Source organism: Rhipicephalus microplus, chromosome 7 (assembly GCF_043290135.1).
Source record: "Rhipicephalus microplus isolate Deutch F79 chromosome 7, USDA_Rmic, whole genome shotgun sequence".
In the NCBI taxonomy this organism is placed as follows: domain Eukaryota; kingdom Metazoa; phylum Arthropoda; class Arachnida; order Ixodida; family Ixodidae; genus Rhipicephalus; species Rhipicephalus microplus.
The window spans coordinates 96,374,951-96,490,422 of NC_134706.1; the positions used below are offsets into that span (position 1 = coordinate 96,374,951).

General features: G+C 45.0%; 2 protein-coding genes across 3 annotated transcripts; both read left to right on the forward strand.

The window, feature by feature from the left end:
• The first annotated feature begins 712 nt into the window (after positions 1-712).
• LOC119180363 (uncharacterized) lies at positions 713-70,880 on the forward strand. The gene is made up of 8 exons (XM_037431552.2): positions 713-867; positions 44,827-44,879; positions 49,843-50,077; positions 58,342-58,538; positions 59,759-59,967; positions 61,611-61,899; positions 64,856-65,151; positions 66,653-70,880. Exons 1-8 carry the CDS (start codon positions 837-839, stop codon positions 69,900-69,902), a joined length of 4,560 nt encoding a protein of 1,519 aa, XP_037287449.2. The 5' UTR covers positions 713-836; the 3' UTR covers positions 69,903-70,880.
• A 20,968-nt stretch (positions 70,881-91,848) lies between these two features.
• LOC119180099 (uncharacterized) lies at positions 91,849-99,408 on the forward strand. 2 transcript variants are annotated; one of them, XM_037431236.2, is made up of 5 exons: positions 91,849-91,970; positions 93,069-93,155; positions 97,203-97,286; positions 98,363-98,407; positions 99,224-99,408. In XM_037431236.2, exons 1-5 carry the CDS (start codon positions 91,919-91,921, stop codon positions 99,346-99,348), a joined length of 393 nt encoding a protein of 130 aa, XP_037287133.2. In that variant the 5' UTR covers positions 91,849-91,918; the 3' UTR covers positions 99,349-99,408. The 2 variants fall into 2 exon arrangements, with proteins under 2 accessions (XP_037287133.2, XP_037287134.2); XM_037431237.2 differs by lacking the exon at positions 98,363-98,407.
• The last annotated feature ends 16,064 nt before the right edge of the window (positions 99,409-115,472 follow it).

A 115,472-nucleotide genomic window follows, 5' to 3' on the forward strand; every position in this document is an offset into this window, starting at 1 on the left:
CGTGTCGAGTCAGTCGAGAAACGCTGAAAGAGGAAAGTTGTACCGCTATGTTCTTTCATTTTTTTGCATATTTTGCTGCTGTAGGTACTGGACTTCCGCATAAGGCACGTTCTGCGACTCTTTTTATTTAGAAGCCGTGGTCAGAAAAAGCGGGAAAGATTAACTTTGTCGCGGGTATGTCGCGGCGCACCGAGAGCCTACTTTCGCATACGACACTTTACACAAGCCTCCTAATTTGTCCATCTCGAATCGCTGGATGTCTCTCTTCATTCCCTGCATAACACCAGGAAAGGCTATCTTTGAGACTACATCACCGACTGTGCCACATTCCTTCGCCGCTCTCTCCGGTTAAGTGTTTCGCGTTCGCTCTCGAGAACAAAGAAAAGACGAGATAAATGGGAAGAAAAAAAGAAGATCGAGATAGGAAAACCCGGCGCGAACACGCGAGCCGACACGCCGGCGGTCGGTGGGACAGTGTGGCGGCACATTTAAAATTTTTTTTCTTCGCCGCGCGATGACCTCTCAGGTCGGGCCGGGCGCGCGCGCACTGGTTTCACCACGTGGGCGAGGGCGCGCACCGGCGTGGCGTAGCGTCGTCTTCGACGTCGTACAAACGACGTTGTAGGTTCGCGCTTTCGCCCCAGCACGCGACGGACGATCCTTGGGATCCGCTTTCTCCGCGGACGGGAAATGACTGCAAAGCCTCTCCTGCTCGTCGCGGGTGCGATACTTGGCATTCCCTCCGATCCCAATCGGAACCGGTCGCCGGCAGACGAGCGCTTTCCGACGACGCCGCTGCGGCAGCATCGCGCCGCCACCGCAAGCGAGAGGACGACATGGTGAATCTCCTCGGCGCCAGCCTCGCCGGTGAGTACCGTGTACCCTCACCGCGGCATCGCGCGCGTGGGCGAACGCACGTCTTGACGGGGACCGATAGATGGTTCCAGGCGGATCGCCCTGTCGGTTGGAGTGGTCAACGGCGGAATATCTGCCATGGTCCCGCGTCTTAGCCTCCCGCACGTGCGTCGTCAGAGGGATACAACGGGAACAGCCAGTTTGTCCTCAGCGAATGTTTTGTCATTGGTGTGAAATAGTAGTCCTAATGTGCCGAAGAGCTGTGCTAAGCTCAACACTTTTATAAAATCACCGGTTGCAGCTTGCTGATTCCAAATTTCGCTTGATGGGTGCCGTATGCGCTGTGAATTGCATCACATTTTCCGTATAATACCTTTGCCGATTTTCTGAGAATGTGCCTTGGGCGGCAGCAGACTAGTCTAATGCAGTCAGGATGGCCGGTAGAATAATGAGTATGGTGTGCGTAAGGATTCCCAACGCGAGAAATCCACTAATAGTTAGTCGGAAGGCAGCTGTAGTGGAAGATATCCTCCTGGTAACTCTATAGTGTTTTTCAAAATTACATTGCCAATTAGGCGAGTAATTATACATGTTCCAACTTTTGAATGGCCTTCCATACAGCGCTAACATGAAAGGCCACTTGAGAAGCAGCGCTGGTACACGCACAGTATATTCAGCAAGTTGTCGGAAGGTCTCCGTAAAAATCACATGGTCTGGTCGGTGCATTTGCTTTTCCATTCGAATTGATAGTTACGTTACATTAGGTCTGATTTGGTGGATGCATCTTGGATATTTAATTTACTTATGTCTGGTAACAGAACTTGCTGTATGCGTCTAGTTTCGACAGTTTCGTGATTGTGAATTTTAGTCATTAATATTTTGCTAACCTTCGCCACCATTTACCTTTTCACAATTCTTGGATTGCCAAATCTCGAATAAAATATGCATACATAAGACAAGGATAACAAGGGGAATTGCGTTTTGCGAGCTTTTGTTGTAGATTTACGCCATAATTCACACTACTTTTTTTTTTGCGTCCATTTGCCCTGCGGCATCAATACATATAATCCAACAGCTCATGACGTCTACGTTCAGTGGTGTTCTTTTCCGTATTTTTGCTTTATCTTGTGATTTAGCACAATTAAAAATTGGTAATTCAGACAGGTGTCCAAAAACAATTCAGACGCGGACTTCCCTTTCGTACTGCCCTGGAGGACTGGCACTGCATTTTTTTTTCCTCGTGAACTTCGGTGCAAGCGTGGAAGTATGCACTCACACTAAGCCTTACAGCGAATACACTCGCATATCCGTCGGACTCCTCCAGGATTTCGAGACAACGAAACGGCACAAGGACACTCGAAAGCACGGTGTAAGATAGTCAAAAGCGCTCGTGGAGATACAGTGCGAGGATGGGTCTTTAGCACACGCTGTATACTGGTGCTGTTTTTTCGGTGGCTTTTATTGTTACTTTTGTGCGTCTTTGCGTTATCTCTGCTGTTTCTTCCCACTGCTCTAAATATGTCGCGGGAGGACACAAGACAGTTCAAGTTTTTTGTAGCTTCTTCTTTACCTTCCTCCACAAACGCACCGGTGCAAGGCAATAAGTGAAAGTCGACTGACCGCCATGGCAGTAACTTATCGAAACCCCTCCGATACGGTCGCCTGAAAAGGGACGACAAAGAAAGAGGGCATCTTTGGCGCCGCGTACTCTGTGGCGCTGAAGCTAAGCGTTCCTCTTCCTCAAGCCTCCCCCATCGAACCCTTTCCGCTAAGCGCTAGAAGACACTCGTAGTTCGAGTAAGCCACAGATTTCCTGCATCGCTTCACGGTGGGGTAGCAGTATCGCTGGGATCTTCAAACACTGCGCGTGGTCAGGCTTTGGACAGTCCTTACCTTAATCCGTGCTAGACTCGTAGTTCGCTGTTATTTTGTGGGGAGCGAAGCTTTGTCGTTGAGCACCTGCCAGCTGAAATGAATCCGGAAATAATTGATTAAGTGCCTGTAGAGTTTCGTTGGCTCGTCTGCGGTGATAAAATGATGTGCATTGTGTTATATTAAAAAAGGAATAAATTGATGAACTGGCTTAAGAACGCCGCAAAACAGGCTAGCATTCAAGCATGCTTCATGACAGTACTTAGACACGCGAGCGCCACCGCGGTGCTCTAGCTGTTATGGCACTGGACTGATAACCCCAAAGTCGCGGGATCGAATCCCAGCTGCAGCGGCTAAATTTTTGATGCGGCTGAAATTACCGGAGCCCTCCCGTATAAATCGCACCGCATTTTTGGGACATTACACCCCAGATATTATATGTAGTATTGTAACATTTAGGTACGCTGTTTTTTTTTTTTTTGCATAGCGAGATCAAGAAGTGAAGGTATGCAGCCTCCATTAGTTTGCAGCACAGCCATTACATATTAGAGGATGCATTTATAGTTCTGAAAGAGGTCGATGTTATCAACGCGGCATATGTCAGAGGAGCACCTAAGCTGGTGTTCGCACAAGCGCGTTAGGTATTTTGTGATTTCTTTCACTCATTCTTGGAGCACTCACTCATTTCACTGTTCACTCATTCTTCGAGTTCCGAGTATATAAAGACGAGCTACGCTTTGCAAGAATAAATAGATTATTTTTAGCTAATATAGAGAAGCAATATTAATTAGATGAACTAAGGTGATTGCATCGCACGATCGCCAGTATTTAGCAACACTTTAGAGAGTAAGTATAAGTTCTATAGCCCCAGACCAAAAAGAGTCCTCTTAAGAGCATAAGGATTTTAAGCAATGTAACGACCACAAACATTCCTACAACGAAACGTTTGTTGTTATGAACTACTTAGAGGAATTAACAACAAAGGAGTAGGAAAGAACGTACTTCCACTGCAGAATAGAATATAGAATATGTATTACGGTACCGTACAATATTTACTTGCAACATGAGTTTCCATTCTTAGTCGAAGAATTTGTTTTATGGCAAAACATTTCCGATTTTATTGCTGGTGAGCATGGACGGTTATTCGCCGACCGTAACGATGCTTTCTCGATACATTCACATAATTCGAATGACCTTGGGTCTGATTACGATAATCAAAAAAATAAAAAAAGTATTGTGATGTTGATATAAGGTATTGAAAAACAATGGCAATTTACAATTATTCATATTTGACCTGCATACTACGAGTCTCACCAGTTCTGAGCGTAAAAACGGCGCACGATTCAGCCTAGGCTGTAGAGAAAGTTAATTTACAGAGAGTAGAGAAGCGCTCTCTGCTGGCCGCGTTCCTCGTACGAAGTATCTCACGTGGAGTAGGCGCGATGGGTTTCAGAGCACTGCAAATCGCCGTAATTTAGTCCGTTGTTCACGTCCGAATCATAAAAAGTTGTCTTGCACTACGTCCTTGAGGAATGAAACACGCCGTAAGTGTGGCGTCTTGCTGTTTTACTAGTTGAATATTATGCTGCCTGCGATGCCCTACAAGCAATTCAAGACAGATAATCTGGACTTATACGTAGAGCGTATAGCCACCAATTGTACCGGGAAGCTCTGCCGTTTACCGCAGTAATGGCATTGGCATAGCACTGCCGTCCACTTCAAATTTCACGATGTTCTTTCCGTGTACATCACTCCATATAAACGACCTTTAGCTTATTTCGATCGTTCTAAGTGGCCGTTAGGACGCGAGCTGCTTCATAACGAGTTCCGCATGACGTACTGCAGTGAGTCCACTTGAACAGTGCGTCCGGAAACTTCGCCGGTTTGATAAATGGGGAGGACATAGAGACCTTGTAGCTTCGGCACCACTCGAGTACCTGGTTCTTGTTAGGGCACGCTTACAACTGCTGTATACTTGCGATTTCATCAGCAGTGTTCACCCGGTATCATTATCTCAAGACGCCGTTAACAACTGCCGTCTGTCGTTAGCCATCTTGCTATCGGGGTCGTTTGGTCTTTGCATTAGCGGTAGCTTGTTTATTTTGTGTTTGTTGACATTAATGATCGAAAAAACGTCGCCTGAGCTACCGGCGTGTTATCGTTACAAAAAAAAAACAAAACTATTGTTCTTCCGCGTACAGTAATCTGCAGTCTGATCAAAGGTTGCTCCCTTTATGAGCATTTGAAATTCTACTTTTGCCCTCCCTTTCGTTTCCAGGCATTCTGGAATCACCTGTTCAACTGTTTGAGTAATGCCTTCATAAGCACGCATCCATATAAGCCTTATGTATTGGGTGGTTTCAATGTGAGATTAGAGCTTTGGGAATCGCGTATTCACTCGCGCTATTGTAATGAGTTTCTAATGTCATTACCTATTGTTGCATTTTCATAGAAGGTTTTATTATTTAAATATTATCATCCCCTTTCATTATTTGCAATGTCTTGTGGTATTTGCGGGGAGATGATCGTAATATCGATTATAGTGATTGTGTTCGTGGCATTACATCTGCTGGCCGTGTTACTCGTGAATGATACCTAGTGGTAGCACAATTCAAAAAATATTACGGTAATTTGCAGTGCATACGCAGTTCACTTTATTCTATTTAGATTGGTATGTGAACATTGTAATATTTGACATGTTTCATATACATATTATTTCTTTCCCAGCTGTGGTTGTGTATTAAGCGCCTAAATAATAACTAAATTTGTCACATGATTTTGCTACGTGAAGGAAACATAACTTTCGACATATTTTTGAACAGAGGAAAATCAGTAAATATAAAAAAACTCTAATATATAGACATGACAATAAACAAAATAAGGATATGACATAAACTATTACCAATTGCGTGTATATGAAAGGTAATGTCTGTTTCAGCCCGGGCCGCAATAAACCGCATAAGCTGTCTAGTTCTGCACAATACGGCTAATAAAGTAGTCAACCAGTCAACGGATGAACGCGCTTGCACAGCAAACTTTCACTGTATAAATAATTGTCGCATCAAAGTAGCAAGTAATGGGGTATGTTCTCGCTGTCTGACTTCATCATATTTCGTGGAGGTTCCAGACCTATAAAAACATCTTCACACGCGAATCGATGGCAGCCTTTCACGCACTAATGAAAAAAAAAAAACGCAAGAAAGCGGCCGTTGCAAATCCGCAATTTATCGTCTTTTATATCCATACTTATTTTACAATTTGCGCGTTGACACGTGGCAAGCTTACAGCCAAAATATATTGTTAAAAAGTGGTAGGGAGAATAAATGATTCGGAGCGCACACCTGAAACAGGCGAAATGCATTATACGCAATTATGACTACAAACAAGCTCGACGAGACTGAGATATGATTCTGGTAAAAAAGAAAGCCTTTCTACAGAAGAGCTAACACTATAATGTAATGCTAACACTATGAATGTTGCAGAAAAGTCCGCATAGGAGTTTTTTTTCCCTCATAACAGCGGCATCCAGAGTTTGTTTATGCACCAATCGCAGTCTGTCTGGGCTTTCGCAGCGCTATGTGTTATTTCTGTTGAGAAAGAACCGCCTTTGCTGATGCATTTTTCAGAGAGCGATATATCACTGCAAGCAACTGGTCAGGTTTGGAGGACGTCCAGTTGGTCGTTGCGCGAGATGAAATACGTGACGAATATGAAATATACGGTGTGGGTAAAAAGCAACAGGTATTTGATGTAACGCTCAACGTGCGCTTAGTAGTTAACGAGAATATTAGTCAGTAGTGATATCAGTAGTATACCTATCGTGGTCAAGGTGGAATCAGTGCTTGACAGTATCGAAAATATATGAATCCGGTATAATACCTCGAATACACAGTGATTATTCTAGAACCGGCCCAATTCATTAGACTGCAACTCCGCTACAGTATCCAATTTACATACCGTTTGCGACGAAAGATTAAGGAACGACGACAATTTAATGGACTGTTCCGTTTTTCGATGTACATCGCAAGGAAACGAAAACTAATGAGAAAAAATAAAAATTGCGAGAAATGCTAAGCCGGCACGGATAGTTAGAATTTTTTTATTTCACTTCATGTTCATTTTATTACATTAGAAGCCCAGGAGGGGCACTACATAAGGGGTGGGTTTACACATGTTGATTATACATTGGTAACAATTATTATGTGAAAAAGTTTGATTTAACATGACATATGGAAAACATGGGTACGCGATTCTGTGATACACGGCGTTTACAAGGTAAAACGTTTAAAAGACTGATTGCAAGGTGACATCCTGCACGTGACTAACAAAGGTTGTACCGATTTATTTATAATCACTTATCCTACAGCAGATGTTGAAATCACAACTGCAAACGTCAAACTGTTCAGACTGGGACAGTGTGCGATCCCTCATTGTATTGCAGGGAACAGTATGTCCTGAGCACCTCGGGGACCGAGGTTTGTCTAAGAGGGTAGCGGATACCTACGACAGGTATGCATCAGCGGGTCGCGCACCTCGCATGTGTATTCTGAAATTGATCTCACAAATGACACCGTAATGAGCCGACTCCGAACACTTGAACCAAAGGGTGTTTTGTAGCGCGCACAGAGATGCACAGTACACGGGTCTCTATTATTTCGTATCCACCGAAATATGACCGCCACTAGCGAGATTGAAACCGTGACAGATCCACCGTGGCAGACTAATTAATATTTGAATATATAACATACCAGTCTATAGCTGTAGACCACCTCAGATGGTCTCAGAATCCAGTATTTATTTCGTGCTGAAATGAGCCTTGTCTTAAATCAACAAAATAAGGAGACACTCGAGAAAGACGCCAAATATTAGATACACCTGCACTCGCGCGCCACTATTTACATGCTTAACGGGGAAGTTTAATGAATCCACGTCCACATTCTTTATCGCAACATCATGATGCGTGTAAGTAAGGACCAGGTGGTGCGAATTCGTAACAATTTCACTGCTAAAAATTCACAAAGGAGGAAGAACAAAAAAAAAGAAGAAAACGACGCTCACTGAGTCAAGCTGTCGCCTGCAAACGATTATATTAAGCGTCAGACAAGAAAAGAAAGTTGGACTTTGGCACAAGGCTGAAGAAATGAAAGCGATAGCAACCAATTGCACTGTCATACGAAGTAAAGCTAAAGATGTAGGAACAATAGAGAAACAAACAACAGATTGGAACCATACAAAATGTAGTAACATGTTCAGAATAGCGTTGAGTTGCAGAGTTTCTCGCACGCGCAGCAGCACGTTCTTCCTGCGTCCGGGCACGTATGCGGGACTAGCATTCTGTTGGAGATGTTCCGAAGACGTTCGTGCGACATGGGGTGGCATCACGATGGCTGAACTACATACACCGCTTTCGCCAGTGCTTTTCTGGCATTTGCTTTCTTGGCGTCAGTCGACGTCGACGATGCCGGTTACAGTATCGGGAAGTACCGTTCCAACGCACTTCGCCAAAATGTCCACGCCACATTGCCAAACATTGCAGCGTGGGCGTCGACGCCAGAAGAAGCTGGTTGGTGTGGGAAGCTTGCTTGCTTGTTACTTGCTATATGGCTCCCACCCACCCCTCGGGGATTCCGCTAGTCCCACCATTCGATATCTATGTATTTTCTAGTTAGAGAACACGCCACCTAATACTGGCGTATTGATGTTGGGCTTCAGATATACCTAATATTTACTTTTCTATCGACAATGTTCCCTAGTACGAATGCAGCCACCAATTCAAGATGGCTGCGTGTTCAAACAATGCGCGAACTTTAGTTCGTTGCCTGAATCATTGACAGACAAACAGACTAATGTTTATGCGTTCGAGTATCTCATAAGGACTGTCATTTTTAAAAATGAAACAGAAAAGAAAAAAAAAAACACGGTTGAAACCTGGAAGCTTCCTATATCCCAATGATACATTGAAGGCAAGGTGGGTATTTGGTACATTGTAGTCTTCGACGTAGCTGATGAACAAAGATGTCACAAAAAAAAAAAAAAAACGTCGGACAAGTTCAAGAAAGCTACCAGACCAGCACGTGCCCCCGCAGCACTGGTGCAGTGGGTATGGCACTCGGCTACTAACCTGAAGGTCGCTGGAGAAAATCGCAGCTGTGGCGGCTGCATCTTTCGATGGAGGTGGAAACGTTTGAGGCCGGTGTGCTTATACTTAGGTGCACGTTAAAAAAACCACAAGTGTTCAAAATTTCCGAAGCTCTTCACTACGACGTCTCTCATAATCATATCGCGGTATTGGGTGGTACGTTAAGCCCCAGATAACATTATTACAAAACTAGCACATCTGTGGTTTGTCCCACGTTTTTTGTTTTTTGCTGTAATAATTCATAATCAATTACCAACTCGCCCAAGAGAGTGATAGAAAAGACACCTTGGGGCTGATATAAATAAACCTACTGCCCTGCGGGCCTGTTATACTCCGGTCAATAAAATCCACTTGAAGGACTTGAAGGAGGTGTCGCTTGGCATTGCGTGCCAGAAGCGATCAACAGAACGCGTCGGCACGCTATAACGGAGAACGCTTTAAGACAGGTGGCTAAGATTAGGAAGGCCTTGAATCGGTCTAGGTTGATTTTTTTCGTAGACGAAAAGCAACTTCGCAAGGTTACTTCATCGAGGAAGATGCAGTCTTCTTCTCTTGCCAGTGCTTAAATGCGATGCGCACACCCGTTGACATTCCTTACGTTCATTATGTTTCCCGTAGATTAAAGAAAAATGCACCTAAGTACCATGGCTTCAGGGATACATTTTGGCGTCTCCGAGAATAGAAAGTTGTTATCAAAATTGAGCACATCTTAAAGTGAAAAAGGGGGAATGGACGTCGTGGCAAGCGTAGGAACAGGTTTGTGGATTGCTCACAAGGAGTTGCTTAGTGCTTTCGACTTCGTTGAAACGGGAAGTACACAAGCCAGACGGGCCAGTGAATTATTGCACGGAATAAAAAAATGTAATTACGCGTGCTCACTTTCAACACATCCTGATAACTTGGCCGTGCACTGTGCAGAGTAAGAATGCAAGCCACATTTCTGGAGTGCAGAAGCGTTAAAGTTAGCCTTGTAATCAGGCACAAAAACAATTATCTAAGCTTTTCGCATGCATGCCAGCGAATACGTAGTCATCTACCCTTAAGTGGCACTGTCATACGAAAAAAATGAGTTGTTAAAAACAGCCATGGTATCAAGGACATCATTTCTCGGCAAGTTCTGATTGGGAGATGACGTGTACGACTGATATAAAAACATTTGCCTTCCATATAGGCTGTTTTTTGCCTGTTCTTTTTTTTGTTCGTTTCGTGTCGCGTGTATGAAAGTACTGGACGCGGAATAAATCAGTGAGTTGTTTGCACGCACACCCTCCGTTGTATGTCCGTTTCCTTCTCGTCTGTTCGTGAAGTTTTGGCAGCGCCAGTACTCATGAAGTCCTGCCAACTGGCCCCCAACGCAGCCTTACTTCGCGCATGACGCGGCTATGAACGAACGCAGGTGTGTATCCGTTACAGTTCGCTTGCAAACACTTCAGTAGGAATGCGCGTGTGCGCGGCTTTTTCATGATCCTGATGCGGATGACCTCAGATGGATGGCGCTCACCCAGAGAGGGGGATGGGCAAAGAACCGGGTGGCAGGATACCTAAATGAAACTAAAATGAAATTAAAGCCAATCTGAAAAATTAGTTTAGAGATAATGCTGCCAATAAACAAAAATGTTTGCTGAGCAAGCGGTCAAATCATTCTCTCTCGGGCGCTTGACAGGCTTCATTTTTTTATTTTTTGGGCTGAGAAACGAGATCCAAACAGATATTTCAACGTAGAATAACTGTTCGATTGCAATTTTTTTGGGGGGGAGGCGCGATGGCGTGCAACTTGAAAATGATGTGTTATGGTAATAAACGGTTAAAACAAAGCTGCATTGGTAACGTTATCAATGAATTATTTCGTAGCTACGAAACACGCAGTGGCTGTTGGTATGCGGCTGGTTCACCTTTGATAGAGTACTTCGTTCATTAGAACATCCCGCTTTGAGTCAGCCGGGACGCCCTATACTCACTCATACACCGCAACCACGAAAGTGCGAAATACAACACAATGAGTACTAATGAAATAATTGAAACACGATTGATTAAATGCATAGTCTTATGGCAACATTGCAGTCCCGCGTATATTGCAATAAAAACAAAAGAAATGCAAGAAAATAACAGAAACCAGGAAATGTAGGACTCGGGTCACCGGCGCGACCAGGGGCCAGCGTGGAGGTCGCGTCGGCGGCAACGGCCTTCACCTCCCGCACCGGCCAGACGGGGAGAGAGAGATGCCTCGGGATGGCAGCGGCTCGCCTTGGAATAATTGTAATGAGCGGTATCTCGGCGGCGGTGCACTAAAAGAGCGCGACCGATGGCCCGGTGGGCGCAGTGCTTTTCACGCTGCGATAGAAGCCATCGCGTGTGCGGCGGTGGCCTGTTACAAGCGCGAACTGCGGTCGTTTCTAGGGCGCTCCTACGCAGGGTGGTGGACAGCGGCGATGATGCGGCTCGTATATAGGCCGCTCAGGGGTGGGAAGCGCCGGGTTTGCTGGAAAAACGTAATGGCTCAACTTTATCGCTCTTGGGCTGCGCGCGTGTGAGTGCGGTTGTTCAGCGCGAGGCTTTTTTTTTTTTTTTCGAATTACACTAAGCTTACGCGAGTGTGGTGAGGTGACACAGAGAAACAACGCAAATGTGCTACAGTACATAAAATGACGACCCAAGAAACCCTTTCTTTGCGACGGAAGAGAGGAGGTACTGAACTGACCTTTTGCACAGAAATAGGCGCAGATCAGAGGTCCCGTGATGGTGCTATTCATGCCGCAAACGGGTTTGTCGGCCAAATCACTGTAAAAAAAAAAGAAGAAAAACGCGAGCGCATCTGTTGGTCGCGAGCGGGCTCGCAGGTGCAACAAGTGCGGCCATTTACAGAACACCGGAGTGACCGGTAGCCCCACCGAACTCGTTAAACACGGGACTCCTGTTTCTTCTATTTTTGCTCTAACGTGGCGTGACAATGGGGAGCATCTTTGTCCGCATTTTCCATCTGATGCAGATACATATCTGCAAGCGCGATCTGTCTCGTGTCGCTGCCAATGACCATCAAAATTGAAAGTCGGTGCTCCGTCCTGCAGATGCTTTTATGTTCACTGAAGGGCAAATTTACTGACCCCTACCTGTTCAATGAAGCTGAAAACCAGTAACCTAGGCGCATTTCCTCAACGGTTGGAGGCTTCGCAAGTAAAGAAAAGAGACCGGTTCAGCCATGGGCGCATACAGGGCTTTCCTTCCACAGATTTTCTCCCGTGTGCACACTCGGGAAACCGACTTCACGTAGCATTTTATCTGCCTCTTACTTGTTCCCCAGCTTATGGAGCCTCACCTAATCTCTGGTTAGCTACGAGACTAGCAGACAAATTCTTTACGGGAGACCCCTCGTTTTACATGCGAAGATACTTTCCGTTTCTTAGCAAGACGACTGTGACTTCTGCCATAATTCCATAGAACATAATGCATTGAATTAAATCGGGAGGTTTCATGTTTCAGCTGGAAGTAAGGCTGTAGCTAATTGCTCATAATAATTTAGCACCGTACGGAATTTTCGAAGGTGAACATAAAGCACGACAGGCGCACCTGTTTAGCTGTTTACACAACTAAACGTGGGCTCATCGTGGCTGCATTATAAGTCCGAGTCCTCGCACTTGCTTGCTCTGCAGAGCGTCACAGTAGCTGCAGTACTGCAAGAGGATACAGCACTGGCGACCGAAAACTGCGCTAAATGACGCAAAAGAAATAGAATAGAAAATGACTGGTAATATGCGGGAAGCGTTGCCAAACAGGCTACGAAAAGCCCGGAAGAAATACCACAGCTCTACCAATTAATTATGCGCCATGACCAGAGCTAAAAATTATTCGTATCGAGCTTTTTTTTTTGCATCCTGAAATTGAAGATGGTTCTGCAATATCCTTGGGTGATGTTCAAGGCTTGATATAGTTGGCATCTTTTTGTCGTGTCTTAGCACCGGCGTAAAAATGCCCATGAATGGAAGGATAAATCTGTGAATATGTTCTTTTTTCTCGATGCCAGATTATTTTGTATTACTTGGAACATTTTTCTGCCACCATGAATCTCCTTCTAAGCCGGGCAAGAGAACGCCGGACGAGATCTTAGTAGGCTGGGCATTCCTGAGGCATCTAGGTTTCCTGGTTGTTAGTTAAAACAACCCTGTGCGTCTCGTTCAACTTCAGTGGGCAACTGAAATGGCACGTGGGGTGCAGGTTCGATGCTGTAGTGGAGTATAGGCCAAGTTAATCTGCTAGACGTTTGTACCACTTCCACGATCACGTACCTGTTATGAAGCCCTCACAAGAAATGAATAGTCTGATTGTTATGGTTGTTTTAACGATTCTTTTTCGAGCGCTTTACCTTCAAAATTTTATATGACTCTCATGGACATTAAGTAAAGACATGGTAACATTGTAAGTAAAGCAATAAGCACAGTACATCAAGACTAGTAGACAACCTTCTCTTTGCCCTTCCGAGCCATAAGTGCTCGCACAATAAGCCGCTGACTGGCGAGATTATGAAAACAATCTTAAAAGTTGAGCACATTTGAAGCTACTAATTCCGCGGGTTACCAGCTGAAAGCGCAAGTCAATAATCTCTGGCACATGGCTGTTGGTTTCTTGTTTGTGTCTGCTCCTCGCGTCTTCAGAGCGAGAAGTCAGCCCCACTATAGGTATTTCATAACCAAGATCATCTCTGTTGTGTTCGCGACTTGTGAGTTGAACCTAATGTAGGCATTTCACAGTTACGGAAATCAACTATGCCCGTTTTGAAAGAGGCCTCGACGCGGGTTTCTAAGTTATGAAAGGATACCCTTACGTTTTATTAGTTGTTGTTGGCTACATAGGGGTGACTGCACGGTGGTTTTAACCACGTATAGTGCATGTTCGTGCACAAAAAAGTAATACATTATAGACAGGGCTTCAAATGGGCAGCCATATCGTATTGGCAACTGCGTCTGATTCAGACGTGCCCGTATCCAACGCGTGGCAGCAGGCGAGATTCGAGCTCACCAGAAAAGTGCGCTCACGCGCCGGACTCGAGCCAGCACCTGTATCGTCCGCTCGATCCCGCCTGCTCCGTATATTCCCGGCGAGCAACCTAGTTTCGGCTATATTTGATGCGCAATCGTCAATTCCTTGCTGCATGAAATGCAATGTTATTTGGAATGTATGTTTAAAAGAACCTTAAAAACAGATTCGCAGCATTTACTGACTGTGTTCAGAAACTGCTTTTGAATTCCTAGTGAGTTGAGAGAGGACATTCAGGCCTCATTTGTTATTTGGGCCATTGTACTGTAGATTTAATATACATTGGCCTGGTGTGCATGCATGTACAACTTTATTGCAACTGAAAAGTGACAGGTAAACCACTTCAGCTTTTGTAATTTTTTTTGTATGCTTAGCTACATTTCTGATGTCAATTTCAGGTCCCTCCATCATTTCTCGTAACTATGAGACCTCCTAATGTAAAACTTGTCATTAACATTGGTATATTGTATGCAAAGAAGCTGAATAAAGTTGACTCAACCTCAGAACTGAAGAACACCGAGTTCTAACATTTTGGCAATACTTGGCGATATTTAGTTGAAATATTATACTCGGGGACAAGTTTCTGTGGCGATGATAGGGAGGCTGTGGATCCAAAGTGGGCGTTTGCAACTGCTGTGTAATATAGTGCCCCAAATGTGTCTTTGTTTTTCGAATGAAAATAAAAAAGAACAACATTATTTTCTACTCAATGCTGTTTATAAAGAGAAACTGCATACACCAAGCACGTTGTTGCTTTCCGAAGAGTCGCTTTACGTTGTTGCGCGTCTGAAAACGTCACACATTTTACGGGCACCTCACAGTCCAAATGGCGCCTTCGTCTTCAGGTGAGCGCGCGTTGCACTCCAGCTATTCCGACGACTGGCCGAAGCAGCTTGTGTCGCATTTCACTCACAAATAGCTGTGTAAGCATCAAATTGTGAGGAGTGGGATTGCCTGAACACGGCCGTCATTCGAAGCGCGAGTCGAGCCGGACTACTTCGCGGAGGTGTACAGGAGCAGTGGCTCCGCCTCCGTAGCTTTCCTTTCATCGTCCCGGAAAGTTGTCTCCGAGTATAGTATTACATTTCGTAGTAAGGTTCAAATGCGCAAAGCTTTGAAGTAACTCACATAAATGCATTGACATTACTCTTGAACGCCTATGGTGCATCAGTTATAGCGCCACCACTGGGCTTGCTACCGAAACCAAGTCAATTGTACGATGAACTGCCGTGACTGAGGATGAGCCGGCAAAACGAAACCATGTAAAGCATAAAGAAAATGGGTTGAAACAGTTCAGAGTTCGATCATTTAAAGATCAGTGCTTTTATTTGTCATTTTTTTACGTGCATTACAGTCTGACCCTACGGCTACGAAGCGTCGCAGGGTCAAACGGACCAGGCAACGCCCTTAATGTTGGCGCGGAATCGAAATTCGCAAAAGCGGGGCAAATGAAATGGCTTAGATTGGTGACCGGACATCTTCCAGTGAGCTATTGTTGATCTGTTTTTTTAACTCGGCTTTGACTATCCACACACACACAAAAAAAAAACAAGCAGTACGACCAATCATTCCAGCGAGAAGCTTTATCACGAGTGCCGTTGGATATCAAGGTTGTTTGCCCTCGTTAAATTGAACACGTGAGCACTCGTCTTATTCTTTGTATATCAAGTGGTGTCGAGGGCATTGCCTTCATGACATTTATGCAGTCGATGGAACCAGATGGCTCATGTTACGGTGCTTGCTCTTGACGACGATAACCTTTGTTGAGATACTTCAACGCATAAATTTTGATCTGTCTGTCTGTCGGTCGACTTGGCTGTGTCACCCAATAAGGCTAAAGTTCAACCAGATCAGCAGCACGCACCAATAATTGTCTGGTTTCAGCGTTCATACTTGTGCATATGGTAGTCTGAAAAGCAAGTGTTGCGCACATATGATCCACAACATCAACACGTTATGCTCTGTGGCGTATTTCTTCACACCATAAAAGCATACATAAGCAATTATAAGAACTGTCACGTTTATTACGTTGAGCTAGCCCTTCCTCCATTATATGAGTGCCCGGGCGAACGAGCAGAATTCAATGAGAAACGGCCGTCGGTGCAAGTGCGGCGTTTCGCCGCCAGGCGCCGCAACTGAGTAGAGATGTCGCGGGCCCTTTGGTGTCCAGGATAGCTAGTAACGAGGAAAACAATCAGGAGGACTCTTTGACAGATAATATAGAGAGATACGATTCCAAAGTCGCACCGATATCTAAGACACGTGGAGTCCGGGGCAGAAGTCGACGTAGCCACGAGGGCCGAGCCAATTCAGACGTAGCGTATATTGACATGCAGGGTGGCAGGAATAGGCTTAAGTGGGAAGAGATAGAAGAACAGCTAAGGGAGGAGAGGCCGATGGTATATGGTTTTGTATAAACACGTCTTAGGGACATGGAACAGCCGCCTGACAATCCGGAATACGCATGGGAATATTCTAATGGAACAGAAGGCAGCAGAAAGGGACGTGGTATTAGGACATTCATTCACAAAAGTACAGACTGGCAAAGGGTCAAGAGGTGTACAAGGAACATTTATGGCTAAAAGGGAAAGTGGGAGGGCAAATGACGCTCATGGGTTTGTATACATGTGGGCAGGGGCAAAAGCCAGAGAGGAAAATAAAAAAATTGTGCAGTGCATAGAAAATGGCATTGACGAACTAGGAGAAGAGTGCGATGAAATTATCTTAGGAGATATGAATGCGCACATGGAAGATATGGATGAATATACTGACCGAAAAGGCAGAATGCTAGTGGACATGTGTGAAAGATATGATTTAATCATTTGCAACAGCACCGAGAAATGCGAAGGGCAGATAACATGGGCGATAGATACTCAATAATGTCACATAGGATGTATGATCGGCTAAGGGTGATGAACATAGATTAATATTGGTCCAGAAGCTTAGGTAGTGATCACAAACGCATCAAATTGAGTTTTGGAAGAGAAATGAAAATGGACTGGAGGCGTTACGAGCAACCACACGGTAATATTTATTCAGAAAGGCAAGTAAAAATAGCAACTACAGAGATTAATGAAATAAACATTGAGCATACTATAACAGAGTGGACGTACACAACTCTAACTCGATTGTATGAGTTAGAGCTTGCTAAGTTACGAGACAAATGAACCGGGAAAACGAGACACAAACCGAAGAGCTGGTGGGATGAGGAAGTCAAGAGAGCCATAGTAAGACATTAGGAAGCCTCCAGGGAACACAGGTATGCTAAACAGAGGGGTGAACCAGAAGGTGATGTCAAAATAAAATGAATAACTTTTTGAGCTGCAGAAGGGAAGCATCCGGTTTGATCAGTGACAAGATTAGAAGAAAGGGGGCTCAATGAATGGCTGAAGTAAACAAAAAGGATGGAAAGGCAGCAGCTAAGTTCTGGAAGCATCTCAATTCTCTGAGTAATAAGGCAAGCATAAAACAGAGGTTGATAACTACAATTCAAGGGGTCAGACTAGAAGGGCATGAGGCAATGGAATATATAAAAACACTGATGACAGAAAAATTTACACACCTAGAAAATGTTGCATGCCCCGTACCAGATGAGGATGGATGAATTAGCTCAGTGGCTCCACTGGGACAACGAGAGTGGGAAATCACAGATAAAAGTGTTCCTAATAGCACATCAACAGGCCCTAACGGCATGCCCATTATGCTAATAAAGAAACTAGGACGAAACTCTAAGCAAACATTAAGAAAGGCAGCGAGCAAAGCAATAATGGATGGTGAAGCTCCGAATAGATGGAAACTAAGCAGGATGAGCATAATCTATAAAGGAAAGGGGGACAAAGCCGATATGAACAACTACCGTCCTATAACAGTGGCATCAGTAGTTTACAGGCTGGTGATGTAGATAGTAAAGGAAAGACTACAGACATGGGTAGAGAATGAAGGGGTGCTGGGAGAACTACAAAATTCGTTCCGTAAACGAAGGAGGCTGGAGCAGAGTCTCTTTTCATTGACGCAGTGTATTGAATAAGCGGAAGTACAACACAGGCCCCCGTAACTGGCATTTTTAAATATCCAGAGAGCTTACGATAGTGTGATTCAAAAAGACTTCTTGGGAATACTGGACACACTAGATGTGGAAGATGGAATAACTAATCTTCTAAAGGATACCTATAAAATTAACAAGCTAGTTATCAAACTGGAAGAACAGGTATCTGAACGTATAGAGATAAAACGCGGGCTTCTACAAGGATGTCCCTTGTCACCTTTGTTATTTATACGGTATCTCCAGGGACTAGAAGCCAAATTAGAGGGGAGTCAACTCGTCTTCAGCCTCTTTTTTTGCCAAGCAAGGAAAACACATTGAACAGTCATTACCACCATTTATGTATGCAGATGATATATTGTTAACAGCAGACAACAAGGAAGATATGTAGGGATTGATAGACATCTGTGGTAATGAGGGAAATAGGTCAAATTTGAAGTTCAGCAGGGAAAAGTCGGCAATCATGATTTTTATTGATAACAAAGGTAGTGAGCACAAGATACAGGAAGTCACGCCAGAAATAGTGGATAAATACAAATATTTGGGCGACTGCAAAAATAACGGGGCTGAGTATCAAAGCGAGCATGAAAGATACGCAATGACTAAGAGCAACAGGAATGCAGCTGCAATGAAAAATAAGGTACTCTGAATGTACGATATGTTTGACGTTGTGAGAGGGATTTAAAAAGTTTCATGGCCCCGGGTTTGACGTTCGGCAATGCAGCCTTCTGCATGAAATCAGAAGTTCAAGCAAGATTGGAAATTAAACAACGTGGCATAGGTAGATTTGCTTTGGGAGCACACGGGAATACGCTAAATAAGGGAGTACAGGGAGACATGGGATGAACATCGTTGAGTGCAGGGAAGCTAGCAGCAAGATAGAATTTGAGGAGCGATTGAGAAAAATGGGAGAGGAGCGTTGGGCTAGGAGAGTTTTCAGCTACTTGTACATGAAGAATGTTGATACTAAATGGAGGAAGCGAACTCGAAAACTTTCAAGCAACTATTCAGACAACCACAGAATACCAAGCCAAAAGGAAACATCGGTTAAGAAGAAGGTGAAGGAAACGGAGAGGGGGATCTGGAAGATGGGAATGCTTACGAAATCACTGGAGAGCCACCGTACTTTTAAGGAGGAAATTGCAAGGGAAAAAATATACGACAGTTCTCGGGGTAATTCTCTGCTCTTCGAAACTAGAACGGGAGTGTTGCGGACCAAGACTTTCCGAGCAAAATATGAAGGCACAGACACGGTATATAGTGTGTGCGGAGAGGAGGCGGAAACGGCTGAACATTTGATAATGTTCTGTAAAGGGCTCTGCCCTAGAGTCGAAAATAATGGCACCGAAATTTTCAAAGCATCGGGGTTTAGGAACAGTGAAGGCAGTATAGACATTAAATGGGTAGAAATAACCAGGAGGAGGCTAACAGATTGGTGGCTACAATCGAGGTGCGAGTGAAATGCAATCCTTAAACACACAGTGATAGTACTTAACTTCATGGCTAGGTGGCTTGTGCCACCACTCGATCTAAAGGGCACAGCCGGATACATCCGTCTATCCATCCATCCAGCCAGCCAGCCGCCATGTCGTCTCTCGCCCAAACGAATGCTGCGGCTGCATTTGAAGCTGCTATACGGAATAATTTTCGGCTGTATTCGCATTTCTCAAGATGTAACAAAAACTTGGACGAGAATCGTGAAGCACTTGTTGTTCTAGACACCTAGCTCATTTCAAAGACACGTATCGTTCGCGACTACTTGATCGAAGCGCTCGCGCTTCGTTTGCTAGGCCGATACCAGATAGCTGATGCCAGCTATCCGTCGAAGATCGTTTAGTCACTGTGGCGTTCGCTTGACTAAGAGTTGCTTTTTGACTGAGAGTCGCTTTTGAAAGGAGCCTTTACCAAGAGCTAGTAATAAAAGCTTGGGTGCCTAATGTTCCCCGATGCTTGCTACTCTCTAGTGGCGTAGCACTTTATGCGCAAGCGAGGAGTTCATGCACTAAATAACACAAAATGCCATTAGACTGCTTCCACGGATATAGGTCATCATCCCTTCTCTTCGCAAAGGATTACATGTATTGCCACCGAGAAAAAGCAAGTGTCAGAAAACGAGGAACCACGGCAGGCGATTTCACCATTTAGGAGCTTGAACAATGCAATCATCGTGAAATAAACGAGAACTTCTCCATATCGGCGCGATTTCTCCAATCATTGCCTATGTTTAGAAGAGGCGCTGTAAAGTTTGAAGTTTAATGCCGACTCTCAGCTTGAGCCAAGGTGACAATGAAAAGTGCGGCCTGTGGTCAGTTGCTTGAGCTTGTCTGGATATTCGTGGAAGGATTGTTGTAGCCTTATATTATGCGGCTGCTCAGCTCTGTTTCTTTTTTTTTCTTCTCTCTGACCTCTTAATTAGGTAGCGAGCATTGTAGATTTGAATTCCTCTGTGGTGCCCATGGGCTCCCATTCAGCTTCGGGGCGTAATTTTAGCGTTGCACGCGGCAGTGATCGCGGTGCAGTGTTGTTACTGATATACTCATTTGTTGACTGTTCGGATGCAGCGTACTCCCGTTTAGTGATACCAATTGCCATGTTGTCAAACGCGACGGGTAGTCTTCAGCCACCACTACTTATAATCTATAATTTACTCGGGCTATAAATGACGGCTATATATTAGAGTGTAGTACGAAGATTTATTAGCAGACCAATTGTTTTGTCTGATTACTGCAAGCACGCTCTGCCCGAACACCAGCGAAAGCTGCGATTTCACGGAGCTGCAGCCATGTGGTGAATTAAGTCGATAGCTTTAAACACCTCATCAAAAGCAGCAATTGATCGTCGGTGGCGTCCGGCGTCTTGTCGCGTCGGCGGCGTTAACATGGGTGATGCAAGAAATCATCATTACGTAAAAACTTCGTCATATGACGTCACATACCATAAATGTTTGTGCCCCGCCGCGGTGGTCTAGTGGCTAAGGTACTCGGCTGCTGACCCGCCGGTCGCGGGTTCGATTCCCGGCTGCGGCGGCTGCATTTCCGATGGAGGCGGAAATGTTGTAGGCCCGTGTGCTCAAATTTGGATGCACGTTAAAGAACCCCAGGTGTTCGAAATTTCCGGAGCCCTCCAGTACGGCGTCTCTCATAATATTATGGTGGTTTTGGGACGTTAAACCTCACAAATCAATCAATCAATCATGAATGTTTGTGACGTATTGGAAGGTCACATAACATGACGACATCATATAAAATCTCCGCTTTTTTAAAATGGGCGAATCATGAGGGCAGTGCATAAGCAGCTGAGGAGCAGAGAGTTAGCTTTGTCTCCTATTCTTGAGGAAGTAAGGAAACCATGCTGGGCACAGAAATATCCCCGAGAGAAATAGGAAACATTCAGTGCATTGAATCGGAAGGAAACGAGGGTAGTATTTGTCTTTCAGTCGTCTCAGGTGAATCATAAGAAAGCTGGCGAGTTTTTTGGTAACTATTGAGGAATGAAAAAGAAAACAATCTTATTTTTTCCGCCAGGTGTGCAGAGTGGTACACAACAGTAGTATATACTGAGGCATGCAAATAATGAGGCTACAATAGCTTCAAAGAGAAATTAAATACGAGTGCTATAAAACTCTCGTACGCATATATTGAACTGGTAGAATGGCCTGACAGAGCCAGGAGAAAACAGCGTGCCGCTATGTTCGTGCTACTTTTCATCCTCCCTGCATCCGTGAAAGCTGTCGAGAAGCACGCCTACAAATCAACTCGCATGAAAACACGAATTCGCGAGCTTCCTATTACGCGCGGCCGTTCAGCGCCAGGATCCTGTCTTTTTGGAGTTCCTTGATGCGCGCGCCCCCTTGCGGTGGAGGGGGGGGGGGGCACGCGCATTGAGTAACCCTACATGTCTACTCGCGCAGCGCTAGCATGCGGCAGTGGCGAGCGGAGGAGGAGCACGCGCTCGTCGGCCTGAAGAGGGCGTTCGCTCGGGCACTGAAAAAATAGAGGAGGTGCTGGCTGAGCTAACAACGCAATGCTAAGCACGAAAAAGTCGGTGTTTCCTGCGTTACTCTCGCTACGACGTTCCGGTGGTGGCATCTACCCGTGGCATTGCATTATTGAAATTATGGCCTCCTAGGTGGCGCGCACACGCCGCGCGCTCAATACGTCGGAGGCCATCAGCTCGTCTATTAAGATTACTGCCAGATGGCACTCATAGAAGAATAGAAGAATGCTTTATTTTTAAATGAAATTATTATAAAAACATTTCTGTGAAAAACATTTGAATTCGCAGCCTATACGGCTAGTGGCGTTAATGTCTTGCGCAGTGCCTCCAGGATCATTTTCACCGATATCATCGCGCAGAACATCAAACAAACATTTCATTCACTCTCTCCAGACGCAGGATTACCTGCTTTCGACGACATTTGAAGTGAATCATGCAAATATGGCGCCATTTTTTAAACCCTAATATGTGCCATCATACGCACATTGTCTTTTTCCTAAGCGTGCTTTCAAGGTGGGACGTGATTGCATGCGCAGATTGCAGGTTTAAATATGAGAAAAAGAGAACAAATAAAAAAAAAAGGTGGGAGGTCAAACATAATTGTAGCACCTGGTTCGCTACCTTGCACTAAGGAGAGGGGGAACGGAGAAGATTAAAAAAGGAAAGCGAAGAAGAAAGTAGACGCACGAGAAAAAGAAAAAGAGAGAGGGTGCTGTAGACTATTCTATAGGCCACTACACAACGCCAAAAGTTCGCTAAGGCCTTGACTATAAGCAAAACGCTGAAACGCGGGCAGTACGCAGTATTGTGGAACGGGAGCGTAGCAGTAGCTGGTTTGAACGCAGACAAGGAACACAACAGAGGAGCGCGCTATGCTTGCGTCAAAATGAGCGGAAGTGAATTGAAAACAAGGCACCGATGTTTACAAAGAAAGAGGATGTGCGGAGACTCACCTTCTAAATCACATAGGGGAATTAAACTTAACCAAAACAAAACACAAACTGAATTAGTGCTTGATTTTTTGTAAGTTTTGCGGTGAATCGCCGCGTGATGTGGGACTTATCTGCCTGCGTTTCCCATTCGTTGGTATTTCCGCGCTTTGGCATCCTTCAGACACCATATCCCTGACAACGCAACTAATTTTCTACCACGTTCTGGTGGTCATGAGGCTCGTTGATCCTCCCTTGTCAAACTGAATGTTCCTGCTGCATTGGCTGATGCTGCCACTGGACTCGTGTTCATGCAAATGTCGCAGATTTCATGCTCAGCAATAGGTTGAAAGCCAGGTGATTGGCGAGGGCACATTCGGCATAACTCAGAGATGAAGCGGAGAGAACGTGGACACAACATCGCTCGCATCTCGGGGGCTCCGGCTGATTTGGGCTCGTCATGCGCTCTGGACCTTCAGTGCGCATGACGTGTTGATGCGTATGCATCATGTTATCCCGCCGCTCACGTGCCGGAGAGGTCAAGAATGGAATTGGCTTGCGAAGGCTACGCGGGGTGAGCGGGAAGGGTTTCGATCTTGCCTCCTTGCATCATGGTTTTGCACCGCCTCAACAACATTCGTTCTCTCAGCTTCTAATGAAAGAATCAGAAAATTTTTTATGGTATAATGCTACTCACTGGGCACGCACCAACTCCTAGGGTCCAAATAAAATGTTCAATGTCACCAGGTGAAGGGTGACTTAACAGATGCGCCAAAATGGAAACCTTGGAATAGGTATGGTCTAACAGTGTTGCTTAAATAAACTAACTGCTTGTTGAGATGTACATTTCTGGAACTGAACGTATCCGCACCCCATGCATCTATCGTCAACTGAAGAATTTTGTAGAAGCGAACGTTGACACTCAACACACCACTATAGGCATAGATCCACGTATTCCAGTTTCTTCCGGCGCGAGCGCTGATTGGCAACGCGGACGCATCCGGAAGCGTGGTCAGGGAAGTCTGCGAGAGTCCTAAAGAAAGCGTTACAATATTTATCGCCCAAGAAGTCTGTGCGCTCACGAGTAGTCATGGTAAAAGCACTAAACATACATGTTACGTATTCGAAGATAGGCCGAGCTAGCTAGCTGCTGAAGAAATGCTGCAGGCAACACGAAGACAATAATTTCCAGGCCTCTCACTGTAAACGAAAAAGGCTACGCGGACATGAAGAAGATAAAATAAAAAAAAAACGTGAATACATGTCATTTACTAAAGGCAAGGCATTCTGTAAGAAATGATTCTTGGTGTAAAAGAAGCCCTCGTTCAGTTCCCAAGCGAAGCGTTTTTAGTTACAAGGAAGAAGGCAGCACTGTGAAGTCAAAGGTGTATTGATAATTTCAGTTCTCGGATGTCTCGTTCTGAGCGCCCGGGTGGTCTCATGTGAGCGGCCAGACAATGTGCTAGCTTTTGGGTCAAGGCCACCTGAAGGCCGTTGACATGCGAAAAAAAAAAACACTTCATACGAAATAACGCAAGATACGATGAGGCGTCAGAACATTAGCGAAATCTTTGCGGTCATTGTGATTTAGCACGCTTTGCCCCACGTAGACCCTCGCCACACAGCCAAGCTGGTGCACTCAATTCGTGCCTTTCGGAGACGACGTTACGGCAGGGTGCACGTAATGCAAAAATCAAAAAGAAAAACAAAGCCACTAAAAAAACTAAAAAAAAAGGTAGCAAATAATAGTTGCTTTTAGAGGCTTGCTGGGTGTCTATCAGCTTGACGCTTCAGTTGGCAGCAAGACACTTATCACTAAGACGTAATAGACTGCTGGGCTTTTTATGATCCTTGCGCATCCAGAACTCGAAGGTTCTCGTTCACCTTCATACGTCTAAACCAGCTCCCTTTCTCACTCCAGTCTAATAACTATATGCAACGGTAACACGTATAAGACTTGCCTGAGAGTCCAACTGTCCCTACGAAACCGTGGCAAAGGAGCGCTATCATGACGGCCATGGTTCAGCTGGGCTTACCTACACACCACGATGAATCGTGGTACGTATAAGTCGTCCGATCTGAGGCATCGCGTTCCTAGAAGGAGCCGTGGATTGCGTGCCTACGCATACTTCGTCGCTCAAGCTTTTCTTATCTCCGACCTTAGTAAATCACGCACCACTGGATAACTGGGTTAAGAATGCTGAAGCACAACTACATTATCAATTGTTTTTTTTTGTCATTCTAATTTTCAGACTAATCCGTAAAGTGTCCCTGCAGAAGAGGAAGGACGAGCTCTTGCGGCGTTGTCTGATTTCCGATAAACGGCTTAATACTTCTTTGTAATATTTATTTATGTCGCATTGCTCCTGTTGTTTTCGCGGACATACGCATTATATTAGGCTGTATTTCTTGTTTTGTAGTCTACGCGTTGTCAGCGGGTGGCAGCTGATGTGGATGCACCTTTGCACGGTATCGATAACTGATCGAACGGTGAGGGTAATTCGAAACCCAGCGGCCGTGAGGTGATCTGTGTGCACTCGTTTTCTTTTTTTTTTGCACGCCTTTATCGCTCAGAGAGATTGGCTGTTGTGACCACGTTATACTCTTCCTATAGTCAGTCTTTTCGATCTTTCTTTTGCGGCATTGGAAGAATCTGTTCTATATAGCTATAGCCTTGGTGTTTTTTTGGCGCATGCAGTCTTCCAGTATGTCTTTTTCTTTAGTGGCATCCTTTCATCTAATGCTGCCTACCGACGAATCGCATAGTTGCGGTTCTATAGAAATTCCAGGAGGTGATGAACGTCTAACACAAAAAAATGAAAAGAAAAAAAAAACACTAATCCACAGTGTTTTGGCTTTGGATGGTCGCGTTTATTTGATGCTTTGTTTATTAAAACAGTAGAGTGATTGGAGGAAGCAGAGTTTAGGGCATAAATGAGAAACGCTTGAAACAATCCGGCGAGTTTTGTGTGTGTGTGTGTGTGTGTGTGTGTGTGTGTTGCATGGCTCGATGCCGCTCGCAAACAATTTGCCGTGACACATATTGTTTCTCTAGTATCTGCAGTGTTTTAATATAACCCTGGTGTTATCTTTAGCGCCTGCTGTAGGCTATGGCGACTATAGATCGGTCTCAGAAGCGCGTGAGGGTATTAATGATGTGTAATATTTGCACCTCTCCTTTAGTTGCTGTTGAGTCCTGTTGAAAGTGGGACTGTGCGTAAGAGCCAGCGAGAACTATTTAAAAAAACATTTTTAAAGGTAATCTGCATGCTTCCGGTGGCCTCTAATATATCATGAACATATGGTTTGGCAGCCACCTTCACTCTTGGTTCCAGGTTTTGTTGGCGCAGATATGACACAGAAGTCTTAATGAAATAATGTCCCGGTGGCATGAAGATACTGTTATCTGCGCCTTGGTTCCTGTCAGAAACACCATGATAACTACGCTGTCCTTTCGTTACACAAGAAATATTAATAAATCATAAGTACATGAACAACGATGCTGGTTGTTGCCACCATCGCAAGCTCTGGTTAAGTACGCCTTAATAACGCTGCACAAATGCAGAAAACAGCCTTCACCACTTTGATACGTGTTTCCTGCATGGCTATGCATTTGTACCATCGCAGCCAAGTAGCAGCCACATATTACTATTGGTTAATAAAATGGCAGAAGTGCATATAATGCCATCCTGTGGTCGCTGGGCCACTGGGTAAGAACTTGGATTAAAGTAATGCGGGTGAGAGCAAGTGCCGTAGAAAATAATCCTGTAGCGATGCACATAGTCGAGCATAGCGCTCTTTTCGGGACTCTGAAGACTGACCTTAATCGTCTGACAGGCGAAGGCTTTCTGAGTGGCTTCAAGATAGCGCTTATATGGAACGGTAGGTTCTCGAGACAGCTGAAAGATATCTCCGCAAGCTTCACGCCCACCACAATAAATGCAGTATATCCCTGATGAACTATAATGACACATGGGTATACTCCTGTTCTCACGAATGCATAGCATACGTCGTTGGCTGGATAAAAAAATGAAGGAAAAAAGTAGAATGGAAGAAGGAAGGGCACTGACATTCCGCGCCATTGCTGATGACCCAGAACATTGGTGAATTTTGATAGTCTTTTGGCTTGGATCATTTCATGTTGCTTCGCGTCGAAACGAAGACACGGTGCTATCCAACTTGAATTCTACTTGTGATGAACTAATTTTTTAGATGAAGAATAACCTTGGGGAAGGCGAGCGCTGCTATTTATTCGAGCGGAAACGACATCATTATCTATTATGTTTATTTTCTACCTCTTCATCATCGTAAAAAGTTGCGTCTTTAAAATAGTCCCACAATGAGTATTCACTAGATAAGATGCCCCCCCCCCCCCCTCCCAAGTCACTAAATAAAGCATTTCACACGCCAATTCGTTTCGAGGTTGGCGGTTGAACATGAAACGCACACTGACGAGTATGATGAGATCACCGTACTATTACTGACCCGATGGGATCTAATTGAAGTCGAAATAGATTTTGCGGTAATGCACACATGCCTGATGGTGCAATCTGTGCTTGCCTGTTTGTTGACATTCAAAGCCAGCCTAAGGGCTATACTCTGTGTTGAATTCCATGTGCCACATCAGACGTTTTTATGTTCAGTAACAGACGTGCGCAAGAGGTGTGCAGAAGGCTGGCGAACACTCGACCTCGTGACCTAAGAGAGGCATGGGGGGAGGGCGGGAAGGCGACGAGGTTTGCCTCAAACCTTGACTTAGAGGGGCGCTAAAGAGCATTTTTTTTTCGCTTAATAGTAAAGTAAAATTGCACAATCTCGAAAAGGCCACTCTTAGCCCGACATCATGGCACTTGAGAAAACGCACGGTAACCAAATACGAGAAAAGACGCCACCTTGAGGTTCCCGCACCAGCCTCCGTGACGTCATGAATTTTAAAGGTACCTATTGGTGCTACGTAGCTTCCAATCAATAAAATAGATATACATGGTCATCTGTAGGTGGCGTATACATTACATACGAAGATTTAAAAAAAATATGGAGCCTATGTCGCGAGAACACGTAAAATACATTTCAAAATTTTAGACGTCACGTGTACAGATTTTGGTGTGAACATTAAAAATGAAACTTCAACCTTGATTTTCACTACTAATAATGATCGTATGGTAGCCAACGTATGACATTAGAGTTCTTAGAACAGAGCTTTTCCATCTAAACCAAGTAAATTTCTCTTTAGTGTCGCTTTATCAGGAGGAGGGGGGTGCTACGATGACCAGTGGACGCTTTCAAGCACATTTTAGATACTTTTTGTCCACCGTCCACCACTTGAGTATGCGTTTTACCTTGATGTTGAAAAGAGACTGAAACTGAAACCCTTCACCTCTCCTCCTCGCCCCCCCCCCCCTCTTGCAGAGGAAACCTGCGTCCGCTTGTGCTTTCAGTGCAAGACTGTCGATTTACAGACGTGTGCACTGGTAAAGGTAACACCTGTGCGCACAGCATGGTTATATTTTGCTGTCTTACGGAAGCATAGTAGCTTAGATATGCGTAACACTACTGGAAGTTGAAAGTTACGTCTTATTTTGGCAGACTAGGCACGTGCGTGCAGACTGTCGTCATAGCCACGTGCTTTTAGAGGGCCAGCAATATTGATGATGCGCATTCGCGTGTTCCCTTTAACACTGGGCGGTACTGTACATACATGCACTTCTCCAAACACACTTGACGCTGTGGCGAGTAAATCGATTATCCTAACTCCATAGACGTTGACGTGGGCACAAACATCAGGTACATGTTCTACCGCATACATTTATTTTCACGATGAATTGAATCACTCTGTATAGGATGATGACGTTCAATGTTTCGTACCAATTTGTTTCTGGTCAGAGGAAAAAAAAAGTTTCTTCTCGAGCTAGAACGGCGAGGAAACTGTTTTGAAAGAGAATTGACAGTGAAAGTTTGGTTTGCGACCTTTTCACAGTAATTGGTAGCTTTGCGCCTGGTAATGCTTAAATTTAATCGTAGCTGTTTTAGCGCTTTGTGTAATTAATGCAAGCATAGTTCATTCACAACGATTTATCGTCAGTTCAAAATGCCCGCGTAAATACCATAGGAAACTAGTGCCCCCCTGCGGGGCAGCGCGTGTGGCTGCGTGTGGTCAAGCTTCTCATAAGCTGAACACGCTGTTTTCAAAGAGGGTGCCTGCGGGTGGTGAAGAATAAAAATGTGGGTGCTTTGAGCGTGTCCGGTTAAGAAAAAAATGGCCACGCATCTGCATGTTTCACTGCGAATGTCGTCAGAAGACGATAGTTTTGCTTCTAAAGAGATTGAACAAAATGTTTATTTGATGTTCTGCGTGAGAAAATTGGTGAATTGTACTCTGCAAGCGCTGCGTTAGAGAGTCTTGATCCGTCCAGCGAAGGCGAACGAGCGCATCGAAGGACGTTAGACACGAGCGCCATCTGGTAGTTATCTCAGAAAACGAAGGAAGGCGCGCACCTATCCCGGAGGCAATAAGGTGTAGAACGCAAAGTGGCTGGCAGGTGCCACCACCATGTCGTCTTAGCGAAGCGTTGAAAACACTTGCCTTTTTGGCATCACGTTGCATTTTCAGCACAGCGTGATACACGCTATGGTCCTTATAATCACTTATGTATGCCTTCTATGGTATAAAGACACGCATAAAATATATTGACATGTTGTTATGGTGCCTCAGATATGCGCAATAATTACTTTTAATTTGACAATCGCACAAGTTTGATCGCTGATTCTTGAGCAATATTGGTGGACGCTGTGTATGGGGTCGTCTGATGCCGATGTATGATGTCGTCTGAGTGTCGTTTGATGCCGTTTAAGGTATAGTTACGGCGGACAAACAGACAAATGTACAGACAAATGTACAGACAGACAGACAGACAGACAGACAGACAGACAGACAGACAGACAGACAGACAGACAGACAGACAGACAGACAGACAGACAGACAGACAGACAGACCAAAATGTTTGCGTCGAACCACCCCAAGAAAGACTATCGCTTTAAAAGCAACAGGGGTGACCAACAATAGTAGTGCTCGTTCGATGCCAATCGGGGTATTCAACGCACCCCGCAAGTGTTCTCTCAAACTGACAATGCTAGCTCGACCTCGCCCACATCACGAGGGGAGCCTCTGTGGACGTCGAACCCACAGGCAATAAGACAATGTCGATTGGACCGGAATACTCGGATAAGTACACAGCCTTCGCTCTTGACATTTTTAGCTGTTCTCACAAGAGACTCATAGAAGGTGCTGACTAAGGAAATGCTGCTACAAGGACACGACAGCTGTAATGCAATCGCAAGTGTCTGTCCCATGCAACAGCCCCATTGTTTTAGTTACATTTTTCCAGTACACTGTTCTTTCGTGTGAGTTTTTACATTCCTTGCGCACCATTTAGGACATTGCTTTGATATTACAATGTCTACCTTTTGTGATGTAATTTAGTATGCTTGTATTCAGGCCTATGGACATTTAACATCCAAATAGCAATCCTACGTGACCTACAGTTCATGTTGGATGCCTTAGCACTCATTGGCCGCAACTGGCCTTGCGCCATTAAACAACATATATCAGCAAGTCTCTTCACAACACCAAGAGCAGCATGTGTACATCACGTGCAGGTCGACTAGTGTTTATATCATGGATTTTGCTTTAAGCAGTCTTAATTAACGGTCTTAACTGATGGTTGAAATAGAATGATCGAAAGCAAACAAAATATTTGTCTCCAGTATTTCCTACAACGGAGTACTCATGGGATTGCTTTCCTTTATGACTAATGGTTTAGTACGTTGGGCAGTACTGCAAAGTGCGTAACATAAAAGCTAGTCAATTGAAACCTAGGTAAGTGGTCGTAGCCGCTGCCCTCAACAGTGCGAACAAAGTCTCATCTCAATCTAAAGCAGACATGCGGGAACCCATTTTCCCAACAGTTTTCTTCTCTTGTTTTATCCTATAGTGGGTCATACCGACCTGTTGGCACCTATACGCGAGCACAAGTGCCTCCGTATTTGAAGGGGAGAGGGTAGGGGGGCGTGGAGGACGATCGGGCTTCCGGTTGGGCGAAAGCCGGCTTGTAGCTTAACGGTGTAGGTCAGCGGCGTGTCCGACGTGATCGGCATGCGCGACACTGGCGGCCGCGACGGGGGGCGATTCACCGGTTCATAAGGCAACTGTGCACTTACGGGCAATTTATAGCGCGTGACTGAACACAGCAGGATGCCGCTCCTCGGCCGTCTCCTCCGACGTCCTTTTTATATACATGCGGGATTCATTCGCACCGCCTTGTTGATTTCAGGATTAGACGAAAGAGAGGGTGCACCATCTATTGCCACCACTCTCTGTTGTCCACACTGGCGGCATATTTTTAATGGTGCGCAAGAGGGAGGCCGGTGGTGATCAGAGTGGCTGTGGCCATGAAGGGGGGGAGGGGTAGTGATTATAGGGGTGCCAAAATTATTGGAGTGGCGCCATTTCTTCAAACACCTTTGGAACCGCCTCCTTTTATTCACCTAGTCCCCACATACGTTTACTCGATCGGACCTGTTTCGTCACTGTTTGTAAAACGCGGTTATAGCCATGCAGGGTTTCCACGGTTGATGGCGGCTGAAGCCACTGATGTAATTTCAAGAACTGCTTATTTCCCACATTCACTCCCGGAGAGCAATTAACCAGAGACAAGGTATTGTGAGAACCAGGCTATAGTCTAATTATAATTTCAGCCCTTTGATTTGTCTTCTAGACTCGATCAACATAGAGAGGGGGAAATCTGCAATAAATTTTGCCCCTTCCCCCTTTTTAAATGCAGTACTTAGCGCTCTCTTATCACTATAACAGGTCACAAGAGCACTCCACTTATGTGTTCATCAATGGACGGCGACAGCTGCAGCTTTGGCTGCATATAATTGGGACCATCGCCCGCCCCAGGAGAGCTTCTGCACTTCACAAAGGCTGCGTGCTTCCTTAGCAAATAACGAAAAAAGCTGTATTGATTGTAAAGTTTTCTTGCTCCTGCGAAAATATTACGCTTCACTGCGAGCACAATATTGTGCGCACCAAGGAAAACGGCAGCTTTGTGCGTAAAAGCCACACATAACTGGTGTTACACACTACTTCCAATTTCGTTAGGCGATAAGCTGGCTGTAAAATGAACGTATTTTCAAGCAGATTACCTACTTTGGTCTCCTTATACAGTTGGAAGGTGGTAGCTTTGTTATTTCGCTCAGCTAAGCAAGGCTTTTGTGCTATGAACCAGGATGCTGGTACGAAGACCTATAATCCTATTTAAATTACCTTAAAATGAATATCGAACATAGGTGGCATCTGACAATGAATTTCGCAGTAAGAGTAACATTTTAGTTACGTCAACGTTAAATGCATATTATAATTCCTGTCCAGAAGAACCAAGTTTACACAATAGTATGAAGAATTTATGGTTTGAAACCAATTTTATGAAATTACAGATAAGTAAAATAGGAAAACTAAGAAATATTTCACATTACAACTAATGGAGAAGTGCCCACTTTTTTTTTTGCTAAAAATGGCTGTCTCATCGATAGGCGATGATTAGAGCAGGGGGATGCATTAACATGTAGCTTCGCTTGATGTTACGTACAATCCTTAGAAGCGCTTACCTCTTTTAATTGGAGAAGTGTATTAGGCAACGAAGAAGCCATCTTGTCATGGAGTCACGTAATCAAGCTTCATGAGCAAGAAAGTCCTTGACATAAATCCTAGGGCTTCTTGGGAAGCCTTTCAATGCCAGAATAGCGGTATTGTGGCGTTGTCATGCGTGAACCGTTAAGCCGTTTCGTCTCAAATAGGTTCAGACATACCCACGCCCTCATACGCAGCTAATAGCCAACCGAAGTCTGCTTCACCACATTATCATCACATCCTTGGACATTTACGACCTGGGATCACAAAAAGTGACGATATCAACTTGACCTACTGGTTTACCTTTTTGGAATACATCCGCCACATTTGTCTCGGTGGACAAAAGGCTAAGCATTAAGTGAAAGAGGTGAGACAAGTGCAGTTTGTGGACGCAATTCACTGATTGATTGACAAATTAGATAGGAAAAAAGAGAATTGCTCTTCTTCACTCAGTAAGATCGAATGGTCAAGTTTCAGGCACATAACGAGGTGTATGATCTAAGGGGGCAAAGCTCAGCCGAAACCCAAATTTAAGGAACGGATACAGCGTTCACTTGCAGAGATAGCACGAAGAACCAGAAAAATTCTACACGTAACCGTAACGTCCAAGGTTCAAAATTACCGGTAGAAACCTCTACAGATAGAGGAGCGATGTAAACCGGAACGTCTAAAAATGGAAACTGAGTGCCTACGTAACTGCTGTAAGAGAGAGAAAAGAGGAGCACAGAAGGCACACAGTACATAGTGGTGACTCAGAATCTCTTCTTTCATTCCAAACGCGTCGTTGCGGGTAAAGTACAAGACGGATGAAATGAAGTAGCCGAGAAGTGACCTGAAAATTTACTCAGCAAAACTCGCTGTCTTTTGGTGGAGTCAACCAAGACAAATCGAGAGTACGAAGCCAAAGGAAGACCATCCCGTGGAAAGAGAATGCAGGCTTGTATGAGCACGAAGCTGCTTTGTGCGTCTTTTGTAACCCCACGATCCCGGAACCCCCGGCTGACCCCTATGTTTAAAGAACGTACGCGTGATGGTCATGGCACGTTGCAGTGGAAGAGCCACATTAACGCCGTCCGGCACTAAGCGCGAGCATGGCCAGCCCAGCGGTGACGCATGAGCTATAACGGATCTTCCATATGCATTGACCGTTATGTTAGCACGTGGTCGTGTTACAGGAAAAAAAAAAAAGATAGCGCCACATTCGAGCTGCTTACATCACTATTCCATTTGCCGTTGCCTCATTCTTCAAATGTATGATTTCATCGCCGAATTCGTTTGCGAGTTGACAGCCGACATTCTTCGCTAGAGAAAAACATGTGAGCTAAGTGGGTCGTTAAACCCACGGAAAGATAAAGCGTAGCATGATGGCAATAGCAGAGGCAGTAGGGGCACCGGCTGCGGCTGGCTGCACCTCTATTATCGCCTTCGGGACAATGCTGATGTGGTTGTGCCACGCGCAGGCCCGAGGAAGGAGTGGTGATCGATAGCCAGTTTTTCTGGGGCCTTGAACAAAAAAAGTTTGGGTGCCTATTGGTCCTGGAATCTGGTGTCGCCTCTGATATCCTAAACTTACCATTCGCTCTGCACCCATGGCCACGAGAGAAAAAGGAACAGCGTAGGCCGGAATTTTTCTCTCTTGCAGGGGGCAGTAATCTTTGGTGGTGTATGTGGGGTGAGGGGGGCTGCTCAACACATCGAACGGATGACCAGTATAATGCGCGCCTTTTCCTTATCGCATGCTGGCTTTGCTGGCCTTGAGTGTTGGCGAGCCATAAATTATGATGTAACCAAGCGCACAGCCCCTAGCATGAGGCTGATAGTGCTTGGGTGTATAGTGGATGCTATGTGCGCTTTCATTATCAGCTGAAAGATGGCTCTTACACCATGCGTGGGTTATATGACATCAGGTGTATAGTTGAGAGGCGGATGTTAATAAAGCACTTCATGTTGCAGTTACGAGTCCAGCGTGTGTCATTATTCGGCGTCTCTGAAGAGGGAGAATACTTTGTACGCTTGGTCCAAACGTAGGTGAGAGAGCATATGAATAATCTGGTTTATGCCGGTATACGTGAGAGGAATGCCTGTTTTCTGGGTGTGGGCAGTCATTGAAAAGCGAGCACAAAACGAACAGGGAGAAACGGCGTTCGAAAAATTGGCAGATCCCACGTACGTTGGGAATCAATAGAGAGTTTTAGTACTGCGTGCGCTGCGTACGAGGCAGCGTTGCGTACGTAAGGACGCCACGTTCTGTGTAGTGCGCATGCGCAGACCGCAACGCGCACGTATCGCGTTACGTACGCAGCCGCTACGTACGCACGCATGAGATGCGTGCGTGCGTACGTATGAGGTGATCGCGCCGCTCTCGAACAAGTTCGCGACAGAGCGAGACTTCGTTTTGCAAAATGGCGGCATCGAAGGCAAGCACCGACCGGCTCTGTGGCTTAAAATATGGCCATAATCTGGCTATAACACTTGGATTGGCTCACATTGGCTGTCAACAACACGTGCTTCTATTTTGTTCTACCAGATGGCGCAACACGCTTCACGCTCGCTACGTACGCGGGTACTACGGCGTACTAAAAGCCCATAAGCGGCAAACGACACCGCGTAACGCAAGGCGCTTGCGTGATGCGTACGTAGCATAATTACGCAGTACTAAAACTCTCTAATATGCGAGGCACGAATGAGAAATGTTGATATGTCACTTTGAAATTAGCACAACGTTATGAGGTAGAGATAAGTGATGCCGTACATAATTTGCGTGTCATGATTATCATGTTTGGATGTGCGCGTTTACCTTCGTAATTTATTCACGTGACGTCATACCAAATTTAGTATATGGGGAGCTAGCGAAACGGCCACGAGCACGCTTTGAGCGTAGTATGTTGTCATGTGCTTACATGACACGCGTGTCAAGATTATCATGTTTGCACCAGTCATATATTTCGTCATCCATTGACGTCACGTAGCACGAATTGTGGTACATGTGGAGCTAGCAAAACGGCCGCGAATGCATCATGAAAGACCCATTATACTTCAACGTAGCATTGACGCGCGCGCACGCTGGGCACAGCGATGCTACGTTAGAAAAACGCGAGCACTCTATAGTCTGACGCCAGGCGCCAGTGTCCGTCGGCGCGGCCCGACTGCAAACAGCGCGAAATGCGACATGCTGCCTTCCGGTCGATGCGTTACCCAGACGACACTGCGTCTCCCTCTTTTCGTTACGGAGGGACGCTGGACGCGCTGTAACGCGCATGCGTCAAAGCAACGCAGCGCGGAGCGCGCCTACGAGTATATGGCAGGACCAGTGCTTGGCGTGGCAACGCCGGCGTGACACGGCGAAATGAACGCCGGCGAGCACGCGCACCGTGTCACTTCGAAATGTATCGGTGCCTTGACTGTGGCTTGTAGTCGTGTTCTCACATGACACGCATCTCATGATTATCATGATTTGCAACAGTCACATACCTTCGTCATTCATTGGCGTCACGTAACGCCATATTTGGCATATGTGAAGCTAGCGAAACGGCCGTGAGCATATTAGTGTGGCGTGTAGTCATGTTGTTACGTGACAAGCATGTTGTGATGTTTGGATGTGTCATTTAGATATGTCGTCCGTTCGCGTCGCGTAATACCGAGCTTGGTAATGTGAAGCTAGCAAAATGGCCGCGAGCGCATCATGAGCGTAGCGTGTAGTCATGTTGTAACACGACACGCGTCTCATCATTATCATGTTTGCACCAGTCACATACCTTCGTCATCCATTCACGTACTGTAATACCAAATTTTGTATATGTAACGCTTGCGAAGCGGCAGCGAGCGCATCATGAGCGGGATGTAGTCAGGCTGTTACATGACACGCACGTCATGATTTCCTGTCAGGGTTTGTCACTTGTGTTCGCTGTGCAATAATACCACACCATACCAGTTTTGCAACATGTCATGTGAACGAAACCATCGCAAGAGATGCACCACCCTGAAATGTAAATCATGACATTCATGACATACATGTCATAATTTTCATGTTATGACTACTCACATATGTTCTTTATACACCCATGATATGCCATACCACGTTTGGTATCGATACTTTTATCGAAACGTCCAGGAGAGCTAAACGTCGTAGGCGGCTAGATAGATAGATAGATAGATAGATAGATAGATAGATAGATAGATAGATAGATAGATAGATAGATTAATAGATAGATAGATAGATAGATAGATAGATAGATAGATATAGTCGCCGAAGTTCGCTAAGAAATGCTTCGCATTTAAAAGTAATCGACTGAGGATTAATATGCCGTCACGCGCGACACGTTTCTTTTAAGCCGGCACTGTCGCATGCGCACTTATCGTGCGCATGCGACAGTGCGCTGCGCAAGCGTCCGGCCAGCTACACTCAGAATACTTGAGGCACGAGAACCATGCACTGACAGATATTCCATCATACGGGCGTGCCGTTCGGAGGTTCGGCTGTAATATTTGCTAAAGAATTACACAGTGCCTCGATTGCGAAACTACTTTTGAATATCATAAACTTCGAAGATATGTGCCTAAGGCGTGATGTGGCACGACGGCTTTGAGCGACATCGAGCAGAATTCCTACCTTAAGGTGATGGCACTGTTTCCTGTGCTGCTAAGACGAAAGTACAGGATGAAGAAGAGGGGTTGATCTTCGGTACGTTAAAAAAATTGTTACTGTGAGCGAGGCTAAGAGAGGAATACGAAAAAAAAGGCGATGCTAATTACGCGAATAATGCTTTTAAGAGCGATTTCTTTGTTTTGGTAGAGCGATACAGGACAGGCACCTGGAATAATAAGTAACAAAATCAATAATTGTGTTTTCAAGATTTTCAATGAGCTTCTGCGTTTAAATTGCTTCTGAAGCTTAAAAAAATTCGGCAGATACCACGTACTTGGTGATGGATGTTATGCGAAGCATCCGGTGGGAAGGTGACCGTGTTGCAATTTTTTTATTGAATGACACGTCATGAAATGAGGCTATATATATGTACAAATGCTGCACGCACAGACATATGTTGGGGAGTTGCAGATGTTTATATAACCAGTTGTTTGCACTTGCTGAATGATGCCAACTAGAACATGCGTATTTGCAACACCAGCTCATTGAAGCGCTGATGCTCGGGAAGATGTTGGCCCTGGACATTGCTACTAAAATCTACTTCAGCGCATGGCAACTAAGCACAATTGACGTTAACACGATGTGACGGATGTATCAAAGAAGTACATATGTAATGTTTATAAAATTAGGTAGACAGCTCTGCGACCACTACTGATGTTTCATGAAAATTAAGATATATTTGAAAAGTAGTATTGAGACCAGGCGTAGCTATGTGGTGAAATGCTTCATTGCCACGCAGAATGCGTGGGTTCAATTCCAGCTGTCACCCTGACATTTCTTCTTCGCATTTGTCGGGTCGACGCTACCGATGTTGGGTATTTCTTCACGCTCACGCGTTAAAATGGCCCTTGTATGTTCTCGTCATTCCTGGGTAGATACTAAGAGCCAATCACCTGTGGCACATACCCGCATACCATCGGCACATACCCGCCCGTGTGTATGTGCCACTGTCTAGCGAAAAGTATTTGATGAGCTACGCGACGGGATTGCGACATTATTGATGTCTTTACCAGTGCGTCATATGCGTCAAACCATCTTACCGTCCCTTGCGGCCCCACTGCGGTGGTCTAGTGGCTAAAGTGCTCGGCTGTTAACCCGCAGGTTGCGGGATCAAATCTCGGCTGCAGTGGCTGCATTTTCGATGGAGGCGGAAATGCTGTAGGCCCGTGTGCTCAGAGTTGGGTGCACGTTAAAGAACCCCAGATGGTCAGAATTTTCGGAGTCCTCTACTGCGGTGTTTCTCATGACCATATAGTTTAGGTACGTTAAACCCCACATATAAAACAATCTCCCTTGCCAATTTGGTTCATGCCATGTTAGGGGGGGACCACGAGAGCACCCAAACGTAAGCGGCTAGGATAGATACGCTCAAACTCGCCGAAGTTGGCTAAATAATGCATCGCATTTAAAACAGTGTTTTCAAAAGCCTAATTTTGTTCGATGTCCTTTTTAGCGCGTTCATATTTACATATAAGTATATATTTCTGACGGATTTTACTACCTGCCACCGGCTATCGTAAGTTTTGCTTTTGCTTTGGTGCAGCATTCTCGGCCACAAAAATAAAATAGCAATGGGAAATTGACATTTTTAATTTGCTTCTTTACACCCAGGTGCGGCTTATTACAGTAACGCTCACATCTCATGTGAGAAAAAAAAAAGGAGATCAACTTTTCTCTTTCCAAGAGTGTGAAGTTGGGCTTGTTGGTAATCCATAACGGAGCACGTAGCGCAAAAGATATTTGACACAGGACAAGGAAAGATACGAAGGGAGAGTGCTTACTTCCAACAAAATTTCTTTAAAAGAACATACACATATACACTCTCTCTTTTGTTTTAAATTTCATGCAGTAGTGATTACGGACACCGGCGGTGGGGAACATCTGCGGCGCCCGAGTCGGCCCTTGTGATCTCATAAGAGCTTTCGCTGTAAAATTCGCCACTTCAACACCCCCGCCCTTTTAGCTGCGTCAGTGGCGAATAAACATATATCCCTAGCATGAACATATTTAATCTGGCTCGCTTTGAATAAATATGAATGCGCAACGTAAAACAGTGCAGTTCTCTTTTAGCAGGTTCACCACAAACAAAGCAGCACTCAGCAGCTGGAAAAACATCTTTTACCAGCTTATCCAGTCCTTGTAACATTCCTATGGCTGTGATGGTAGAACTGCACACCTGATGCGCACATAAAGCTGATCCACAGTCACCCGCACGAATCCATGAATGGCATCCAGAAAAGGCGCGAAAACCAGCTGGATTTGCTTTGAACTTGACTGGCGATGATTCGCGCGTGTTAAGCGGCGGCGTCGGAAAACACAAAATTGTCTTGAGAGTCAGCTTCTCCGCAATACACAGTTGCTGGTGGCGCCGGCGGCGTTGGAAAACAGTTGCGCTACTCTGGTCCCGTAAGGACCATATACAGTTACTCTAGCTAAGACGACATGGTGGTGGCACCTGCCCGTGGCTTCGCGTTCTACTCCTTATCGCTTTCGAGACAGGCGCGCATCTTTCTCCTCGGGCTTGATCGATTGATTGAAAACTTTATTGGACTATTTACAATGTGCTCTCGCTTGTTAGCTTGAGCACCATGAAAAAACAAAACAAAAACAAACTCGGGTGACCTAAAACTGGTCAGCTTGTTACTGCAGGGCAGAAAAAGGTGATCGTGCGCAAGGCAGCACACCACAGGTTTCGCCGCGGGCGCTCACGCCTTCCTTCGTTTTTGAAGACAACTGCCGGATGGCGCTAGTGTCTAACGTGCCTCGATGCACTCGTTCGCCTTCGCTGCACGGATCGAGAGTCTCTAACGCAGCGCTTCCAGAATACAATTCACTGATTTGCTCGCGCAGAACATCAAATAAACGTTTTGTTCACTCTCTCCACACGCAAGACTATTGTCTTTCGATGACATTTGCAGTGAAAAATGCAGATACAGGGCAATTTTTTTTTTATCTCCTCGCCCAATCCCCTACAAAGAGCTTAGCCGTATCGCCTACATGGCAAACAGTTTACTTACTAATCACTTGCTCACTACAACACAGTGAAAGGTTTCACAAGTGGCGGCTCAGTGATTTTGTCCTCAAGAATCGTAAGAGGGCTCGTGTGGCTTTCTGAGCGGATTCACTTGAAGACCAAGCACCCACAAAGCTGTACGGTGTTTTATACGGCCTCATGTCCTCCCTTCTCGCACTCTTCATACTCCTGCTTTTATCTTTGTTCCCTTGACTTGCTGGCATCCAGCTCTCCAGGACGCACGTAGGCGTGTGCAACGGGTGCAGCGAGCTGCTGCTCCCTTTAGCCGTTTCAAAGGCGGACTTCAATTCTGCCCCATACATTTACTCAGTCAGACGTCTCACGCCATTTTTTTTAACATGGGCTGTCGCTACGCGTCATTTCCTTACAACAGTGGTGACGAAGAACCCCCACAATGCATTAGAAAGCCTGTTTTCTTTCCACTTTTGTCCTGGAAAGCTGTGGCCCAAAGGGAGGCTTTGGCGAAAAGCACGTCGTCGAGTCATTGTCACATTTGGATCCACTGTGGAGCTCATTTCTTTCCCTGACTCTACCGTGATGCAAGAATATATCTCTTGCTCGTTGACTTCATAGAACAAGGCGGCACGCAGAGAGGGCGGCTGTCGTGAAACCTCTCCTCTTGGCCGCCGTTTAATGAAGAACAGTTTTATCTGAATCAACTAACAAAATAAAAATGTTCGATAGTAGACATCTTTAGTTTAAATCATGTGTAATATATTGCCTTTTCGTTTCCATGATATCGATGTTATCATGAAGCTAAACGCCGCACATCGCCTACCGGCTGATCTCGCTATATTCCGCTTGCATTGGTTTTTATATATGTAAATATGGGTATATGGATATAGTTATATATGCATATAACATCTGGTGTGTAATTTGCTAAAATGTGCGATGCCTTATTTCTCATATATCTGTACTAACGATCGCATGGAGGTGTTTCTTTTCCGTTTGCGCATTAAGAATATTGCCATAGTTTACGGTTTACGTCCGGTTAAATTTGGACTCGGTATTTTGACTTCCGCTCCGCACATTGTTTTATTGCCATCTAAACTAACTTGTCCCTGTAATTTTGTACGTGGCCGTGGTCTTAGTGAAGCTGTGAAGAGGTTCTTAGACTGTGGTAACTCAGATTTAAAATGATGGAATGTTGGAGTCAATACAGTTTCAATTGCAACTCTGTGTACGCCAGTGAGGTCACATCTAGGAAGCTTGGAAGCAGCTAGTCGCGACGTAATCTTTTTGGCGCCGTCCTTCTCAAATTATCGGAGACCGTTATTTTATGTGCTTCACTGCGTGATCTCGTACACATGGTGTACATTTCGTCTTTGTGAAAGTAACAATAGCTCCAGCTTGCCTCGAATAGGCTTACATTGCAATTTTTGCACCTTACACTTTAGGATCAGCGTTCATTTTCGCAACCTATAGTAAGGCCACGCGTCATTCACCATATACCCACTTATACAGCTTTCGATAGATGGTGCAGACTTCTTCTAGGTCAAAGAAAGAGGATGCAATAAATCAAAATATTTCGCGCTTCGCGTCTGACTAAAGCGCAGTGCCTTTTTGCGAGATACGCCGTTCCGGTTTCTCCCAGAGAAAACATCCTTGAAGAAAAACCTTCTTTCCAGTTTTGAGACCACCTACATCTACTACGCGGCTGAGCAAACGAACAAGAAATACGATGTGTTCGAACACGGTTTTCCGTGATGCATGCTGCTCTGACGACTCACCGTGTAACGGGGGGTCGCAGAATGCATAAAAGAGAAGATCGTGCGGTCACTTGCCCTTGTGCCAAGGCTGCTTAGCCTCATAGGCGCCCGCAAAGTAAGAATATGGGGTCATTTTTTTTAGTTTGCTTTCCACTGATACAATGCCTAGGCTGTACAGGAAACAAATAAAAAGACAAAACATACTACAGGATGTGGATTTGAACTAGTTTGGGAAAAAAAGTTGTAAAAATAATGCAGGGGGCAAAGAAGGATGGCACGTCTTACAGTGTTCAACCACGCCCACACCAGTCGCCCAGTTGTGCACTACATACATATTAGGATGGATGTATGTTTCGGTTTTTTTACTCATCGTTTAAAATAACAGACAGACATGGACATTAGTAAACTGGAAAGAAGACATACATAAATAATCGCGAAAAGTTTTGAGAAAATGGACTAGAAAAGTTACAGATCCGTGTTGGGTGATCACTCGCCTTCGATGAAGAACTGATGTAAGGTTATGCTGGAAATACGCCCTGTCTTGGGTTAACAGAGCATATTACTTCATAACATATACACGTGGAATTTCAAGTTATCGATTGCAGAGCCAGGACAATATTTAGCAGCCGTTTTTATAATATAACACATGCTCGAATAAGAGCTGTCTGGCTCATCGCCTCAAGTTACCGGGTCAGCTGTTGTTGCAGGTAATATATAAAAAAAGAAATTCATGGTTTAATGCGCATTGCTGGATGCTCAGCGATAGAAGAGTGATTTCAAGGTATCCAACGCATGTTTAAGTGTTTCACAAATCATGCTTTGTAAGTTGTACTCTGTGTTGTTCCGAGCAGCTGTATAATACGCCATTAAATTTAGGGTGAGGACACAGCAGGCTAGCATTTTCTACCAGAGCTTGCACTACTCGATGCTGTGGTTTAGAGTGCTCCAGTGTAAAATGCCTACAGCTCTGTCACATCATCCTCTTGACCATACCTGGGCTTCACGCCACAAAAGAACCCGTGTCATCGTTATCGTCGTCATCATCTTCAATGCGACCACAATATTCGCAGTACACAACAACCCAGGTGCAAATTTCATATTGCAAACGACAGTGAAATTATTCAGAATGCGAGCGTAGTAACAAGACTGACATCTGCCGTCTGGTATCAACAGCTATGTTAAAGATATCGATTGAATGCTTCAGGCGCACCAACAGAGCCTTCATTTTTGGTGTTGCTAGACCTATACGCTACCTGCATCTGCGTGCGTTGACGTGATTCTTAAGTAATCTGTGTAACACCAAATTGCTCAGCCTAGTTGAAAACGCGCGCATTTGTTGCGTAAACTGTCCTTCAGGTATATGCCAAGAGTTGGCTGCATAATTCCCACTCAGCGGCTGGTGCGCTTACAAAAGCAAGATGGTGGTGAACAGGCCGTGCAACTCGAGGTTGTTTCACCCTAACTGCTTAGTTTTACAAAGAGGATTTGTTTTTTATACAAGGTATTGTGAACAAAAGTTATGCTCTTGGTCTTTGGAGATTATCTAAAAAATATATGTCCCTGAAAGTGAGAATGCGCTTTTATTATAGGTGTTATTATGATGTTCGTTGTGGTCGTCGTCGCTAGCGAATACGCACTTGTGCTCTTTCAAGGTCGAATTTTTGTAGAAATGCTATTTTTTTGCCCTTGCAAAACCATTAAAAAGCAACTTTTTGAAAAATGCATTTTGTCTTGCCAACGAATCGCACAGGTGGCCTGCAGGTTGGCGAAGTAGTTAAAGCGGGCTCTGTTTTATTATGAGATGCAATGTGAATCACTTTGGTGGGCATCAGCGCGTCCATAAAGCGAAATAATCATGTTTAGCCCCGTTAGTTGTCCTGGAATAAGAATCATCGGACAAGGCAAGCAAAAAAAGAAGCAGCCGAAATTCAGGGGAATGTAAGCTCAAAAAGGTTGAAAAATTCGTGAACGTGGGGTGTCACTAACGGTGGCGTTCCGACAAGCGGACTTAGTAATTCAGCATTGCACATATTGTTTATTCGACACCAGTGAAAAAGCCTAATAGGACAGTGATTGCTTTGTATGCCTTAATGATTTCGCATGAATGCATAGCTCTGTATGTTTAGGCAATAAGTTTTGAGCCACGATAAAGTAATGTGTTAGTGTGACACGGTGTGTGAGGCGTCACTGTTGCTGGGAGTGGACATCTCATGAGCTTGCGGTGTTTGAATGTACCGTGCTAGATTGTTTCTTACGTATTGAGCATTTAATGCTTTTCATTGTGAGCAAATTCTTGACTCCTTGAAAAGTATTGAAGCTAGGGCTACATGTGAACATAATGCGTCAGCTGGCATACCGATCTAGAAATCAAAACCTAAAGCGCATGTTGATGATTGTAAAAAGAAAAATGTGTTGCACTTTAACGTGCTAGAAAGCGTAGTTGGAACGATTTCATTGCACTTTCACACGCACACAAGAAAACCAGTATTGTCAATCTTTCGTAAAGCTATGTATGAATATGTTTCCTCGCAAGTAGGGTCACTACTTTTCAAGGCACGTGTTCAAGGCACATGCAAACCGAAGAGACACGTGCCTTTTCTGTATGTATGTTTGACTCGAGACAGGCGCGGGAACACAGCATAGCTTGCGCTCCAAGGTATCCATGAGTAGCTACAGTGTAAAAAGTCGTTTTTCGCAAACGACATGCTTTAGACAAGCACGTTGCTGCCCTTCCGATAGAAGTTCTCGAAGTTTTGACGACTTCGCATGCCCTGGTTGAAAAAAAAAAATGTGGCACTTCGAGATTTCTATCCGAGTTGCTTGAACGTGCAATACGTGCGAGTAAAGTAAACAAGCAGATGATCTAACTATACAATGCTTCACGCGCAGGCTGGCTGCTGGTCTCCTCCGCCGGCTTGGTGATGTGTCTGGAGCCGGGTCTGGTAAGTAATTGGCACAACGAGAGTAATCTCTCATTCGTTGATGCGTGAATTGCTACAATGTACAAGATGTCATGAACTGACTCGCTCATGATTGAAATGGGGCTGGTGCTTCCTCAAATATAGTAATGAACGCGAGCCGAGGTTCGCTGCGCCATAAAAATGGGCGACTTTGTCTCCGTTAATTTGGTAGGGAGTGAGCGGCTAGGCACGCTTGTTGGTACGTAGAATACTTTGAGTACGTCGGGTATTTGTATCCTTGTAGAGGGGAAAATTCGATCCTGGCGTTTCAATGGGAGCTTGGTGATCGGACATTAATGGCATCATTATGGCTGTAGCCCACCTGTTAAGTTCTGCGGCTCGGATGTGAATCGCGCAGAACAGACAGGTGGCACTACACGTTATGCAACTGATTTTTGGGCGCTCTTTCTGCACGGACTGTGCGCTTACTTCTTGAGCGCAAACATCTTCCCTCGAACGGCTCGTTTCGGGCGCGGCGAGGCGCAGCTTCCCGTTACTCCGGTCGCGTGACCTTGGCACTGCTTCTTAGAGGAAAGCTCTGGCTCAGGGCCGCTGCACGGCGACTCGTGGTCCAAATGCGAGGATAGCGATGTACGCCAAACTCCTATAGCTTAGCCTAACCACTCGGAATGACAGTGCCAGCTTGTTTCCTGTTATTTTAATGACCGGCACCACGGTTCCGGCTCGCTCAGTTCGGCAAGGCAGAGTAAAGCCGCCAGGGCTGCAACACCGATGTATCTCAGGCGTGGTATGCGACTCGCTCTCACTTCTAGTGTTGAGTGAGAGGGCGCCTGCACACATGTTGCGCCAAATTGTCTTAACAACTTTGCAATAAATGCACACAGGCAGAGGTCGCGCAGAGCTTGTGAGGAGGAGGAAAAGAGCCATGATGGGAAAGAGTAGCAAGGCCTGTCGAAGCAATAAAAACACTGGTATCTAGATTAGGTAAACCCTAAAAGGAGTGTCCTATGTTAACGGTGAACAGATGGGCGAAGAGTATCTTGAGCTGGACCAGGAGTGGTCACCTCCCCTTTTCTTTGTTTACCGCAACGTAATAAAGACTGCACTGAATTCACTTTCTTTCAGTCTAGGCTGCAATACCTTAACTGATATATCAGCAATACTCAGTCCGATGCAACTTTTGTTTCGGCCATAACCACTGGATGGTCTATAAGTGAGACTCGATTCTTCGTATGTAGTGACAGTAATGTAGGCTTTTACTTCAGACAGTAAAGTAGAAGAGGAAAACGCTGATTACGTCTATGTTGTTGTCAGTGTGCCTCGGCAAGCTGTAACTAAGTCGTTACAGTATAAGTTAAAAATTTTGTTGCCTCCAGCCTGCTTTGTCAACGCCGATAATTATTTTCCTTAACAAGACTTCCATCTTCCTCAAGGCGAATGCAACAAAGAATGACGAATATAACTCCAACCTTTTGCCTTCCCGTAGACAACGTGCCTAGGCTGACCCACCCAGGGAAATTGGTCGATCGTCTTTTCCTACACCACTTACGGATGCCTCGGATTTTGTACGGTACTGCAAAATGCAAAGCTCCTCTCTCTCTTCTTCTATTCCCCCCTCACTCTGTCTTTTATGTCTCACTTTTCCTTTTTCTCCAATCCGCGCTGCAGGGTCACCAAACGAATTTTCTTCTGGTTGACCTCCGCGCCCTCTGATTCTCTGTTCCCTTCCAATCCTCTTCTCTTGCTGCCCTGTGTGCCATACTCTTCTGTCGCTTCTTCCATTTCATAGGCAAATCAAAGTAGCTATTTATGTGAGCTTTCTGAGGTATATTATTATTATTATTATTATTATTATTATTATTATTATTATTATTATTATTATTATTATTATTATTATTATGACGATTGATCAGCGCAGCTGCGGAAAGAATGCGAGATAAATATTAGTAATTATGTCCTTGCTCTCCTTTCGTATCTTCGTTTCCTTAACCTTAACGCACTTTGTAACAAAGACCAATATAGCGAAAATCAAATCAGGCTTGTGGGGATATATCATGAGCTGGAATTCAAACATACTTTATTTTTTCCAAATAACGTAGCGAAAATAGATGGGAAGCGTTAATAGGCTCAAACACACATAGGCAAAGTCACTTTCACTACGCCATTCACTGCAAAGTTCATCCACTGTACATACGGGCGACATTCGTAATTGCTGGTAAAATACTGCACCTAGCTTTCGAGTAATATGTTATGGCGAGACTGACTGCATAGAAAAAAAAAAGCCTGTTTGACACGGCCCTGACTGACGTGAAAACACTCTGACCCGTGTAAAACGAAGACGGGCTAAACAGCTTGTATACTACATCGAATGGTTACGCCTGTGCCGCGAAGGTGCGGCATGTGAAACCGGGTTTGCCTCAACAGGCCTGGCAGTGAGACATCCGACGCGACCCAAAAGATTGCTGTTCTGCCCGAGGCAACCGGTAATGCACCAGCTTGTGCGACTCCCACAGGTGTGGCCCCTACGCAACGCCGCAATCTTCCAACCGATGCTGCGGCGCGAATTGAATGCCGGGTCACGGAATGTAGTACGCGGCCAAAAGAATGGGCCCCATTCCTTCGAGACAGGCTGTGCGCGTGGCCACGTTACATCGTGTCTACATTACCGCAAGCTGGCCCTCCGGCAGCGTAGTAGGCCGCCCTTGTCATGCGCGCACGTGAATTATTCATTCATTCTTTCTCTACTCCGGACGTAAGGTAAGCTCCGGCGTGTGGTTCTTGTGTTTCAGTTACTTCCAGCTTATAGTGGTACGTTCACCGCGACGAACTTAAGCCGAAGCAGTAGAACGAGTACTTAAAGCAGGGTGGTATACCTGTCGAAGCATGAACACTTTAAACTATGCGTGTTCGTTTGTGTATCTGGAGCGATATTTCTAAACGCTCCGGCAAAGGTCATATTTCAGTGAGGAACGGTGGCGAAAAAGCGTCGGAAACTTAGAAACGAACACTGCTATCCCAGCTTTTAACACTGTCGCAGAACAGCTCGGAAGGCGGGACGATGTGTGCACAGGACACAGAGGTGGCTATCAGCTGTGTCTGTCCTGTGTTCTGTAGACTGTTGCCTAACTGTGTCCTGCGAATTTTGTCCTGCAGTGTGTTCTGTCAACTTTATCCCGTGAGCTGGGTCCTGCAAAGTGTATACTGTGAACTGTGTGCAGTGAACTGTTTCTTGCGTTCTGTCAAGTGTGTCCTGTGCCCTCATTGCCGTGTTGTCTGCAATGTTCTTTGACTATGTTCATGAAACAACCAGCCCACCTAAAAGCCATTGTGGGATTTTAGTGCAGTATATATAAGTGAAGCAATTTTACATCGGTATATATATGACTATTTCATCAACTATGCCAAGCTTTACTTTCTCAAAAATCTGCATGCGTTTTATTGTGCATGCTTGTTACAAACTGGCTGAACCCATTTTTTTTCTAAATAACAACCTGTGGCATCCTGCCTAACTAATTTGCACCATTCACTTGTTAATGTGCGGCTGTTTATATGGCATCAATTACTTCAATGAAGTTTCAAGTTGTAGAAGAAACTACAAATACAGCTACGGGGAAATAATGTTTCTATCCTGATTACTTCTTAACGTGTGAAAGATAGAATGGAGTGAAATTGGTACGTCGTGACTGAGTTGACTAAACTACGACGTAACAAATGAGTTGACTAATTTGACATTTCGTGTAAGCTTTTATTCGCTTAATAATTAGGCATTATTAAAATAATTTTTTTAACTTATGAGCTTATTTAGGCACAAGAAATATTTGCAACGATGTTGCGCTCAAGTTCAAAGTCCTTAATGTGCACGTAAACTCTAATTGATTTGGTTTTTATAAAAGCATTAGCCGATCACGTGCCGCTAAGTCCGTAACTCCGCACTGATAACCACATAACTGTACATAGTATAATTATTAACAATACTTATAATGCTGATTACTTTTCGTATAACCAAATATTGGAGAAGAATAGTATGCATAATGCAGGTTATTGTCGGGTTTTCAGCGCGAGCTGCTAATCGTAGTTGGAAATTTTGAGAAATTTTGAGGTGTCGCGTAATTCCTACGCGACACCGACTCGAACAAGCGACTGTAACAGCAATGTCACACACCGCGAAAGACAAGACTGGACTATGACTGAGTGTGCGCACGTGTGCTGCCGAATGTGCTGTTTCTATCTTCCTTCTCCGCTCTCTTTCATCTCCCCCATCCCTCTCCCATGCGCAGGGTAGCAAACCGGCTGCCTATAGGCTGGTTAACCTCCTTGCCTTTCTTTTCCCTCTATTTTCCTTCCTTCCTTCCTTGAGAACGACCTTCGGGCATTGCTTGAGGGTTTCCATTAAAAGTACAAAATATTCTACTTTCTGTGACTCACTGCCACACATTCACCATGAAAAAAATTTTTGATGCATATAATCGGCAGCTCAACATATAAACTTAGAACTCTCTTCCACTTTTTCGTTTGCCGGTAAGTGTTCCCAATGAGAAAATTCAGTAAGCATATTGTATTTCAAGAACTTTACTCATGAACAAAGAATTTTTTTTCGTAATATTCCTCAGCAACGGGAAGACTCCTCTGCGTAATAAAAATGTGGGGACAGCTTTTATTTACTCAGAGTGGGAAGACGGTATCATTGCAACGTGAGGTATACAGCCAAACTAACAATTCGACGGGTTTGTCTCTTTGTTGGCCTCAACCTAACGAAGCTAACAAACAATGAGGGCAAGCAACACAGGGTACGTTAGCTTTCATGGCTGAAAGCGCTGTAGCAATTATTACATAACAGTATCCGAGCAAACACTTCTCCTATATGAACCAAAGAATTGATTGGGGTTCATATATAAAGCGATGACTGATATGTTCGTATCTCTAGCGCATTAATGAATCAGCTTTTGTAAAGCTTGCAAAATTTACTTTTACTGCTGCGTCGCAGTCAGGAGGCCTGTGTGAAGGCCGGCCGGACTCGGTGTTTGCCGACAGTGACGGCCATGGCTTCGTGGCTTGTCGAGGAGGAGCTGCACACCAGCTGCGTTGTCCGCCGCGACAGCAGTTCCACGCTGGCTACTGCCGCCGGCCCAGGGCGGACGTGGAGGCGCAGAGGTGCTCAGAGCCGGACGGCGTCTATCCGGACTACGGCTCCGGATGCCGCCGCTTCTTCTTCTGCCGAGGTATTCGCCCTCGTCATCCACAAACTTGCCTCCATTTAGTGAAGAGGTGTAGGGAAATAAGGGAAACGCAGTGACGTTACAAGGGACAGTGCAGTGAAACAACAAATTGCTCTATACTGGTATAGTGTTGTCTGAGAACTGTGACGTCCTTCATTTCATCACTAGAGGCTTATACCAGAAGAGAAAATAAAGGTCAAAGAAGCACTTCTAAACCTCGCGCCGAACGCGCCGAAATTCGTGTGCGTGACGTCACGAATCTCAAAGTGTATACTTGTGTTTTGCCGGCATTGGCTTGACGAAATTTTCCGAAACCTAATATGTATATTCTCTGGCCACATCAGCAGACAATGTGCTTAATTTTCACTGATTAGAAGCGGCGTACATCTTCGTAAACACAGTGAATATTTATGACGTCACAGAGTTTTGCTCCGAGATTTCAAGGCGGTGTCACGAGCCGCAATTTTTTTTTGTGCGTTTTCTCGCTCTCCGAGCGCATTTTCTTTTTGAGTGCACCCATTTTGTAATTGTGGAATGGGAATTCACTAATAACAGAAAAAATCGTTTCCCGCTTTAGCGTCCCTTTAACTAGAGCTTGTCCAGTGCCCTAGCCTACTCGCGGGGCTGGCATTAAAGGGAGACAGAGGAAGAAATACACAGAAAGCGAAGATGTGACATGACCCATGTGTTTCACAACACCCGCAGACAAAAAAAATTACACCATCTCTCACGAAATCGAAACATGAGTAGCATGCGAATAAGCATGGGTTGACTTGGAGTTCCGTTCATCACGGGCACCATGCCCGATATCAACGCGTGCTCGCAAGCGGAGCACACCGTGAAATCACAGTAGTTCCTCTTGCTGTAACTCGTCCTGAACTCGTGTTGTTTCATACCACGCGCTAGCACGTGCACTCACCGGGCTCTTAAAAGCCCCGAACTCTCAGTCCAATACTCGGCAGTCCAGGAGGCCCGCAAACGGGCGGAGAGCCACGGTCTTCTAGTCCCGGCGTGGACGCGGCCAGCAACTTCGGTGGACACCTCTTAGGGGGGCGTCTGACCAGTTCTCCAGGACCAAATAAAGTTCATTTCACTCACGCACCGCGCGTCTGCAGAATCTCGTTCCTCGACGCCATCATGTTATTGCTGAGAGAGTGTGAAGGGGAGGAACTACAGCGTCTTACACAATGACTTACACAGGCCGGAGCGCGCTAGCGCGTGAGCGTGTTCTGGCAATGCTTGGGCCAGCTGTAGCGCTTGCGCAGTACGGGTGGCCACGCTCACTGTATTGAGCGTGACCATAGTTAGCTGCTTCGCATGCAAAACGTGCTTCACACTCGCCGTCCTAGTTATTTGTGGCGCTGACTAACACTGCCTTGTCATAATTCGCCAAGTTGAATATGTAACCGGGTTTAAGCAGTGGCATCAAACAACCTACATACACAAAGGGTCGTCGTGTAACACTTCCAATTTCGTTTTTACAGAGTAAGCTGTAATAAGATCACAACTCGGGCCACGCGCAGTTGTTATCACGCAAAACTTCAAGAAATACAGCAAAAATGACACAGTGGAGCTTTAATTTGGGTCCCCTTGGTGCCAGCCCAATATTCTACCACTGAACTATCTCGGTTTTTTGTTTCGTTCATGATATTTATGTGATTGTGTGTTAAAATGAACACAAATTGACACTTATAGTATGGAATATAGGTACAATCACAGTGACAATAAGTGCTTTAGCGTTATTAAAGAAACATTTGGCAATTGATGAAGTTCAGTAGAGGACCAAGAGGTCTTCAAATAGCGTTATACACAACAGGCGACAAGGCCAAGCACCTTACCAAGATGGAGTACCAGTCCGGTTTGAAGACCATCCTTTCATAAATGTCTTTTAGGTGTACAGCAATTCTAATGAAATCTGAGCTCGAAGAAATGGTGGGTTCTGCGCTGCGATCTTGCATACGCGTGCTCCATAGACAGTGCATACCCATGAAAAAAAAAAAACGTATCAAAAGGCACTTCATCAAGCGGTGTCGGCCAAAGATAGCGGATAGTGTATTTGGCAAGCTTGCCTTACGCAGGCTCAATGTCGGGAAAGCAATCACGTTAATACGACCTATAAAGCGTTTTAAAACAGCTAAAGAACAGCCAGTCGTCGCACTATGCGAATAGCGTAATGAGTGGGTCATTGAATGCTCCAGCTCATTACAAATTTGTTCTTGTTCCCCTATTAACTGTGGCACATACCCCCTCAGACATAATTCTTCATCATCGTCAGCCACCGCATGAACAAAATTCTTTGCATTTGTTTAGTGAATACCAGGCTTCTCAGAAGAATGACGAAAAATAGCATAGAGCATGCCGGTCTACTACCGCCCAAAATTTATTATTAATGGCCTAGTGGGTATCAAGCAAGTGTGCTTGTAGTAGTTACCCAATAAGTGTTCTGAAAAGGTTCTGCAAGGCTGCTCTTCTAGCTTTCGCTGTGACTGTGCTGCGCCTTCCGCGCAGGCCTTGCGTTTTTTTATCAATGGTTTGGTTGCGCCTACGACAATGTGTCGCCATGTTCTTGCCAGTAAAGTTTAGGTTATGATTTTAACGAGTGCATACAGTGTGAACCTCGCGAGCAGTCTGTACTCTATTGGAGAATGGCCGATTAGAATTGACCATCGAACTAAGCCCGCATGGGCTCAATGCAAAGCTGTAAACTATGCGCCCTCGTCTTATACACTGCACTGATATGTTTGCGTCGTACGATGAAATAAACTTCTTCTTAACAGCTATTCACTTTTTTGTAAATGTGTGCTTATACCATGACAGCTCGTTGACCTCCCACATATACCCCATACAGATGATGACGGGAGGATCCACTATTACACCACTGATAGACGCGTTATTCGAAGGTTGCTCGTTTGCTCCCTGCCAGCGGCAAAATATCCTTTCGTCCTCTGCATTTTATTGATATTTACACCAATATAATATAAGTAATATCTCCTAACGTACGTCCCTTGGATTTCCTGTCTGCTAATTAGTTTTGATGCTGTGCATCACAAGCGTGCTGCAGTTTACCGTGCGTTCTTTATTATTAGCGGCTTTTCTGCCAACATCGTAGATTTCAGTCTATGACCGAGTAAGTCCCCACCCTCCCCGCAACCGTTAACAAAAAAAAAGTGGGGGGGGGGGGGAAGATTGCTTGCTCTAGATTTTGCACTGGTCAGGTACCTAGTTAGTCACATTCATGTTTGTTGTTCATAGAAACATAATAGGCCATATAGCTCTCTAGATTCATGAGCTGGAATGCTGAACTCTTTTTTTTTGTTTTCGAGGTTTCTAAAGAAATACTCTAGTAAGGTGTGAATTGTCGCAACTTGTTATGTAAACAAACACACTCAGAGTAAGATTGAATGAAAATATTTGATATCTCGTTATAACAATATTTTCGGCGTTGCTTTACCAGAGGCAAAATACTTTGCCTCGACACAGAATTCATCTGTAAAGGACACAGGTGCGTTACAGTCATTGGCACAGTCACTTACAGCCATTGGCAAAAAAAAAAGAAAGTACACAGAACATTAGGTATGCTTTGTGGACTAGGGTAGCTGAGTGCTAAGGGTTTAACGTCTTGCGCAAACGGTCATCTGAGGCAGATGGCCGACGAAAAGTAAAACTAATGATCGTGCCATGGGGTAAAGTATTATGGTACGCATTACACCTGACATACATAAGCAGCATATAAGGAGCAACATAATAAGACTTTGTACGGTTTGAGCAAAAAAGGTAAAGAAAATAAGCTTTCATTTTGTTTCTGTCCCACGCGTTCAGAAATGCTTAGCCTATCAATCAACTCCGGGTACTCGACAACACAGCGAGACTGAAACAGCGTGTCCGTACGTGCACGCACACACAAATGCACGTTCCACACACGCGAGTACATTGCGAGTGGATATAAAATGATGAATAGTGCTTGTAACACGCAATATTGAAGTGACAGCGTCAAGATTGATAACAGAACTGAGTTCAGCTTGCGGGATGTTTAACTTCCATGACAGCTGGTAAACGTTCGAATGATGCACCTGTCGTATTCATCAACGTTTTTATATGTTTGCACTAAATATGTTATTCTGGCTGCCTGCGCCAGTGTTTCGACAACCACTGATGTGTTTCTTAATTGGCCGCTGCTGAATGGTGGAACAGCGTTTTCGCCATATCAAAACGATGTGACGAAGCACGGAAAAAAAGCCATCACCGGGAATTTGTATATGTTCTCAAAGTGCAGTGTTTATTTTTGAGCACTTGACAGTAATTTTGTTACTTTTGTTGTGGAAAGTTTTGTACAATCACGTGACGACGATATACATGTATACACTAGGAACTACTAATGTGGTTCAGTGACAATTGTGGCATATCTATCTGGAATGTGATGAACTTACTGGTAACAACAGAAACACTGCATAGAGGTATGTTACCGTTGTATATGCATTACTGGCACAAGCTGGGATGTAAAAGCGCAGCTTTTAAGCGGGTGACAATTTAAGTCTCAGGTCTATCTCTATACGTACGTCGAGACCGCAATTGAATGTTACTGCGTTCAGGGACCATTCTTTGAACATCGGTTTGCGACAAAGTGGTACCACGCACAGGAAGACAACGGCATACCATCGCCAGACAAACAGGCTGACTGAACGTATCAACAGGACCCTGGCTCACATGATGAGCGTGTGCGTAGATGTAGAACATAAGAACTGGGATGAAAGCCAACCCTACGTCACATTCGCGTCAACACGGCTCGTCAGGAGATAACTGAAAAGACGTCAATCAGTCAAGTTTACGGCCATGACGTTAAACAACGCCAGACGCAATGCTCCCCATAAAAACGAGGCCCATGAGACGAGAGCTGAAGTTTTCACGCGGCGAGTAGAAGAAGCTCGGTAACTTGCTTGGTTGCGAACAATCGGCGAACATGATTTGTGGGGTTTAACGTTCCAAAGCCACGATATGATTACGCCGTAGTGGAGGGCTCCGGAAATTTTGACCACCTGGGGTTCTTTAACGTGCACCCAAATCTGAGCACACGGGCCTACATCATTTCCGCCACCATCGGAAATGCAGCCGCCGTAGCCGGGATTCGAACCCGCGACCTGCGGGTCAGCAGCCGAGTACCTTAGCCACTAGACCACCACGGCGGGGCAACAATCGACGAACAAGACTGTGGCCTGCAGCACTACAATATATGGCACAGACCCGTTCTATACAATATGGTCGACAAAGTGCGGATCTGGACACCCATTCGTCGTCGCGGGCTCTATTAAAAACTATTGCGGAGATACTTCGGACCATACAAAGTTCTCCGACGAATCAGTGAGGTTGATTACGACGTTTTTCGCGACGGCCCTAAGCGTTCAAAGCGCCGAAGACATTCGCCGGACATTGCTCGCGTGCTACGGATGAAGCCATATATTCAGTGACTGTAGTTTTTCTTGATTTATGAGCCTGTGTTATCGGGACGATGCTTTCTTTAAATGTGAAGCGTTTCTTAGCGAACTTCGGTGACTTTGAGCGAATCTTTCTATCTAACCGTCAACGACGTTTAGCTCGCCTGGCTGTTTCGATAATGGTATCAATACCAAAATTGGTATGGCATAACTTGACTGTATGAAGAATATATTCGACTAGTCATAACATAAAATCATATGTATGTCATGAATGTCATGATTTACATTTCATCAGCCTGCAGCTCCTGCGGTGGTTTCGTTCACATAACATGTTGCGAAACTGGTATGATATGTCATGATTGCATGGCGAACACAAGCGACAGGCCCTAACATGAAAATCATGACATGGGTGTCATGTAACGAAATTACTACATGCCACGCTCATGATGCACTCGCGGCCGTTTCGCTAGCGTCACATATAGCAAATTTGGTATTAAACAACGTGAATGGAGGACGAACGTATGTGACTGGTGCAAACATGATAAGCATGAGATGTGTGTCATGTAACAACATGACTACATGCCACGCTCATGATGCGCTGACAGCCGTTTCACACACTTATACCGAACTTGGTATTATGGAGCGTGAATGGATAACGAAGGTATGATACTGGTGTAAACACAATAAACATGAGATGCGTGTCATGTAACAACATGACTACATGCTACGCTCATTATGTGCTCGCGGCTGTTTCGCTAGCTTCACACGTACCAAGTTCGGTATTACGCCACGCGAATTGACGACGTAGGTAAATGACACATCCAAACATGATAATCCCAACATGCGTGTCATGTAACAACATGACTCCATGCCACACTGATGATGTGCTCGCGGCCGTTTCGCTAGCTTCCCATATGCCAAATTTGGCATTACGTGACGCCAATAAGTGACGAAGATATGTGGCTGGTGCAAACATGATAATCATGAAATGCGTGTCATGTGATAACATGACAACATGCCCCCGTCAAGGCGCCAATACATTTCGACGTGACGCGGTGCGCGTGCTCACCGGCCTTCATTTCGTCGCGTCACGCCAGCATTGCCATGCCATGCGCTGATCGTGCCATTTACTCGTAGGCGCGCATCGCGCTGCGTTGCTTTGACGCATGCACGTTTCTGCGCCTCCAGCGTCCCTCCGTCACGAAAAGAGGCAGACGCAGTGCTGTCTGGTTAATGCATCGGTGTGAAATGCAGCATGTCGCATTTCACGCCGGTCGCCGTCGGACCTCGCCCACGGACGCTGGTAGCGCCGGTCGTGCTTTGCGTCAGATTATAGAGTACTCGCGTTTTGCTAACGTAGCGTCGCTGTGCCCAGCGTGCGTGCGCGTCAACGCTACAATGAAGTATATTGAGTCCTTCATGATGTGCTCGCGACCATTTTTCTAGCTCCACATATGCAAAATACAGTGTTACGTGACGTCAATGGATGACGAAATATATGACTGGTGCAAACATAATAATCCTCACACGTGTGTCATGTAAGAACATGACAACATACCACATTCATAGCGTGCTCGTGGCCGTTTCGCTGGCTCCACAAATACTAAATTTGTTATCACGTGACTTGAATAGATGACGAAGGTAAACGACACATTCAAACATGATAATTATGACTCGGAAGTAATGTACAGCATCATTGACCTTCACCTCGTAACGTTTTGCTGATTTTGAAGTGACATATCAACATTTTTCATTCGTACTTTGCATATTATCGATTTTCACTGTACGTGAGATCTGCCATTTTTTGAATGGTGAATAATGCAGCGCTAAATAACTCTCCCCCAATATTCTAAATGGCAAAGTGAAGTAAACGCAGCTGAGTGGTATTCATAACACCTGAAATCTGGAACTTTCTAAACTTGACTTTTCTATTTTTTTCTCGTTTGCTCCCTTTTTATGTGGTTTTCCTTACATTAGTCATAATAAAATACAAATTCATTTAACACAGTTCAAATGATCAGAGAAAAACTACACTACGCTTTCTTGGCCAATCCCCCTGAATGGTTATGAGCCATCAGTCCAGGAAAACAAACAAACAAACACTTGGCCAGGACAGAAACAAAGAACACGTGGCTGCCTTTTAGCAGAGTATGATAGAGCCTATTCGTTTGTCGTCCTCTGTTTTATCGCCAGTCACGCGTACAACGTCGTTACAATATCTCGTCTCGGCAAATTTCTTTTCTCGAAGAAAGGAAAAATTATTAAAGATGATGCGGGAACAATTTATAATGATGCACGCCTCATTATCAAGCAAGCAGCACCGATTCAGGCGGTAGCAACGCATCTGATTTGCATCTACTGCAATCACGCAAGTGCGTCTCTCTTTTGGCTGTTTTCTAGTGAACACCAACAATAGGTACTTTTCAGCATACCTCAATATGGCTCTCTTGCGTAGCCAAATAGTTACTGTTGTAACCAGAAAAATCAGAACTTCTATCCGAAAAATGTCTAGGTTGAACACCTCATTTCACTTTTTTTATCACCGTTGGCGCTACCGCATCTCTGTTGATCCACAGTCGCCTTACCTCTCAGCATTTTTCTCGTGTGGAGTGTATAGCACAAACATTCATGGCAGCCTCGCAGCCTTATTATGATTTTTTATTTCTACCGTAACGGGTGTAGTGGCTCGCTAGGGGCTGCGCGGAATATTTCTGATGCCCTGTTTCTAATGTTTCTAAGAGCGCTGCTAGCTTGCTTGACAGCTTACTACAATAGTTCAGACCTCAACGCACTACGATGTTGAGTGCACCCTGATGAAGTCTCAACCGAATCTGCCAGGTGGCCGCAAGACATCGCTAACCTGTCCGGATTCGCTTCTCTTCGACTGGCGCCTGGGACGATGCCGCCAGGCGGCGAAGGTGGCCTGCCCGAAGCTGCGATGCGACGCGGACGGCGTGTTTGCTGACCGCGTGGGCGGATGCAGGCGTTACTACCGGTGCCAGGACGGCGAAAGAGAGGAAGCTCTTTGCCCACAGGTACAGCCCGCCTTTTTAAAGCGCTATTCGTGGAAGTGCCAATAAAGCTTGAATAAGATGTAATGGACGACATGATAAGCTTAGATGACTGCGAATTCATCTTTAACACAATGCGTTTTTGTAACGTAGGCCACTTGTTAATTATATAACACACGTCTGCCTACGTTAACTATACAACGTATGATCAGGCGCGTGCCTATCAGGCTAGACCTAATCAAAGCGAACGCCATCTCAGCCTAGTACTGCATTAGAAAACGACATGACTGCTGCACCATCGCTATGAGGCTTCGCAAATGTTTACTAAGACACATGTAGGCGAGTATTTCCGTCAAATTACTCTCATATGGCCAAACATTTCTTTTCCTATAATCTAATAAGTTTCGACATACACTGTCCGTATACATTCTGATACATCTTTGTCTTGAAAACTCGTGAAACTGGGAGAAAATTCCTATAGCTTTTCTTTTTGTAAAGTCATTCGCTGGCAGTGAGGCCAATTTCATTTTATTGACACATCGGGCACCACGACTGGTTTGAGATTATTTTGACTGGCACTTATAGGGTGATGTGAATTTTAAATAGGCTTTCTGATAATATCTGAAAGTAAGGTGCTTTTATGGACGCGAATATACTTGTTATAGAGGCCCATGTTTTTCTGGTTGCGTTAAAATAACTTTTTTATTTGGCACAGTGAACTGAACAGCACTAGCATTTGCACCATGAATAGTACGCAATTATAGGTATTGCCAACTTGAGCATAGTGTTCATTGTCAGCCTATATGCTAAATCGGGTGAGCAAGCTGTTTACCTATAAAATTGTGTAGCCTCTTTTTCGGTGTTGCTAATCTTTAATAAGAATCACAAAGGATGAAAGAGTTGCCACCCTGAGTATCAGGTTTTTTCACAGCGTGATCCATTTTTTTAAGTGATTCAGCTATATCTTGACGAAGATGAATGGGTTCTTAAACCAACAATAATTAGTCTTCATCGTGCGTCCAATGATGTACACTGATACAGAAACAAAAGAGAGAGAGAAAAAAACATGGTGGCACGAGGAGGTTGTCGAGCGTTTTGCCGATAAACTCTCCCCCTGCCCATCAACCACAGGACCAGTAGTTTTGAAAAACAGCACAAGCATTCCATTGATGGCAGAAAGGATAGGGTGGCGTGGTGGTTCAGTGTGTTACATCGATGACCTCTCACCTGTCTATCAACCGCAGGGTCAGCTCTTCGATGCGGGTCGTTGCCAGAACACGACGAGCGTCGAGTGCGAGGGTGACAACGGGTGCGCCAGTCTGCCGGACGCCTTCTATCCGGCTCCAGGCTGCGCCCAGTTCGTGCTGTGCGTGGCCGGCAACGCGCGGGAATTCTCGTGCCCGTCCGACCTCATCTTCAGCCGCAAGCAGCTCGCCTGCGACTACCCGCGCAAGTAGGTGACCCCCTCAGATCGCTTCACGGCGCACTCTCGGCGGATCAGGCGCGACAGCGAACGAAGATGAATATGGCTGCTTTATTACGGCAAGACACCCCGTATGAGTAACCGCGTTCATTGTGAAACTCACGCTGAATAATGCCCAACAAACGTAAAAGACTGCTTAGAAGATGCTCAGAAAACTGCGCGAAAGAAGGCCCAGCACACAAAAAAAGTAGACGTAGACAGCACTGACTTTCAATATTCTACTTGGAAGGGTAGTGGTTTGCACTACTTGGTTGTTTATGACTAAAGCTACAGCACAAAACTGGGGTCATCATGAAACTGTTTCGAAAATGAAGCGTACGTTGTGATTAGGAAAACATGAGTGTAATATTCAAAATATAAAATTGGCCAAACGGAAGACCGATTGCTCAGTTTTCAAGGTTTTGTCCCATTTCCCTCTACTGTTACAAATTATGTGAGCTGTGCAATGCATAGTGAGCCTTTAGATTTAACGTAATGTATCCTAGACACGTTTGACTGCTCTTTATTTGTTTACCTTACTGGCATATCACATTGCTTCACATTGCTACATGTTATAGATGCGATTCCGTTGTTAAAAGTAATTAGGTATTGCCGCTTATCAGATGGCGTTTATAAGCAAGGGAATCAGCATGGCGCACTTGCTACACTGTTGGCGCCTCCTCTTTCGTATTGTAGGGATGAGAGAGTCGAATATTAAATTTGTGCCAAGTAGCAGATGAGCATAACTGTTACGTAAGCAGATGCCGACGGTTATCTCACTACCAGTAAAGTAACGACGCCTATCGAACCGTCCTACATGACAAAGGCCTGGAACTGCTTTAGCAGCGCTACTCCAGCACTTGTCCAATTCATTTTTCATAGTGTTTTTCTTGTAGACGATAACCAGGCAGATTGCAGCGTGGCATAACTGCTTCGTTCCAATGTTAACTTAGGCGGCCTAAGTGTTTAAATTGACATGTTAGTGATTGAAGCAGTGATTAAAAGTTTAATAAATTAGGATTAATAAATAGTAGTTAAATTTGAACAACGCTGACTCAAAGTAAGCGCAGTTGCAGCTAATATGAAGCAATAGTGTGTTTTTGCTGGAACTGTCGGTTTTTCAATTCTGGGTGGGAGTTCACGGAACTCTCTTTATATCGCCAGAATGCTGCCACGTGAAGCTTCGAGGAGGACGGTATTTTTTCTTGAATGCAATGCCATCAAACTGTAGTTGTTCGTTGTATCAAACAACTAGTTACACATGAAGATTAACATAGAACGCATGCACTGTCACCGGTGCGCAATTATTGTGTTTCACACGCATATATATTTCTGGCGTGGCATATGAAACATTGAACGCAAAAAAAGGACAACGTTATTGCGGCACTAAATGCTAAAATGCCTTGTTATTGGTGTTATAATTGTGATAATGAGTTTTTAAGTGCACGGCGTAAGAGGATTTTTTTCTTTTTATGCTTAGGTGGTGTGGTTATGAAAAATGGTGTGAACTGTAGTGGGTTTAATGTCAAAGCGTGTATGACGCAGATGGATCGCCTATTACTGTTAGCAACGTTATTAAAAGTAGCTTTGTAAAGAAAGTTGATAAGCTTCTACCCTCGTACACTCCACAACAGGGCCACCTGTGAAGTGCCCGACGCCACATGCCCCCCTGGATCGAACGGTCTGTTCCCGCTGACCGGTTGCCGAGAGTTTGCCGTGTGCCGGGACGGCGTCCTTCTCAAAGTGGGTAGCTGCCCCAAGGCCATGGCCTTTGACGCCAACAGGCTGTCCTGCCGCCCCACTGGGGACGTGAAGTGCACGTTCGCCGAAGAGTACGCCGACACGGAGTGTATAGGTCGCGCCGATGGTGTCTACCCAGGCGCAACAGCAGACTCCTTCTACGCATGCCTTGGACACGTCAAGGTTTGTTGCATCTGCGTTTCTCAAAGGTGAATGGTGCAAATAGTGCAGGAAAGCATGCCACATAACGCAAGCTGAAACCGAACGCAATCGCCCAGCGTTCATGGGGATGCCACCAGGACCCTCTTTGCGGCGTTTACGTTGCACCAGCTATTCAGGGATTTATTCTGGAAATAATCAATAATAAAGAAGAGGAAGCGAATGAACATTGCGTCTACCACCATCTCCATTACTTGCCAGTGATTGATTTGTTTTCATCGTTTCGTCGTTTTTAAGTGTAATATTTACGATAGAAGTTGCAAGTAGTTAAAGAGGGCGGATAAGTACCATTTTTTTCGGTGACATCTGAACTCACAACGTGAAAATTACGCGTCTGCTAATCTACCCACTGTGACCTGATGCAAGCCGTTTTCCAACCCACTTATGGTTCGTATGTCTTTTCGTATAATCCTAGGCAGTGGCGCTTGTAGCTAAATCGGCAAGAGAGGAACACCGTTTTAGCAAGAGGGTGTCGCATGGCACTGATCTTTTTAAAATTGGGGTAGCTTTTTACAGGTTTTTTCTTGAAATGTATCTCTCAAAAATTACGCTTGAGTTAAGGAAACGAAGAATATTGTCCCAAATGTTTTTCTTGGCTTAAGTATTCGTTGTGCTCATTTGGTTGCGTGTACCAAAGATAGCAGTCTTTATAAAGAATTCTGATTCTTTCTTTTTACAAAGCGGCAACTCATTTATCAAGTACCTACGCTAGTCGCTATTTAATAATTTAGCCATACCGAGGATAGCCTTTAGCGGCCCATCACGAGCTCTATTCGTCGTTAAGTAGAAGTCATATCGGCCAGGTCTTAGGTCTGGCAAACACCTGAAGGCGCATTTTCATTGGGAGTAGCGCTTTCAGGTGGTTTTTGCTTGACGTGACACGTTAAACAGTACTGTGGTTTCAGGAGATCGAAAAGCAGCATGTTTGAAAACTGGGCCGCTTGCGGGCAGTGAAATACACCATGGTACTTGCGTCTAATTATCACCAGTGCATGCTACGAGTGAAGTGCTTTCTTTGCTGGCTGGTGCCCTGACATTTTCAAGAACACGGTGTTCGACGCATATGTCATACGACGAAGTGGTACAAACGCCATGAGCGAAGCAAACATATACAATTGGCTCATTTAAAATGCATAGACTAAGAAGCAGAGAAAGCACCATGAAGCTTATAACAGCTACGAGGTGAAAACGCGAGAAAACAACAAAAAGAAGCCCTGAGAGGCTCGCCTGATGCATTTGGGACAATGAATGGCTCTTGACTTTTCAAGGCTGTGTTGCACTTTACGGAACTTAACTACAACGCTGCAATTTTCTGTATTTTACAAAGCACTGTAACATGCCGCGACATTGCTGCAATCGCTGTAATTACTGCTGTAATCACTGTGCACTGTCGCTTCAGGAGAAAATGTCGGAAACACCAAATCCAATGAATTGCAATGTGCATGACCCCCGTATTCACAAACGCTCCTCGACTCGACTTTCACCCTTCACTTGACAGAGTTGAGCTCTGTGCAACTGCTCGGCTGAAAGTGACGCTGCGCTACTCAAGAATCGCGGCAGATTATCGCTGAAATGCAGTGACTTTCCTTGCCTAGAGACGGCGCTCCCATCGGCCTTCTCAATTAAAGGTGAAGCACTGAGTGGAGGGACGTTCTAGAATACGGGAGTGAGCGTATTAGACGATAAGCTGGAGTGAAGGAGAGCACCGATAAAAAATGTGACATAAAAAGGCAGTGGAGTTAAGCTGATGCGCTCGCGGCAGGTGATGATCCGGTAGGCACTATCGTATCCAAGCGATGTCCCATCGTAATACGATAGCACATCGTGTCCGCTGCTCCTTGACAGTGTACGTGGTTGCATTATCTGTGGCCTTGTTTTTTGTGTCCTTCTCTTGAACCACTAGAAGACCCTCGCCTCCTTTGTGACATGAGGTGTAGCCAATCGGTTGGGCACTTCACTTAGTCTTCATGGTCCACGTAGCGTCAAGTAATGTTCCTCCCTTTAGACGAAATTATCGACGGGATCTTCTTAGCTGTCGCGTCTCTGAAGTATTTCTGAACATTGCTCTTGCTTGCAGTTCTGACGTGCAATGTTTGCTCTCGTATCATAGAGAAAGATCAGAAGCTTCAAAACGAGGGAAAATGAAAAGCACTGAATTGTTCTGCTTATCTTATGTGAATGACCTGCCAGCGAAACAAACTGCGTGCACTGACGTTCACTAACAGTGGCCCGCGTTCACAAAAATTCCTTAAGTGTCAAGAAAGCCTCAGCAAAAAATCCAAACAGTAAAATAACAAACACAGGAAACGAAAAAGTAGACAGGAAAGTGGCTAGTTTCCTCACTTAATGAAAGCCGGCGAAGCTTTCACAAAGCGACGCAAGGCTTGAAACAGCAAAAAATGAAGGACTCTGAAAACTAAGTTGGTTGCTCCTGTTGCTAGACTTTGGCTAGGAGATGCTAGGTTGGTTCTAAATTGATTTTCGACGCAGTGAGGTTCGACTTAAACACAGAGTCATAGACACAAGTCGACCACGTCGTTGGCGCAGACCTTCTATCGCTACGGGGTATATAGCAAACATAATATGATAATCATTAGGAAATACATCGTAAGCGAATAAAATGAAATAAAAACATGAACGAAGAAAAACCTTGTGGATTTTACCACATGCCTTAATAATTTCAGGCTTGTTATCTTTAAATGTGTGAAGTTTTGCTTTCTTATTCTGCTTTTTATCCTTCTTGCTTGGTATCGAACTGTTTCTTGTGTAAACGTGGCAGATCGGCGTTGGTTGTTCCGACGTCGACTAGAAAAGATGCCCTGTCCACTGAACTAAAATCAAAAGCACCAAATGGCTGCACATTATAAGTGCAAGATGTATATTTTGTCACTACATGGCTCATGTTTTTTTTTTCGCGCAGGTGGCAACATCGTCCTGCCCTGAGGGATCCGTCTTTGACCCCACCGTTCACGGTTGTCAGACAAAGGGACCTGTATCGGGTAACGATGGCGTCTCTTACGGCCAGTACGAGTGCGAGGGGCGCATAGGTGTCTTCCCTGATTATAGAACATCGTGCTACAGCTACCGCATCTGCGCCGATGGCCTGGAAGTCGTCCAAGACTGCGGCGGTGGCCTAAGCTACGACACTGAGTTCGGTCGCTGCGTCGAAGATGCCTCAACGCCATGCCGTCCTCCGCGCGTCGTCGGTACCTTCAAGTACGTGGAATCAGGCACAAAGACCTAAACCCATATGGCACATGCAAGTAGACACATAGAGAATACATTTGTGCGTTCATCTTCTCCTTTTAAACATTCCTTCCCCTTCCTCTTTCCCCAGTGCCGGGCAGCCAACCAGGCTCAGCGCTTGGTAACCTCGCTGGCTTTCTTTCTTTCCTTCACTCTCTCTATCCACTTGAGGTGTGTGCCGTTAGACAGAAACACACAAGTGAAAAGGAAGACATTATTTAATGCAGAGAACGCTTGAAAATAAGGCAATTCAAGATAACACAGAGTGGTTTTTTCTCGATTTTCATCAATCATTCTGCTCAGCCAAAAAATAAGAGGGGGCGGCTTTCTTCGTCAAGAATCTTCTGCCAACCAACACAAACAATTATTTTGTTGTAGAATCACATCGGAAGCTTCATACGCAAATAAATATTTACAGGTGTGTTTTCATGTATGAGCAGCGAATCTGAAAACACAGTGAATAAATATGATGGTTGGTAGCGTATTATGCTTGGAAACAGTGGCTAAAAAGGAGAGAGAGAGAAAAAAAGGGAGATTTTTGAAAAACAGCCATTTGTTTGCGGCAATTGTGCGTGTATAAAATATGTTCTTATCTAAAAAGTTGAAAAAATTGCAGAAGAAAGAGAAGCGACATCAATAACATTAGGTGGAGAAGTGTACAATGCGCCGATGCTTGCCACGTAGCGCTCATGTAATGTACAGGGGATCTAATGTCTATGGCACTCGGCTGGTGACCCGCAGGTCGTGGTATGGAATCCCGGCAGTGCGGCTGCACTTTCAATGAAGGCGAAAATGCTGTAGGCCCGTGTGCTCAGATTTTCATGCATGCTAAAGAACCCCATGGGCTCAAAATTTCCGGAGCCTTCCGCAACGGCGTCTCTCAATCATATAGCGCTGTTAAGACGCTAAACCGTACTTGACAATCAATTATTTTATAAGAGAGGCGTGAAGGCAAGTTTTTAGGTGGAAATGTAGAGCCTCGTGATGTTGATTCCCAATCAGCAACTAGCCCTAGCATATGTCTTATCATGTAAAAGAGTTCTGTTGTGGGCATGAAAATTTCTCTACGCTATATTGACCTCTTTACTTATTTGACAGAATTCTAGATTGTGAACAAGCTGTATGCCTGTATATAATAAAGATAAAAACTCTACAGAAACCTGAACTAAGAACCGCCAATAGGTGAAGTAAATTGTGATGGCACGAAGATAATACTAAGTCTTGTTTTCAGAGCTAGCAAAAACTCTGATTTTAGTTTTGTAAACAGCACAGCACTGTTGTAGACTAAAATAGGACAAGAAAAACATTCACGGGTCAACTATAGACGTTTCGGCGGTGTGCCTATGATCTTCTTTTTGTTCGTGTTTTTCACGCTGTTAGGACGTATAAAACATTAGTAGGTGTTAAAAATTGAAGCTAATCTAGAGACGTGTTTGCAGACACCTTTCATGACTCTGTGTCATCCTCGCAGGTGCCCCGAGGGCTCACCTGGACTCTTCGTTGACGAGAGCAGCGGCTGCAGATTCTGGCACGAGTGCGTTGGCTCCGAGGGTGTCTCGTACGCATGCCCAAAGGGTCACTCGTTCGACCCCGAGAGGATGATTTGCCGCCCTACAGTCGGCTGTACCGAGACTGTGCTGAGGCCGCGGGCCTCCATATCTGTCACCGGACTTGTCGTAAGAATCAACGACACAGACTTCGATGTCGACTGCGGAGAAGTTGCTGAGGTTCTGCCGTCCATCGACCGTCAGGACTTCCACGTGTGTGCTCCTGCCGGAGCGTTCAATTTCCGTTGTCCCTCAGGTACGGTCTTCGACCCTGAGAGGAACGCCTGTGACATAGACCGTGGCACCGACGTGACCGACCTGGCACTTCCAGAGAATGCTGACGATGACTTCACCTGTGACGGAAGACGCGATGGCTTGCACCCTGACGAAACGCAGGGCCACGACTGCGCGAGGTATTACTCGTGCGAAGGAGGCCGCAAAAGGATCATGCTCTGCCCTACAGGTACAAGGTTCAATCCCGTGCTTCTTCTTTGCTCGAGCTCGGTGCTGTGTCACGTAGACCGGCACTTCTCGGTGACGCAGCCGCCTGCCCTCTTGAACGCCCCTGTTACCACAACAGAGACTAGTACAACAACGAGTACACCTCCATCCACGGTGGCACCCACCCGACGAACGACAACGGAGTACACGACTAAGCTAACGACATCTGCGCCGGCTGTTGTAACTGCACGAGCGTCGTCGAGGGGAAGCGCTCGTACGGCGACGAGAGGAACTACATGGGCCGCATCATGGCAAGGCAGTTGGGCCGCTACGCGAGCACCTGCGCGCTCGACTACGTTAGCACCTGTGGAATCTACAAGGCCAGTTTCTACGACGGCGCGACCTACCACATCGACAACTACTGTGGCTACAACCACGACAACAACGATGACCGCGACCACGACGACATCGACAACGACGACATTAGCCCCCGCACCTACAATATCGCCGGCATCGCAGCCAGATTACGACGATTACTACACAGACATTTTGCCAGAACATGCCCCTGAAGCCCCAGCCGGTGTCGCGAGACAAACTACGCCAGTGACAACGCCAGAACGTGCTCCAGAACCGGCCGTTGGACTAGTTGCAAGAAAAATTCCAGAGGGTGTGCCCCTGCCTCGTCTGGACGATACGCCAGTAACTGTACCTCCTTTCATCAAGGACTACGAAACAGAAGCGAGACCAAAGAGCTTACCAGAAACAAGTACAGTACCTCCGGTTACTACAGCGCAGAATATAAAAGAGCTTGCACCAGAAACTACACCGTCGACAACGCAGGCCAGCACTACGGTAACTACACAGGGAAGCACACCAGATTATGTCGTCGAATACGAAACAGACTATTACTCGGAGTTTGCGCCAGAAACGACTGCGAAATTTACCACAGAAACGACGCAACCTACCACTGCTGTGACCACTGAAAGAATCACAACACGCCAAACCCTGCCTGGAGTTTCACAGTTAACCACACCGGCTCCGGTACCTGCGACAACAAGAGCAACAACGAGAGGAACGGCCCGAGCGGATACACGCAGAACTACGTGGTCAGACTCGTGGGACGGGGCGTGGGCTGCGACACGAGCACCCAAATGGGCAGCTACGCGAGCACCAACTCGGGACGCGACACGGTCTCAGGCTTCCCGGGCACGAAGTACACCTCCAACAGTCACACGAGCACCAGTTACGGAAGCACGGGTCACCCAAGCACGCAAATCACACACGAGGGTGGGGCATGCACGAGTTACGCAAGCAGCGGTTGTTAACGTCCCAGTGACAGTAGCACCACTGAAGCAGTCATGGGCAGCACAAACACCATCCCAGGTTGCGTATCAAGAACCGATACTGCCACCGATACAGTCACAGACCAAACAACCAGTGAGAGAACCAACAAGAGCCACAACTGAAGCACCGAGTCATTCAGTGTCTTTACAGCAACAAAGCTATCACAGCGATACACCTGAAGTGCCTCTACAAGGAGAAATTTATAACATCAGGCCACGTCCAGTCCCTCTAGAAGAACAAAGTCATGACAGCAAACCAGTTCCAGTGCCTTTACAAGAAGAAACTTATGACAAAAGGCCACGCCCAGTCCCGCCACAACAACAGAATTATGACAGCAAGGCACTTCTAGTGCCTTCACGAGAATATAGTCACGACAACAATCCACCTTCAGTGGCTTTACAAGAAGAAACCAATGACCGTAGCACACGTCCAGTGCCTTTACAAGAGCAAAGTTATGACAGCAAGACTGTTACAGTGCCTTCAGAAGAGCAAAACCATGACAACATGCCACCTCCAGTCTCTTCACAAAAACAAACTGATGACAGCAGGCCACGTACAGTCACTTCACAAGAACAAAAGTATGATGGCAAGGCACAACTAGTGCCTTTACAAGAACACAGTTATGACAACAAGCCAGATCCAGTCCCTTCACAAGAGCAAGGTTTCGGCAGCAAGTCACTTTCAGTTCCTTCACAGGAACAAAGTTATGATGGCAAGCCAACTCCTGCTCCAGAATTAGAAGCGTCAACGAAGGCTGTTGAGACACCTACAGGACAAAGTGGTTCCGTGAGCTCTAAACCTTCCCCAGGATATTCAGGTGTTGGGGCGCCACTTCCAGCAACTGCCCTCGGAGATGTCACCTTGCTTCCTTTCCCACAACAACATCTTAGTGCGACGCGAAAGCGTCGCATTAAGTGCGTGAAGACAGGTGTTTTCGCTGACTTCAAATCTGGCTGTCGTAGGTACCATGTATGTACGAAAAGTAAAAGCAAGACTTACGAGTGCCCGCAAGGTCTCCTTTTCAGCCCCATCAAACAGATGTGTGATGTGCCGGATAAGGTGACCTGCGCGCCTCCTCGTCACCGAGGCTGTGTGAACTGCAAGCTGTCGAGAACGTCGACGTCAAAGACGCCTTTTTCACGCAGGCATCACGCCCATGGCGTGCCTCCTGGATTTCACTTTCAGTGCGATCAACTGCCGGACGGTTTTTACCCGGACGTGGCCCGTCGCTGCCACGTCTTCTATCGCTGCCACGGTGGCCAGACGTTCTCGCACTACTGCAAGGGAGGCCTGCTGTTCAACGCTAAGACGGGCAACTGCGATTTTGAGGGGAGCGTGGACTGCTCAATGCCGGGTGATGAGGAGCCGTCGCCTAACGAGTCTGCATGAGTGTTTCTCGCACACTTGTCAACACGGCTAGTCAGTGCGAAGAGCCTCGCAAACGCCAAGAAACTGCAGAGCAGTGCAACACGTGCCAAGTCGAGATGAAAGACTGTACAAAGGGAAATGTGCTTCTGGTTACAAAGGTGATAGAGTGGAGCTCCATTGATGGGGCCCTCATGAGATTTTATTGTAAGATTTCTAGCTTTGAAGGAACGCCGGTGAAGCGCGTCCTCGGCAGACTACCAACACAAGTTTCACTGAAAAACTTAAAACCTCTATGCTTTCACTACAGTTGACTACGCTTTGGTGAAGTTATGGTACCCGATATTGCGTTAATGCCTGAAAAGAGAGACCATGTGTTTTGCATTCTGTGAACTGTTTTTCTTTTTAAGACGTGCCTTGTACTTTGTGATGCAGAATCACTGTTTATCATGGTAGCAATTTCTCATGGTAGAATAGTGTTTTTTTGTGGAAGATATACTCGTGACTTGCCATAGAGCTAAGATCACATGAAGTAATTATTTTTCTCCTTTGTCATGTCATCTTGCGTTTGTATTTTTGTCTGTAGAAAAACTAAAGGAATCAGTCCACGAACGGATTGCTCGAAACTTAAGTACCATACTCTTCAACTAGTGTATAGACTACCGTCCACACGTATGACAGATGTTCATGTTTGAAACAGCTATCCATCATGAAAGAGCAAGAACATACGTATAAACCCTACACAAATGATAACAAAATATTTCTTGCTGCGTCACCGCATACCATCGTGTATGGTTGATTCTAGTGATATAAATTTTGCTCTAGCAGCCACAAGAAAATAAAGAAAAGAACATAAAGATGTTCGCTAGCTTAAGCTACACAGTCCAACGAGGGACTAAGTGTGGTCATAATTTTATGACACTTGCTGGAAGCACGACTTTTGTGCTGAGTTGTCTGAAACTAAAACTGTCATTGTTGAGAAATAAATTCTACAATACATTAGTTCAATTTTGTCTGTCTTACATTACATTTTGCACACATTTACACGTCAATAAAAGTTCTTGAACTTACAGAAGCTGTCAGTCAAGAGAATAGAACATTAAAAACGACACGAGTATAGAAAGAGTATGACGACAGAAGTTAAGGGCGAAGGTTAGCTGAAAGGCATTCGATATAAAAAACTTAGCCATATAGGCGATAGCTGACTCATAGAGAGACATCGTAAGAGGGATCTCGAAGCGGAACATCAAGCCCACTGTTGATGCCGCTGACATTGTTGTAACAATTTTGAGTTCGATGTCGCAGGCGGCAGATCACTTTACTAGCGCTCACAGATCACCACTACACTGTCGCCGCCTTTTGTAACTTTCGTTCGCAGATCTCACGCACTGGGAAGATATTTTGATTTAGCTGGTCTGAAGATTCTCGCCGATCGAGTATTCATTGTCCAAAGATAGTCCATAGCACTTGAGGGACTTGAAAGTCTCGTCGATACTCCAGCCGTTGCACTCAATCTTATAGGTCATTCCCCACATAACTAAATATGCATTATTGCATACAGCATTTATGCACGGCTGACACGGCGCAGTAGTTTCGTATTGAGGAAACCACGTAATGAAGAACCCGCAAAGGTGCATCAGCGTGGATACTAACACAAATTAGGGGTTCTTAAAGCGTCGCCTTCAGGAGTTGAACGTGATATCGATATCGTGTGCCTAGCGCGTACTTCAGACACCACGAAACCTTTCCAAACTTGCTATACACATACCACGTGGGCTTAAAAGAATAGGCGTCGTATAGCACGTGTGAATATTGTAGTGGGCTAACGGCTTTAGACCACAACACGGTTATGATAATCGCGTGTTCTAACGCTTACTGATAATGGGTGCTTGTACACATATCATTACTGCAATATTTCAGGTTGCATTGTGAAGCATAGCATATGTACATGACGCACCTGTTTGTAAAGCTATAAAGCTACTTTCACTGCATTTCCAAGCAGATCAAGTTCGTTCCACTGTATTCAAAAGCACACGTGCGGCCATGTCGATTCCACCTACGGCTTTCGAGGGATACGGCCGCGGGTTTTTTGGCCTCAACCAAGCGGCTTCAGCGGCCCGTGCGGGCCGCGGAAACAGGGTTTTCGGACCTTGTTCTGACGAATATCAGGTTATTTTGCTCAATCTGTCTACCGGACACATCGTTGCTAACGTGGTTTTTATGCATGGTAATCGAAAACCCTGGCCTTACCCGGTACTTGGTGTGCTCACTGACGTTTGGGCGTTGGGGGCGTATCAGATGAACAATGTGTGGGCTGTGACAATGACAAGTGATATCGACGCTCAGACATTGATTGATCGATATGTGGGGTTTACGCCCCACCGCGGCGGTCTAGTGGCTAAGGTACTCCACTCGGCTGCTGACCCGCAGGTCGTGGGATCAAATCCCGGCTGTGGCGGCTGCATTTCTGATGGAGGCGGAAATGATGTAGGCCCGTGTGCTCAGATTCGGGCGCATGTTAAAGAACCCCAGGTGGTCAAAATTTCTGGAACCCTCCACTACGGTGTCTCTCATAATCGTATGGTGGTTTTGAGACATTAAACCCCACATATCAAATTATGTTGTGTTAAACCACACATATCAAATTATGCAGTGTTTACCGTCCCAAAACCACCGTATTATTATGAGAGACGCCGTAGTGAAGAGCTCCGGAAATTTAGACCACCTGGGGTTCTTTCACGTGCACCCAAAACTTAGCACACGGGCCTACAGCATTTCCGCCTCCATCGAAAATACTGCCGCCGCAGCCGGAATTTGATCCCGTGACCTGCGGGTCAGCTGCCTAGTACCTTAGCCACTAGACCACCGTGGCGGTGTGCTGCTCAGACGCTGCTCTCTGCTGTCGACGTAAATGTAAAGGATCGCCCCTGTTTGCTTATCGACCCAAAAAACCCCGAGGTTTGCTTGAAGCTACATTGATTGCTGCATGGAGTGAGCGATAAACACGTGCACGTGGCCTTGACTTCCTACGGGAAAGTTTCAGGGGTGACTCGGGAGAAGTGCAGAGTGCAAGGAGTCACCAAAAAGGGCGCGAAGTTGCGTTAGGTGGGCTTAAAGTTACATTCCGACGTCAAAGTTGACGACAGTTCGCATCAGCTGAAGATTGATTGATTGATTAATATGTGGGGTATTATGATCATATTTTCATCATAATCATAAGTATTTTTCGTCCGTCGACTTTAAGAGCGGTTATTGGCAAATAAAGGTCGATGAACGTGACCGGGAAAAGACCGCTTTTGTAATGCCGGATGGCCTTTATGAATTAAAAGTGCTCCCTTTCGGCCTTTGTTCCGCTCCAGCCACGTTCCAGCGAATGATGGACACCGTCCTGGCAGACCTCAAGTGAAAAAGCTGTCTCGTCTACCTCGATGATGTCGTTGTGTTTTCAGAAACGTTTGACGAGCATCTTCGTCGCCTTCGAAATGTACTCGGAGCCATTAGATCGGCCGATCTCACACTCAAGCCTGAGAAATGTCATTTCGGCTACGAGGAATTAAAGTTTTTTGGTCATGTCGTGAGCGCCGTTGGTGTTCGGCCTGATCCTGACAAAACTGCTGCCGTCACCGCTTTCCCACCTCCAACTGACAAGAAAAGTCTTCGATGATTTCTGGGTCCGTGCGCTTATTACCGGCGCTTTATTGAAAATTTCTCTAACATTGCGGAGCCACTATTACGCCTCACGCGTGATGACACACCATTTGTCTCGGCTGACGAACAGCAGACTGCCTTTGCGGAACTACAGCACCGGCTCTCTTCCCCTCCCGTGCTCGGCCACTTCGATGAAGATGCTGACACTGAAGTAGGCACTGATGCCAGCAATATTGGTCTTGGAGCTATTTGGTACAAAGACAAGATGGCATTGAACGGGTGATAGCCTACGCAAGTCGCACACTGTCTCGTGCAGAATCTAATTATTCCACATCAGAGAAAGAATATCTCGCGGTCATTTGGGCAATTACAAAGTTAAGGCCATATCTCTATGGAAGACCATTTAAAGTGGTGACTGATTATCATGCTTTGTGCTGGTTGACCAATCTACGAGACCCTTCAGGAAGATTAGCACGATGAAGTCTGCGCCTTCAGGAATTTGATGTCACCATCGTGTACAAGTCAGGCAAAAAGCACGAAGACGCCGACACGCTATCACGAGCACCTCTTCAATCCACCAGTACTAGCGCAGAAGAGGACGGCGCCTTCGTGGCAACTGTCAGCGGACCGGATCTGATGTCGCATCAACGAAATGACGCCAATCTAAGAATGATTTTAGATCGTTTAGAAGGTGGCACTGCGCCCATTCCTCGTCCGATGTTGCGAACGTTGCCATCATTTTGCCTACGAAATGGCGTCTTATACAAAAGGAACGCCGGTGCTGGTGACAGGTCTCATCTTCTCGTCGTGCCTGAAGCCCTCCGCGATGACGTCTTATTAGCTTGCCCCGACGAGCCCACATCTGGCCATCGGGGCTACTCGAGAACTATGGATCGGGTGCGACAACTCTACTACTGGCCTAAAATGTCTGCCTGTGTCAAACGCTACATGAAGGAATGCCGTGAATGCCAGCGTCGCAAGACACCACATTTAAAGCCTGCAGGCCATCTACAACCGATCGATCCACCACGTACACTGTTTGAACAAGTGGGGATGAACCTCCTAGGCCCGTTTCCTTTGTCTTCTTCTGGCAACAAACGGATTATTGTCGCAACCGATTATTTGACGCGTTACGCTGAGACGAAGGCGTTGCCACGAGGGACCGCATCTGAAGTTGCCAGTTTTTTTATGCATCAAATTGTGCTACGGCATGGCGCCCCGTCACATGTCATCACTGATCGAGGAACATCATTCACAGCGAAACTCTTGGATGATATCTTCAGGTTGAGTTTCACAACCCATCGAAAGACCACTGCGTATCACCCTCAGATTAATGGTTTAACAGAAAGTCTAAACAAAACGCTAGCTGACATGATCTCTATGTACGTGGATGTGCAGCACAAAACGTGGGACGACATCCTGCCGTACCTAACATTTGCGTATAACACTGCAACGCAGGGACCTACACGCTTCACACCATTCCGGCTCGTTTATGATCGAGATGTTAGAACTATGCTGGACGCCATGATTCCATATAAGGACATCGACAAGCTCGACCAATTAGCCCCCGACATCCATGAGTACATTCAGCGCGCTGAGGAAGCACGTCAACTGGCCCGTGTGCACATCCGAACTTAACAGTGCGCAGATGCACAGCGGTACAACAACCAACATCGAGAAGTTAATTATGAACCTGGTGACCAAGTTTGGGTTTGGACACCCATTAGGCGGCGAGGTCTCAGTGAGAAACTCTTGAGGAAGTACTTTGGACCTTACAAAGTACTCAGAAGTGTGAGCGACGTGAACTACGAAGTGGTTCCAGACGGAGGCTCGCCATCATCCCAGCGCAGGTTACCACGCCCAGAGACTGTACACGTAGTCCGCCTAAAACCATACTTTACGCGGTGATGCGAATTTTATTTTTGTGCCAGTGAACTCTTCATGTAAACAGTGAATGCCGTTTATTTCCGATTGCCGGGCCCAGGACGCATTTTCTCTCGTGCACTAATTTGTTTAATGTTTCTTTATGTTACCTACTTCGACCCACTGCTGTGCACACTTTTGTTTGAGCATCGGGTCGATGCTCTCTTGGGAGGAGGAGTAATGCCACCTGGTGTTCTGTGCCAGTGAACAGTGGGTCAGTTCTGTGCCGGTGAACGAGGAAGACGAAGACGAACGACCCGTGCCAGCAGAGACGTCCTTCTTTGTCTCAGAGATTTTTGGACAGTCGCGTCCCTTTGTACGTTCGTTCGAGGTCTTTGCGCGTGACAATATATCCATCTCTGGCTGTCTATCATAGGCTCTTGTCCAATCCGGCCTCCACTAAAAAGTTTGTCAAGAAGATTATTGCCTTTTTCTCGAGATGCATCTCAGGCCATGGTCCAAGTAGTTTATTAAGAGGGGCCGTCTGTCCAAACTTGCAAATTCGTTCTTTGATTTTTCTCTTTCATTCGCGTATTTAACGCACTCCAAAAGAATATCGCGAACATTTTCTTCTGCATGACCACAATGGCATTCCGGTGAGTCGGATCGATGTATCTTGTGCAGGAAGCTGTTTGTGTATGCTACTTCCAATCGAAGTCGGTGGATTAATGTCTCTAGGTGTCGTGGGAGGTCTGTCGCTATGGAAAGTTTTCTGCGTAGATCAAGTTCATAAAGTACTGTTTCCTTGATTTACGGCTCTCAAACCACTTCTCCATTGAACACTGGTGAGCTCCTTGCGTTATAAAATGTCGAATATCCGTCCCAGACATAGAGATTGCGCAATCCCATCCTTCCTTCAATGCTTTCTTCGTGAGGCTGTCAGCCTCTTCATTTCGCTTTATTCCAATGTGGCTCGGTATCCATTGGAATACAATTTTGTGGCCTTGCGAAGAGGCATATTCCACAGTTTCTGCAATATATTGTGCTATGTCACCATTTCTATAAAGTGATCTCACATTTCTGATTAGCTGAAGAGCAGGTTTGCTATCAGTGCATATCACCCATTTTAGTGGCTCAGGATTCGCGCGGGTAAGCTTAACTGCTTCAACGATAGCCACCGATTCTGCTGTCGTCGATGTAGATTTGTGCAATAATTTGTTCATTCTCTTTTTCTGAATTTTGGGTATAAAGACAGCACAGGCTGACGCTTCTTTAATGCATGATTCGTCTGTATATATCTTCGTTTTTTCATTATGCATAACATGTAGCTGATCATGTAGCATCTGCGCCGCTACTAGAGGTGCCATGTCTGCTTTCTTCTCTATGCTGTCTATTTCACGAATAACATTGAGAAGTGGCAGTGTTCAAAGTGGTTTTGAAGGTCTCCATCGTTTAAATTCTGGTACTACTGCTTGAAACGATGATACACTATCCTGTAGTCTCGTTGCCGTTTTTTGTGTTAGTGCACCAGATAAATAAGGACTTTCATGTTGCGTGAAAATTCTAAATTAATTTCGAGATGTTTCTCTAGTTCGGAGTACTGCTAAAGGTGGCTGTCAAGCCTCTGCATACACTAAAGCACCGGAAGTTGACCGTGGCAACCCCACACATACTCTCAAGCTCCTTGCCAATAACAAGTGAAGTCTCCTTTCGGCAGAGCCTGGAAGGCCGCGCAGCAGAGGCAGTGACTAACTTACGATGGAACGTATCCTGGCAACATGTAGGGCTAATAAGGACTCTGTAGTATCACCCCATTTGGCCCCGCAGATATGCCGGAGGATTCAAATGACCTGATTCACTTTTTGTTCAAGGGACTGGACATGAGGCAACCATGTTAGTCTCTGGGCTAAGATTATTCCCAAGAATTTGGGCCCTCCGTGCCAAACTGTATTTAGGAGCAGAGGCCCCATGTCAGGCTATATAGCCTTTAACCTCTGCTCCCGATCCTGTAAGAATTTCAATTCAATGCAGTTTATGAGTTTTAACCATTTGAATAGGCTGGTTTTGCAGAATAATCTGGAAATCTCCAGGTCTTTCTAATGTAAACGGTAGTATGGCCGTTTTAGCCAGACTAAGTGCCATAACTCTTTTTTTAGAAAACGGTCTACATAATCCAATCCTTCTTGTAAAGTTTGTTGTACATCCAAAACCGATGAATCAGACGTCCATATACTTATATCAGCAGCATATACTGAACATCTGATGTTAGGTGGAAGATTACACGGGAGCTGCGCCATGACTGTATAAAAGAGAGTAGGGCTTAGCATGCTGCCCTGTGGCACTCCTTGGTTGACGACATAATCTGACGTTGGGCCCTCCTGCGTAACTACAAAAGTTTTCCGGTGCTTCAGGAAGTCAGCGATCCAACGCAGTCTCTTGCCCTTTAATCCCTGTAAGCCAGGCCTTCCAAAACGTGAACGTGACTCAGTGTGTCGTATGCTCGGTGGACATCAAGGAATACAGCAACAGTATGTTTGCTTGCGTTAGTTGGTTTTCCACATCTGTGACAAAATGCAGAATGCAGTCAATTGTGCATCTACCTCTTCTAAAGCCGGCTATGCTTTCTAGTAGTAGTTTTTTCATGTCTTGTCACCATAAAATTCGTTCAATGATCATTTTTTCCATCACTTTTCAAAAACAACTTGTCAAACTAAACAGAATAAACGAGTCGAACTGCATAAAGCTCTCTCCTGGCTTTATCAAAGGTACTACTTTTGATATCTTCCTACTTTCCGGAACTTTTTCTTCTTGCCAACTTTTATTATAGATGTCCAACAGGTGTAATTTTCTTTCCTCGCACAAAATAGCAAGTGCAGCGTATGTAACTCCATCTGTTCCTGGTGAACTTGTTCGTTTTACTCAAGACAGCATATATTGGAGCTACTCTGGTGTGAAGCTGTCATCCAGATCTAATGAACTGACCAAAGAGAACTTTGTCACAACCGCTGAAGCTGATTCTGCTGATTATATTCGCTAGTTTGGACGGTCTCTTAATTTCTCAGTCGAAAATCGCAAAATTCTTCGGCAATCACACGCTCGCTAACTCCTCGAGACAGCGCTAGAGCCCGTAGTGGTCTCGAGTGGACTACTGGCTGTCGGAGGGCGCGTACCATGTTCCATAATTGAGGCGCTGAGGTAAGTGGGGAAAGCGAGGCACATAAATATTGCCACCTTTTGGTTGAAAGCTTCTGCAGTTGGTTATGCATTGCAGAATGTACTTTCCGTGCAACCTTGAAATCTTCCAAATTACCCGACCTATGATATCTTTCAGATCGGCGTCGTATTGTCCGAAGCCTCTCATACTCCGCGTAAACACCCGAATACCCATCTGGAATGGGTGCTGCACGAGTTTCTTTTGTTAGAAAATGTTTTATCTTTGATGCATACGTTTCTGCGTCAGAACAAGCTTCAAGATTTTGTCTCTGTAGTTCTCGAAAGATTGCCCCATTTGTAATTCTCGTTGTGCAGTTCTTTCTCGTTTTCTTCAACTTTGGGTGATATAATAATACTGGTAAGTAGTCACTTGGTCTTGTATCAGCGTCTGTAGTCCAGTCCGCTCCAGCCGCTAATTCGGAGGAGCACACAGTGATGTCTAGTACGCTGCAGTAGTTATGCCCCCATAGAAACGTTGGAGAACCATCATTTAGTGTAGCGTAACCATGGTCTTCACATATTTTTACTAAAGCAGATCCCCTTACATTACAACGCTCACTACCCTACAATTCATGGTGCGCGTTAAAATAACCACATAAAATTATGGGATCACGATCAGATCTACACACTGCAGCCAACTCTGCATATAAACCGTTTGCTTGAGGGTACACGTATACGCTATCTACAGTTACAGTAACGTTACCAAACTTCACCTTGCATCTAACAAAGTCCAGCGCATCTGTTTTTGAAGTAGCCACAAGTGTCGATGGAATATCGCGTCTCACACACAACATCACTCTGCTTTTTGCAGCAGGACGTTCTGCTTGGTACATCACATAACTGGACAAGCGAAAGTTAGTGGATACTCTTGTTTCAGAAATACACAAAATTGGAAACCCATGCTGAGTGACGAATTTCCGACAATCTCCAGTCTTATTCTGCAAATCACTGCAGTTCCACTGGAATATTTCACTTCTTTTGTACCAATTAGTTAGTCCAGTAGCCATGATTACTACAAGATAAGATGCTCAACATTTAGCAGCAATTTCACTTCTGGTAAAGAGCCTGCTTGTGGCAGGGATCGTAGAAATGCTTTAAGAGCCGCAAAGATTATTGGCAAAATGACTAGCTCGTTTTCGGCTGTCTCCGCCGAGATCGCATCTCTTGAAGAATTTTTTCTCAGCAAGCTGCTGTGACCCTTCCCTTTGGTAGCCAGTGGCCCCTTGGCTGTGTCTGGCCCGGCAGAAGGTTCCACTTCAGCATATTTTTGGACCCGGACTTCTTTGTCAACACGATGTTTTGGTGCTGAGCGCTTCAATACTTCTGAGTAATAGTCGTGGCGCCACTGTTTTGCATTTCTTTGTGCCGCAGGAAGATCCTCGACTATATCCGCATTGGGTGTTGAACCTCTTTGTATAACCTGGTACCCTTTTACAATGCTCTCTTTTTGTAGAGCCGATGCCAAACGATTTCGAGAGCAGCCTGAAAACGACGCCGGATGGGATCCAGCATAGTTGGCACACTTAGGTTGACGCTTCGAGGTGCATTCTTTGTAATCATGTGCGCCCGCACATACCTTGCATATCTTGGTTCTCTTGCAAGTCTTAGCCATATGCCCATATTTCTGGAAGTTGTATCACCTTACAGCCGACTCAATGTATACCTCGACAGTGTGAACCGTAAAGCCGAGACCAGCTCTTTTTGGCACTGCCATGTAATGTCTAAACTGGAGTATTACATTCCGTATGTGCTGTATTGTGGCACTTTCATCTTCATTTCTTGCCCATCTCTTATGTCGTGTGACTGAGATCACTCCAACATCCTTAGGATATTCCAGTAGGCCATAATCACTATATTCAAGTGGAATATCTCTTATCTTTGCTTGGGTCTTCATGTAAGACTGAGGTATCATCACACGTACAGGCAATTCAGCCAGACTCTTGATCAGAAGCAACTTGTTTGCCGAGTACAAAGACTCTAACACAAAAACTTCCGCCTCTGTTGATTCTTGATGATGTGACTTTTTCATTGATAGCAGGAATTATCTCAGATGCCATGCGATTTGGATTCACCTCCCAGTAGGAGTCTTCGGCAGCGATTGGTCTGAACACCACCGGTATGCGCGTTGCTCGGTTCTTGTGAGGGGTGACCACCGTGTAAGCTCCCTCGTCTTTGGGTGCTTCTGTATCCATCTGTGTCATGTTATTAAGGGAGTACGTCGATGTGACATCATCGCTGTCAACCTCCTCTCCCTCCTCTTTACGCCTCTTCTTACACTGCGAGGCCTCGCTGTTCTCTGTATGGGACGTCGATATCGTTGCTGAGCCTGCAGCAACTTAAGTCGAGCGGGATGGATAAGTGGTGCTTCGCTTAGCGCTAGTGGCATCTCGTTGCCCCCATACCCGGGCTTTGCCAGGTATGTGGCACGGGCCCGCTAAGGGGCAATTCTGATCGCAATGCGTAGTGAAACTCTCACTCACCGATGTTTAGCTGCCACTCAGGAAACAGCCCACTCACCGCAAACACCGTAAAAACATCCTGAACACAATATAATAACTGAATTAAGAAAGCGAAATGAAGCTACGGGCTTCTTCCATTCACTTCTTCTTTCTCCCTCATTTTTTTTCGGGTACTTCAGAGGTATATTTGCCGCCTGCTCAGTTGATGTCGAACGGTTCAAAAAAAGTGGTTCACGCATATTCCAAAGTTAGAAAACAATGCGAAACAAATATTAGAGGAACCGATTCTGAAAGAGAAGGTTAAAACATGCACCCGGGGAAGTCCCTGAACCCTGATTAAGTTGAAATCTCACCAGGAAAAGCTGACGTATACAATGACGCGTTCGAGGTGGAAGTATTGCCTTCATACTTGTCATCCTCCCACACTGTCATCCTCCTTGTCATCCCCAGAAGTCCCCGTGGCACAGCTGAGAGTTACTGCTTACCGCTTAATTTGCCTCACAAGTGGAGATTACAAAATACTTATGAAAATCCTAGCTAAGAGGTTGCAAACAGTCATTACTGAAATTGTGGGGGCGCGCCAGGGATTAAAGGCCGAACAATCTTCTCTTACATACACGTAGCCAAAAGTATACCAGAGTGTTGCGATGTAATGGGCGCTCGAGTGGCAATGCTTCAAATTGACCTCGAGAAAGCGTTCGACAGGGTGCCTTTTGGAATTTTGTTGTGCATTTTAGATCATATGAATTTAGGTAAAATATTTAGAGAGGGTGCAGCCATGTCATATTGAAAGTACTCAACGCAGACAAGCATTATTAGGAACCTGGGGAAGCGCCTTTAGGTGCAGCGTTCAGTCCACCAAGGCTGCCCTCTTTTACCACTATTGTTTTGTTTGTACATAGAATCCTTTTGTTTGAATGCGATAGATAATGAATGTATCCGTAGTTTTTACCTGGTTTATGCCGACGATACTGCTATGATTGGCACTGATTGTGACAGTATAACACAAGCAATAAAATGTATTTGAAGTTTCTGCGCTGCCGGCGGTAGCACGGTAAACCGGAGCGAATACCTTCGCTTTTGGCATGGCGATTGGCCCGAAACACCTAACACTTTTGTGAACATACGTTTTGTTACCACACCGGTGAAATACTTGGGTGCTCCCCTTGAATTCTGTATAGACATTGATTAGTTCTGGAGGAGCGAAGTGGATACCCTGAGGAGAGAGTAAATGAGTGACCGGCTGGGATTGGTCGATGTTTTCAAATGCCGTATTATGCAATATATTTTTAGTAAGCAATATTTGGTAAATCCTTCAAGTCTTACATTGTTCAAGGGCTAACATTCAAAAATTTCACCGTGTGTTTGAAGTGTTTGTGCGGACATTATCAGAGAAGAGATCAAGTCGCACAAATTTATTTGTTAGAGAGCGTAATGGAGGACTGGGCTTGACTCGTTTGTGTTGAAACAAGTAGTCAATCGGTTTCTTTTTCTCAGGGACGTAAAAAACCTGTTACATGTCACGTTATGTCAACTTAGCATGGGGACACACTTTTCCAACATGGTTGCCTCAACCAGCAACGTGCCCGGAGGCGTTTATGGCTTTCTTCGTGAAGTTGCGCTCTCTTGTAGGGCTCTGCACGCGCGGTTTTCTCTCGGATAGTTCAGTGAAGTGAACCGCAAAAAACAATCACAGATTTGCCGCAAAGGCGAAGCAATCAACTCGATAGAAACAAATTGGAAGGTCACGCAGAATGGGAAGCAGGTCGAAACGTGCCCCATGTTTCTCGTGCACAAATTACGCACGAAATGTGCTCACACATACAAATGAATGCGAATAAGCGTCTCAGTTGTTACTTCACTTTGTCTGAAAAGCGCGCCCTTTTTGCAAACGAAGACTGCAATCACTCAAGTGACCTTTTAGCACCCGGTTACAACAGAATCTTTCTGGTGAACTGCCAAGGCCAGCCTAGACGTACGATTGTTCCCGCCGCGAGAAAAGCGCGCGCGTTAGCGTTGTTGTGCCACAGACATGTTCCTCGTTCGGGAGCGCGTCTCGCAGGATCAAGCCCTGTTTCGACGAACTGTCTCCCCCCTCCCCCTCCCAGCGCCGCCTTCTGTGCAGGAGAACCGTGCAGTCCGGGGATAACGTCGTTTCCTCCGCCGAACCACTTTGCAGTTCAGGGCATGGCTACGTCTCCCCCTCCGAGCCCGAGAACTGGTCTGAGTGAATGGACCAAAGACGCTATTTAAGGCCGAGCCGGCCCCATGTTAGTGGATTTTGCCCCAGCCGACGTTGTCGTGCTGGCCGGCTCTGTAAAACGACAACCTGCTAGTAAACGCTACTTTTGTTGCTGTTTTCCAAACAGATCGCCTCCCTGTTTCACCTTCGGGCTAAGGCTTCATCGAAGTCCGCTCGACGGCTCGCCGCTCTTCGCCACCGCTACCATCGCGACAGAGCAAATTCATAACAGTGGTTGGCAGCTTCGGGATACGTTATCCTACGTTTGGCACGCCGGATCATACCCCTGTCCTCAACGTTTTGCTGCTCTGGGACCCGCTACCCCGATCTCAACGGCTGAAAAGTTGGATCGGATCTCTGAGCACGAGGACGAGCGCCGTGATAGCGTTTGGCTACGCTGCGATACGCTACCCTGTTCTCATCGTTCGGCAAGCTGGGACAAGCAACCCCGGATCTCAACATTGGCAAGTTGGACCGGATCCCTGAAGGCCTGACACTGTTCGACGGCAGCCACGAGTTGGACCATCGTCGGCTACTTTGGTTGGGTGAGTGCCCAACGTTTACTGTTCACTTCGCCAGACCTCTCTAGCACAGGCAGATGTTGGGAGAGCGTTTTGGGTTTTGTTGGTTGTAATTTATTATTCACGTGCTCTAGACCATGAGATTAGCTTTAGAGTACGGTGAATATGAATAGTAGAGCATCACGAGGGACGAGATCGCGATGGAGCAGTACCTGGTGCAGGACCTCCTTGAAATTTGTGGAGCCATGGGGATTTCCGCCGGGTCCGCTGAAACAAAGGAAGCGATTCTTGAGGTGATGCGGGCAGAGAATGTGACGGCCGAGGAAGCTGACGAGTTTTGGGAGCTCATCTGTGAGGAAAAGCAGAAGGCCAAAGAAGCTCAAAGGCACGAACAATGGAAGGCCGAGGAGAGCAGAAAAAGGAGAGAGCATGCAATCAGAATGCAAGAGCTTGATCATAAAATTGAAGCGATTAAGTGGCAGCGAGCACAATACCGACTCAGACTCTTCGGAATGGACGAGAACATCGTGTCTTTTCTCCTTAATTTTGAAAAGGTCTGTGACGATGTTGGTGTTGGCCGAGACTTATGGTCGGAGAAGCTTGCCACGTTGCTTCCGTGCAAAGTCGCAAGCGTTTTGGAGCGCTTATCCGCCGAGGAAGCGCCTGACTTTGATAGAGTTAAATACGCTTTGTTCCGCCACTTTGCTGCTCTGAGTGCTGCCGACTGCGAAAGTCGAGCATACAAGTACAGCACTGAAGCGCGCAGCAAAGCGCTAGAAATTGAGGCCCATCGCAAAGCGCAGGATGCCGATGTGCGTCAGAAAGAGAGAGATGAGGCTCGGCGTAAGGTGATCGAGGTGGAAGCGCGTGAAAATGAGGCTCGCCGAAGAGCGCTAGAAGTAGAAGCGCGTCAAAAAGCGCGTAAAGAAAAGGCATGCCGAAAAGCTATAGAAACTGAGGCCCGTCGCGAAGTGCAAGCTGCTGAAGGGCGTCAGAGAGAGCCGGACACTGAGGACCATCGGAAACCTCAGGATGCGCGACATAAAGCGCTACAGAACAAAGCTCGTGAAAGAGGGGAAAAGGCCGACTTCGCAGGCCAGAGAAAAAGGGCTATCCCCGACAGCGATAGACCCCCACCGATAGATAGCTCTGTAAGCGTGTTGGTTAGCTTCAAAGTCATCGGAACTCCCGTTCTGTCACAGGCAGAGACAGCTAGCAACGGGCCCGAGGGAACGCTAGCTAACAAATCGGGAGCTTCAACTCCACACAAAGAAGACAGCACACTTGTGAGTAAGTGTGCTGAGACTGCTAGTATTGGGAGAAGTTCTGACAGAAAGAGGCGCCGGCATAAGCATAGCGCGGTAAAGACGACTGACGCCAAGCACGCTAAAGCCGCCGTTAAATGCTGTGACTTCTTCATTCGAGGCGCCGGGTTTAGTAGTAGGCGTAGGATCTCGAAAACGCTCTGTGGGAAATGTTTGAATCTCAGACCATCACTGAGATTGAGATCAGGCGGGAAGTCCGTCAAGAAAAACCGAGTTTCAGTGAAATTTGGACGCCGAGATCATCGCCTGGTCTCATCTTTTTCGCTGCCGCGTAGAGGCAATCACGTGGAGAAGCATCGCGTACGCCTGAGTGGTAACAAAGGCTGTTATTCCCCACCGTGGCGAAAGGGTCACTGGTCAAACCGGAGGGGTAAACGACGCACTGCAGATGCCCCTTTCTTCGAGTCCAGCGGCTGCGGATCAAAAGTCGCTACTACTGAGTTCGGCGAACAAGTTCCTTCGTCGTCCTTTTGTCCAGACCGCAGCCCACGAAAGCTATGGAGTGGGCGACTTCCCAGAGTTCGTCTGAGAGTGCCACCTTGCTGATACCAAGAGTGTATTTTTTTGTATTTAAATTTGAGAATAACTTTTCTAGTTTTGTCGTCTGCCGATGAGCAAGGAATGGTTCTAAATTTTTGTAAGTTTTACTTGCCTTGTCATCGCAGAAGCTCACATTAATTTGTTGGTTGGATTAAATTTGTTTTCATAATATTTCAAAGGTAACAGCTGGTGTGCTTTATTTTAACAGAGGAGGCATAGTAAAAGCCCCTGTTTAAGATACCTTCTGCGTTTAGCATTGCGTGTTATTTTGCACGTCGGTGTAGGTTATCTTTTAACTTTGTTCTGTCGAATGCGCGCAAGTTTGATTTTCATTGTTATTTACTTACTTTTTCAAGCGCGTTTTATTTTGTTGGGATGCTCATTGGCTGAGCACCTTGAGTTAGGGCTTATTGAATGACTTTGTTTTGTTTAGCGGTCTGATGCTTGCAGGCGACGCAAATGTGCGTGATTCGCGAGTTCTTGGTGTTCTAAATTCTAGATTCGGGGCCAAATTGAGTTAACCTCGGCAGCTTCGATCGTCCCTAATCTGCCCGGGTCACAATCGAAAATCGCTCACGAAAACAAAAATTCTGATTGGTTTAGCAGTGTCATGCACTGTAAAGGAGTGTCCGCATTGTGTATTCCTCCCGAGATTCGTGGCTCGTGATGCTATTTGTTAGCCCAGCGTAATCTCGAGGAAACATTTGGTGTCTGCTGGTCTGGCGACTTGATCAGCATTTGGAGGGTGCTTGCTTTGGCCGGAGTGGTTCGCCTTTGTGTTCGACTCCGTCGTTCCAGTGAACATCTGCAGGCCTTTGGAAGTCTCAACGGGCGGAGAGAGCGGAACGGCTACCGATGGTCAACCAGCATCCCTCCTTCCGAGCCGCGCTGACGGCTCAAAACTCCGGATGCATTGTCTGGCGGCGGGGGTGCTGTTGTGCCACAGACATGTTCCTCGTTCGGGAGCGCGTCTCGCAGGATCAAGCCCTGTTTCGACGAACTGTCTCCCCCCTCCCTTTCCCGGCGCCGCCTTCTGTGCAGGAGAACCGTGCAGTCCGGGGATAACGTCGTTTCCTCCGCCGAACCACTTTGCAGTTCAGGGCATGGCTACGTCTCCCCCTCCGAGCCCGAGAACTGGTCTGAGTGAATGGACCAAAGACGCTATTTAAGGCCGAACCGGCCCCATGTTAGTGGATTTTGCCCCAGCCGACGTTGTCGTGCTGGCCGGCTCTGTAAAACGACAACCTGCTAGTAAACGCTACTTTTGTTGCTGTTTTCCAAACAGATCGCCTCCCTGTTTCACCTTCGGGCTAAGGCTTCATCGAAGTCCGCTCGACGGCTCGCCGCTCTTCGCCACCGCTACCATCGCGACAGAGCAAATTCATAACAGCGTCCACCTTGCTCCCTCTTAGGGGGGCAAAGTACGCATGAGAAAAGAAAGCACCCGCCGCCGCCTCGGGACGATGTGACGTCGTGCTCTCAATGCGCCATCTTGCTGGTAATGCTGAAAACGGGATAGTTTGCCTGAGAGGCCCGTCACCAGCAGTAAGTGGTAGATGCAATAACTTGCCCTTTGAACCTTCAAGCAGGTGCTCCTTCGTGGCTCAGTTTTTAACGCCTCCCACTCGCGATTCAGAGGTCCCACCTTCGATTTCGCGTGCCGGAGTCTTCTTCTGAATATTTTTTTATCACTTGTGTTTCATTATATATATATATATATGTATATATATATATATATATATATATATATATATATATATATATATATATATATATATATATATATATATATATATATATATATATATATATATATATATATATATATATATATATATATATATATATATATATATATATATATATATATATATACATTCGGTGAATGACGGCGATGGTGACTTGGCGGCAAAATCCAGCTGAGAGTGTCCATATATTTGCTATCGCAATAAAAACAGTGTGAGCATCTCATCGATGTGTCTCTACCGATGCCTTTGCATCGGTACCTTTACCGAGTAGGTCATAGTGACAACGCATTGAAAGGCGTTAACGCTACGCCATTACCACCAGGTATCAGGAATTTGTTTTTTAAGGTGCACGCTTGTAAGCTGACTGTCAAGTCTCCAATGGCTGAAACTGTTTTTTTTTACCTTGGGCACACTCTGTATAACATACGAAAAGGGCGAGACTATTCAGCATGTATTCCTGCAATGTGGGCATGCGGTCTTTCTACTTGATTTGCTTCAGTGCACGATCAAAACAGATTTTCAGCTAGATGCCCATGGGATCCGCTTATGGATAATACAAAGTGATGACGGTACGCCTTATGACATGATCATGCCACAGAGTATTCGGAAATCGAGAATGGCTGTAAGACACTTGGATGAGGATGCAAGGTCACCTAGCCAGTATTTTAAAGAAACAATAAGAGATTATTTCTTAGAGATACAGAATTTGCGAGAATGCATGCAACAATGGTTGCCACTTGTGGAATAATTATTGTCTGTAAAACATTTTAACATAGCCGTAATCGTTGCAGTAAGTGGTATTTTTACCAAATTTCTTTATTATGCTTTGTGTTTTCCTGTAAATATGTTTTTTTATGTTGGCGCAAGACCAGCCGTAAAGAAAAAAAAAACGCGTGGCTGTGAGATAGAACACCCGGTTTTCAGGCAAACGACCTTAGTTCGATCCCCACTCAAACGCAAAGGACCCTTGTTCGGTCACCACTTTGGCCCATGGTTTTTTTATCGTTTGTTTTATTTTCATCGTCCCCGATTACTCGCTCACGCATATACCATGATTTTTCGCTCACAACCAGCGATGCCGATGGCGACAGCGACACCGACACTGACGCCGACGCTGTAATTTCGGCGAAAAAAATCTCTTTAACGCTGTCGCGTCAACATTGAACGAAATAAGGTGTGTGTGGTTTTGTAATGCCATATGGTGCAATTTCTTACTTTCTGGTTGGCTGCGAGAATCCTTGACAAACATCTTACTGCGTGTACTCCACTTGAAGCTTCCCGCATGCACTGAAACCCAAGCGCTGCGAATTCGACGTTGATGAAAAAACTTTCTTCATACTTCTTAAAAGGTTTCTTTGCTAGATCTGATCCTGAGTCCAGGGCTCCACTGTTTCTTGTAGCTCGCTGGGCTTGATCGAGCAAAGCCAGCCGGTTTCTCGGATTCTTGCTAGCAAGCCAGGTCTCACTGCCTCCTTAGAAATGTTCCCCTCAATAGGCTAGAATCGATGTTCAGGGGGCGCGATCCATTCTTTCACGTAATGTGGGCGAAAGTTGGCCGTGGTTCACGCTAAGGGCTAGTGTATATTGTGGGATTTATGCGGTGTATTTTTTATGAGGAATAGTACGTGTTAGTTTGTACTCGACGTCGATCTCGCGCTTGTTGTCTGTTTAAATACGGATGGGGATGGCTATTACAGCGAAAGCTGTTATGAGATCACAACTCGGGTCACGCGCAGTTGTCCACCACCGCCGCTGCCACCATCGCTGGCGTCCATAACCACATCGCGCGAAATTAGAAAAAAAGTGCCACCATATCCACGAAGTGAATGATGATGAGTGGGCGAAGCTCTGGAGGAAAACCTGGTAAACCATGAATCTTCCGTACATTTTGCCTACTCGATTTTATTACAATGCTTCCCTAGCGTACGTCGCCGCACTAAATCGAACGATTGCCTTCCACCAATGACACGTGCCATATGTGACATCATTCCTATTTTATAAGATCTCGCATCTTTCATCATCAACAACAAGTACCACCGTCTTGTTTATAACATCTTGCATCTTTTCATCATCAGCTACATGTCCCGCCATCTAGTGAGCACTGAAAGAACTAAACGAGAGGTGGCTACATGCAGGAGACGGTGCCGCCATCTAGTGAACACTGCAAGAACTAAACGAGAGGAGGCGACATACGGGAGACGGTACCGCCATCTAGTGGACACTGCAAGAACTAAACGAGAGGTGGCTACATACAGGGGACGCACAGCCCACGCCTTAAGGAGCTTCGCCCCTAAAAAACCTAGCAGAAAAGACACAGTGGGGCTCGAGACCCACGTCTGCTGGTACCAGTCCAGTATTATACCACCGAGCTACGCTGGTGCGTGTGATGTGTTGGCAAACTTGCCTCAGGCAGGCTTGATGTTGGAAAGACAATTACGTTAACACAGCTTATAAAGCGTTTTAAAACAGCGAAAGAACAACCAGTTGTCGCACTATGCGAATAGTGTAACTAGTGGGTCGTCCATTGCTCCAACCTACTACAAAAGCTTGTTCTTGTTCTCCTAAGAAGTATGGCGCATACCCACTCCAGGTATAATTTCTCATCATCGTCAGCCATCGCTCGAGCAATAGGCACAAAATTGTTCCCAAGTTTAGGGAATACCACGTTTAGAAGAATAACAAAAAATGGCACAGTGAATGCAGGCCTACTACCCAAACATTTTTATATTTAATGCCGTAGTGGGTATCAAGGAAGTGTGCTTGCAGTAGTTACCAAATGGGTGTTTTGAAAAGGCTCTGAAAGGCCTCTCTTCTAGCTGTCGCTGTGACTGTGCTGCACCTAACGCGCGGGCCTTGCGTTTTTTTTTATCGTTCTCCTGTTCAGTTTTTGAGGATGTCGCATGGAGTTTTGGGGGATCCTCGAGGGTGGTGATCGGAGCGCAGATGCTTATTTCGCGAAACAAGTTGGTGGCTCTTTTTCATGTTTATTACATCACAGGAGTTAGTAGGAAGAATACCTCCAAAACTACAGGAAGAAGGGGAAAGAGAATTGACTTCCAACTTGTTTTTATTTGCATAATGAATGCGAATATATCACACTAAGAAGAATGAACACGACCGGCAACTTTGCACTATGCACACCACGTTATCAACGCCTTTGTGTCTTTTAATTACGAAAAACATTAGAGCACAAATAAATTTTAGCTCTTGACTTCATGGGCCAAAGGATTCCGCCTACTATAGAAATGCTTCAACTTGTACCCGCAGATGAGTTGCAATCGATGTTTGGCGCGAACGTATCACTAATCCAAGGCTTCCCTCACGCCTTCGTATTCTCGTATCATTATTAGGTCACTAAAGCTTTTTCTTATAATGTTCTCCTGCTCTAGCAAGCCTAACATAGCAGTGCGCAAGTTCGATTGTAGCAGTCGCCCTTGTATTGCTCATTGCATTGATTGAAAGTAACGCAAAATTGAATTTTATGCGTTTGGCGTTTCTTTTCACAGAGTTATATTATGGACGGTAATAACAAGGCCACTACAATTATCCTTGATACAATTGGGGACCGTTTTATCATTTTTTCAGTGCCACTAGAGTCAGAACTCGAGCGTGACGAAAACAACTCACTGCACTGTTCACGTTTCTTTTTTTGCATCACTCTTTTTAATGACATTTTGGTGAATGAACAGTGAAGAGTTGTGCAAAGACTGACTTCAAGCAATCTCAAGTGAGGGGGTGAAGTTCACATAACAATGTAAAAACAGTTGTTGCAAGACTACTGGCATTTATTTTGCTAGAAAACTATGGCAGTGGCTAACGAGATGCTGACCGTGATGGCCATGGCACAGGTGCCTCAAAGGTTGACTGCATTGCAGTTGTCACTGTAATAAAAATGCTGTGAAAAGTATACCGTATTTCGCTACTTCGAATCAAACTTTAAACAGCCTCTAAGATGCGTAGCCATGTGTGCACCAGTACATTTTCTGTCGGTGATTAAGGCCTACAAATGCGACTGAAATAGCACACTCGTGCAGGTTTTTGAAAAAAAAAAACGTGCCATACCTTTTATGAAATAAATAGAGGTACGTTTGACAGTAATTTTATATTAGTTTCACCTTTATAAGTAGTCACTCGTGTTTTTGAAGTGATACATAGACATAACTACACAACTCTTTCTGTTACGCGAATTTTCGTAACAGCTTGCGATTTGCGCTCGCAGCGAAATTCTGCGGGCCTTCGGGTTCATTGATCGGCGAAACAGCCTGCTGCCTTTCACGAATGTCTGCGCGACCCTTGGGACGCGCACATATGACTGACAGTGGAAACAGACGCATCCGTAGAAAAAACTAGCCCAAAGATATGCGGGCGCAGCATGCGAAACCGCTTGCAGCTTCAGGTGGGCCAGCCAGAACTGGTCGGGCGAGCGTATTTAAGTGACGTGGACAAGCTGCTGGAGCGTAGCTTCGAAATTCTCTGTGAAGATGGTGTCTACAGGCCTTCTGGTAGGAGCATTCTGTATCTCGGCGCTGCATGGTAAGTAGGTTTGTCAGGGGAAAAAAATTCGTTCCTCTATGCCTCAGGGCAAGAGCATTTCAAAATCGATTGCCATCAATAATTTCTATTCGCATTTTGTGAAAATATTCAGCTTTAAACGCCGCTGCGGTAGTCTAGTGGCTAAGGTACTCGCCAGCTGACCCGCAGGTCGTGGGATTTAATCCCGGCTGCAGCGGCTGCATTTCCGATTGAGGCAGAAATGTGGTAGGCCTGTGAGCTCAGATTTTGGTGCACGTTAATGAACTCCAGGTGGTAAAAATTTCCGGAGCCCTCTACTACGGCGTATCTCATAATCATTACCATGGTAGAGCTACTTGGTTTTGGGACGTTAAACCCCACATATCAATCATCATTATTCCCCTTTAAGCTTAAAAAAAGTGACGATGCGGGTGACATGCGTTTCTAAAACAAAGCAATATAGACGCTTGTTTTCCAGGCGTCACATCAGAATTCTGGGAAACGCGCGGCTGCGACCAAGTAGTATAGCAGTGTACACAAAACTTCTTGGAGTGAATTGTTCTCGAACAAAAGTTGTTCTTTTTTATTGGACTGGAGTAGCGTTGCGCAGGACTTGACCGTGGCTTCACTTATAGAGCTCCATTTCGGCAAGGTGAAGTAGCTCTACTATAGTTAATACATTAACCAAGATACCGCCACCTAAAAGCAAAACAGCCGTGTTTACCTTTACTCATGCGTTAGACGTTTCGCTGTTTTCATGTTGTGGTGTATTCCACTCTCGGAGACGTAGCATAAGGCATATAAATGCGCAAGGGGTTTATTGCGTCTGTCGATAGATACCCGAAGGTGAGAGCTATTTGTCAATATCAAAGTTGGAGATTCGTCGGTACTGCGGCATAAAAGGGCATTCTATGCCCATAGGACAAAACGTCTGCCTTAATGGTAAAGCCCCGTTTACAGAAGCAAAGGGTGAACCTTAGAGAACTAATAGAACAACATGGAATGAAGTACACGACGTTTATTATGAATGTGTACTTATAGGAATAGATATAGTAAAAAGAAATCGGTACCCTGTGTAACTAAATTGACATTACTGCTCTTTTTTTTCTTCTTGCACAGCCGTCAGCTCATTAAAGATAGTGGGCCATGCAATCCGTGGATCGGAGACGATGGAGAAAGAGAAATTTGAGATTTCTCCGAAAGCAGGTGAGTTGATCTTACGGGAACTATACAAAGTGCTTTTGAATTCCCGACATCACTAGGGTCACAGCAGCTGTTATTTCTTTCAATGTGAAAGGTCTCTGCCTTCGAATACGAGTATATGAAGAGAGAGGCTTGAAAAGGTGAAAAATTGTCGTCGGTAGCTGATTCGACTTGAACACGGCACGTACTTATGATACGGCTGCTGCCTGATGTGCTCTTGATATCGGGACTGGTGATGTTCCTGCCTCGAAATTGCTTTTCTAGTGACATGAATGATTAGTGTTAATGTAGCTGCTAGTTGCTTCCCAGAGTGCCTCGCCGGCAGCTGTCAAACCACTACTGTCTATTGCAGCAAATGGACGCTTGATTGAATATAAATCGCATATGTTGTTAGAACACAAATTTGAAATAATGAAAATTTTTAGTCGCTAGACCAGAGGTGTCGAGCGCACTTCGGTCAGTGGGACACTTTCATGAAACTCAGTCCCGGATGTGAATGAGGCTGTAGCAAATTAGGTGATTTCTGAAGCACTTCACATTGGTACCAATTTCTGAACAACTGAAACGCGGACGCCAATTGAGAGGTGTACAGTTTTAATTCCATGATTACCAGTCAACGCAAGGTGAGCGCATGGAATGCCCGCGGAAAAAATTGCCGGTGATTCTTCGCGCTTTGCTGGCAAAGGTCGTCAAAAGACGATAGCCTTCTTGTCAGAGAGGGAGCGAATAAAACGTTTATTTGACATTCTGCGCATGAAGATCTGCGAGTAGACGCTGCGTGATATATGGGTGAAATACAGACGCCATCTAGAAGTAATTTTAAGAAACAGAGTTTTTACTGTTGGGTGCAGTGCCATGTAGATTTAGTGAAGCGTCGGAAACAGCCGCTTTTTTCGTTCATAGCGTTGCACTGTCAGTGAAGCGCTATAAGCACTGCGGGCTTTAAAATGGAGTATCTATGCCTTTTAAAAATGAAGTAACAGACTAAATAATACTCACCCGTGGATGTTGTGCAAAAATACGCATATTGTTTGCTTTGTGATTGAATATGTTAACTTGTATCAAGACCGCTACAGATAAAAAAAGGCTGGTCGTTCAGCAAAGGGTTAAACTTTCACTATGGTGTCTGAATCGAGTGACAGAAGCACAAAGATAGACACACAAACAGACACACATATCAAAGTTTTCATGTCGAAGTATCGTAAGAGCAGGGTTTCCACTAATATTCGAAGAAAACTATGTTAGTGACTGACGAAAACTCCCCAAAACTCGCCATTTGTTTTTTTTTTAAATTTCGCCCAAAAGTTTATCACTCTACATAGTTCTGGTGTGTCTACGTATAAAAATTGCGAATTATGCATAGCCCCTGGAGTACAGTACCATTCATATCACCCTTCATTATTGGACGTTTCTAAATGCTAGTCAAATCAGCCGCTTCATGGGAGCAGAGAGAAAGTACATGCATGCACCAGCAGCGTTTCTGAAAGCTAGCGCCTCGTAATAAATGTTTCTGATGGTTTTAGTTGTAGCGAATACAGGGCGAAGCAGTCGTTTCAACAAGAACAGGATGGCGTGCGTAGCCTTCCTGCAGGTTTAGAGAAGTTCAATGCAGGGAAATCTTGTGTCTGGTAATCGGAAAACGGTAATTACAAAACAACAGTTGAAACTCGAAATACCGCCCCGCACCTTATCTGCGGCGATTACTACGCTACACGTTTGTCTCAGCGCTGTTTGTGAAGTTTCTGAAGGCTGCTAAACAACCCAATTTCTCGACCGGCCAAAAAAGTGCTTTAATCGCAAATTTAAATTCTACATACCAAGTTAGGAGGTACTACAGCAGTGAAGAAGTCGACAAGCTATTCAGGACAGTTGGTGTTGTGGTAGGAACACACAGCATAACTGTCGTCAAGCTAATCCACTCCAAAAGCCAAATTAAAAAAAAGTTAAAGCTTTAAAAGCACCTGAGCAACTCACTATAGAGCCACCACCTCGTGGCACGCGTAGCTGTTCACCCACCGAAAACTTGTTAGGAAGCTGTTAGCATACGCACCAGAGTGCTGGTGCCTCCAAGATCTGGGTGAATTGTGGAGACACACAAGAGAAACGGGACTCAAGCATTCAACTGCACGAGAAGTGTGCCGTCTACTGGTGTGTCTCAAACTACAATAGCTGGAGGAAAAGTATGTCCCCCATCTGTTTTGAAAACAATGAGTATAGAACGCATAATTCTTTCGAGACCTAAGCTGGATATCGCCAAAAATTTGCCATCTCGCCATTCATAATTCTAGGTCGTCACGGGTCACTCAAATTCACCAACTTTCGGAAAAGTAGGCACTAGTGGCAACCCTGTAAAGACATTGGTCTTCAAAACATGCTCGTGATCGGACCTCATCAGGCCGGACCTTACACCAGGGGTTCGATGAAATCTCGTATTGTCGGCTTAAAAAAATGGCGAAGGCCATTGATGAACGACCACCAAGGGTAGAATATCTGCTGACGTCTATAAATGTTTGTCACTTTGGTTGCTGTCGATCAGTTGCCTTGCGCATGTACTCAACACATACAGCGAATCAATGAACTTTATTATAGCCCTGTGGGGCGATTAGGAAAGTGTCCTCAACGGGGGGGGGGGGGGGATTTACCACGGGCATATTTACTAGGAAAATTAATTATATGTGCTATAAAGTAATATGTGCTCAGGGCGGCTGCCAAGAGGTATGCGGGCCTTGCGTTTCAGACCGCTGCGCTTTAGCAGTAGTGGGCAAGCTTTAGGGACGGAGGGCCGAATTGCATCAAGCTGGCACAGCTGGGGGCCGGACGATTCGAGATAACGCTTACCAGTAGGAATGCTGCAATTCTGCAATTAAAAATTACAAGTGAAAATAGTCGTTTAAGTAAAGATTGTCATGTAAACTTTTGGATAGGTCGTCATAAAGGAAGGAGTGACGGGTTTGGCTTTATGCCGACGGCCACTGAGTAATTACCCGCGCACCGGCTGCAGCCCGCGGGTAATCTCCGCACTTGGCGATTCGATTAGTTAATCTGTTTATAAATTGGCCTATCTGCCTTTGAGCTTCCAACGGTTCATTAGGCGTTAGAATTAAAAGGCAAACTAGGTTATTTACTATAAGGCCACATTGTCCATCATAGAACCAGCTAGTGGCATAATTTTCATGAAATACAAGTGATTATATTACAGCTGAATGACAAATATGTATTGAACTGAACCTCGAATCTTGCGAATTTGTAAGGTTTTTTTTAATTTCTGACACAAACTCGCTACGTTAACGAAACAAAAGACGAACGTGAGTTGCCGGGCAATTTTCCCTTTAATAGAATGAGTGATGGGTCCTTCTACTATTCTTATTTACGGAACCTTTATTTACTCGTTTTTTGTAAATTATGATCAATTTATTTAACAAAAAGGGATTTCACACATGCGTACTTTTTCTCCTACCTCTTTTGATACAGCACGACACCTTCTGAAATGACTAGCCTGCCCTTCAAAACTCCTGTTTTATCCCTTATTTAACATTTCATGACATCGACAGAGCCGCGTAATTTTGGCTACTGCTAATATTCATTGCAATTATCAATTTCTCGTAGCAAATGGTGTGATTAGAAATGCGACATCTTGTGGACGACGTTGCCCGAATGGTTAGCTCTCGAAAAATAACGCCGTTTTTTCACCATGCTTGACATGCATGTTGACTTCTGTAGTATAAAATATGCTTGGTTCCTCCACCTTTCCCCTCAAAAGAAGACATATTCATTGCGCCATCTCTTGTTTTGTCTGATATTGTGTTCTTTTTTCGCCTGAGACGCGTCTATTGTTTTTACATTGCTTCCGCAATAGAAAAGAAAAAAAAAACACTTGCAAGAACGCTTGTATAAGGCACACTTCTTTTGGCACCATTTTCTAAGCAAAGTTCTAAATAAAGGTAGCATCAGGCAGGCCTTGAGTTTGTGGTGTGGTTTTCCAATAATGAGTATGGGTTTTGCTCTTTTCAGTTTGCGAATGTGTTCCTATATCTGGATTATTGTTTGCAGATCCCCACAATGGAGTCCAAGGGGGAAAAACAACAGAGACAGAAAAACAGTCTGTCGTCATGTTCGAAGTAAAACCAATCGATGGTAACATTTAATTTTTGGGCATGTAGTAAAAAGAAGCCTAAACAAGTTCAACTGATCGTTTAACATTGGTATATTTTGCTGCAAGAATTTAGTTTTAAACTGTTCAAGAATAGAAAGCGTCATTTCATTTCCTTATAAATGGCTTCGAAGATTATTTTGTTACTCGTAAAATGCTTTATTGGACTTGTAATTTCTACTTACCTCGAGTGCTAGAGGAAACAGTGATTTTAAATATGTCAAACTTCATTTATCACGACATTGCCTTAATGCCAAAAGGTGGCACGAAAAAAAAAACAGCATTGTCAACAGCCTGAAAAACGGAGGCTTGATGCACAAGACTTCCAAAGACGTAATTTTTGCTGGTAATTTGCGGCAATCATAAATGCAGTTCACATAATTCTGAGCAAATTTGTAAGAGTCACCGCTCTTACACATTAACGTCTGGTTGACTTATTTTGGCTACTTGTTTATATAGGACGCTAAGACAAAACAAGTGCTGAAGAAATGAGACGTAGGAGGTTTGTGCGTTCCAACAATCCCAGCCCATCACACAAATGTACTGGCACTGATCGAATGATATTCAGGCTCGTAGTTCTAACGATAACACTTCGCTTCATTACTGCAACTTTGAGATGTCTTACCACCTAAATATGCACTCCTAAATATGCCACCTAAATATGCACTAGAAATGAGGTTCTGAAAGCACTCTGTCTTAGTGTAAACCATTATATAGTTAATCTACTGCGTAAGTTTTTGTAAGCTGCAAATTTAGCTTGAGTACACTATGTTTTTCTTTCATGAATATATCCTGCCACACCTACTTGCGTTACAGGCTTGAGTACATTAGAAGCCAAGTTCACATTACCACTGAACTGAGAATGCTAGTTCGTAATGGGTTATACAATAAGATTGGTGGGATTACCATATTATTAGTAAATGCAAATTTGAGTTGGCGTTACACACACAGGTATGTGTGAACGATAAGTTCGAGAAATATCAGGAATTATACGGTAAGTGAATTTTGACACTGAAGTCAGAGAAAGGCTTTCTTTAAATATGTGTCATTTCTCTTTTAGATGGCGAGGGTTATAATATGGACAGAGACTTCAAAAAAGTACCAAGTAAGTAGTGGAAAATGATCTTGTCTAAACTTCAAGACAATTTGCATCCAAAGTGTCTTTCAGATATGGGCACTGTTTAAAGCAAACACAAAGCATGCGGCGAAATTACCGGGTTGAAAGGGCACCTTGGTAGCCTGTGTTGGCTAATTCTGTCTGTTTATTCAACGAATGAAAATATAGAATAAACAGACAACAAAAGAATGGGATGTTCAGTAAAAAAAAGCGTACGTATGTCTTAAAAGATACTTTTCTTATATGCACTGATATTGAGGCTAGTTTTTTTTAGGAATTCGTGGTCGAGCAAGTACCACAAAAGACAAGGACACAAGAAGGAACACGAAGGCCAGGCCAGGCCTTGAAGTTAGAGCTCGTTGGTTCCTTCATGCCTTCGTGTCTGGTCGTTTACTTTATTGTTAAACTATGATATACCGTTTTTATTGTCAGAATATTTACACGTACTTCGTTTTTCAATCATCAAACCTTGAGCTAAATGTTTGACACGAACAAAATTGTAGGGTATCAAAGCCAGCTCAGTTAGTGCAATTATGTTCATTCAGTTTCATGCTGACAAATTTTCTGATGTGACCTGAAGCAACACGCCTTGAGAAGGTTTGTATAGGATGCTCTTTTTTAACATGCAACAACAGTGGCAACTGTGCTTACTGGAAGCGAATATATATTCAATAGATTGATAGGCAGAAATCTGTGAGATGCTCTATGAGACAAGTAATTTAAAACACACATAGGCACTCGTACATGAAACGTACTGTAACATCCTTTAAGCTCATCTAAGCACTGTCGCTTCCAACTTCGCAGTGGCCCCTCAGAATTCTTCTGACGCTGAGGCTGAACGCAGTGATCCCGTCGATGACGCGTCAAAGGCTATGCAGAAGGCACTGGGAAACGCCGTGGCAGAGTTCTTGCCAGCTGCAAGGAAGTGACAGCCACTAGTGAATCGTGCTGTTGGAAGAGCAATAAATGTCTGCTGTTGAGAAAAGGAACTGACTAGACATTCTAGCATGCTGGTGACTTTTGCATACTGGACGATAATGCCCCAATAAATGGGACACTATAGGCTAATCGACGCTGTTCGAGACACCTTAGGAGCACTCTAATTACTCTAACATGCTGTGATTCAAGGCTGATGGCTTTAAGCGCATTTTAGAATATCTAAACAAGTATTTTTGGTGTATAGTCTGTGAAAGCGAAATACGAGTTAAGTATCGGGACTAGTGTGTGTAAATCTTGTTTTGTACTTCTCCACTTTCTTCACCACTTGACCACTCTGCTTGTCAGGGTAGCAAGGCAGTACTTAGAAGGGCTAGTATCGGAGTACACTAAGCGTGTATGAGCGAAATACAGGCAAAAGGTCCGCGCAATCAGTATATAACTATGGAGTGTTGCTTTTCATACAAAGCAGCTTCGAAAATGGGTATCGGGCTTCCTGCTTCAGAAATACTTAACAGGTTACCAACGTTATCGCTCAAGTGGTTTGTTCGAAAGCTTGCATAGAGAAGCTAAAATAGTCACAAAAAAAGATGCGTGCAGACAAGTGTTGTAGATACCCCACTTTGCGTAAAGGACATAAAGAACACTATTATCGTTAAAGAGGCAGGTGAGCTCTCAATGCAGCCTTTCTGAAAGTTGACCATTCCTATTTACTTACAGAAATATTTGAGCAGAATCTATATGCCTGATGGACTTGTCTTCAAGCATATATCTACCCAATGTCAAACGACTAAATCTAAAGGCATTGGTCGCTGCACTATTGCCCTCTTCTAGGCATGCCTCATTAACGACCTCCGACAACACAAGAAACCTAGCTACGTGCACTGTTAGAAGGTTCTTGAAACCTCAGTGGCGTTTGAGAACCACTATCTGGGGCTGGTGAGCCAATCATTTTTTTGTTCTTGTATGTTGAGGCGTGAATGATTTCAGCCTATGAAACATCCTATGCAAAAACCCAATGGTTTTTGTGCGTGTGCGGCTACTGCAACACTGTTTGTTTAGTCGTTAAAGCTGCAAAACACAAAAGATAAAATGATACAGAAGGGAAGGCTGAGACGTGGACCATTTGAAGAAAGCCGGTTCGCTACCCTACACGTGGGAACGGGAAGGGGGAGATTAAAATAGCGAGAGCTAAAAGCGTGAAAGGAGAGAAAGATAACACAGAACAGAGCTCACGCACATACACGCAATCAGTTACATGTCCATCACGCTCTTTTAAGCACCCTTTAGGCTCGCAACTTGATGCGCAAGACGCCCGTAGGGTAACCAGCCATCTTCATAAGATGGCCAAAGAAGGAGCTAATTGCAGCTAGAATAACAATGCTATTTAATTCTGCACTGACCTTTGCATATAAATCCATAGAATATTGTTATTTGCTGATGAAATGCTTCATCAAAGCTATCAAGACGTGCCCAGCGAGTATTGATGTTCGGATTTGCTGATAGACTAGAATAAAAAGTAATCTAATTCGTGTGTTAACCTTCTAAAATCGCTTACCTCAACTGAAGCACATATTAGTGCACATATGACGCCCAGAATGAAACACTCTTCACAGGACAGGGTAGTCGCTTATCAATATGTGTCAGTGTGGAAGCCAGTGAGCAGGTGAGTGCGACATGTCGTCAACAAAAATATAAACCACATTTCTTTATTAACACTATGTTGAAGTCACCTACCAATAAGTGTATGCTTTTGAGTAAATGAACCATCTATCGACACTTGACGATTGCATCCAAGGATGAAAAGAAGGAAGTGATATTTGAATCAGCTTTACACAAGCGGAAAATCAACGCGAGACATTCCAGAATTGCACTGAATATATACATATCTTTATTTGACTCATGAAGGTGGAAGCCACTTGAACATTTTCACTCAACATATGCTTGAAGAGTCGAGCGGTGCTCAAGTTGCATTCCCAAGTATAAAAGCCCGTGTAGTTGAGTAACTATGACAACGAAGATAAGATTCGTCAGGCACAATATAAATTACAGAAAACCTAAACATGGCTGAGAATTGAGCCTGTAGCTGTCCTGACAAAAGCTAACGGTCTTCTGAGTTCATAACTTCTCGGAAGTCGACAGCAGTTAATTTCAGCATGCTGATATTTCTGATATATCAACCCCTACTCGAGATAACCATTCTGAAAAGTTGGTACACATTGAAAAGTTCTGCACCACAGTTTCTGTTTGAACGACTCAGCTTGTGCTTAAAAACAAGAAAAACGATTATGGCAGGTAGGTGATTGAATCAAGCATTAAGCTATTTAAAAGAACAGAGGTGTAGTTTCACATATAAACAATCAATGATTGCAAAATAGGGCGTACGTTAATTGTATTATAAATATGTCAATAGCAAATTAGAGGAGTTGATAAAATAATGAAATCAGCGAAGCGCTCGTTTCAGGAATTGCAAGCTTATCAGGGATGCCAATAGCGAAAGCGAATGATATACTAGAATTCTCATTGGGTGCATATGGCATTGACATTGTCATCAGCTGGTTAGATGCTATTTTGTTACCGCTATAACGAACGTGTGAGCACTCAAATCTACATTGTTATGCGTAACTCTCGGATAACGTAGCCTTACAAGCGAATCTAATTTCGTTTTCATTTAGGCTACTTCAGGAGAATGACACACAATTTAGGCTATTGGCAGTGTTTAGTTTTTCTTATCAAAACCCAGTTTATTAGCAAAAGAGAAGGCGGAAGCAGGGTGGATTCGAATAGCCAGTTGATTCCACAGTTACGGAGTGTTTGTCGTGAAGCAATATGTGAAGAGTTTTTATTATTAGTTTAAATTGAGTTATGAAACACCCGCTATGTACGTGATTTATGTTCAGGGTCCGACACTCTTTTTGTGGTGCTGATGTCAAATATAGTTTTTTGTAACGATACGAGTAGTAACTATGTGCCACACACTGAACTGAGTGAAGTTTCACAGTACGCCAGAGATTTTTTGTCAGTTGACTCAGGGCCTCGGTAAGCCTGCTCAGTTGTCTGGAATGATGTAAACATAATGATACATACGCCGACGTTACTTTTTCTACTAATGATTAGCTTATTTGAAGATGCAAGCAGTTCAAGATCAAGAGTGATTGGCCATGGTGATGTTCTTGACAACGTTTTCGGCATCACGCTTACAAGGATTACAATACAGGTAACGAAAATGGAGTTTTCATCATCATCCTACATCATACACGTGGGATCTGCCAAGTTAGTTACGTTAGAGACCTGTTGAGCTTTCAAGTATTCGCCGCCTTGCCCAGTGCCACAACATATTCCGTTGTGAAATGACTAAGTGTGGAGCCAAATAGAGAGTATTTCACTTATTGACTACCGACAACGCTTAGCATCAAGGATGATGGTGAAAGGGTAGCGTCCTCACCACAAGAACGCGTTGACAATTCCATAACTATTTTACAATATTGACGAGATCACTACAGGGGCAGGATCATAACGGAAGAATGAATGAGTGAGTGAATGAATGAATGAATGAATCAATGAATGAATGAACGAAACATCACCATTCTTTCCCGATATCAAGCCTTCCTGAGGCCGGTTTGCAAAGAAGTTTTAAGTGCCGGCGTCGCTCAGTGGTAGAGAACTGGGCTGGCACGCAAGGGACCCAGGTTTGAAGTTCATTGTGTCATGGTGTGTTTATTAGCTGAATTTGTTTATTATGTCATGCAATAGTAATTACGGACATCGGTGGTGACGGTGGCGGACAACTACGGCGCACCTGCACCCCTTGTTGTGGTCTTATACCAGCTTTCGGTGTAAAAGCCCAGGAACTGGTAGGACGTCATGACGCGCACGTATTGTCATCAAGCGCAGAAAAAACGCCGAGGAATTAATTCAGCACAATACCCGACAAGAAACGCTTCATCATGCAGACGACATCTCGTTTACGTTACCCACGTGGCAGGTTAGTCTTCCACAGTTAGAAGAAAGCAGAATCCCGGAAAACAGTACCTTGCTGTCTTTTCAATAAAAGAAGAGTCCACACGAGAATCAACGTTGAACTTGAACTGCTGGACAGGACCCGGATGGGTTACTTGTGAATAGAGTTAGTGGCCAGCACCACGTACCTCGACCAACGATACCGACAGCACTACGTAATGGTTACGACAAAATGTTTCGAAGGCGAGGTGGGAAAGCCAGTACCAGTTAGCCTTAAACGTTGGAAAGAAAAAGGCCTGAGAAGGCAGGATCATGTGTTTTTGATAGTGCCCGATGAAACTGTCGTCATATGGGCCGTTCAACATAGGTACCTACTGGAATCAAACTTCTTCGTGAACATCCGCGCGTGGGGCAGTTGGTTGAAAAAAAAAGATCAAATAAAAAGACTATGAACTGTTCTGACTTCGATTCACGCAATGCAGCAGCAACCAATCGAATCGGACTGTGGTTCCTTATAAATAAACAATTTTTCTAAGCATCGAAAAGCTCGAATTTTATCAGTTTGAACTGAAGAAGACTACAAACGCATAAAACAAAATGGTCGCTGACTTTTGTTGTGACATTTAACGACGACGACGACGACAACAACAACAACAATGGGAGCAACAACAGCAATATTATTAATAACAATGATATTATTATTTGAAATTCAAATTCATATTTTATTTCCATCTTGTACAATCTCACAGATAGAGAACAACGAAAAATAAGCTGCCGAACGGTGGCTTGACTAGTCCGTAGCCAAAAATAATCTATGGCTTGTGGGCAACAGCAAAAAAAAGTTTACAAAACGAGAACATGAAAACATAACATTAGTGGAGAATGAAAGCAATATACAATAGCTTGCAAAAAGCATACAAAAATACAACGCAAATATCAATAAAATTAGCTTTCTCATACAATCATAGACAAAAGTGCAGCTGAGGAGCAACAAAACAAATTAAAATCAATTGACTGAAGATAGTTTAACAGTGATGGTAAAGAATAACATGAACGCTCTATACCAATATTCAAACAGGGTGTGACACTTTCCAATACTCTGTGTGTCTCGTTTTATGGTAGTGGTCATTTCTTTCAAAATGTGCTAGGGTGTCTAAACTACGTATGTTATGTCTTACTTTATATCTAGAACTCAGCCGATAATAGTATAATTTGTGAGCTGTTATAGTAGCAGCTTTATGAAAGAAGCTTATAGTTGTTGCAAATATATTCAGCATTATAAACATGTCGTAGATATCGTTTCTGCATTACGTAAGCTTTCTGTAAATTAGAGAATGAAGTCGTACCCCAGACAAGTTGACAGTAGTTAGGATGTGAATAGAAAAGAGAATAATTGTAAACTAAGATTTTAAGTTTTGGAGAGAAAATGTCTTTTAGCCGACCGACTATTCCAGTTATTCGAGTAATTTTGTCAGCACTGAGTTCACGTGCGCTTGCCATGACATGTGCGCACTAAATACAACGCCAATGCAATCATTATGGTCGACAATATTAACTAAACAGGATTTGAAAATTATGTCCGCTTGAGGAGGGATTGGCATATTCTTGGCTCAAAATATAACCGCTTTTGTTTTATTTTTCATTAATTTTCATGGAATCGAATAAACACCACTGTTTTAGTTTGATTAGGCTGTCATTACAATTCGATATGAGATTGTCGCTGCTGTTTTCGGAAAAAATATGGTTGTATCATCTGTATGTATGATAAACATGGCATTATTAATAATGTTAACGATGTCATTAATGTAAAAGTGGAAGAGAAAAGGCCAAAGACTGCTGCTCTGTGAAACACCACAGAGGAGTGGCAGAATTCGGGATTGCGAGTTAATTATTTGGACAACTTGTTGCTGATAGGTCGGGTATGACCGCAGTAAATTTAACCCACAAACTCGAACACCATAAATGTCTAGTTTTATTAACAAGACGCATTACTCACAAAGTCAGAAGCTTCGGAAAAAAATCATCAAATAAACCTATTCCTATTTTCTTGCTTTTAAATTCCTGCAAAATATATTCTTTCCGGTGAAGCAACGCTAATTTTGTTGACGTGTTCTTCCGGAACCCAAACTGTTGGGTTTTAAATATATTGGAGTTCTAAAACGAAAATTTCAGAGCCTACAATCAATTAGTTTCTCAAGAGGTTTGTAATAATAATAATAATAATAATAATAATAATAATAATAATAATAATAATAATAATAATAATAATAATAATAATAATAATAATAATAATAATAATAATAATAATAATAATAATAATAATAATAATAATAATAATAATTATAATAATATTTAATAATAATAATAATAATAATAATAATAATAATAATAATAATAATAATAATAATAATAATAATAATAATAATAATATAATAACGATACTAAGTGCACTTCTGCATCCCAAAATTATGATATACCTATAAAAGACGCTGTAGTGGAGGGCTTCGGCAATTTGAACCATGTGGTGTTCTTTAATGTCTACGGACATCGCACTGTATACGGGCCTCCACCATTTTGCCTCCACCGAGATTGAATGTTTGATGATGTGTAGGAAGAAAGGGAGGAAGGAAGGAAGAAAAATAACTTGATTTTGGTCCTGTGAAACGCGACTGGGTTTGGTGATGAAGATTATGCATTTGATGATGTGAAGCCAAAAAATACATGCACGCACACTATCGCAAAAAACAAAAAAAAGTTCTTCACAGTTGAACTTTTAGAATGGTACCACAAGTTGAGTGTTCATGGAACCTCTTTCATTTACGTGTTCAATATCCTTATTACAATATTTGTAATTAAGTTCATCACACGCCGCTTTTAAGTACACGGTGGTATCAAAATGACATGCAAATTGAGGTTGTGTTTTGTTACAGCCTCCAGAAAACGCCTTGTTTTTGGTCTCCACCAAATTATTAAAATTTAGACAACTATTGCTCCATATCTCATTTCTGGCTTGGAAGTGAAGTTAATCATGCTGAGAGTTTTTGTCATTCTTTAAATCATTTCCTTCGAAGCAAAAGAGGTTCTGGTGATATTGAACAGATCTGATCAGGCAGCAATGTGGTCTTCTGATGTTTTAATACCTTTTAATTAGAGTATAAGTTCAATAGTTATTGGATTCATTGCAAATATCAGCCTAAAATGTATCATCATCATCATCATCATCATCAGCCTGACTACGTCCACTGCAGGACAAAGGCCTCTCCCATGTTCCGCCAGTTAACCCGGTCCTGTGCTTGCTGTTGCCAATTTATACCCGCAAACTTCTTAATCTCATCTGCCCACCTAACCTTCTGTCTCCCCCTAACCCGCTTTCCTTCTCTGGGAATCCAGTTAGTTACCCTTAATGACCAGCGGTTATCCTGTCTACGCGCTACATGCCCAGCCCATGTCCATTTCCTCTTCTTTATTTCAACTATGATATCCTTAACCCCCGTTTGTCCCCTAATCCACTCTGCTCTCTTCTTGTCTCTTAAGGTTACACCTACCATTTTTCTTTCCATTGCTCGCTGCGTAGTCCTCAATTTAAGCTGAACCCTTTTTGTGAGTCTCCAGGTTTCTGCTCCGTAGCTAAGTACCGGCAAGATACAGCTGTTATATACCTTCCTCTTCAGGGATAATGGCAATCAACCTGTCATAATTTGAGAGTGCTTGCCGAATGTGCTCCACCGCATTCTTATTCTTCTAGTTACTTCAATCTCGTGGTTAGGCTCTGCGGTTATTACCTGCTTTAAGTAGACATAGTCTTTTACAACTTCAAGTGCACTATTACCTATCTCGAAGCGCTGCTCCTTTCCGAGGTTGTTGTACATTACTTTCGTTTTCTGCAGTATAATTTTCAGACCCACCTTTCTGCTCTCCTTGTGTAACTCCGTAATCATGAGTTGCAATTCGTCCTCTGAGTTACTCAGCAATGCAATGTCATCGGCGAAGCGCAGGTTACTAAGGTATTCTCCATTAACTCTTATCCCTAACTGTTCCCATTCTAGGCTTCTGAAAACCTCCTGTAAGCACGCGGTAAATAGCATTGGGGAGATTGTGTCCCCCTGCCTTACACACTTCTTGATTGGTATTCTGTTGCTTTCTTTATGAAGCACTATGGTAGCAGTTGATCCCCTGTAGATTTCTTCCAGAATGTTTATATATACTTCATCTACGTCTTGATTCCGCAGTGTCTGCATGACGGCTGATATTTCTACTGAATCAAACGCCTTCGCGTAATCTATGAAGGCTATGTATAGTGGTTGGTTATACTTTGAGCATTTCTCTATTACCTGATCGATAGTATGAATGTGGTCAATTGTTGAGTAGCCTGTTCGAAATCCTGCTTGTTCCTTTGGTTGATTGAATTCTAATGTTTTCTTTACTTTGTTAGCAATTACCTTTGTAAATATCTTGTACACTACAGAGAGCAAGCTGATCGGCATGTAATTCTTCAAGTCCTTGTCATCTCCTTTCTTATGTATTAAGATGATGTTAGCGTTCTTCCAAGACTTTGGTACCCTTCCCGTCAGGAGACACCTCGTAAACAGGGTGGCTAGTTTTTCTAACACAATCTGTCCTCCATCTTTCAGTAGATCTGATGTTACCTGATCCTCACCAGCAGCTTTGCCTCTTTGCATGCTCTCCAAAGTTTTCTGACTTCTTCTATCGTTACTGGTGGGGTGTCATCTGGGTTACTGCTAGTTCTTATAGTATTAGGGTCGTGATTGTCTCGGCTACTGTACAGATCTCTGTAAAACTCCTCCGCTATTTTAACTATCTTATCCATATTGGTAGTTATTTTGCCTTCTTTGTCCCTTAGTGCATACATCCAACTTTTGCCTATCCCAAGTTTCCTCTTCACTGCTTTGAAGCTTCCTCCGTTTTTCAGAGCGTGTTCAATTCTCTCCATGTTATACATTCTTACATCGCATACTTTACGTCTATTAATCAACTTCGAAAGCTCTACCAGTTCTATTTTATCTGGTTTACTTGACACTTTCATAATTTGACGCTTCTTAATTAGGTTCTTCGTTTCCTGGGAAAGCTCGCCAGTGTCCTGTCTAACTACCCTGCCTCCAACTTCCACTGCACACTCCGTAATGATACTCGTCAGATTATCATTCATTGTATCTACGCTAAGGTTGGTTTCCTCACTAAGAGCCGAGTACCTGTTCTGCAGCGACACTCTGAATTCCTGTACTTTCCCTCTCAGTACTAGCTCATTGATTGGCTTCTTGCGTGTCAGTTTCTGTCGTTCCTTCTTCAAGTCTAGGCGAATTCGAGACCGTACCATTCTATCGTCACTGCATCGTACCTTGCCAACAACTTCCACATCCTGCACGATTCCTGGGTGTGCAGTCATTATAAAGTCTATTTCGTTCTTATTTTCGCCATTAGGGCTCCTCCATGTCCACTTGCGGTTTTCTCGTTTTCGGTAGAAGGTATTCAAAATCCGCAAATTATTGCGTTCTGAGAATTCTACTAGTAGCTCTCCCCCGGCGTCTCTAGTGCCGATGCCATAATCTCCTACTGCCTAGTCTCCAGCCTGCTTCTTCCCTACCTTTGCATTAAAGTCGCCCATCACTATAGTATACTGTGTTTTTACCTTACTCATTGCCGATTCCACGTCTTCATAGAAACTTTCAACTGAAGCGTCATCATGGCTGGATGTAGGCGCGTAAGCCTGTACTACCTTCATTTTGTATCTTTTATTCAGTTTAATTACGATACCTGCCACCCTTTCATTAATGCTATGGTATTCCTCTATGTTGCCAGCTATGTTTCTGTGAATTACGAGCCCCACTCCCAGTTCTCTTCTGTCTGCCAAGCCCCGATAGCAAAGAACGTGCCCATTCTGTAGCACCATATAGGCCTCATCTGTCCTCCAAACCTCACTGAGCCCTATTATATCCCACTTAACACACTCTAGCTCCTCGAATAGTACAGCTAGACTTCCCTCACTAGATAAGGTTCCAGCGTTAAACGTTGCCAGGTTCAGGTTCCAATGGCGGCCTGTAGTCCAGAGATTCTTAGCACCCTCTGCTGCGTTGCAGATCTGACCGCCGCCATAGTCAGTTGCTTCGCAGCTGCTGGGGACTGAGGGCCATGAGTTATTTGACGTATGCATGTGGGAGGTAGTGGCCAGATACTGCACCAGAGTGGCCAATCCTTCTTTGGTGAGGGAGTGCGTTCCCGTTGGTGGTTGCCGGTGAGGCCGCACCCCAGGCCTCTTAATGCAGTTCCATCAACACGCGGATTTTTTTTCCGGTTGGGAACTGCGCGGCACCTGGGTTTGAGCCACGGACCTCTTGCATTCGAGGCGGATGCTCTAACCACTACGCCATCGCCGTGCCCTCTTTCTTCCTATTTACGTTCCATTAGTTCTAATAACTTCCCCTGTACGTTCCTTGGCATTACTGTCTGTTAGATTATATATATATATATATATATATATATATATATATATATATATATATATATATATATATATATATATATATATATATATATATATATATATATATATATATATATATATATATATATATATATATATATGCTTAGGTTGTATGAACAGCGCAAAAATATAGACAAGGACAGAAGAAGATACGACTCCTTGCCGAACTCGCAACCAAACTTTATTGTAAGACACACGCACATATACCAAGCATTGAACTCGATCACGTGGCAAACCAAAGGCGTCTGCGCGTCAAAGCAAACAAGGAACGAAACATGCCTAATCATATTGAACAGCAACATGGGTCCAACAACCGTTAAAAAGCAAAAACAAACAAACAAAAATGTGTAAATGTATACGTTCTGGCATATCATGGCGTATTTCACTTGTATTGCTCATGTGCCAATACACAGAGAACACGCCACTTCAAAATGACTTCAAGAAAGTATTTCACGCTATATAGCCCCAACTTTAGGTTATAACAGGAAAATAATACCTATGAGATTATTCGAACCCTCAGGAAATAAACGGACTTCTAGGAACGACAACTGTTGCACCCAACTAATATTGTTTGTTTGTCCCTTTTTTATCCTGGCGCAACCCACCATGGGGGATCGGGCACGAAAAGATCGGTGTCTGGCTAATTAAAAGGAAGTGTTCATAATTTCAGATGTTAATTGATAATGTTTACATTGTAGTGAAAGAAAGACGACGATGAAAGACACGAGCAAGCAAGCACCAGTGTCACTAGCAGCACCAGACTAGAGCTCGCACTTGCCCGCATTTTGGCTGCTTTACGCACGCGGCTCCTTGATGCTTCATGTGGCACATTTGTCGAGTTTTTCTGCTGTTCAGTGTCAATAAATCACGTCGCATTTGGTGGAGGTACATGGATTCCCTGTACCAACCTGTCCCTTCGCTTCCGTAAGCTCCCCTCGCTTCGTGACATCGTTACTACCAAGGCCGACGAGACCCCTCTCCAGCCTGGAGCCTTAGCCGTCCACGTCACCTGCGGCGCTATGTGTCGCCAGCGAGAGCCAGCCTTCTTCACGGGCTCCAGCAACTCAGATGTGGATGATTGGCTATCAAAGTACGAGTGTACCAGTGCCAGTAACAAGTTAGACAACCAAAGGGAGCTTGGGTACGACCAGTTTTATCTTACGGACATCGCTCAATTGTGGTACAACAACCACGAGAGCGACTTTCCCACTTGGCCTGTCTTCAAGACTTCCATTACGGACGTCTTCAGTCGGCCATCGGCTTGCGAAATTCGGGCAGAGAAGCGCTGGTGTCAGCGGGCGCAGCTCTCCGGTGAGAACTTCATAAGCTACATTGAAGATGTGCTGAACCTCTGCAACAGTGTCAACTACACCATGAACATAGAGGAGAAAATAGAGCACATCCTCAAGGGCATCGAACCCAACGCTTTTCAGATGCTGCTAACATGGAACCCGGCCGCCGCCCACTGTGCAGTAGGGGTGTCCTTGAGTCAGAGTTTCGATGAGTTGCGTCGGCAGCTCTCGATCACACGCCAAGCCCTGACAACGCCCGACACAATATCTAGCTTGCAGCTTACTGCTCGCCATGCCGAACAGCAGCCACTTCTACGCACCATCAAAGATATCATACGTGAGGAGATAGCACGTGAGCTTTTACTGTTCCTTCTCACGAACGCACCGGCGCAAACCTTCGCCCCTGACATGCAGCACGTCCATCGCAACCAAATCACGGATGTACTGCCTCTTATGTCCCAGCAACCACCCATATCTGCGCCACTTACCTACGGTGCCATTGCCTCTCGGCCCCCTCAGCAGCCCCCACTCTAAGCCCCCGTCTCCGAGCCCGTTGCATCGCCGCCTACTTACGCTGCCATCGCCTCTCGGTCACCTCAGCAGCCGTCACCCTACGCCCGCCCTGCGATGCCGAGCCCCGCCTCACCATCGACCACGAATGCTGCACCGCCGCTTCCCTACGCAGCGCCTCCACCTCCATCATTCCACCGCCCAGATGTGTGGCGAACGCTGGACAACAGGCCCATCTGCTTCACCTGTGATGTCGCTCGCCACGTCACTCGCCACTTCCGCCACTATGTACCTTCTTTTTTTAACACGATGACCATCCCCGATCTCTCGTCACCAAGCACGTCAACCACTGTCATTTAGAATAACCGCCTCTTCTTCTCCAATGCCGATCCACATCTCCTGGACGACACTCTCTATCCCCCATGTGTAGCCGCTCCACTACTTAGGAGGTAAACTGAGTGCTACAGCTCCGAATGTAAGAGATGCAGGCAAGTTGGACTGCCCATGGCCTCCATGTATTTCGCCGCGAAATGGTATTAACGACGACGTCGAAGGAACCGCCACCGTAGCGCTTATTGACGCAGGAGCCGCCGTATCCGTCATTTCTGAGACAATATGCCGCAAGCTAAAGAAGCTGACGACGCCGCTGTTAGGACTAATGCTCCGTACTGCCAGCTCACAGTGCATTGCGCCGTCAGCTGTGTGCGCAGCGCGGCATACGATTTAAGACGCACTGTACGTGATCGAGTTTTTTGTCCTACCGTCCTGCTTCCACGACATTATTCTCGGGTGAGAGTTCCTCTCAAGCCATAGTGCCATCATAGACTTCTGTCATGCAGTAGTCGCTTTTACACCCTTACAGACGTCTCTTTTAGAGAATCCTCGTTCTCACAAACTTGTCATCGCGGAGGGCACAGATATCCCCCCCCCCCCGCACGTGGACCCTTATCACCTAACGTGTTTGACTGCGCTTCGAGGAAATCTGTGGGGCGTGTACAAGGCCCAACCCCTTGGGTTCCCTGGACATCGCCGAGGACGAACCGTACCTTCAGCTAAACGTCATGACGCCTCCTGTTCCGATGTCTTCAGCCATATGATAGATTGATATGTGGGGTTCAACGTCCCAAAACCTCCATAGATAAGATCGTCCTTCGATTGCTGACGACGTACACCACCATCGTATCGCAGCGAACTTCTCGCTCTTCTGCATGACTTTCGCTCATCTTTCGATTGCGCCCGGCCAACTTTAGGCCACACGAAGAGCGCCACTCACCACGTCAACACTGGTTCCCATGCTTCGTTACGCCAACGACCCAATTGAGTTTCCGTGGCGGAGCGCTAGAATATTAACGAACAAGTAGACGACATGCTTCAACGTGAAGTGATAAAGCCGTTCCAAAGCTCCTGGTCCTCTCCTGTCGTCCTTGTGTGGAAAAACAATGGAACTAAAGACTTTGTGTCGACTATCGCCGCCTATATAAGAAAACTCGGAAAGATGTGTAGCCGCTTCCGCGCAACGATGATGGTCTCGACTGCTTACATGGAGCAGAATATTTCTCGTCCTTAGATTTACGCTCGGGGTAGTGGCAAGTACCGATGGCTGACACTGATCGTTCGAAGACAACTTTCTTTATGCCTGATGGTCTCTACGAGTTTAACGTCATGTCGTTTGGATTGTGGAACGCCCCAGCTACATTTGAAAGGATGATGGGCAACGCCCTTCGCGGCTACAAGTGGAACACCTGCCATTGCTACTTGGACGAAATCGCAGTCTTTTCTAGGGATTTTTCAACTCACCTTGTCCACCTTCGAGAGATTCTGACGTGCCTCAGCTCAGCTGGTCTCCAATTCAACATAAAGAAGTGTCATTTTGCGGCACGTCAGTTGACGATACTGGGTCACGTCGTTTGCAAAGAAGGCATTCTGCTGGACCCAGGAAAACTCCGTGCTATGGCCGAATTCCCCAAGCCCACTTGCATGAAGACGTTTTGAATTTTTATTGGGCTGTAATCTTACATTCGCCGATTCAAGCGTGATTTTGCTTTCATAATCGCCCCTCTTACCAACCTTCTGAAAGCCTTCAACGACCTGTCTGCTTGGTTACGAGAGTGCAACACATCTTTCGAGACGCTTCGGCACTTACAAACATCACCTGCGATACTACGTCACTTTTACCCGGATGCACCCAGGGAAATTCATACTGACGCCAGCAGTGTCAGCTTTGGTGGCGTGTTGGTAAAAAAAAAAGGCGGGGTACGAGGAAAACGTCGTCGCTTACGCAAGTCGAACTCAGAAGGAAGCCGAGTGCAATTATTCTGTTACGGAAGCGCCGCTGCGGTGGTCTAGTGGCTAAGGTACTCGGCTGCTGACCCACAGGTCGCGGGTTCGTATCCCGGCTGTGGCGGCTGCATTTCCGATGAAGATGGAAATGTTGTAGGCCCGTGTGCTCAGATTTGGGTGCAGGTTAAAGAACCCCAGGTGGTCGAAATTTCCGGAGCCCTCCACTTTGGCGTCTCTCATAATCATATGGTGGTTTTGGGACGTTAAACCCCACATAACAATAACAATATTCTGTGACGGAAAAAGAATGCCTCGCCATAATTTGGGCTTTGGCTAAGTTTCGTCCGTACCTTCATGGCTGCCCTTTCGACGTCGTCACGGATCACCACGCTCTGTGTTGGCTCTCGTCGCTGAAACATCCGTCGGGTCACTGGGCGCTCAGGCAGCAGAAGTACGACGTTCGTGTTGTGTACGATCAGGCCGCAAGCACTCTGACGTGGGTGCTCTTTCCTGTTCACCTTTACATCTGCCACGGCTTTACCGTCCGTTTTCTTCTCGCCAGTAGACGCCACCGACATGCCATTGGAGCAACGCAAAGATACGTGAATTTGCCACCTGCTCGACTTTCCGGCCGATCCATCAGCTTCCCCTGCTTTCAGAGCTCTACGTCGTCAAGCGCCCGATTTCACCACTCGAGATGCTCTCCCCCCTTTGCGAAATTACGCATCTGATGGCCGGAGTGACTGCTTGTGAAGCCTCGCCGCATGCGCATGCAAATGTGTGCTGCTGTTCACGCTGATCCGCAAAACGCCCTTGCTGGCGTTCAGAAGACCTACACCCGCTTGCGTCAGAGGTAATATTGGTGCGGAATGTATCATTTGTGTGCAAGTATATCCACGCTTGCACTGCCTGTCAGCGACGAAAGGCTCCGCTCAACGAGCGGCTGGTGCACTTCAACCTCTGCCGTGTCTGGCGCGCCCATTTCATTGCATTGGTACTGATTTGTACGGACTGATTCCCTCGACCACTTCTGGGAATAGATGGATATTTGTCGACGTGGACCACCTTACGTGTTACGCAGACACGGCAGCATTGCCCGCAGCAACAGCCAGAGAAGTTGCATTTTTCAGTCTACGAAACTTCGTCATACGCCACGGCGCACCCCGCGAATTTCTGAGTAACAGAGGATGGGCTTTTGTATCTGAAGTCGTCGAAGCATTCCTCGTTCAGTCTAACATTGTTCACCGCAAGACGACCGCATTTCATCCGCAAACAAATGGCCTAACCAAACAATTTAACCACACTCTCGGTGATATGCTGACGATGTACACCGCATCCGACCAGGCAAACTGGGACGCCAGCCTTCCTTTCGTCAGATATGCGTACAACTCTGCAACGCAAGTGACCACGGGATTCTCACCGTTCTTTCTTTTGTACGAACGGGAGCCATAATGTATGCCAAACACCATGCTTTCTCACACACCTGACGCTTGCGAGTACAGTCCGATTTCCGACATTGCCTGTTACGCAGAAGACTGTCGGCAGTTGGCTCGTTCATTTACGCGTGAGGACCAAG

Excerpts from the sequence above, each read along its gene's own strand:
- LOC119180363 (XM_037431552.2), top strand. The coding sequence starts at position 837 with ATGGTGAATCTCCTCGGCGCCAGCCTCGCCG. Across the intron at positions 44,880-49,842 it reads TGTGTCTGGAGCCGGGTCTG|TCAGGAGGCCTGTGTGAAGG; the intron begins GTAAGTAATTGG and ends GCTGCGTCGCAG. Across the intron at positions 58,539-59,758 it reads AGGAAGCTCTTTGCCCACAG|GGTCAGCTCTTCGATGCGGG; the intron begins GTACAGCCCGCC and ends TATCAACCGCAG.
- LOC119180099 (XM_037431236.2), top strand. The coding sequence starts at position 91,919 with ATGGTGTCTACAGGCCTTCTGGTAGGAGCATTCTGTATCTCGGCGCTG. Across the intron at positions 93,156-97,202 it reads TGAGATTTCTCCGAAAGCAG|ATCCCCACAATGGAGTCCAA; the intron begins GTGAGTTGATCT and ends TATTGTTTGCAG. Across the intron at positions 98,408-99,223 it reads AGACTTCAAAAAAGTACCAA|TGGCCCCTCAGAATTCTTCT; the intron begins GTAAGTAGTGGA and ends CCAACTTCGCAG.